At 46.7% G+C, this 116,884-nt stretch overlaps 1 protein-coding gene across 3 annotated transcripts; it reads left to right on the forward strand.

Moving 5' to 3' along the window:
* Nucleotides 1–541: 541 nt before the first annotated feature.
* LOC146347831 (complement factor H-like) lies at nt 542–103,095 on the forward strand. Of its 3 annotated transcripts, XM_084851471.1 has the most exons (22): nt 542–707; nt 17,443–17,634; nt 25,198–25,303; nt 25,625–25,701; nt 33,590–33,784; nt 35,134–35,304; nt 36,178–36,345; nt 45,535–45,732; nt 53,914–54,099; nt 55,351–55,536; nt 58,762–58,938; nt 60,858–61,031; nt 66,514–66,702; nt 68,364–68,546; nt 69,495–69,650; nt 70,662–70,832; nt 73,744–73,920; nt 75,162–75,341; nt 90,479–90,655; nt 91,459–91,641; nt 94,829–95,017; nt 102,584–103,095. In XM_084851471.1, the coding sequence occupies exons 1-22, from the start codon at nt 641–643 to the stop codon at nt 102,592–102,594; spliced, it is 3,513 nt and encodes a 1,170-aa protein (XP_084707597.1). In that variant the 5' UTR covers nt 542–640; the 3' UTR covers nt 102,595–103,095. The 3 variants fall into 3 exon arrangements, with proteins under 3 accessions (XP_084707597.1, XP_084707599.1, XP_084707598.1); XM_084851473.1 differs by lacking the exons at nt 90,479–90,655; nt 91,459–91,641; nt 94,829–95,017 and having other exon boundaries at nt 102,584–103,093; XM_084851472.1 differs by lacking the exons at nt 90,479–90,655; nt 91,459–91,641; nt 94,829–95,017; nt 102,584–103,095 and adding an exon at nt 79,025–80,202.
* The last annotated feature ends 13,789 nt before the right edge of the window (nt 103,096–116,884 follow it).

Below are 116,884 nucleotides of genomic sequence, written 5' to 3' on the forward strand. Positions count from 1 at the left end.
GGAAAAAAACATGCTGGAATTCTATGACCTCCTTATCAGCAGCTGTTTTCTGAGAAATCAACAGGAGTTTTTCAGGGGAGGGTGATCATATGCAGAATCATTTGCTAATATCTGCAGATCACTGCTGTTAAAAACCGGCAACTCTGTTGAGAGGGCAAATTATGGCAGAAGAACCCTAGAACAGAGAGTGCCAACTTCAGATGAGGTTCTGCATTGTTAAGAACAGGGCAAGCATGAAACTGAAGGATCCTTGCCAAGGAAAACCTGGATTCCTTTAAGCAACTTGTATTTTTAGCACTTATAGCCCGAATGCAACACTGTTTGGGTTTGTTGGGAGAGAGACTAGACTGGATGAGATCATGCACTAACATGTAGTGTGGGAGAATGAAAGCAAACAGGAAGGGCAGAGCAAATTGAGAAACTGGGGAAGTGCTTTTTTTACATCGTTTGCATATTTCTCTGCCAAAAAAGAAAAGGTTGATTGTGTGTGTTGCAATAGGATTAAGCGGGGGATTGAATAGTGAAGAAAAAGCTTAAGCAAGGTCATTTCTTGGAACAGCTAGGAAAGGCAAAGTACAGGCAGAGAAAACCAACCAGAAGCTATTGGGGAAAGGGTGGGAGCCCTTTGCGAGGCCCTGAAATGACATTCCGTTTGCTGGGCTGTACTGTTCTGCTCCTGCTCTGGGTGTATTGCAGTGCACAAAACGGTAAGTCATTGAACGTTAAATCAATGCTGTCAATGATAAGACATGACAGTGCTCACTCCTTGTGTAGGGATGTGATTGTTCTTTACTGGACTTCACTAAGACTGCAATCCTTAATTCAGAGCGACTTGCACAAGTTCGTGGTCTAAGAGTTCTAGATTAATTGTTTTAAAGCTATCTACTGTCCAATGAAAGAGCTGACTAGTTTGAATCGGCTTTGACTTCAGCCGTGTTTCGGGGGTGGGGGAGCTGCGTTGTGCAATCCTAAACATGTTTACTCAGAAGCAAGTCCTGCAGAGTTCCTTAGCTATTACTGCTGTATAAATGACTTTGTATTCCCTTATTGCAATAGCCAGTTCTACTGGGAAGGGGCATCTTTGCCAAAACAAAAGAAGAAAGCAAACCAACAAACACAACCCACTAGTCATCTAGAGATGAACACTTGGATCATCTTAACGTATAATTTTGTGTGTCTAACCGATTATTTTTAGGCCTGCAATTCTAAACAAACTGATTTGGGACTAAGCCCCAGTGGGACGAGCAGTGCAACCCTATACATGTCTGCTCAGAAGTAAGACCCATTACATTGACTAGGGGGCAATCTACATTACAACTTTAAACTGGTTTCAAACTGGTTTATCTAAAGGGATCCTGCAGTTTCATGAGGGTACTGAGAATTCTTTGCTAGAGACCCCTGTCCCCTGCCTAAGTGGCCCCTCTTCCTAGAGCTACAGTTCCCAGAATTCCTGTATTTGGTAGCTGTAATAGCTAAAAACAGGTTTGAAACCAGTTTAAAGTTGTAATGCAGATTGCGCCTAGGGTTTACTCTCTGAGAAGTGGGAATAAGATTGCAATCTGAGAAAACTGGATATAAACTATAATTACACCCCAAAGCCATGCTATTAGGAGATGGGACTTACTTATTAAAGCCACACATCTGATTGGTTTTACATTTATTAACAGCTATAAAATTGGTTATTGCAGCAAGAAAAAAAGTGTGAGAAATTCAACAGCACTTACCTGTAGAGATTGGACAAGTATGGCATTTAGCACAACCGATAAAACTAAATGAGCTGGTGAGATTAGGGCTGCAATCCCTTACACGTTTATGTTGGAGTAAGATCCATTGAACTCAATGGGCTGGATCCAGATGTAGGTATGTACAACTGGGCTGGCGGAAGCAGACTTCTCTGCCCGCTTCTTCCCAGGGCAGTGCCACCAGCCACCTGAGAAAGCTACAGAGAATCAGGGGACCCTGCTGAATGGGGTGAGGTGGTGTGAAGGCGGGGGGGGGGATCTCCAAAAATAGGGCAAAAGCACATTCTGTGAGTGGAGCCCTTCCATCCATGGAAGGCAGATCCTGGATCCAACTCAATGGGGCTTAATTCTGATAAGATATCCATAGGATTGTACTGTTAGAGATGGCAAACAGCAAAATCCTAAATTTGCAACAAAATAGTGTCCTTTTATTGATTTTTGGAAAACAAAACATGAACTTTAAATTAATATTTATACCTGCTTTATTACATTATGAGAAATCTCTTTTTATTTGTATTATACAACTTCATATATGAATTATGTTCTTATGCTAAGGCTGCAATCCTATATGCACCTACCTGAGGATTGTGTTATAATTGCATAACACATGTATAGGATTGTGTTATAATTGGTTTTTTTTTTCTTATTAGCTTGTATTTGTATATATGAATACAATACAGTTATATAAAACAGAAAGCTAACACAGCTGTGTTCTCTTTTGCTTGTAGCCACCTTATATAACAGACTGTGTCAGAATATATTTTTAGGAAGTATGTAAAATGGGGCAAGCAGAAAAGTATTTCGAAAATAAGAAGTACTGAATTTTAAAAGATGTAATTGCTAATTAAAAAAATGTTCCTCCTCTGTAGCAAATGGCTATTTTGTGCATTCTTTAGCAGCCCCTTTTCAGAGCCTTTTTTCTGTCATGGAGCACTATGTATCACCTTGACATGTTCAAACTTATTTGTTTAGGTTTTAGCAGTAAACATTGTAATAGGTTACAGAATATTTTAACTCAGCTTCCTTAGCTACCATTGTGTATCAGTGCAATATTGCTAATATCAAGTGGTAGATGAACCACAGCACTGTATTTATCATATGCTGCTTCTGGAAACTGCACACCTCTCTAAACATTCGCAAGCAAATGTGTAAATGCCAACTCTCTTTGGGTATGTTGAGGTTATATAACAAGTAATCTACTAAAGTTACAGGAACTGCAAATCTCTGGGTAGTATCCAATGTCCTACATAGAGCAGACCCACTGAAATGAATTAGACTTAAGTTCATCACAGCCAGCTTAAGTCCCATTCATTTCAATGGTCTACTATTAGTAGGACTAACATTGGATACTATCCTCTGGTTTACAGTGCAATCCTGAACATGTCTACTCAGATGTCTGAATGAGTTCACTACGGCTTACTCCTAGGTAAATGAGTATAGGATTGAAATCTCTCTCTCTCTCTCTCTCTCTCTCTCTCTCTCTCTCTCAAACGTCTGGTCACCTCCTGAGCTCTTTAACAATGGCCATTTTCACCTGTTGTGTTTCCTCTTGGTTTTTGAGCAGAGTGGAAGTGGGGGGAAGGAGATCAGAGATGGCAAGGAAGGCAGTGTAGAGTGGGGGGGCAGGCAGATGGGGAGCTTTCAGAGAAAAAATGAACACTCAAAAATGAATATAATTTTCTTGGGGACTCTATATCCATATACTAAAGCTGACTATGGACAAAAGTAAATTGACATGCATTTTTGCCATTACTGGCATGTGTGAATTTGGACTAAGGTCAGTGCTTATTCAGGATCATGATGATTTGCCGAATTCCTTAAGATGGGAATTCTTTAGGAACACCCAATGTATTTTATGGTTACCATGGGGATATCACTGAAAATAATCTCACGCAGTGCACCCCCATTCTACCTACCCCCACAGTGGCTGCTGCAAACATGGCAGGTGAAAAATTGGCAATATGACGTGGGTGTCATGTGGTAAACATTTCAAACCTTATGGGCCAAATGAGGATTGATTATTGCTGGGAGGCCATTTTTGACAGCAACAAAGTATAATGTGTGAACTGTTCATCATATGCTACCACACAGATACACATTGTTCTATGCCAGCTAGAAGTCTGAGGCCATACGCTCCTTATCTAAGTGAGGAGATTCAGACGTCCCCCTCCCACATGGACAAAGTATATGTGTGGGGAGGTTGTAAGATCACATGGGCTAGCCCCTCCCCTGCCTCTGATGTAGGCAGTGGGCAACTCCGGGTGGTCTCTGTGTTCAACAGGTTTAAAGGATCTCTATGTGTTAAGATGTGCATGTTTGGAACTTCTCCATACAAGGGGAGGAGGTCTTTATATGTACGTATATCAGTATGGAGAACAAGCTGGCAGAACCTGTGGCTGTTGGGGGCATGGCCACTGAGAACAGTGGGGCTAGCCCAGGCATTCATTCAATGTGTGGAAAGGGGGTGTCTGAACCCTGTCTGCATTTACATGAAAATCCTGGGACAGCATAGCCCTGATTTGCAAAACTTGATTTGAAAATCAAAATTGTTTAAGAATATGGTATTGCCTTACTTTTGAGGGAGTTGGATTGTGTTCTCTTTGTTGCCGAAGTCTAATTGTTCATGCTGTTCTCTCAGGTGTAAGATAACTAATATTGTAAAGCTTATTTTCATTGCTTATCAGACATTTTTGACAGTGATGATGAAGAGAAAAACTAAGTATTTGTGAAAAGATCAGAATTTTTCACCAATTTTGTTCAGGGTTGCTCCTTGGATTAAAGTAAGCTTCAGAAACATCAGTATTTATTGTTTAATATGCCTTCCAATCCTGGAGAACTGGTGCTGATAACATTTCTGAAAATAATTTTTTTTACCCCAAACCTCCTCTAATAAGTCCTAAAATGTACCCATTATAGAAATGAAAAGGGAGACATATATTAGAAAATATCATGTAATGAAATGGATATAATGTGTATCACATTACAGAAGGCCAAATCTAACATCAGAGATATTCAGTCAAACTTATTTCAAGGGATTGATTGTATTTTAGAAGTAAATAATAATTTATGTGATTTAAATAAAATAAATTGAAAAATAAATGTGATTTAAAATTACCGATGATGTTGGTTTCTTTTTTACTTAGTCAAGTTTCTAGCCCTCATGATTGGGAATATGTGTTTGAATGTGTCTGATCAATGTCTCATAAAATCTCAGAAGCCGAAGTGCTGAATAAGATTTCCACTGGTCAGGAGCCAAGGCTACAGTGCCTCTATGTTCTTTTCCATGACTAGCAAAAGCAAATCATACAAAATGCTATGATTTCTATAAAATATATTGTGTAATTGCTTACTTTGCATAATTTATGCAGGGAACAGAATTATACTTGTATCAGAATATGGGCTATCTCCGCACAGAATGGGGCTGTTTGTAAGTAAGGGCAGCAAATCGTGAGTTAATTAACTCACTATTTACCATGGCACATTCCACAGGTTTTTTGAATATTCAACCCCCAATCGGTGGTTGCTACAGGTTTGTTGACACATTATTTTCTACATCTGTACTACAAGCTTTTTGTACATGTGATGTGTTCACCTGTTCATGAGAAAGAGTCTACACATCTTGACTGTATAATTAATTACCAAGTGTAGCTGTCCCCAGAAAAAAGCTGGCTCCCACTCACATGTAGGTCTTTATTCTCACTCTCATATCCACGTGGCCATGGTTGTGTGAAGTTCCCGTAGCCATGGACAGACTCTCTAAGGATGTTCTTTTCCTGCAGCTGCTGCCAAATGGAACCGAGGTTACTTTGCAGCGTCAGATGTGAGGCAGGAAAGTTCAGCAGAAGCTCAGCTGTGTGTTGGGTGTCAGCTAGTTGGGGAGGGGGAGCGAAAAGAAGAGCTTTGAGACAGAAAATGAAACTGAGCGATGGCTGTCAGCCAAGAAGAGGGGAAAAAGGCAAGAACACAGAGCTAAGAAAGGAAGGAGAAACAGTAATAACCAGTGAAAGTGAGGCCAACGTTGGTGAGGTATGAACCTTGTCAGCTTGAGAGGAGAGAGAAATGCCTGAGCTAGGTGTGGAAGACTGGGCAGTTACTCTTTAAGTGGATGCGATTCATTACCTCAGGGGGCTAAGAAGATATCTGGTGCAGCTACCAAGTACGAAAACCTCCACTGGAGGATTGTGCGAAGTGCTAATCGTTTTTAAGAAGTCATTTTTATAGTCAAAACCTAAATTGACTTAGTTGCCTTAGGGCGCAATCCTATCGAGATAGGCGGCCGCCTCCGAACTTGGAGGCGACTGCCTATCCAAAGCGGGGCAGGAGAAGCACAGAGGGGATCGTTCCCTCCGCGCTTCTCCTGCCCTGCTTTTCGGCTAGACAGCCAACCGCGGCTGTCTAGCTGTGAGATCACAGAGTGGGGAAGAAGGCCGCTGTATGATACATAGGATGTGTTGTGCAGGCAACTGCGCTCTGCCTGCCCCGGAATGCCCCAGCCACGCCCCTTGTGAGCACGGAGAATGGGGCTGTTCCGCGCTGCCTCCGAGGTCGGTTCCCGGAAAACACCATATCCTGTGGCCATCGGGTTGCGGTCTAGGAGCCATAGGATTGCTCCCTTAGGGGGAGTCAGACAGAAAAAAAGTCCTAGTTTTTTTCAGGGGGCTGGAGGAAGTGGGGACTCTGGCTTCTGCTAGCCAACATGCACACACCTAAATCTGGATCTAAGCCATTGAAATGAATAGTAATGTCGATACTGTCCATTGTGCACACAACCCACATGTAATGCTTTGCCCGCAAAACATATAATTTGTAGAGATATGGCTTTCATACTGTATTGGAACCCTATGACTGGATTCTGTGTCTTTTTATTCCACACAAAGAATCCCCCCAATCTCCATCAGAACTAGGCAGAGGAGGGTTATGTGATTACCAACTGCAGGTGTTGTAATTGGCACAGCATCTATATCAATATTGCACATAAATTCACATGCCATATGTGGCTTTTGGGGTCCTTTAGTTATTATTGCTTTTCCTTATACCTGTACGTGCATGTGTGTGCTGCTGCCAACTGCACTTTATGCAACTGATGACAGGACATTAGTCCACGAAAGCCTATGCGAAAATAAATCTGTTAGGGCACTGGCTGGGGGATGCTGGGAGTTGTAGGACTTTTTTTTCTGTCCTACAACTCCCATCATCCTTAGTCCTTATTGTGCCAGAATAAAACTCACTGTAATTACATAATGGCTCAAAACATTTTCCAAATAAAGGCTGCTTTTCGGTCCCAAAATATTGTGCAGCTCTTCTTCCCCTCCCTCGGCAGCACACTCACACCCATTTTCTGGATAGTGATCACATCAAAGCAGGAAAGAGTTGTACTGAAAGATAGGTTCTAATAGGGGCAATGATCAGACAGGGGGTGATGGTATCGATTTTCAGAAGGAACACCACTTGTGGGACAGATGTAAACCCCCTTCCCACAGGTTTTCCAATGGCTGTTTTGTTTGTAAAAAGAAAAGAAAAGAAAGATGTGTGTGGGGGGGTTCCATTTATGGAAACCCACACACTAGTAATGGAACATCTGGTTTGGCCCTTATATACATTATTAAGGAGTTACTGCTGTGCCAACCGCTGCCATGGCCCACGCACCCCACATAACAGAAAGGCAGGCAGTCTGCACCATCTGTCGTAAACTATCCAAGGGGGACACAAATTACCTGTGATGTTTCTTCCTGAAGCCCAGAGAAATCTAATCAGAGCTCTTCCAGTAATTCATGGAGTAACCTTGAGACAAACCCAGTAAAGATCCTTCTTTATTCTACAGATGTTCACTTTTTCATTACAGTGCAGTCTTTAAGCATGTTTATACACCTGTCCCATAGAGTACAATAGGATTTACAGTGCAATCCTATACACGGCTACTTAAAAGTAAGCTCCACTGTCAGCTTTATTGTGTGTGTAAGATTTCTCATTCTCAGCAGGTCCTGACTGGAAGGTCTTAACTGGGGTTTCTGATGCATTTAATATGCATTCTTAAAGATATACTAAGCCATTTGTAGGGGCACTAGCCTCCCTTACAGAAGTGTAGCAAGGTCTGAAGGAGTGCTTGAAAGAATGGAACTACAGAGGAAAATCTCTTTAAGAAATTGCCGAAGTGGGGATATTCATAGAAGCAGTACCACCCATGTACTGTTTGTCCAGAGAAGCATACACATTAGTAGGTGTACCTGAAGGTCAAAGGCAAGAAAATGATGCCCTCCTCTGTTGTCTATGGTCCAGAGCAGCAGTACCATATTGCTTCATGGAAAACCGTGCCATTTTAACCCTAACCTGCCTTACATGGTTGCTTTAAGGCTATTTAATTGCTAAATGATGACAACATAATAAAAAGAGGTGCCACTAATGAGACCTTTTGGATACTGAACTGCAAATATATCCACTGGGGGGAAATCCATACAAAAATAGAGAAGTAACCAAATCTTACTTTCCAAAGGAATCCCCCCGCCCCCACCGCCAGCTGCAGCTCAGACCTCTCAAGTATCCCAACCCCTAGGTAGCACAGGAGGTAATGGGGGAGCAGGGATTGGAAAGCTGCATTGAACAAGCGGTCTCATATACTTTTTGAGTGAAACCCATTTTATTAAACTATGGGTGTAATCCTATGGCCATTTATCTTGGAATAATTCCATTGAACTCAGTGGGACTTACTTCTGAGTAGTCATGTATAGGATTGTGCTGTATATCAGTACTATATAATACCCTCAAGAGGAAAGCAGGCACCCTAAGCAAGTGTTTGCCCACTTTCAGGAGTCTTTAAAACAGCTTCTTTAATTCATTTTAAAAGCATTTCTTTCATATATGAAACATGTATTTCACATATAAACATGCAATACATCAAAGTAAATTATACATTCACTAAGATGAACAGTGAGGATTATGTCGTTAAAATAATTTAATAGCTATACTTATGATAGTTACAGAAATTGGTGTTTTAGTTTTAAAAAGGCACTGTGCAGGAAAAATGAGGTGAACAAAGTTACCTACAGGTTTCTACCACAATTCTCCCATGGAGAGTAAGCCTCTGTTAGGAAACTGTTTCAGGAAGTATAACAGATGCAGCATAGCTTGTCCCGTTGTTTCCAGGAGAAAAGAATTGCTTCAAAGTCTCATTTCGTAAGAGTCATTGAAGCAATGCCCTTCTTCTGGCAACAAGGCAAGAGGTGCTGAGAAACATCCAGGTATTTGGTTTGTGATGCCAAAGGGAAACTTCCTTTGAATGCCCGTGCAGCTTTACCTGAGTATGCCCCTTCATGTGTGCACACTCTGGGGTATGACCACATGTATGCTTAAATTAAACTTGTGCCTCTGAACACGTCAACAACCCGCTTGTGACATCCTAAGCTGGACACTATAGGCTAACCGTGGGTTAAACAACCCACAATTAATCTAACTACTAATTGTAGGTTAACTGTGGGTTGTTTAACTCATGACTAACCTATAGTGTAGGGATGGCGTGGGTACCCGATTCAGTCTGGAAATCTGGCAGAACTGCCCCTGCCCACACCCCCGAGCCCTGTTCGCTGAGCCCATGTGCCTGTTTGCCCCCTGCCCGCGCTCAGCGAATTCCCGGCACTCACCCTGGTGGCCTCATCAAGCTTTGTGGTCACAATTTTTTGAGAAATAAATGTGTATATTTGTGCACATGCAGAAATGTGCATTTTTGTGAATGTGTATATTTGCATATGTGTGAAAATGCTCATTTTACAATGTGCATATTCGCACACACACAAATGTGGGCCTTTGTAAAAATGTACATCTCGCATGTGAGAATATGTGTATTCTCAGAAATTTGCATTTTCACACATACAAAGACATGCGCATTTTTGTGATCACCATTTTATTTTTCAAAAAGATGGTGACTACAGAGCTCGATGAGGTTGCTGGGGTGAGTGTGGGCTGCTCGCCAAGTGTGGCAGGGGCTCAAGCGTGGTCTGGGGACCAGTGAGTGGGGACTGGGGCTGGTTGGCCGTATGGAGAACCTGGATGGGGGTGTGTTCTCACATCCCTACTATAGTGTCTGGGTTCAGTCACGTTGCAACCGCTGATCAGACTAATAGGGGATTGAAAATTTAAAATGGCTGTGGAACGTGCCTGACAAGCACCATGGCAAATTGTGGGCTAATTAACCCAGGATTTGCTGCCATTGTGTGCAAATTGAGTATGTGTATATGTATGCCCCGGCCGTGGGCGTTGAACTCTTAGGTTAGAGGTGCCAAGATAGTGATACATCAGATGCAAAGGTTTACTTACAAGGAGTACTTTATTGGTTAACTTACAGCACACAGCATACCCAATGGTTGGATCAGGCAGCTTCTCTGAACCACGAGCCATTGGGTCCAATGGGTCTTATACTCTACAGGTTAGCAACAAGCAGCGTTTCAGCAGCACGTGCCCCTAGCATTCATTCTCAGCATCAGCCAACAGCGCTTGGTTCTCAAGCCCAGCCACCTGCAGCTTTAAGGTAAACAAACTCTGCTTCTCAGGCACATCAGAGATAAAGACTCCCCTCATTAGCAAGGAATGCACCACGAAGGCTGTTATCAGCCTTTTGACTCATCTGCACATGCTCAGAGGCTTACTAGCATGGGAACTGCACCAATAATGAACTTAAGCAAGCATTGTGGATCTCTACGACCCTCTAACACTACAAATGACTTGGCTACGCTCCCGGGGCCAATACATTTATATATACATACATACATGACTGATGGTTGTTTATAACCAAGGTCAAGGACCTCAGAGCTCTTTGACTCTTCTTTTACGTCCCCTCTTCTTTTTGCATTCAGAGTTGTGTGTGTCACTGCTTATTTGTGTACTTCCCTTGCGTAATTGCTCAGTCCCCCTGTTATCATAGCTACTATCCTTTAACTGTGGTGTAAGTAGGAGACAGTTCTTACAGAGAAATGAAAAATTAAATGTAACTTGCAGTGTTGGCCCCTGTGTGGCAGGCCTAGGCACAGGCCGTTTTGGCTCCTAGGGTCTGTTGTGGAGGACTGAAAGTTTTGGTCTGAGATTGGGAGAGAGGTCTGTGGAGCCTGGAGAAAGGAAAGGGAGCAAGAGGTGATTCCAGGGGTGGTGGCTAACAAGGAACCATTCAGAGAAGACCGTGAGGAGAGGGAGCAGCAAGTTGCCTTCTGCCCTCACACAGCAGCATTCATCCCGAGTGTGTGAGAGAGCCTGAGGCCCACACCTGCCTCCCAGGACTGTGTGGCCTAGACAGGCCTGAGAGACACCGAACACTCGGCTGCGTCTGTCTTCGTTGTTGGACTCCATCCGCCCTTACGCTGTTGCTGTGAAACTTATTTTAAATTGTATACCTGAAGTTTTCCTATTGCCTCCCCCGTGCCTATTGCCCCCCTCCCTGGGGATTAATAAACTCTAGCTGTGGGGTTTCCAACATGGCCCCTGTGGGCACCGGTGTTCTGCAGACACCTCTCTTAACGTCCCTAACCCCTCCTAATTTTATTATATTTCTAAAGGTGGTTTTTTTTTTTTTTGTAATTAACTTTTTTTTTTAATTGGGACACTGACATGCTGCAAAGCACAGTGCTGCCTTTCTATTTGGATTCAGAAGAGTGGCTTTCTGTTTTGGAGCTCAGACCCCACCTCTGCCTTGTACTTAGGTTCTTGAGCAAATTACTTTTCTTTTAGTCTCACCAGCTTGCCTTCTGGGGAAATGAGTGTTTTGTGACTGACTGTGCCCACCATGGCAGCCATTTTGTGAGAGTACCCATGAAACCCTCTCAGAATTCCAAATGTGCCTACCAAAAGGGTGGTGATTCCTACCCTAGCTCTTGGTGTGTGTGTTTTGTTTTTGTTTTTTGTTTTTATGCTTTTGAGTTGCCCGCTGGTTAAGTCCCCTCCCTCCAATTAGGAAGCACGGGGTCTTGTGGACTGGAGGCACCTTATGCTATTTTGTGGCTCTAGCATTCTCTCTGTCTCCCACCTCCTACAGTTCAAACCCACATCCCATAGTTCCCTCCACAACATGGTGCTTCAGTGGTGTTGTAGGTCACATCACGGCATGTAGCACAATGGGGCCTTAGAAGCTAGGTCAGGTGTGACACCTGAATCAGGCGCAGAGTGATGGCTTGCCAGTAGAGAGACAAGCCAGAGTTCTGGGTTTGGAAGTCACGTTAAACGTGCCGAGCAGGGGCCAATTGGGAGTGATCAAGCACGATTACGACAACCCAGGGTTGTCATGTGTGAACCGAGAAGTTGAAAGGGGAGAGAGACTGTTGTTTTCTTAACCTTTCTACAGCACCTAGAAAACTAGGTGTGTTGTTGTTGTTTAGCTGATATGGCTAATACCCAGTAAAAGAAACCTCAGAGGCAGTATGCTTAAGATAAATAAAAAGAATGAACCTCGAACATATACCACAGATAGCACTTTCAATCATCCCCTGCTTGTGAGCTTCTGAGGTATCTGGCCTGCCTGATATTGGGAAAAACACAGTTACTCAAATACTGCCCCCCAAAAGAGATTCTCTTAACTGGCAGTGTTGTATTAGCCCTATTGCTTTCCTGTACAAGGGTCCACAGAATAGAATTCGGACATTCTGAAAGCACGAGAGAAATTATGTCATTCTTGAACTTGAATAATTATTTTTTATATTGAAGATTGTGTCCTGTAAGTGATTAATGTTAGCTTATTAGCTCTGAATATTAACAGGAAGAAGGAAAGGAAAAGAAGTTTGGTCTTTCAGAGAGTTCCATCAGTCACCCTGTTTGCTTTGGATAGTATGACAGCACCCTCTGGCGGGAGTTAATTTAATTCAATTGCATGCTTAAAAAAAAAAAAGCAGTCTCAAAAAGAAAACAGTATTTTCTCAAGAACAGTCTGAGATTATGTTCCTGCAGTTTCAAGCATGGTATAATAAGGAAGATAGATCAGGTGCACATCAGTCACAGAGTTATCAAGCACAACGTTTTGTGTGCCGTTAATAGTGTAATTTGCTTCCAGCTGAGATTGTGGCATTTAGGCTGTGCAATCGTATATTCCTGGGGGTAAGTCCCTATGCATTCAATAGATCTTACTTCATAGTAGTCATTTATAGGATTGCACTGCTAACCTCTAACTCGGTTAAATTAATCAATTCAGACTTTTAGTTGAGTAAAAAAAAGTTCTCCAGATGACTGGGAAACAAAATTAAAACATTTTTCAAAGTCTCTATATACAAGTACTAACACAAAACACAGTGGCTGGTGGAAAGAGGGAATGCCTCTTCCAAGATGGTGCATACATATGACAAGCACTGTATGCATTCTACTATTATGTGATAAGTAATAGTAGAATACTAGCAAATTTTATGACATTTGTGTGGAAACCACAATAGTTATAAGTAGGAGAAATGTAGCTAGATATCCCATTTAAACCAATAGGAAGCTTATAGGATGTGTGCCTTTTTAAAATGGCCTGTATAAAGGAGAGGGGGGATTCTGCCCTGTCAAAGTCTATGGCCGCAACTGCTGGAAATGTAATATTGTATAAGCTCAGTTTTATTCTGAAGCCAGAACGCTGCCAGTACTCTACTATTTGCAGAGGGGTTCTATGTTGCAGAGAGGATCTAATGGATTCTGTGTGTGGTGCCATTCCTTCAGTTATAGAATGTGACTTCTCAGGGCCAAGCTACATATTACCGCATAGAACAGAGTCTTAGTGTGGAGGGATACGGGAACATTAACTCTTTCCTCACCCCTGTGGGTTGGTGGAGTATTTCTCTTTTTGGCCCTACAAGCTGCCATAGGAGATTCTCAGGACTATTTAAGGCAGTCCATAGGGGGAGAGGAAGATTTGAGATAGGAAAGAGATTGAGGAGACCACAGGGAGAGTGAGGGAATAAAAACGCCAGGCTAGGGATTGACAGGCTGAGGTAGCTGCATTCTAACCCAACTATGTAGCAGCAGACAGGTCTGAGAGGAGAGACTTGGGCTTTCTTCACACAGAGCTTTTATGCTGTGGTTGAGATTGCTCCTTCATGGAAGTTTGCGGGCAGTTTAGAGGACGCTGTGATCATCCAAGGCGTCTCCTGCACTAAATACCCTTTGTTCTGTTTTTAAATAGATCGCAGATAATGAGCTATCAAATTACCATTGTTGTGTTTCGCTTGAGTTCCCTCTGTGAAAAGAGGAAAAGTGGCAAGAAGAGGAGGGAGATCAATGAAAGATAATGGAAGTCTCAGCTATGGGGAGAAGGGAGGGGAAAGGGGTGTGGGGAAAGGAAGTATGTGAAAAAGGGAGTCGTCGTGATCCTGCATTTAAAATGGAAGCAGAAAGCCCCATTTTAAATGCAGGATTTTAGGCTGGTGTAGAGATGCCCCCTAATAGCTAACTAGTCCTGGATAACTGATTTATGGGCATCCATCTTAGCCTATTTTATTGTTTTGTTTTTGTTTTTCTGATGACTTATATTGTATTGCATTGTTCCTATTGCTTTCTCTGCTGTTTCCCCCTCCTTATTAAATATATTCTTGTCATCTGATATTTTTGACTTTCATTACCATTGTTATTCATATGTCAAAGTTTCATAATGGTGTTTTTTGGTGAGTAGATATATTTTTGAAAAAATATGTATACACACAACTGGTCAACTTATATTTATAAGCTTCCAGGCAGAATTATTATTTACTGTTTATTTAAAGCATTTTATCCCACTATTCAGCAAAAAAGGCTCCCATACAATCAATAAAAAGTAGACAGTTCCTTCTCATAGGCTTACAGTTTAAGTAGATATGACACAAAAGGAAAAAGGTTGGGGATAGAAGAGGAAAAAATGAAGTTGTTTTTCACCAGGGCTGGTTGAAGGCCCTGCTTCCCATTTCTTTTCTGTCTACTGCAGCCTGCTGGAATGGCTGCTCATGCAACTAGTAACTTTCAGAAAGCGCAAACCCATGCAAGCTCCACTAAACCCTGTTTCTGTATAAAGTAGCAGCAGGGTTCTTATGAGCAATCCCTTAAATTAAAAGAAAAGTAACAGATTCACACAAGATCCAAAAATGCCTTTACTGTTCGTTAATCAAGAAGCTTGAATACAGCAGCAATTCAAGGTTTATAGTATTCCGCTATATGTTCTTCCCAGTGAAGGAATCCCATTTGATGGGCATACTGGACGATCATCCAGAACCCCCTGTATGAACTCATTTACAGTCTGTTACATGTATATAGATAGACCCACAATCTGTGTGCATTGCACAAATGTTGAATGTTGCATGTGAATAACTGTATAGATAAACACTCTGAGTACATATGTACACAGATTGTACATGCACTAAATGTAATGTGTGAACACTGCTGTTTTCTCAGCTTCTCTTACATCACTGGGTCATTGTGAAGTTAAATGGTGCAGTGGGGGGGAGGCTAGCTCTATTCAGTCATTCAAAAAATGTAAGTGTGGAGGAAATCGGAGGCACGTACTGCAGCTCCACCCCTCCACCCACAGCCTCCCATTGTTTATTGGGAAGGTCTGAAGCCTTATTAGGGTTCCGGATTGTGCGAAGCTTGGTAACTGCATTCACCCAAACACAGTTAAATTTCCACTTCAGACCTTCCAGATAAACATGGAGAGATTATGGGTGGAGGGGGCAAGGCTGCAATATGTATTCGTGCTCACCTCCACGCTTGCACATTTTGAATGACTAAATGGGGCTGATGAGAATCATATAAGCCACCTTAAGGCATTTGCTTGTGGAAGAAAGGTGGGGTTAAACTAATTTTTACAAGGAATTTAATGTGTGGATATGTGGTCCATTTGTCTTTGTCTCTAGTTTATAGTTACTTGTTCATTATTATTTCTCTATGTCAAGCATATCCAGTAGAGTTTCCCGGTGTTCTGATAGGGAGGTGGTAAAATCAGAACATGTGTACATACATAGCAAGTGAGGCAGCCAGCAGCACCTCTTGACTTGCTAGCTTTCATTGTTTGTATCTTAAACTAACCATCAGGATAATTATACTGGCACAGGAGTCTTTCCATTGAGAATATTAAGCCTCTTGGGATGAAGTGGGGGCAAGATCTAGAGGTCAGGAGAGAGGCGTTGGAGATCTCGGAACATTTGGATAAATGGGGCTTTGTGAATAGCCGGTAAGAAGGCTAAATTAATTGAGATTAGCTCCGTGATGTTGTTTTTAAATTAGTTATTCAGTGGCCCAGTACATTCAAGTCAATGGAATCTTCTTATCACATAGATGAAGCATGTCCGGCACAGTTCTCCTGTCAGCATTCAGAAAGGGGCAGGGGATAGCAGTAAACTGTCAACCAAAACAGGACAGAACAGAACAGAAGTTACATCAAGGCTGACAGATTATTGATCAAGAGAGGGAGGGAAAAGAAGATGGTATGCTGGAATTCTGTGCAACCTTACCTTACTCAGATGTTTGTTGCTGCTCATACTCATTCACACGCACATGTTAACCTCCATGTGTACTTGTGTAATGACCAGCATGGGTCTAAGGCAGACTTTAATACAGTGGATTTACATGCTATGCTCCTATCAGTGGGAAATAACCACTTTTGAAATGAGCTCAAACACTTGTTCAAAGTCCAAAGAAATAGGGCAGTATCCTATAGTGTTGCTGTACTCTCAGTGTTTCTTTTATGCCAGCGGGAGAGACCGCTTGTGTGATGGGCTTTTGCAGTTTTAAGAATAATCCCAGAAATGACCAGAAACAAGAGCTCCTACTGCAAGCTCCACTGGCTTGACCTGTTCTGGAACTGAGTGTTTCTGCATGTTTCGGGTTATCTTTAGAACTGCAAAAGCCCCATCGTGCGAGCAGTCACTCCCAGTGGCACGTGGGCGTGATAGGATGCTACCCATAAACTTTGTTTTTCAAATATTTGTTCTCAAAAACAAGCACATGCACATTCATTGCAGAGGATAAAATGGCTTGATTTGCATACCCACCCTGTACCACACGGATCATTTTCCAGTTCTAATCGGCCTAATTAGAAAAGGTATAGAAAAGATTGGGGGAATTAACATTTACCAAATCAGCAGGGGAAGGTGGAATTATGGAAATGGTGGAGTAGGGGATTGGAAGGCCGTCTGATCAAGGAAACATGGATGCTGCTGATGACAGGAGTGGACTGTGGGGGCAGAAATGGATAGGTTGAGAAGGAAAGGAAAAGAAATAGAGTAGGAGTAGCTATAATTGCTTGATTTTAGAGGAAGGGGAACCCAAAGAACTTCACTTCCTGATTAGTTGCCAAAAACCAGAAAAATGCTATGGGCACAGACTATAAGGTTCCTCAGCGTTTGTTCCAAATTAAAAAAATGGGGCATTAGGCTTGTGAGGTGTTTTGAATGGGCAATGATGGGGAGATTGTATGGGGGCTAAGCCACCTCAATTTGGTTAAAAACAGACTTTGATGGAGAGGAGGCAAGTATATTCTATGGCTCCTGTGCCTGTCTGGCAGTTCCAGAGCCTCAACACTGTTCCTGGCAGCTCTTTAGGCTGCTGTGCCTGTGTACCAAAATGGATTCTTAAACAAAGGTATCAGGGTGATGCCAGTTACACCTATATCATATCACACAATACAGGTGTCAGACAGCCAGACGCTCATCTGTAACATGTTACAGATTACAGGACCTGGACATTGATCAATGTTTTTTAAGTATGTTGCTGCTTTGTTCTCACTTATTACTAGGTCAAAATGACTGTGGACCACCACCTCGAATACAAATTGAAGAACTTGCAGAGCCACCAGGCAAACAGTCTTATCCGCATGGTGAAATAATAACTTACAACTGCCGGCCTGGCTACATAAAACTTGGACGCATTAGATATCGGTGTAACCATGGAAACTGGGAAAAAGCTTACCCACCCGTAGAATGCAGAAGTAAGTCCCAACATAATTTTGAAAAATGCACAGAACCAGGACATAAAAACACTTTTAGCAGTTTTTTTTTTATTTTGTGATCAGCTTTAATACTCATTCCTTAACATTTTAAACTAGTTTTTTAATCTATACGATATTATGTGTTGTTTTGTGTATTTTCTGTTTTACTTTGTATCCACTGCTTGACATTTGGATTCCCTGATCTAATTCTCAAAGAGATGGGGAAATGATCAACCTTTTCCCTTTTAGTTAAAAGTTTAGTTTCCTTTTTAATTCAAAGCTCAGTAGTGCCTTTCATGGTATATATTAAAGACAACAATAGGAAGCTAAAGGCCGAATTAGATGTTAGGAGGAATGGGTGACTGCTGCTGTGAATAATATCTCTGCATCTCCCTGGTAATGTGTTATGAAAGATATCTGATGTGATATCATCATGGTCAGATGTTCCCCACCCACTTTTTCCACAAGTGGCTGCCAATGAAGCAGGATTCATGAGCTGGATTTTTATTTTTTTATTTTTAATAGCTCTATTTAAGGAAACTTAGATTTTCAAGGAAACTTAGTTCATCATCATCATCATCATCACCACCACCACCACCATCATTTCAGTTACATGCCGCTTTTCCACAAAAACAGCAATACAACAACAAAAAAGCTTAGAAATACATCATCATAATAGGAGCACATTGCAATCATAAAAAACACATTTCACTCATACCAACATAATAACATTTATATTTCACATTAATTACAAAATAGGCAAATCAAACTTTGCAACACAGTTATCAATTATTATCTTTCAGCAGCGTGTAAACCAGAGCCCAATAAACTAAATCTTTCCTATGCATTAAGGCTTTAATAAACGTTATGAACTGCAACAGCTACACTAGGAAAACAAAATTAAGAAAATAGCAGCCAGGTTTCTTACAGCCTGCAGCAGATCTCTCTCTTGCTCCACTTTCTCATGCTGGTGCAGTTCTCAAGGCTCCAACAGAGACCAGGGTGGTGGTGGTCAATCTCTTCCCCTGTGCTCTGGGTGTTTCTGCTGCTCCACAAATAACTAAACAAATAACTAAAATATCACTGCACTTTGGATATACGTTTCAGAAAGTTGAAAGATGAGCTGTTAGACCATGACTATGAGAAGAGGATTATAAATTCAGAAATGTGACATGAAATGAGCCAGCGTTCCCCAACTTGGTGCCTTCCAGATGTCTTGGACTTTCACCCCCATTAGCTCTGTCCATCATGTCCAATGGCCAGGAATGTTAAGAGTTGTAGTTCAAAACATCTAGAGGGGAGCAGGTTGGGTAAGGCTGAAATAACCTTATTTTTTAATCATGTTAGTGCATCTTTCCAGATTGAGGTTTGAGTGATGGCTTGTCTGGGATGTGAGCAGGGTTGTTGTTTTTTTTTTACTGATAAAAGAAATGAATGAGAACAATATCACCAAAACCTATCCAGCTTGGCTGAACCTCTAGCTCACGGACATTTCTCCAAGACTAATACTCCACATTTTTTTAAACTTAATTTCAGTTGTTTCTCCAGAGGACATTTCCCAATGTTTTCCCATCTCCATTGTAGCTTCTACTAACAAATGTAATGTGTTTTCTGTGGAGTATATTTGAATCTGAAAATATAGACAAAAGGATTAATAAAGGTTGTTGTGATAGGATTTCACCTGTTATTTCCAATACTGAGCCAACACTGCATTCCAAAACGTTATTAAAAAGAGGCAAGATCACTACATGTGAAATAAGAATGCCTCATTCCCCACGTCCTCTCCAACATAGTGTGGAGAGGATGTGTACTGTGGTGTAGCTTTACTGGTGTTAAATGCTATCTGTGTATTAATTTGGGAGTGGATTCTTTTATGGAGGTTGAAATCATTCTCAGGAGAGCTTTGCAAACATTGCTTCTCAGCCTACATCTGGTAAACTTACTCCCATGACCACTTTAAGGCCTCCAGAGGTACTACTCCAGCTTGTTATCAATATATCATATATAACCGACATTGCACCCGTTATATTACTGTGTTGTTGTGTCATAAATTTGCAGACATAGCGACTAATCTCAATACAGGTTAGTTTTGTAATTTGGACATAAAATTTAACAACTGACATTTTTGCAACAAGTGATTTTCTGGTCTTGTATCCATCAATTCATAGAATCATAGAATCATAGAATAGTAGGGTTGGAAGGGGCCTACAAGGCCATCGAGTCCAACCCCCTGCTCAATGCAGGAATCCAAGTCAGAGCATCCCCGACAAATGGCTGTCCAGCCTTGTCTTGAAGGCCTCCAGTGTGGGAGAGCCCACCACCTTCCCAGGTAATTGGTTCCATTGTCGTATTGCTCTGACAGTCAGGAAGTTTTTCCTGATGTTCAGCCGGAAACTGGCTTCCTGTAACTTGAGCCCATTATTCCGTGTCCTGCACTCTGGGATGATCAAGAAGAGATCCTGGCCTTCTTCTCTGTGACAACCTTTCAAGTACTTGAAGAGTGCTATCATATCTCCCCTCAGTCTTCTCTTCTCAAGGCTAAACATGCCCAGTTCTTTCAGTCTCTCTTCATAGGGCTTTGTTTCCAGTCCCCTGATCATCTTTGTTGCCCTCCTCTGAACCCTCTCCAGTTTGTCTGCATCCTTCTTAAAGTGTGGTGCCCAGAACTGGACACAGTACTCCAGATGAGGCCTAACCAGTGCTGAGTAGAGGGGAACTAGTACTTCCCGGGATTTGGAAGCGATGCTTCTATGAATGCAGCCCAAAATAGCATTTGCCTTTTTTGCAGCCACGTCACATTGTTGGCTCATATTCAGCTTGTGATAGACAACAATTCCAAGATCCTTCTCGCTTGTAGTGTGGTTGAGCCACGTATCGCCCATCTTGTAACTGTGCATTTGGTTTCTTTTTCCTAGGTGCAGAACTTGGCATTTGTCCCTATTAAATGTCATTCTGTTGTTTTCTGCCCAGCACTCCAGTCTATCCAGATCACTTTGAATTTTGTTTCTGTCTTCCAAAGTATTAGCTATCCCGCCCAATTTTGTGTCATCTGCAAATTTGATCTGCATTCCCTGCACTTCCTCCTCCAAGTCATTAATAAAAATGTTTAAGAGCACTGGGCCCAGGACTGAGCCCTGCGGTACCCCACTCATTACCTCTCCCCAGTTTGAGAAGGTCCCATTGATAAGCACTCTTTGAGTCCGATTCTGTAGCCAACTGTGGATCCACCGGATCGTTGTTTCATCTAGCCCACTTTGAGCTAGTTTGCTCATCAGGATATCATGGGGCACTTTGTCGAAAGCTTTGCTGAAGTCGAGGTATATGATGTCCACAGCATTCCCACAGTCCACAAGGGAGGTGACCTGATCAAAAAATGAGATCAGATTTGTCTGGCAGGACTTGTTTTTGACAAATCCATGTTGGCTTCGAGTAATCACAGCATTGTTGTCAAGGTGCTTCCAGATGGATTGCTTTATGATCTGCTCCAGAATTTTCCCAGGGATTGATGTCAAACTGACTGGTCTGTAGTTTCCAGGTTCCTCCTTTTTGAGGAAATTGTCCTTTCTTTCTTTCTTTCTTTCTTTCTTTCTTTCTTTCTTTCTTTCTAATTGTTTGTCCCCTTCCTCCCACTAAAACTAGTGTTCAAGGCAGCAAATAAAAGAAAGAAAAAAGTGTAACAAAGTTATAACTAAAACATTAAAACTCATCCATTAAGAACACATCTAATAAAAACTGAATTGAATAAAACACAAATAAAGGTAAAAGACAAATGAAGTCACATCAGTACTAGGGATGTCAGAGAATTCCGCTACGGATCTCAGTGAGGCCGAATGCCAGTGCATTCGGCCTCCCGAAATCTGTGGTGGAACGGCCTGCCACCCCCCCGCCCCCCATGGATCCCCCCCAGGATGAGACTTACCTGGGGCAGACCTTCCGGGCGGCGGTGGTTCCGGAGGCGGCTTTGGCGGCAGTGGCCGGTCTTCCGACCGGCTGCCGCCATTTCCAGGCTTGTGTGAAAAAAAAAAGATGTGATAGGCTACGTAGAGATTTATGTAACCTATCATGGATAGGTTTTTTAAAAAAGAAAAAAATATGTGATAGGCTATGTAAATCTTTACATAGCTTATCATGGTTGGGGGTGGGTTTTAAAAAAAACACACGTATGCAAATGGCGGTGGCTATGGCCGCCGCCATTTGCGTTCCTTCTTTTTACCGTCTTAATCTACGTAAATATTTATGTAGACTATGACGGCAAAAAGAAAGGGGAACACAAATAGCGTAGCGGACGCTATTTGCATCCCCTTTTGATTCGCCATTTTAGCCTACGTAAAGATTTATGTAGGCTAAAACGGTGAATGAAAAAGGGACGCAAATAGTGCCGGCAACGCTATTTACATTCCCCTTTCTTTTCGCTGTCATAGTCTACGTAAATATTTATGTAGATTAAGATGGCCAAAAAGAAGGAATGCAAATGGCGGCGGCCGTAGCCGCCGCCATTTGCGTACGCAGTTGGTTTGTTTTTTTACCCAGAGCCCTCCGCGGCCGGAAATCCGGCTGCGGACGGCTCTGGCCTGGCCGGGCCTGGCCGGCTGCTCTGCAGAGCTGCCGCAGAGCACAGCCAGCCGTTGGAGGATTCCAGGGGGAGGAATGGAGCGCCTCCCCCCCCGGCCAGGATTCCGGGGGGAGGGACAGAATGCCTCCCCCCCACCATAAACATAATCCGCGAAAGGTAAGTCACTTTCGTACATCCCTAATCAATACAAAAGAAATAACAGCACTACCAGAATTAGCAGCAGATCAGCTTAGGTGCCCAAATAAAAATGTCTTTGCTTCCTGGTGGAAGGATAACAGATAGAGCTAGTCTGGCCTTCCTTGTAGGGAGTTCCAGAGCTTTGGAGCATTCTCAAAGAAGGCTGTGTCTCATGTTCTCATCAAATGTACCTCTGATAGTGGTGGAACAGAGAGAAGGGCCTCTCCCAAGGATTTTAAATCCAGGCAGGCTCATATGGGAGAATGCAGTTTTTCCACTTGCCAGGTCCCAAACCATGGAAGTCTTTATATGTTATAACCAGCACTTTGAATTGCACCTAGGGGTGGACGAAAGTCACTTACCTGTCGTCGAAGCTTGTTCGCGGTGGGGGGGAGGCGATTCGCTGCTCCCCCTGCGAAGTTCAGGCCGGGGGGGGAGGCTTCCCGCCTCACCCCGGCCGAAATTCAGGCCGGGGAGGAGGCTTCCCGCCTCGACCGGCCGCGAACTCGAAAGTTAAAAAAAAAAAAAACGCCCCCGTGATAGGCTACGTGGCGATTAACGTAGCCTATCACGGCTAGATCTGCAAAGTCAGCCATGATAAGCTACGTTAATCGTCACGTAGCCTATCACGGGTGACTTTAAAAAAAAAAACGCGTATGGTAATGGCGGCCCCCATAGGGAGCCGCCATTCGCGTTCCTTATTTGGTCGCTGTAGTCTATGTAAATCTTTACGTAGACTACGGCGAAAATAAGGGCAACGCTATTTGCGTTGCCCTTATTTTCGCCGTAGTCTACGTAAAGATTTACGTAGACTACAGCGACCAAATAAGGAACGGGAATGGCGGCTCCCTATGGGGGCCGCCATTATCCGTACGCGCTTTTTTTTTTTTTTAAGTCACCCGTGATAGGCTACGTGACGATTTACGTAGCCTATCACGGCTGACTTTGCAAATCTAGCCATGATAGGCTACGTTAATCGTCACGTAGCCTATAACGGGGGCGTTTTTTCTTTTTTTTTCTTTTCTTGGAATGGCGGCGGCAGCAGCCGGTCGAAAGACCGGCTGCCGCTCCCGCCCCGCATGAACACCCGCCGAACCGCCGGCCGGACCCGCCGCCGGGAGGGACATTTGGCAAAGGTAAGTCCCGTCCCAGGGGGGGGGGTGCGGGGGGCAGGGGGGGTGCGGAGAATTTCTCCCCGAAACTTGTTCGGGGGGCCGAACACGTTGGCGCTCGGCCCCCCCGAAGTTTCGGGGAGAAATTCTCCGCCATCCCTACATCTATTGCCAATAATATGCAATAATCAGGAAACCTTGTGGGTATCCATGGGGGTCCTGCATCAAATCCCTATTTCATTCTTACCTATCAAAAGCCAAATAATAGGAAAAATAATGAATCCCTTTGTACAAACAACTACAACACTCAAATATTCACAGGTGGGCAACAAGTAGTTAGCTCTATATAAATTCCGCTCTTATCCCTTTTGGGCCATCCACTGTTCACTTCCTCCCCAAAATATAAGCAATATGAAGGTTGGGAAGAAAAGGGGATCCATCAGCTCAGTGATTTATTAGAAAAAGGCAAGCTTATGTCATTTCAACATGGCTTCAAGCTTGGCTATAGCAAACAGACTGCTCTGGTTGGCTTTGTGTACAATCTACTACACCAAGAACTAGACAGCGGGAGTTGTTCCTGTGAGTTTTGGTGGATCTCTCTGCAGCTTACAATACTATTGACCATGGTATCCTTCTGGTGCACCCGGCTGACATGGGACTTATTGGAACTGCTTTACGGTGGCTTCAATCATTTTTGGAGGGAAGATTTGGAGGGAAGAGGTGGTGCTGAGTAGGGTTGGCGGAGAATTTCTCCCCGAAACTTCGGGGGGCCAAGCGCCAACGTGTTCGGCCCCCCGAACAAGTTTCGGGGAGAAATTCTCCACTACCCCGCACCCTCCCGGGACGGGACTTACCTTTCCCGAATGTCCCTCCTGGCGGCGGGTCCTGGCGGTGGTTCGTCGGGTCTTCGTCAGGGGCGGGGGCGGCAGCCGATCTTTCGACCGGCTGCCGCCGCTGCCATTCCAATAAAACTAAAAAAAAAAAAGGCAGGGGGGTGCACAATTCCTGTTTTATTTTCCTAAACAGCAGATAATAGTTGCACTTTCTGAGTTGTCTCAGGTCTTAGGCATAATAATAATGAATTAAGCACCCTGTCAAACTAGAAATCACCTGACTTCCATTTTCGGTTTCCAGAGTAACACTGAGACACATTCTCGCTGATCTAGAGGGTGGGCAATATGCTGCTGCATGCAACTCCTGTTGCCCCCTGGTGTGGCCTCAACTGGTCTCGCTTCTACTGCACTGCTGAAATTCATGGCTTGCTGCCAAATTTTGCTGCCAGATTTCACCACCAAATGTTCTCAAGCTAAATTTGATCTTATTACCACTTTGTAGCCATCAAATTCAGCTTGAGAAGAAGTGAAATGTTGTGCTTTTACCACCCCATAGCAGTTTGCTGCTGAGTGTCAAACCACCAATGTTTTTTGCACCGCCGACTTTGGTGGCAGTGGCAGGAGTGTGACACATGAGAGGGATGGGGGGAGGGGCAAAAATGGCTCCTCCTGAAGTTGCCTCCCCTGGTCTAGAGTAATTGAATTCCAGTCCCACTATTTTATCAAACTCTAGAGAACTGTGATGTCACATGCCTTTATACTTCTTGTTACTTGAGAAAAAGGGAGAGATGTAAGTATTCCTCATAAACACCCAATTTTCTAGATCTCAGTGTTACGTTAGATGACAAGTTACTTTTTCAATTTGCAGAAAAGCCTTGCGGACATCCTGGAGATATGCCATTTGGCTCTTTTGACCTCATCCATGGAGAGGAATTTGCCTTTGGTGCTCGTGTTGTGTACCGGTGTGATGAAGGGTAAACCTCTCTTCTTCTCCTTCTCCGGATTGTTTGTTATGTACAACTCATATATAAAGTAATCTCTCTTGATGAAAAAATCAGAATATCAAATTTAGATTGTATTCTTGTGTGGGATATGCGTGGGTGGTTGTGGGTTGGTGCTGGGGTGCTCACCTGCACCTGGGCTTATGCTACTGGAGAGTCCTCCTGTCTTGGCTGCATTTCTCTTCTAGAAATGGCCCTCAGAGTCACAACATGTTTCAAATCACATTTGCTTTTGACATGTAATTCTACTGTGGTTTTAGCATGTTTTGATTTAATTTTTTTAAAACCTTTCAGATATCAGATGCTCAGCCAAACAAATTATCGTGATTGTCGGGCAGATGGATGGAGCAATGATGTCCCTCATTGTGAAGGTAAGTGTGTTTTCAAAGATATTACCTTGATTTCAAATTACTGCAAAATTAATTAAGCATGTGTAAGGGTGTGTTGGGATTTTTTACTCCTTTTTTTCCAGCCCCCCCCCCCGAAAAGCTCCTCCTAGAGCAGAGCTTTCCAAACTTTTCATGTTGGTGACACACTTTTTAGACATGCATCATTTCGTGACACAGTAATTCAGTTTTACTAGCAAACTGGAGGTTAAACTAACCCGTTATAAGAGATACGGGCACATACATAAATTGTAATAACTAAATGTATGGGGATACAGCATATCTCATGAAAACCTTTCATTTATATTTTAAACAATATAGGATTTGTAAGATAATAACATACATTGTTGTCATTTCTGAGTAACAGTATGTAAATATGTGCAAGAATTTAAAAAAGTTGAATAACACCAATAACTACTTACCATTTTAATGGGATGTATGTAGGGATGTACAAAAGTCACTTACCTTTCCGCGGATTATGTTCATGGGGGGGGAAGGTGTTCCGTCCCTCCCCCCAGAATCCTCGACCGGGGGGGAGGCGATCTGGTCCTCCCCCCCGGAATCCTCGACGGCCGGCTGTGCTCCACGGTGGCTCCGCGGAGCAGCCGGCCAGGCCCAGGCGAGGGCCACCTGCAGCCGGATTTCCAGCTGCGGAGGGCTCTGGGTAAAAAAACCCAAAAAACCCAAAACGTGTATGCAAATGGCGGCAGCTACGGCCGCCACCATTTGCGTTCCTTATTTTTCTCCATCTTAGTCTACGTAAATATTTACGTAGACTATCACGGCGAAAATAAAGGGGAAAGCAAATAGCGTAGTGGGCGCTATTTGTGTCCCTTTTTTATTCGCCATTTTAGCCTATGTAAATATTTACGTAGGCTAAAACGGCGAATCAAAAAGGAACGCAAATGGCGCCCACTATGCTATTTGTGTTCCCCTTTATTTTCGCCGTGATAGTCTACGTAAATATTTACGTAGACTAAGACGGCGAAAAATAAGGAATGCAAATGGCGGCGGCCGTAGCTGCCGCCATTTGTGTACGCCTTTTTTTTTGTTTTTTTTTAACCGGGATGTGATAGGCTACATAAGCCTACCCAGGTGACCAGAGTGCAAATGGCGGCAGCGGCAGCCGGTCGAAAGACCAGCCGCCGCAGCTGCCGCCACCCGGAACATCCACCCCAGGTAAGCCTTCTCCCGGGGGGGATCTGCGGGGGGGCGGGGGGGGCAGGCCGTTCCACCACAGATTTTGGGGGGCCGAATGCACTGGCATTCGGCCTCACCGAGATCCGTGGTGGAATTCTCTGACATCCTAGATGTATGAGGTTAATGGGATGAACACAGCTTTTCAATATTTGGTGGAATATTAGATAAAGGCACTTGCATTTCGTCATAGGGATGTACGAAAGTCACTTACCTTTTTGAAGGGTGACATTCACGGTGGGGGGGAGGCGCTCCGTCCCTCCCCCCGAAATTCTCTCTGGCCTGCTCTGCTCCACAGAGCCGCCAGCCGGGGCCGCCCACAGCTGGACATCCAGCCGCTGGGCAGCCTGCAGGGATGCAAATGGCAGATGCTGTAGCCACCGCAATTTGCGTCCCTGTATTTTGCTGTGATAGGCTACGTAAATATTTAAGTAGCCTATCATGGCAACCCCCCCACAAAAAAACAGTGAATGCAAATGGCGGTGGCTACGGCGGCCGCCATTTGCGTTCCCTTTTTTTGCCGTGATAGGTTACGTAAATATTTACGTAACCTATCACAGCAAAAAAAAGGGAATGCAAATAGCAGCCGCCGTAGCCACCGCCATTTGCGTTCCCTTAGTTTTGCCGTGATAGGCTACGTAAATACTTATGTAGCCTATCACGGATTCTGCAGGGATGCAAATGGCATCCCTGCGTTAGTCATGATAGGCTACGTAAGTATTTACATAGCCTATCACGGCTATATGGAAGAAGCGAATGGCGGCCGCAGATGCGGCTGCCATTCGCAATGCAGTGCGGACGGTAGCAGGTAGGTGCTCTGTTCTGGGCCCATTTCGCACGGCGGGGGGGTGGGGGGACTTCGTTCTGCCACGGATTTCAGGGGGCCAAATGCACTGGCATTCACCCTCACCAAGATCCGTGGCGGAATTCTCTGACATCCCTATTTCGTCATCAAGCATTTTTAAGCTTCCATGTTTCAGTGTCTTTAAGTTTGCCATTGTTGAAAAGGATACTTCACAAATGTATGTAGTAGAAAACTGCAGAAGAATTTTTAATGCTTTTTTAGCTATGTTTGGATGCATTTTTGAAATGCGAATCCAAAAGCTGTCTAAGTCACCCTGTTCATGAATCATTAACAGATTTCGATCTTTTTTTATGTCAGCTAATTCTTCTTCAATAAGTGAAAAGTTCTTCATTGCAGTTGAAAGAAATGGATTTCTGATCCAGTCATAGTTTTGGATTTCAACATTTGGGAAGTAATGATGAACTTTCTCTCCAAACAATGTTAAATGGTCAACAGTTAGCAAGCTGATATCACATTTTAGCTGGCACTCAGCAGTTTTGGAAAACTTTTCAAAATTTCCTTCTTTCACTTTCCTTTTCCAAATTGCTATTTTGTCTCTCATAGCACAAATTTTATCTACTGCTGTTAAGATATTTTCTCCTTTTTCTTGCATACTGGTGTTTATTTTATTCAAATGTTCAAAAATGTCAGCAAGATATGCCAATTTTGTGCACCAAAGTTTGCTTTGAATTAGATTGCAGAATTCATTTTGCTGATTTTCCTCAAAAAGTTTAAGCATCATTTCCCTCAATTCATATTAGGGATGTACGATAATGTGCAATGAGTTCCACCATGGATCTCATTGCACCACGGAAATCGGTGGCGGAACGGCCCGCCACCCCCCCGGGACGGGACTTACCTGGGGCGGATATTCCTGGTGGCGGCAGCTGCGGCAGCGACTGCGGCGGTGGTGCGGCGGCAGTGCGGCGGCGGTGCGGCGGCAGCCCATCTTCTGACCGGCCGTCGCCACCGCCATTTCCAGGTTAAAAAACAAAACAAAACACGTGATAGGCTTAGGGATGAATGAAAGGGACTTACCTGGTCCCGCAGCTTGCTTCACAGTGGGGGGGAGGCGCTTCGCTTCTCCCCCTAAAGTTCAGGCGAGGGGGGGGAAGGCGCCCTGCCTCGCCCGGCCGAAATTCAGGCCGGGGAGGAGTGCCCCGTCTACCCGGCTGCGAAAAAAAAGTAAAGTAAAAAAAAACACACCCGTGATAGGCTACGTAACGATTTACGTAGCCTATCACGGCTAGATTTCCAACGCCAGCCGTGATAGGCTATGTAAATCGTCACGTAGCCTTATAGGGATGGCGGAGAATTTCTGAGAATTTCTCCATGAATCTCGGTGAGGCCAACACAATGCCAACACATTCGGCCCCCCAAAATCGGCGGTGAAATTCTCCACCCCCCCGCCCCCCCGGGATGGGACTTACCTTTCACGAATGTCCCTCCCGGCAGCGGGTCCTGGCGGCGGTTCATCGGGCCTTCGTCAGGGGCGGGGGCAGCAGCCGGTCTTTCTACTGGCTGCCGCTGCCGCCATTACAAGTGCAGAAAAAAAAAAAAAAACCCGTGATAGGCTACGTAATGATTAACGTAGCCTATCACGGCTAGATCTCCAAAGGCAGCCGTGATAGGCTACATTAATCGTCACGTAGCCTATCATGAGTGACTTTGAAAAAAAAAAAAGTGCATACGTAAATGGCGGCCCCCATAGGGAGCCACCATTTGCGTTCCTTATTTGGTCCCTGTAGTCTACGTAAAGATTTACGTAGACTACGGCAAAAATAAGGGCAACGCTATTTATACAAAAATGGTATAAATATATATGTCTCACTACAAGGCTATGCTGCTGTAAATATTTGCAATGCCTATGTCCAGAGTCCAGTTCCAGCACTGTCTGGTGGGACACTGCCAGTGGGGGGTTAATCCACGATTACATCTGTAGCCGCCGCCATTTGCGTATGCGTTTTTTTTAAAAAACCCAGATGTGATAGGCTACGTAAGTCTTTACGTAGCCTATCACATCTATGTAAAAAAAAAAAAAAAAGGCAAGACTGTAAATGGCAGCAGCCGGTCAGAAGACCAGCTGCCGCCGACGAAGCCACCACTGGAGCTGCCACTGTCCGGAACATCCGCCACTGTCCGGAACATCCGGGAAGTCTCGTCCCGGGGGGGAATCCGCACGGGGCGGGGGGGTGGCAGGCCAGTCCGCCATGGATTTCGGGGGGCCGAATTCACTGGCATTCGGCCTCACCGAGATCCGTGGCGGAATTCTCTGACATCCCTAGTGGCTTGCTGTTTGCCACATTGGGTTTGGGAGGGTGGCCTCCCTTCAGCCAGCAGCAGGTGGGTTGACTGGGTGACAGCCTGCAGCTGTGCTTGCCCGGGTGATTGGGAGCACGCTGATTCTGAGGCTTCTGGCCTCCACTGAGCTCTGTTCCGACTGGCCAAGATGGCGGACGGCCCGCTCGGTGCAGTCCCAGTCACAGGCGGCATTTCCACCTGCGTCTTACTCTGGCCTGGCCGTGTGGCAGTGCGGTGCAGAAGTCCACAAAGGGCACGCCCGAAACCACGCAGGGCTAGGGATGGTGGAGAATTTCTCCCCGAATCTTGGGGGGGGCCGAGCGCCAACGCATTCGGCCCCCCGAAATCGGTGGTGAAATTCTCCTCCCCCCCGCCCCCCCTGGATGGGACTTACCTTTGGAGAATGTCCCTCCCGGCGGCGGGTCCCAGCGGCGGGTCCCAGTGGCGGTTCGTCAGCCTTTCATCGGGGGCGGGGGTGGCAGCCAGTCTTCCGACCGTCTGCCGCCGCCGCCATTACAAAGTGTAAAAAAACCCCAACAACCCGTGATAGGCTACGTAACGATTAACGTAGCCTATCACGGCTGACTTTGGAAATCTAGCCGTGATAGGCTACGTTAATCGTTACGTAGCCTATCACGGGTGACTTTGGGGAAAAAAAAAAGCATGTACGCAAATGTTCCTTATGTTCCTTATTTGGTCCCGGTAGTCTACGTAAAGATTTACGTAGACTACGTAGTCTACGTAAAGATTTGCGTAGACTACGTAGTCTACGTAAAGATTTACGTAGACTACCGGGACCAAATAAGGAACGCAAATGGCGGCGCCCATAGGGCCTACGCACTTTTTTTTTTTCAAAGTCACCCGTGATAGGCTACGTAACGATTTACGTAGCCTATCACGGCTGACTTTGGAAATCTAGCCGTGATAGGCTACGTTAATCGTTACGTAGCCTATCACGGGTTTTTTTTTTTTTTACACTTTGTTTCGTGGCCGGGGAGACGGGGCGCTTCTCCCCGGCCTGAATTTCGGCCGGGCGAGGCGGGAAGCCTCCCGCCCGGCCTGAATTTTGGCCGGGCGAGGCGGGACGGCTCCCCCCCCCGCCTGAACTTCGGGGGGAGAAGCGAAGCACCTCCCCCCCACTGCGAAGCACCCCTGCGAAAAGGTAAGTGACTTTCATACATCCCTACGCAGGGCTGGTGACCGCTGCCAATTCTCCTTGCTGGCGTCAGCCGAGCTCTTCTCCCAGGGCAGTGCCTCCCTTCCCCTCTCCCCGTTGTTCTCCCCCGCTGTCCTGCAGCTGCACCAAGGATGCGGGGAAGCCTCTTGCCCGAGCTGATTGCAAATTGCTTGACTAATTGCTCTGCTAACTTCGAATTCTCCACACTCCTCATGCAGCCAACATTACCACACTCCTCGTCATACCGCTCCAACACCGCCAGTCACGTGCGTCCTACGTCAAGATGCCACGTGATTCTAAAGCAGCTAATGTTAAAGCACCTAAGCCTTAGCTGCTAAGCCTTAGCAGCTAAGCTGCTTTAACATTAGCTGCTTTAGGAAGTTCCGGGGGAGGGGCCAAGGGAAGCAAACGTGAGTAAGGGAGCTCCGCGGTGCCCTTCCGCACAATTTTCTGCATTTCGTGTGACACACCTAGACTCTGCTGCCGACACACTAATGTGTCGTGGCACACAGTTTGGAAAGCTCTGTCCTAGAGGCTGGAGAGCCTACATTGCAGCCCTTCAAGGTGCTGTGGCTGTAGGGGGATTAGCAATCCCCTGTACATGTGTGTGTGAAAATAGATTGTATTTTAACTCTACTGAGCTTGGTCTAGTGAGTGAGTGGTGGTAACCACAGAAGACCAGAGTTAGAGCAAATTAGTAAAATTAATTTTGAATACTGTATGTATTTAAATCACAGCAGATAAACAGTGAATCAAGCTTATGAAATAAATACACAATACACAAGAAATCAGAGGAAAATAATGAATTTTAAGGAAAATATAGGGAATATTACATGCATGGGAAACATAATGCAATATTACATGAAAAAGTAAAATGTGAAATTACTTGACCGACAGCATAAGGAGAAACAGTTCTTACATACAAGGTTTACAACATGCAAAATTTAGCTACCATTTACACCTGTATAAAACTGTACATTTGCTCGTAGTAATCTAGCCTTGTTAAAGATTAATTCAAGATGAGTAGCAGTTTGGCATAAATTTTCAAGAGAAAGACTTACAGCTAGGGGTGGACGAAAGTCACTTACCTGTCCTCGAAGGACGTTCGCGGTGGGGGGGAGGCGCTTTGCTGGTCCCCCCGCGAAGTTCAGGCCGGGGGGGGGAGGCTTCCTGCCTCGCCCTGGCCGAAATTCAGGCTGGGGGGGAGGCTTCCCGCCTCGCCCTGGCCGAAATTCAGGCCGGGGAGGAGGCTTCCCGCCTCGCCCGGCCGCGAACGCGAAAGTTAAAAAAAAAAAAAAAGCCCCCTGATAGGCTACGTGACGATTCACGTAGCCTATCACGGCTAGATCTGCAAAGTCAGCCGTGATAGGCTACGTCAATCGTCCCGTAGCCTATCACGGGTGACTTAAAAAAAAAAAAAAAGCGCGTACGGATAATGGCGGCCCCCATAGGGAGCCGCCATTCGCGTTCCTTATTTAGTCGCTGTAGTCTACGTAAATGTTTACGTAGACTACGGCGAAAATAAGGGCAACGCCAATAGCGTTGCCCTTATTTTCACCATAGTCTACGTAAAGATTTACGTAGACTACAGCGACCAAATAAGGAACGGGAATGGCGGCTTCCTATGGGGGCCGCCATTATCCGTACGCGCTTTTTTTTTTTTTTTTAAGTCACCCATGATAGGCTACGTGACGATTGACGTAGCCTATCACGGCTGACTTTGCAAATCTAGCCGTGATAGGCTACGTGAATCATCACGTAGCCTATCAGGGGGCATTTTTTTTTTCTTTCATTGCAATGGCGGCGGCGGCAGCCGGTCGAAAGACCGGCTGCCGCTCCCGCCTCGCTCGAACACCCGCCGAACCGCCGGCCGGACCAGCCACCGGGAGGGACATTCGGTCAAGGTAAGTCCCGTCCCGGGGGGGGTGCGGGGGGTGGGGGGGGTTCGGAGGATTTCTCCCCGAAACTTGTTCGGGGGGCCGAACACGGCGCTCGGCCCCCCGAAGTTTCGGGGAGAAATTCTCCGCCAACCCTACTTACAGCTATCTATTCTAAGTAGAGGAGACAGGCTCGTTTGGGCTCAGGTGAAGGTCGGCGTAGAAAGCAATGAACCAGACTTTTCTCTTGACCAATGTTTCCTCCATTTCATTCTGCAGTACCTACCTAGAGGCCTCTGTCTACAGGGTTTTCTATCCTGACTACTAACCTTCCTCTAAGCCCACCATGGTACTGGTCAATATGATAGACCTGTCTTACTGTGAATTTGTGAAATCCTTTAAGTCATTTGAGCTCATTTTTGCTGACAATTGAAAAACTATCTTGCTAAATCTTACAACAATCTTACTTGTTAACAGTAAGGAAGTGTTTCCCAGTAAAAGAACCAGAAAATGGAAGGCTGATTATGACTGGAATACAAGATCTGGAGCAAGCATTTCTGTTTGGTCAGGTGGTACGATTTGAATGTAACGAGGGCCTCAAAATCGAGGGATCTGATCAAATCTTTTGCACAGCCCATGGAAACTGGAGTGCATCTGTACCAAGATGCGTAGGTTAGTGTATATGTGTGTGTATGGGGGGAGGGGAGAAAGAAGCAATCAAAAATAGCAGATTAAGAGAGCCATTCTGTGGCCCCTAGACAGAGTCTGGAGGGGCATAGGATACTTTGGATTCCTGGATCCAAGGTTGAAGTCGGCACTCCGACCTCAGACCCAGGCATCCGAGCTCCCCTCCCCCTCACAGCTGGCGTGGAGAGAACTGTTCCAGCTGCCTTTCTGAGGTTGCAAAGGCGACCTTGGAGGGAAGGGAAAGGGTGTGTGCCAGGGGGAAGAGATTGGGAAAATGGGGATACGAACTATCCCCAGCCTTCCCCAGCCTCCTTCTCCCTCCCTCCCTCCCTCCCTCCCTCCTCCGATTTCTTAGCTGGTGTGTGTGTGTGTGTGTGTGTGTGCTTGCGTGCATATGGGGGAGAGGGGAGAGAGAATCAATCAAAAATAGCAGAGTAAAGGAGCAATGCTATCTGAGTTTGGAGGCTGCCAAAATTCCTATGCCCTGCCAGGCTGAAGCTGGCAAGGAGGGAGGAGCAGCAGAGGCTATCTTTGACTCCCTGGCCTCTGTCTTTGGTGATTTTCAGCCTATCTAGTGAGGGCACTTTGGAGGGGAAGGGAAGCAGGCTGGAGGATGCTCAGGATATCTTGTATCCTGGCCTCTCCTGTCTCCTTCCCTCCCTGCCCACTGGAAGGCCCTGCTTCCTCCTCTTCCAAGGTTGCTTTTCTGACCTCAGAAAGCAGCTGGCATGTTTTTTTCCACACCAGCTGCCAGGGGGTGGGGGAGGGAGGGGTGGATCTCCAACTGCCCCTTCTGAGGTCGGAGTGCTGTCTCCAACCTTGGAAGGATTTTTCCGACACTCTCGCAGGGACCATAGGGTTGATCTCTGCAACAGTTAAATATTGGAGCTTAAAGTTCAGGGCAAAAACTTCTTTTCCTCAATGTGAAAAGGTAGCAAAGTAGCACCAAATTTCTCTATGTAATTATGGGGATCATTTATTTGAAAATGGTTTTATCAATTCTTACTAACCTTGGCTAACTGAAACCAGGATTTCATGAATCTTTGCATTTATTGATTGTCTCGTTTCATTGGGTCATGGAAGTTACTGAAAATATTGCATGATACTAGGCTTGAATCTGGCCCATTCCCCAGCAAGAATGATAACAAATTCCTTGTCCACCCTGATCCCATGCATGGTTGAGTAAGCCTTACTGAGTACGAAGACTGAACTCAAACTGGAGCAGTAATTTCTTCAGTAAATAAACTCTCTGGAAAAATTATAATGCATTTCTTTTTAGTTCAAATGATCCCAGCAGATGTTCACAAGAAACATTTGTTCATATTTTGCAATAGAAATAACCTGTCAACCAGAACTTATTGATCATGGAGAAATAATAGCTCCAAAGATGCTTTACAGGAACGGTGATCGAATGCAGTTCTCCTGTGACCGTGGATATAAACCTGCTGGGAGAGCTGATGCAACATGCACACCGAATGGATGGAATACAAGGACTGCATGTATAGGTTTGTGTATTTCTGATTTGTAGTGCTGCCATGGTTACAGCGTAATCCTCTGCTTGTTTATTCAGAAGAAAGTCCCACTGTGTTCAGTGGGGCTTACTCTGTAGTAAGTGTACATAGGATTGCAACTTTAGTCAGTGGAATTGGATAAAAGCAATGAAAAGTTTGTGTCTGATAAACTGGGGTAGAATTTTTTAAATTTTTAATGTTTCCATTTGTTTTTAATGCAAATGCCTACAAATAAAAGAAATGGCAAGCACCATCTAAGAGGAAGCATTTTACCTTTCACAGAATCACAGAGTCCGAATGGGCCATTTAGTCCAACAAGTTTATTTTGTTTAACATTCCAATGCTTACAAATAACACGGATAGCAAGTTCTATCTAGGAAGAGGCGTTCCCCCCTTCTCTGCATGAGTGGCAAGTTTCTGTACTAACTTGGTGCCACATAGCAGTGAGGATTCTGTGTAGCCCTCCTCAGGTCTGGTGGGAGCATTACCCGTAGCCTTCAAGGGCAGGCTTTCGCCACCTCTCAGCCTTTGGAAACAGTGTTTGTTTTCTTGAGAGAAAAACTGTGAGGCAAACTCTGGCAGTTCCACCAGAGGGCAACTAAAGGTATTTGGGGGGCTCAACAGAGCCAGTGGCTACCAGTTCGCCAGCCCTGTCTTAGACCAAACGTAGCCTCTGATGTCAGCCTTGTTGCCATTATAGTTATGCACTGGATCCTTTCTTATCTGCTCTGCCCCCAGCACTGTAAAATCGCATATTTTCCACAGGCTACATAATGGTGATAGAGTTACTCATAAATCATAGCTAAGGAAGACATTTGCTGCCAGATCCATTGTTGACTGACTGTCCTTATGTATATGCCTTCATAGAAATTGTATGCCTGCCTCCACAAGTACAAAATGGCCTTTTCCACCCTACGGGGAATCAGTACAAACATGAAGAAACAATCCACCTGCGGTGTAATCATGGGTATCAGAGCAGTGGACCAATTTCCAAGTGCACTGAGAGTGGCTGGTCACCTCCTCCAAGGTGTATGCGTAAGTAGCTTTCTCTTTGCAGTGTCAAAAACACAACTGATGAAAAATTAATGCAACCAGCTTCATAGCTCAGGAATGAAATGCCCATGATCATGATGGATGCGACGAATGTGGAGCGAGACCTTGTGTCCCCATGTATACTCCTATACATTATCGGAGTGGGGTGGGGGGTGGGCTCAAGGGCTGTGCATTGGCTGTGTACAGCGTCCCTTGGATGGAAACTGGGTTATTCAGTGTCAGGGTGATGGCCAGGACTTTGTTCACTGCAATGTTGTTTCCAAGTATAGAACTTTAATTTTTATTACAGTCATTCTCAGTCCTGCAGGGACACCCAACTGCATGCTCCCAAAGGCTTGAGCTTTTTGCAGGTATTTGATTCAAATGCTTATGAGAAGATTACCTAGCTCTTGCAAAGGTGTCTTCCCCTCCCCTCCCCTGGCCCCAAGGCTCTGAATCTTAACTTGGGGCAGGGTAGGAGAGGGTAATGAGATACCACTCAGCCACTGCAGTGACTGGACTGAGAAAGAGTTTATCCCCTCTCCAATTTTTGTCCCAACTGACTGCCCTTTAACTTTGTCCTATGGAATTTAAAGGGACCCACTGAAAGCCAGACCTGCTCCAGTCTGCATAGCCTCTTCCAGGTTTCATTTCTTGGTCACGTTGGTTAAGCCATGAGAGTGTGAACAGAACCCTGGAGTAGGACTGTCTTTTATATAGTGCGTGAGAGAGGAAAAAATAGCACAGCGTTTGAAATATGTCTTCATATAAATAATATCAGATATGAATTCATGTACCATACTTTGTGATCTTGCCAGTGCTGCCACCAGTGGGCCCCTCCATCGATGCCCAAACTGCACTCTGGAGCAATTGCCACTGGTTTGCCTCCCTTTTTAAAAAAAAGGTTTGGTCCCAGAAAATTGTGCAGATGTGTTCATAATTTGGTTGCTGTTGCTGATCATTCACAAGTACACAAATGTGCTCTTACTATAGGTGTAGCCTTGCCTAGTGAATTTCCTAGTATGCTTTAGCTGTCAAAGAGAGTGCTAAAGTGCAGTAGGCAACATGCAAAGAAACTGACAACGCAAGATACACTTAGGCTAATTTGTGTACAGGTGCCAGGGAGCAACTGCAGAATTGTCCGTGGAAAAGCACTGGTGAAGGGGCAAAAGTGGCACTTCCTGCTGTGGTTCCCTGACAGTTCTACCCCCTCCCCTGAGAGGGTTGCTGAATGGAACCGGGCCCCATGGGGAGGAGTGGGTGTCCGTCCTGCTGGTGCTGGCATCCCATTTGCTCTGCCCTCTTCTACCACCTCTACATTGTTGTGGGGTGTGTTGTTTTTTTTTAAAAAAAAACCTGTCAGGAATATTTGCACATTTCTTTTTTGACTGGGAAATATATGGAAATTTAATGGCTGGCAAGCAAATGGAGGGAAAATGTGCACACCTGCACTAATAGAGCAGTTACTGTGGGTGCACAAACTTTCCCTCCATTTACTCCCCAGTCCTTAAATTCCCACAAATTCTCCCCTCCATTTACTTCCCAGCTATTAAATTTGCATATATTTTTGCATTTTTAAAAGAACTGTTAGGGAACCCAGTAACCGCAGTAGGAATAGGGATGCACGAAAGTCACTTACCTGGTCTCGCAGCTTGCTTCGCGGTGGGGGGGAGGCGCTTCGCTGCTCCCCCCGAAGTTCAGGCCGGGGGGGGAGGCTTCCCTCCTCGCCCGGCCGAAATTCAGGCCGGGGAGAAGCGCCCCGTCTCTCCGGCCGTGATCTTCAAAAGAAAAACAAAAACACCCCCCCCCCGTGATAGGCTACGTAACGATTAACATAGCCTATCACGGCTAGATCTGCAAAGTCAGCCATGATAGGCTACGTTAATTGTCACGTAGCCTATCACGGGTGATTTTGAAAAAAAAAAAGCGTGTATGCAAATGGCGGCCCCCATAGGGAGCCGCCATTCGCGTTCCTTATTTGGTCCCTGTAGTCTACGTAAAGATTTACGTAGACTACAGCAAAAATAAGGGCAACGCTATTTGCGTTGTCCTTATTTTCGCCGTAGTCTAACTAAATCTTTACGTAGACTACAGGGACCAAATAAGGAACGCGAATGGCGGCTCCCTATGGGGGCCGCCATTAGCCGTACGTGCTTTTTTTTTTTAAAGTCACCCGTGATAGGCTACGTGACGATTAACGTAGCCTGTCACGGCTGACTTTGCAAATCTAGCCATGATAGGCTACGTTAGTCGTTACGTAGCCTATCACAGGGGCGTTTTTTTTTTTTTAACTTTTCTTATAATGGGGGTGGCGACAGCCGGTCGAAAAACCGGCTGCCACCCCCGCCCCTGACGAAGACCTGCCGAACCGCTACCAGGACCCACCGCCGGGAGGGACATTCGTGAAAGGTAAGTCCCATCCTGGGGGGGGCAGGGGGCGGGGGGGAGAATTTCTCCCGGGAGGGAGAACAACCTTCGGAGGACCGAATGCATTGGCACTCGGCCCCCCGAAGTTTCGGGGAGAAATTCTCCCCCATCCCTCAGTAGGAAGTGCTCCTAAATGGAGGTGCAAAAAGAGTAGGGAGCTAAGATCTCCCCTTTCTGGAGTAGCTGGAGACTTGGGGCTCCTTCACACCAGGCTTTTATCTTGCAACTGAGATTGCTTCTTCGTGGAGGTTTGCAGGCTCTTTACATGATGCCGTGACCCTGCCGTGACCATCCTGCACTAAATGCCCTTTGTTCCATTTCTTCTCCCTGCTTTGTTGCACCTACTTTGGCCGCTTTCCCCCTTTTTTCGGTGTTTTTCAAATGACAGGTCAGCAATTCACCCCTGGCAGCTGCACACAAATTAGCTTATTTGCAGTCTGTCTGGCCTTGTCAGTTTCCATGTATGTTACCTACTACACTTCTGCTCTCTCTTTGACAGCTGAAACATACAAATGTCAGCTGAAACATACAAAGACATTGACCAGGTAAGACTACACATATCTGACAGCCATCGAAATATATTTCTGCACTTGTGAAAGACTGGCAATAATAATAATAATAATAATAATAATAATAATAATAATAATAATAATAATAATAATAGTAATGATAATAGATAATGAATGCAGTTGTGCAATTTTCAGCCCCCCCAATAATAAAAAATATGATCCCAATAGCACATCTTTTAGGCTCACCCCCCAAAAAAAACACAACAGGGGCTAATGAAAAGGGGTAGTGCTGAGAGTGGGAAGGGGGAGACATGATGGGTTCTGCTGTGAAGGACACTGAGATACTGACTGGAAGACCAAAGGCGAGAGCAACCCATGGTAAGCCTGATTGTCTGTCGGGCACATCATGGGTTGTTCCATGAACAACCTTCACTGTGTAGCTTATTCGTAGGGTGGCTTAGCATGATGTTTGAACACACCCATTTTGTGTATGATAAATGCAAGTTCAGTTGACATAACTTCACAACATAGTTGTTAATGTCAGTTACAGAAATATCCTAAAGATCTGCCCAGAACTGCAGAATACACACTACAGTTCGGTGAAGATGGGTCACCCCCACCCCCACTACGGAGCCATTTCTCCAAGGATGGATATACTTTGGCAGCACTGGAGAACTTTGATCATGTAGACTGTTCCTTGCTTTCTGGAATACTGAGTGATCATCACATTGCTTAGACATTCTCCCAAGTGAAACCTGTGTTTGTAACATCACAGCCACCTGCATCATGCATCTGTTCAAAGCAGGCCCCATAGGCTGGTATCAGAATGTTGCTGCCAAAACCATTTGTCATGCGTAAGGCACATGGCAATTTATGAATAGAATTTGAGGCAGAGGATAATTGACTTTGTCTCAAACATAGAATATGCACACGGAATTATATAGTGTTAGTGAAAGCAGGCTTCAAGGTGGAGGAGGATGACATCCTTGTACCCGCATCAGCTGGATAAGTTGTACATTAAGTTCACATGCCAATGTACCAGTAATGCATGTCAGATTCCTACCAGATGTTCCCCACCCTGTTGTGCAACCAGCTACAATATATTCAATTAACAAAACCTCTTTTGGTTAAACATCTTCTGGCAAGGGTTCTCCATATTCACTCAAGCTCCAGATTGTCAAGAGATTGCAGCTTGGGGCCACGCCCTGAACAGACGTGTTATTTCAGCAATGGACATACGGTGTCCTGTGCTGATCCCAGTTCCGTCTTCACCACTGCCTTGGAGCTGGATGGCTGTCAGTGGGAGCCAGCCGCTCTCATTCTTGCTGGAACCCCAACAGACTAGAGTGACATACCATCTGCAACCACATCCAGTTACACTGCAGTGACGAAACATATTAGGCTCAGCTGTTGTTGTTGTTGTTCAGTCGTTAAGTCGTGTCCGACTCTTTGTGACCCCATGGACCATAGCACGCCAGGCCTTCCTGTTCTGCGCTCTCTCCCGGAGTGTGCTCAAGTTCATATTCATTGCATCGGTGATGCTATCTAGCCATCTCATCCTCTGCTGTCCCCTTCTCCTTTTGCCTTCAGTCTTTCCCAGCATCAGGGTCTTTTCCAGTGAGTTTTCTCTTCGCATTAGGTGGCCAAAATATTTGAGCTTCCGCTTCAGTATCTGTCCTTCCAATGAGCAGTCAGGGTTGATTTCCTTTAGGATTGACTGATTTGACCTCCTTGCAGTCCAGGGGACTCGTAAGAATCTTCTCCAGCACCACAGTTCAAAAGCATCAATTCTTCCACGCTCAGCCTTCCTTATAGTCCAGCTCTCACAGCCATACATTACTACTGGGAAAACCATACTGGGAAAACCAAAACCATAGCTTTGATTAGATGGACCTTTGTCGGTAAGGTGATATCTCTTCTTCTTACTATGCTGTCTAGGTTTGTAGCTTTCCTCCCAAGGAGCAAGCGTCTTTTAATTTCATGGCTACAGTCACCATCTGTGGTGATCTTGGAGCCCAAGAAAATAAAATCTGTCACTGCTTGCATTTCTTCCTGTTCTATATGCCAGGAAGTGATGGGGCCAGATGCCATGATCTTCATTTTTTTAATGTTGAGTTTCAAACCAGCTTTTGCAGTCTCCACTTTCACTCTCAACAAGAGGCTCTTTAGATCCTCTTCGCTTTCTGTCTTTAGGGTGGTATCGTCTGCGTATCTGAGGTTGTTGATAATTCTCCTGGCAATCTTAATTCCGACCTGTGATTCATCCAACCCGGCATTTCTCATAATGTACTCTGCATATAAATTAAATAAGCAGGGCGACAATATGCAGCCTTGTCGTACTCCTTTCCCAATTTTGAACCAATCAGTTGTTCCATGTCTGGTTCTTACTGTTGCTTCTTGGCCCTCGTACAGTTTTCTCAGGAGACAGGGAAGGTGGGCTGGTACTCCCATCTCTTTAAGAATTTGCCACAGTTCACTGTGATCCACACAATCAAAGGCTTTAGCGTAGTCAATGAAGCAGAAATAGACGTTTTTCTGGAATTCTCTTGCTTTCTCCATGATCCAGCAAATGTTGGCGATTTGATCTCTAGTTCCTCTGCTGCTTTGAAACCCGGCTTGTACTTCTGGTAGTTCTTGGTTCACATACTGCTGAAGCCTAGCTTGTAGGATTTTGAGCATCACCTTGCTGGCATGTGAAATGAGCACAATTGTAAAGTAGTTTGAACACTCTTTGGCATTGCCCTTCTTTGGAACTGGAATGTAAACTGACCATTTCCAGTCTTGTGGCCACTGTTGAGTGTTCCAGATTTGTTGGCATATTGAGTGCAGCACTTTAACAGCATCATCTTTTAGGATTTTAAATAGTTCGGCTGGAATACTGTCATCTCTGCTAGCTTTGTTGTTAGTAATGCTTCCTAAGGCCCACTTGACTTCACTCTCGAGGATGTCCAGCTCAAGTTCAGTGACCACACTATCATGGCTATCAGGGACATTAAGATCATTCCTGTATAGTTCTTCTGTGTATTCTTTCCACCTCTTCTTCATCTCATCTGCTTCTGTTAGGCCTTCTTTGTCCTTTATCATGCCCGTCTTTGCACAAAACGTTCCCTTGAGATCTCCGATTTTCTTGAAAAGATCTCTAGTCTTTCCCATTCTATTGTTTTCTTCAGTTACTTTGCATTGTTCATTTAAGAAGGCCTTCTTGTCTCTCCTCGCTATTCTCTGGAACTCTGCATTCAGTTGGATATATCTTCCTCTTTCTCCCTTGCTTTTCGTTTCCCTTCTTTCCTCAGCTACTTGTAGGGATGGGCGAAAGTCCCTCACCTGTTCTCGAAGCTTGCTTCGCGGTGGGGGGGAGGTGCTTCGGTTCTCCCCCCGAAGTTCAGGCGAGGGGGGGGAGGTGCCCCACCTTGCCCGGCTGAAATTCAGGCTGGGGGGGAGGCGCCCCATCACTCACCAGCAAAATTCAGGCCGGGTAGAAGTGCCCTGTCTACCCGGCCACAAAAAAAAAAGTTAAACGCACACACACACACACACACACACACCCGTGATAGGCTACGTAAATCGTTACGTAGCCTATCATGGGTGTGTGTGTTTTTTTTCCTTTCCTTTTTTACTTTGCAATGGCGGCGGCGGCAGCCGGTCAGGAGACCGGCCGCCGCCGCTGCCCCCGACGGAACGCCGCCAAACCGCCTCCGGGACCCGCTGCCGGGAGGGACATTCGCAGGAGGTAAGTCCCATCCTGGGGGGGGGGGTGTCGGGGGGCCGGCAGAGAATTTCCCCACCAATTTCGGGGGGCCGAATGCGTTGGCATTCGGCCTCCCGAAGATTCGGGGAGAAATTCTCCGCCATCCCTAGCTACTTGTAAAGCCTCATCAGACAGCCACTTTGCTTTCTTGCATTTCTTTTTCTTTGGGATGGATTGAGTTGCTGCCTCCTGAACAATGTTACGGACCTCCGTCCATACTTCCTCAGGCCCTCTGTCTATCAGATCTAATCCCTTAAATCTATTCCTCACCTCCACTGTATATTCATAAGGGATATGATTTAGGTCATACCTGAATGGTTTAGTGGTTTTCCCTACGTTCTTCAATTTCAGCCGAAATTTTGCAACAAGAAGCTCATGATCTGAGCCGCAGTCAGCTCCAGGTCTTGTTTTTACTGACTGTATAGAGCTTCTCCATCTTTGGCTGCAAAGTACATAATCAATTTGATTTTGATATTGACCATCTGGTGATGTCCATGTGTAGAGTCGCCTCTTGTGCTGTTGGAAAAGAGTGTTTGCTATGATCAGTGTGTTCTCTTGACAAAACTCTATTAGCCTTTGTCCTGCTTCATTTTGTACACCAAGGCCATACTTGCCTGTTATCCCGGTAATTTCTTGACTTCCTACTTTAGCATTCCAATCCCCTATGATGAAGAGGAGATCTTTTTTTGGTGTTAGTTCTAGAAGGTGTTGTAGGTTTTCATTGAACCGATCAACCTCAGCTTCTTCGGCATCAGTGGTTGGGGCATAGACTTGAATTACTGTGATGTTGAATAGTTTGCCTTGGATTTGTACTGAGATCATTCTATCATTTTTGAGATTGTACCTAGGGATGGACAAAAGTCCCTTACCTGTCCTCGAAGCTTTCTTTGCAGTGGGGGGGAGGCGCTTTGCTTCTCCCTCCGAAGTTCATGTGAGGGGGGGGAGGCGCCCCACCTCACCCGGCCGAAATTCAGGCCGGGCGGGAGGCGCCCCATCCCTCGCCGGCGAAATTCAGGCCGGGTAGAAGCGCCCCGTCTACCCGGCCGCGAAAAAACAAAAAACAAAAAAAACCCCACCCCCGTGATAGGCTACGTAACGATTAACGTAGCCTATCACAGCTAGATTTCCAAAGTCAGCCGTGATAGGCTACGTAAATCGTTACGTAGCCTATCACGGGTGACTTTGGAAAAAAAAAGAAAAGGGCGTACACAAATGGCGGCCCCCATAGGGAGCCGCCATTTGCGTTCCTTATTTGGTTCCTGTAGTCTACGTAAAGATTTACGTAGACTACGGTGAAAATAAGGGCAACGCAAATAGCGTCTGTTTGTTTTTGGCGCTATTGTAGTGCTAGGAGTGCAGCCCAGACTGCCCAGAAAGAGTAAAAGGGAAAGAGTAAGTGAGGATTGCGGCTACTCTGGAAGGTTTTGAATTGCCTTGAGTGATCAGTGAAGCGTTATATCAGATAAAATAAGATTTAACTGCAATGGGGCGTCACTATGGCTGTCCAGGAACATCTTACACATAGCTGCCAATGCAGAAGATAATCTTTTGAGAAATGACAACAGCGGAGTAATTTTGAAGGAGTAGGGTCATGTGGGAAGGATAGGCGAGATGAAGATAGTGGAAGGTAATAAAGTGGAATCTAATAAATAAAGAAATGCTGAGATTTCAGAATAGCATTTTAATCCCTTGCATGGAATACCAAGAATACATGGATGTGTCACCAACAATACACATGAACAGGGTCTCATAGCTATTTAAGATGAGTTAGCTCACAGTAAAGTGGTAGGCAGTTTCCCTAAACTGCTGTGTGAGGCTCCTTCAGCATACTTGCCCTACAAATCACTCATTCTCACGCTAGTAGGGCAGCTGGACATGGCTACTTTCCCCAACTACTGGGTCATTTCCACCACTAACAGCATTGGTCTTGTTCTAATGACTCACAATCAGGTTCTAGGTAGGGCTCAGTCCACACAAGGCTTGTGGGCCAACAGGAGTATAAAACGTATCCAGATTCACATTTGCTGAATTGATTTCCTATCCTTTATTCCCATCTCTGGGTTTCTACGGCCTCCACGATGGCATTGCAATGCAAGTTGTCATTGTGCGATCATGAAATATGGAGGAAGGTAAGAGGAGGAGCCAGTCACGAGACCATTTGGGTCCTGTTTTCCTAATTTCTGCCACCCAGGGCACAGGGCAGTTGGTCATGATTGTTTTCTGACCTTCCTCCTTTTCCCAACGCCCAGAGGAAATGGGAGCAGAACCAATGGGAAGGCTCTGAGGGGGTTTCCACCCCAGACATCTATCTCTTTCCTTCTTTCTATACAACTCAAGGGGAGAGAAACCCAGATCATATTTCTCCACAGCTACACTTGGGCTAACAATGCAACCTCAATGAAACAAGCACAGCCCCAAGAAGGATTAAGAAAAATAGCTGATGATTGCAATACCCTTAAAAATAATAATTGTGTCTTGAATTTCTCTCTCTCATCTTTTCCAAATCAGTGGGCTGTGACCATCCCCATATAGAAAATGGAAAATTAGATGATTATTATGAACAGAGGAGAGTCAACCACGTTCCAGTAGGACTCAGACATACAGTTGACTATGGATGTAATCGTGGTTTTCTGACAGCACATGGCTATGAAAGGGAACGGGTTCAGTGTACCAGATCGGGCTGGAATCCAGAACCAAAATGCTTCAGTAAGTAAATGTTTTCCTTGCATTCTCTTCTGTTATCAGGAACATAAATTACCATGCATAATGTAAATATGTGCTCCCTCCGGGCAGTTTTATCGAGTTTTGTGGAAAGAGGGGCAAAAAAGCAGTAAGAACAGGAGTAACTGATGTGGCCTTTTTTTAAGGGCTGCTGCTCAGCAATCCATTTCCAGTTGTTAACTTAAAAACAACAACAACAACAACAACAACAACAATGAATGAGGCAAATAAATGTTTAAAACATGTATTGTAAAGTACTCTTAGAGAGCCAGGATTGGTTGCTGCTCATTGTCAGATAATATTCAGTCATTTCAAAAGCTGCTCATTTAAGACCAGGGTTAAAGCTATTTCATGTTGGTTCAAGCTCCACAAAGCCAAGCAATTGGAAGCTAAGGCTGGTGGCTTAACAGATGTGCCTCAGATCCATGATGATGTTCTGCATGTCAGAACTTGTGCTTGCTTAAAACTTGACCTCCATGCACCAACAGTTTCCTTTGGACTTTCGGAGATTCTAATGGGGAGGATGGAATGCCTCTTTAAAATCTATGAAAAATATTATTTTTAGAACTTGCCTAGTCATTTTTCATCACTTGCTCCATTATCAATCACAGTGGTACTTGGAAACACAGAACTACTACCACTCTCCCCTCTTACTGCATCAGAGGTAGGGATGGGCGGATTTCCTACTTTTCGTCCCTCCGGGAATCTGCCTGTGGGGGGAGGTGATCCGTCCCTCCCCCTGGAATCCTCGACAGGGGGGGGGAGGCGATCCTGCCAGCCCGCTCCGCTCCGCAGCCAGTCCACGGAGCCGCCGGCCAGGCCAACCCGCAGCGGGGCCTGCATCCGCTTCCAGGCTGGTGTGGACGCAAATGGCGTCCTGAGTAGGGGACGCCATTTGCGTCCCTATGGTAGCCCGTGATAGGCTACGTGAATATTTACGTAGCCTATCATGGCAAGCAAAAATAACACCAGCATACGCAAATGGTGGTGGCTATGGCGGCCGCCATTTACTTTCCCTTTTCTTCGCCATTTTAGCCTACATAAATACTTACGTAAGATATTATGGTGGGGTAAAAAAGGGGAACGCAAATGGCGTAGTGGGCGCTATTTGTGTCCCCCTTTTTTTCACCATAATAGCTTACGTAAATATTTACATGGGCTAAAACAGCGAAAAGAAGGGAAGGCAAATGGCAGCCGCCGTAGCTGCCACCATTTGCGTACGCTGTTGTTGTTTTTTGCTTGCTGTGATAGTCTACGTAAATACTTACGTAGCCTATCATGGCCTCCGCAGGGACGCAAATGGCATCCCTGTGTTAGCTATGATAGGCTACGTAATTATTTACGTAGCCTATCATGGCTATGATGAAGAAGCGAATGGCGGCTGCGGACGCGGACGCCATTCGCAAGTCGGCGCGGACGGCAGCAGGTAAGTGCTCCGTTTCGTGCGCCTTTCGTGGGTTGGGGGGCGGGGGCTTCATTCTGCCATGGATTTCGGGGGGCTGAACGCACTGGCATTCAGCCTCACCGAGATCCATGGCGGAATTCTCTGACATCCCTAATCAGAGGACGTTCCGTCCCGCATCTCCCACTGTTTAACCCATCTTGCCAGCAACTGGTGAAAACAACAGACAGGCATGGGTCAACTCACAGGACCATTCCACTAGCAATGCAATAATGCTCAGAGTCTTCATAGGGCAATACAGGACCAGGACAATGTGGGGTGTCTTTGCTGGTCCCAGGCACTCTCTTCTCCCCATCTGAATTTAGGCCTGAAAGAACAAGAAAAAGTTCCCCATGGGGGGAAGTTGTGAGAAAACACTGTTTCTGACATTGCACAATATCTTTACTGATCCCTGGATATGTCTGTTAAAGCATCAGCCTTAGTTTCCTCACTTTGTGGACCTTCAGCCAACATGGAATAGCCTAAGCTCCGGTCTTAAACCAGCTGGCATTTTGAGCATTGAATACATATAAAGGGCAGTCTTTAGAAAATAAAACATATAGTGAAAAAGTTGAGGGCATAGAAAAGGGTCTTAAATCTTCAGGAGAAAGGACATTAAGTAAAAGGGTTGGTTTTTTTACTCAAACCCCATCAGGTTTTGAAAGGACACATAAGAGGGCTGTGATTTCACACTGTGTAGCCCCACCCCCCTGGCCAAACCCATGCTGGCCACACCCTCTGCCAGCTGTATTTTCAGCAGCTGTGTGAAGGGGCCCTGCACATGTACATAATATGTGCAGAAGTCCTGTATATGGGGTGGGGGTTCCTGATTTTCCTTTGTGTGGAGGAGACATATGCATATATGTCTGTATGTAAGTAGCCCCCCACCCCCCGCCTTGCATGACTGCTGAATACACTGTTTGTGCACATGACAGCAAGGATGGGGCAGCATTTTCTCATAAATTCTTTCCATGTATTGGGGGCTCCCCTTAAGAAATTGAGTTCCAGAGAAAGAGAGAGAGGGAGAGAAAGAGAACACTGTGGGGTACACAAAGGAAAGATGAGGTAAGGACAGCTATGGAGTGGAGAAACACCACAAAGGAGGTTTAGAAGATAGATGCAGAGAGATCTATGAGGCTGCGAAACAGAGGAAGAGGGAGGGTTGAAGCAGATTATCGTCATTTTCCTCAGAGCAATTCTTGGGGTCCCTAGGTGTGCGACTAATACAATGTTCTGCTTGGAATCTGGATTAAACTCCATATCATGTACAGTTTAGACATCTACTCTGTCTAGATGGATTCCATTTTGTTTTGACCACCAAGATTCTTGTCACCGTTCTGTGATCTGGCAAGTCTCTTAGAGAAATAGCTGGTTGAAGGCTGTAAAATAATGCAAATAGATATTTCTCCATTTGAGCTTTTTTCTTTGGGCAAGGAAAAGGCAAAATAAGTTCTTTTGTTAAGACCGTACAATACTGATTTGCAACATTTGATATCCCAGTGGCAACTAAGTTTTGTTCTCCTTCTAATTCCCATTTGGGAGCAAAGGGGCTCACTATCTAAAAATTGTTCATGTTTATAAGCCTTCGGTTGCATTTACAGTGGCCTGTATGAATGCTCTACCATGTGCCGTGCTAGAGAAGATATTCAATAAGGATTCTTGTATGGATGTTGGAGGAACCTGTAGGGGGCAGGGGCGGGGTGAAGTCCACCAAGCATTCTGCAGTTCGGCCTCCCTCCCTGGCTCGCTAACCTATGAGCTGGCCCGACTCAATCCGTGAGAGTCGGGCCAGCTTGCGGATCTCCTTTTACTTTTTTTTCTCTAAAATTGGCAAGTTACACAAAATACAGTTGCAGTTGGTGTAACTTGCACAAATTTCAGCCATAATTAGTGTAATTTGTACAAACTGCATCTGTAAAGTATGGTCACAATTTGCGCATAGCCAAGCACTTCACAGCTGTAATTAGTTCAAATTACACTTACTACAGCCAAAATTTGCTCAAGTTATGCCAATTGCAACTCCAATTGGCATAACTTGCCAATTTGAGAGAAAAAAATAAAATGGAAATTTCCCAGATTCCGGGAAAGAGTGTATGGCTCAGCTCTAAGGATGGACAAAAGTCCCTTACCTGGTCCCGCAGCTGTTTTCGGTGGGGGGGGGAGGCGCTCCAGTTCTCCCCCCAAAATTCTTGGCGGGGGGGAGGCGCCCCGCCCCTCCCCACCAAAATTCAGGCCGGGGGGGAGGCGCCCCATCCCTCCCCGCCAAAATTCTGGCCGGGGGGGAGCGCCTCGCCTCTCCAGCTGCGAAAGAAAAAAAATGTAAAAAAACCCCAAAAACGTGATAGGCTACGTAACGATTTACGTAGCCTATCATGGCTAGATTTTCAGTCAGCCGTGATAGGCTACGTAAATCTTTACGTAGCCTATCACGGCTGACTTTGAAAAAAAAAAAAAGCGCGTACGCAAATGGCGGCGCCCATGGGTGCCACCATATTCGTATGCGCTTTTTTCCCCCCCCAAAGTCAGCCGTGATAGGCTATGTAACGATTTACGTAGCCTATCACGGCTGACTTTGAAAATCTAGCCGTTATAGGCTACGTAAATCGTTACGTAGCCTATCACTTTTTTTTTTTTTTACTTTACTTGGAAATGGCGGTGGTGGCAGCCGGTCGGAAGACCGGCCACTGCCGCAACGCCGCCGCCACGCCGCCGGGATCCGCCGCCGAGAGGGACATTCGCGCGAGGTAAGTCCCATCCCGGGGGGGGGCAGGGGGGCGGAGAATTTCCCCACCAATTTCTGGGGGCCGAATGCGTTGGCATTCGGCCTCCCAGAGATTCATGGAGAAATTCTCTGACATCCCTACTCAGCTCACGAATGAAACTGGAGTTGGAGGCACCGAGGAAATATATCAAGCCCCAGCTGGACAGATTTGCCCACAACATAGATTCTTCATTGCAATGTTGTTGCCCCTGTGGTTCAGAGACTGTAATATATGTTTCATTATACTGCAGTTTCTATTGGGATATTAGGAGAGAACTGACTGTGCCATTATTATCAAAATTTCCTTACAGAGACAATCTGTTTTATGTATCTTATTGTTAGCTGACAGAATTCCTGTAGTTATCGGAAAAGTTGCTAAGGTTTTTTTTGTTGCAGTTAAGCTGAGAACTCAGTTAACCTGGTTTTGATTTTCTCAGGATGAATGATACACTGTTCTCTCTCTCTCTCTCTCTCTCTCTCTGTGTATTGTTGTCCTATATGTTTTTATAAATATATCTTGCATACTTTTCTTTTTCTTTCTTTTTTAAATACTTTTTATTCAATTTTTTTATCTTTATAAATGAAATAAACAGTACCAACAACCTAATCAAAAACTACAATTTCCCCACAATACAGTATTCTCAGGAGGACACAGCAATAATGAAGGAGGAAAAAAAAAAAGAGAAAGAAGAAAAGGATTAAATTTAAACTCCATTACACAGAAACTTCAAATCCCATTCCACTTAAAAATTATACCTATAACATTGGCAGTATTACAATTCAATACAGTCCAAATAATCAACCTTACATTTCAATATCATATCATTCTTATAGCAAGGAAGCAGGCCTACAATTCATTTCCAGTAACCATATATTGCCCTTCAGCTAATATATAATATTAAAGCTTAACAATTTAACCAGCCAAAAATCTTAGTAACCAATAATGATAGTAGTAATAATAATAATAATAAAAAGGAGATTTAAAAGGATTAATAATAATCCTAACAAATCACTAATAAAATTTATAATGTTATATGATAATAAATCTTAAAATCAACCTTACAACAATCACTAATATATTTTGTACTAGATACATAAATGAATGTGCACATTTCTATACACCCTCAGACAGTAAATTTAAGTACAGTATATCATATCCATTTTAAAAAGAAAGGATTTAAAGAAAAAAGAGAAAGAGAAAGGAAAAAATGCAAGAAGATAAACAAAAAGAACGGATATATATATGACCAATTATCTCTGGCCTAGCCTGAATCTTCCAGACTAAACAAAGCTAGTTAGCAAAACGTGTTTGTAGATTCCAGTTCATGGTGGTAAAGCAGAACTCTCATGCGATTTTCCATTTAGCCACGCCTCTGCCATTTCATGATTTAGAAACTTCTTCATCTGGCCTTCAGAAAAAATGCAAAATGTAGCAGGATATTTTAAGTAATATTGTAAGTTCATTTGTTTTGCCAGGTTTTTCACCTTGGTAAATTGCCTTCTTTTATCAGCAATCTCTTTGGTGTAATCCGGAAATAGCATAACTTTATCTTGTTTCCAAAAAAGGTTTTCACCCTCTCTTGCCAAATGCAGGATATAATTTTTTGTGGAGATGCTTGCAAATTGGACTATAACCATATAACCAGTCCCTTTGACATTTGACACATGGAATGCCTGCTCAATGTCAAATGAATAATCAGATGGCACAGGGAGTATCTCATGCAGGAACTTATCTACAAAACTAGACAAATTTACATCAGTAGATAATTTTTTAATACCAATGATACGTACATTTGCCCTGTGCACAGAAGCCTCCAACTGAGAAATTCTGACAGAGAAATTGTTGAAAAAAGCTTGTGATGTTGTTTCATTCCCTGCCACCTGATCTTGCAGCTTGTTAATCTTCACCTCCATTTTTTGCCAAGAAGTGTTGATTAAATCCATAGCCCCTTGCAGGGCGGTGATGGAATTTTGAATAGTATCCAGTCTCTTAGCCTGTTCTGCAAGTTGCAAGGACAAAGTTTTTAACAAAGCAAGTAACTCCTCTGTATTTTCGCTTCTCGGAACCTTTGCCAAGGAAGGTATGTGTGGGGGTGGGGTAGGTGGAGAACCTTTTTTTCACCTTAAAAGTAGTCATCCTTCTCTTCAAACAAATCTTGCAGGTCCTCGAATAATGTTGATATAGCTTAATCCATTCCTCAAATGTTGTTGGTGTTTCGGAATCCATAAACTACAATGGAGCATGTCAGCCCTATTTTCTCCTATTTAGATAGGTGGTTCAAAACAGCTTTGAGTGATGATTAAACTCTGGCAGACTAGCTCCGGAGTCCAGACCCCCTGTTAATATGCAGAGATAGCTAATCTTCTGAAACGTGATCCAAAGCTGCTCCTGCCACCCCCTTTTCATTCCAGTGGGGAGATGAAAAGGTTTTTCAACCTTTTAAAAAGCTGTTTGAGATAGCGTCCCGCGGAAGCTCTGCGGCATGCTGCAAGGGCGACATTGGTTCCAACCGGAAGTCCATACTTTTCTTTATCATCTGGGCATGGACTGCAATAGCAAGATTTGGATTTGAGCCCTTGATCCCCTTATCCTCCATGAATTTGTCTAAGATCTAATCCCCTTTTAAAGTCATCTAAATTGGTGGCCATCAGTATATCTTGTGGTAGCGAATTCCATAGCTTACCTATGCACTGTGTGAAGATGTCCTTCCTTTTATCTTTCCTGAATCTCCCACCAATCAGCTTCATGGGATGACTCTGGGTTCTAGAAGTTTGACAGAGGGAGAAAAATGTCTCCCTATGCACTTTCTCCTGGTCGCTAGGGCACAGTCTTCCATACTTATTTTGAGATGTACTGTATTTTTTATTTAAATTATAATCATTATTTCTAAAGTTGCATCTGTACATAAAAATTGGCATGTGTAGATCGTATGCAAATCATTGTCCTCTTTTGTCCTCTTTTTGGGTGATGCGTTTCCTCTTTTTTGGCCATTCATAAATGGCCACTCTAGTCTGAGCCCTCATAAGAGTGGGGATATGGTTGACATGGTATTGTTCTGTGCTACATAGATGCTAATGAAGCATCTGCACATTGTAGTTTTTGCCCTGCCTGGGCATGTTGCTTCTCTGCACTGACTTCACCCTTTTCAGCCATCCTGCTTATCCTGCCATTACTTTGCTCCTTTCACCAAAAGAATGCTGGTAGTGGTCTGTGTATGCCATTTGCTGAATGAAGTTACAAGACATTGTTTTCGGGGTGTGTGTGTGAACAAAACTCTTGCTTTCAAATATGTTCTTCCAATTTTTTAATTTGCAAAAGTACAGGCACAAAATCTTTAAACTGTGTCACATGTAATACAGCATCTATAGTAAGGATCAGCTTATAATCACCATAAAATAGTTTCATAAATGATTAGGGATGGCAGAGAATTCCACCACAGACTCCAGTGAGGCTGGATTCTAAAGAAGCTGGCCCCCCGGAGTCCGTGGCAGAACGGACTGCTCCCCCTCACCACCCTGCGAAGTCCCCGCAGACCGGATCCTACCTGCCTCCAGCGGGTCTGGATCCAGCCGCTGATCCCTGCCACTCCGCTGTGCAGCTGTGGATGGCGTCCCCTACGCAGGATGCCATTTGTGTCACTGCTTTAGCCGTGATAGGCTACGTAAATACTTACGTAGCCTATCATGGCTAAAGCGGGGACACAAATGGCGTAAGGGATGCCATTTGCATCCGCAGCAACCCGGCAGTGGACGGAGATTCTGCTGCGGATTGGCCCAGCTGGTGGTGGAGCCGGCCAGGCAGGATTCCGGGAGGGAAGAATGGATCACCTCCCCCCCGTAGAGGATTCTGGGGGGAGGAACAGATCGCCTCCCCCTCCCCAGCCAACCCCCGGCGAAAGAAAGGTAAGGGGGTTTCGTACATCCCTATAAAATGATATAACATAGTTCCTCTTCTTGCCTTTAGAAATATGTGCAAATGATGCACAATTTCCACATGGTCGGCTCCTTCCTTCTTATTGGTGGAAAAAGTACATAGAGGGTCAAGAGATTTCATTTTCATGTGATGAGGGATACTCTCCTGCACATCAGCAAGCGAAGACCAGGTGCACAAAAGATGGCTGGTCACCCGCTCCAGTTTGTGCCCCTGTAGGTAAGCTTTTCAAAATGTCATCTTACCTGACAGTGAGCAGACTGAGAAACTAGATGTTGCCTTCCCTGTTCTTTTGCAAGCAGAAGGTGAATTGTAGGTTTTTCTTTTGGGAAGTGGGGGCCTCTCCCAGCTAAAGGAGAATTTAGCAAGATGTATATATAAGAATGGAAAGACATGATGGTTTGCAAAGAGAGGTCGCAGAGGAGGCCCCCGCAACAACCACTACCTCTGCGACATCCTCTTCACATGAGAACACAACCACAAACATACTGGGGGGCGGGGTTCACATATATACATGTGTGTGCACAAAACCATGCACTCATGGTGGATATAGCTGGGCTTGGGAGCCAGGACAGCATTCCATAAGCTCTCTTTCCTTCTTGCTGTTCCTGTTGCTGCTACCACTAGCCCAGAGAAGGAAGGTAGAGAGGAGGGGTGGGTTGTCCTTTCTCTCCATGATTCCCCTTCACTCCACTGTTCTGGTTGATGGTGGCAGCAACCTAAATTTAGGGTTGGCGGAGAATTTCTCCCCGAAACTTCAGGGGGCCGAGCGCCAACGTGTTCGGCCCCCCGAACAAGTTTCGGGGAGAAATTCTCCGCACCCCCCCCACACCCCACACCCCCCCTGGGACGGGACTTACTTTTGGCGAATGTCCCTCCCATCGGCGGGTCCGGCTGGCGGTTCAGCGGGTCTTCATCTGCGGTGGGAGCGGCAGCCGGTCTTTTGACCGGCTGCCGCCGCCGCCATTCCAATAAAAGAAAAAAAAAACGCCCCCGTGATAGGCTACGTGACGATTAACGTAGCCTATCACGGCTAGATTTGCAAAGTCAGCCGTGATAGGCTACGTCAATCGTCACGTAGCCTATCACGGGTGACTTAAAAAAAAAAAAAAGCGCGTACGGATAATGGCAGCCCCCATACGGAGCCGCCATTCCCGTTCCTTATTTGGTCGCTGTAGTCTACGTAAATCTTTACGTAGACTACGGCGAAAATAAGGGCAACGCTATTTGCGTTGCCCTTATTTTCGCCGTAGTCTACGTAAAGATTTACGTAGACTACAGCGACCAAATAAGGAACGCGAATGGTGGCTCCCTATGGGGGCTGCCATTTGCGTACACGCTTTTTTTTTTTTTAAAGTCATGCGGCTGAATGTCACAGCTGGCTCGTAGAAACTAACACTTGGCTATCACGCCCATCCAGAATGTTTTGACCCTTGTACCTAACACCTTTCTCTTTTCCTATTCTATTAGAAATATCACATACATGTGAAGAAATTTCTGTGCCTCACGGTTTTTTCATGGAAAGAAAGGAACGTTTTTTTCTCAACGAGAGAGTAGGATATGGCTGTCATAATGACTTTACGACTTTAGAAGGACAAAGCACGGGAGAGACGCAGTGCCTCGCAAAGGGGTGGGAGCCAAAGCCAGCGTGCGTCAGTAAGTAATTCAGTGAGTGATGAATTCCATGGTAGCCCATGAGAGACACGAAGCTTTGCTCCAGATCTTACTTGGGCTTGGACCGGAGTCAAATTGGGGAGCTTCAGTCTGAGTTGAACCGGCTTGTTTTTTGAAGTGCAAAGTAAGTGCCCAAACCAAATCCTGTAGTCAGTGCTATGGCTGTCGGGTAGGGGGAAATCCAGCCCTCGTCGGGCTCAATCTGGCCCTCTCGGGGCAAGCCAAGCTGCAGACTCCCCACCCAAACTCACGAGCACTGTGCGCAAATGGCTGCTTCTCCCCCTCCTGGTTCCCGGGATGGAGAAAAGGAGCCGTTCAGGTACGGTGAAAGCAGTGCGGTGGATGTGGGGACTTGTGCGAATGTCCCTGGCGGCGGCGGCTCTGGCGGCGGTTCGGCGGCGGCGGTTGCGGCGGCCGGTCTTCCGACCGGCTGCCGCCGCCACCATTTCCAAGTTAAAAAAAAAAAAAAAAAACGTGATAGGCTACGTAAAGATTTACATAGCCTATCACGGCTAGATTTTTTTAAAAAACCGTGATAGGCTACGTAAATCTTTACGTAGCTTATCACGGCTGAGTGGAAAAAAACCAAAAACTATGCGTACGCGTTCCCCTTATTTTCGCCGTAGTCTACGTAAATGTTTACGTATACTAGACGTGCCAAAATAAGGAACGCAAATGGCGGCGTCCATGGGCCGGCCAGAATTTTGGGAGGAGGGACGGAGCGCCTCCCCCCCATCGTGAATTAACTTTCGGGTTCAGGTAAGTGACTTCCGTACATCCCTAAATTGCCGAGATTCCTTCTACATCCCTGGTCGGTGCACACCCCTTGTCTGTCACAATAACCATTTGTAACTTCGTTAGGGATGTACGAAAGTGACTTACCTTTCCACGGATTATATTGATGCTGGGGGGAGGCGTTCCATCCCTCCCCCCGGAATCCTAGCTGGGGGGGAGGCGCTTCGTTCCTCCCCCTTGGAATCCTGGCCGGCCGGCTGTGCTCTGCAGCGATTCTGCGGAGCCGCCACCCGGCTCCGCCAGCAGCCGGACATCCGGCCGCTGGCTAGCAGGGACGCAAATGGCGGCGGCTGTAGCCGCCGCCGTTTGCGTCCCTGCAGTCAGCCGTGATAGGCTATGTAAATGTTTACGTAGCCTATCACGGCTAATTTAAAAAAAACACAACCGCGCGTATGCAAATGGCGGCGGCCATGGGTGCCGCCATTTGCGTTCCTTATTTTGGTACGTCTTAGTCTATGTAAACATTTACATAGACTAAGATGGCGAAAATAAGGGGAACGCAAATAGCGTAGCGTCTACACTATTTGTGTTCCCCTTATTTTTGCTGTCTTAGTCTACGTAAATGTTTATGTAGACTAAGACGTGCCAAAATAAGGAATGCAAATGGCGGTGGCCATGGCCGCCGCTATTTGCGTACATGCATTTTTTTTTTTTACGTCAGCCGTGATAGGCTACCTAAACATTTGCGTAGCCTATCACGGTGTTTTTTTAAAATCTAGCCGTGATAGGCTACGTAAATCTTTACGTAGCCTATCACGTTTTTTTGTTTTTTTGTTTTTTTTAACTGGAAATGGCAGCGGCGGCAGCCGGTCAGAAGACCAGCCGCCGCCGAACCGCCGCTGCTGCCGCCAGAGCTGCCACCGCCAGGAAGATCCGCCCAAGTTAAGTCCCGTCCCGAGGGGGGGCAGGTGCATTCAGCCTCCCCGAGATCCGTGGTGGAACTTTCGTACATCCCTAATCTTCGTTGGACTCTGACTACATAGGCCACAGCATTACCAAAGTCTTTTTGGAGGAGTGGGCTGGTTCAAGCCAGTGAGATGGCAGTGCCCTTGTCCTTGCGGCTGTCAAGATCTCTTTGAGAGCCTTGACTAAAGGGAAGTCATGACTTTGCTTCTAGATCAAAATTTGCAAAAATGAAATACTGCAACTTAATATTAATACACTTAGCACTGCTGCGATGGATATAGCAACTCAGAATTTAGTTTTTTCAGTACGCTGCAGACAGAAGGTGCCACAAAAAGGAATACCAATAGAAATCCAAACTGGACCATTAGCCTCCATATAGATCCTATTCATTCCTCAGGACACTGTGTGGTTCCTCTGGCTGGTGCTGCAGGAAACTGTCACATTTATTTGCAGCTTAGGCCTGCAGTCCAGCTAGGAATAATCCTGGTCAACAAGCTCCAGGCCATACGCCTTTTCTCTTCCCTCCTGTCAAGTGCTGCTCCTCATCATGCAGAACACGGGGGACTGTTTGCCCACGTTCATCATCACGCCTTGATCATCTCCGACCTCTGCACTTTGCAAATGAGTATGACATTTCTCCATTAGGATGTCTAGTTTTGGCTAGTTAGCAACTTTAAATAGTTTCTTTTCTATCCAAGGTTGTTATTCTCTCATTCCCTTTTCCTTTTTGCTAGAAGTAAAACTTTTCTTTAATGTGAAACTCAAGATTGTGATTGATTCTGTACGACAAGCCCAAAGGCGGATGCTTCACACACACACTTGCCAGCCATGTACTGGTTAGATGCCATTTGCATCCCTGTTTTGTCACGCGATAGGCTATGCAAATATCTATGTAAATATAATTTGTGTAGCCTATCGCGTGAAAACAGGGACGCAAATGGTGTAGTGGACACCATTTGCGTCCGGACTTAGCACAGTGATATGGCACGGCAGTGCCGGCCGGCCGTATCGCCAGCACTGCGGAGCCAGCGGCTGGCTCTGCGGGATCACTGCAGAGCAGAGCCGGCCTGGACAGATTCCAGGGGGAGGGATGGATTGCCTCCCCCCCCCCTGCAGACCCTCCCACCCAGAATGGGGTAAGTGATCCGCCCATCCCTATACATTAAAAAAAAAAGGTAAAGTTGTCCCCAACCAGTTGTGTCCGACTCTAGGGTGTGGTGCTGATCTCCATTTCTAAGCCGAAGAGCCAGCACTGTCTGAAGATGCTTCCGTGGTCATGTGGCCGGCATGACTGAACACCGAGGTGCACGGAACGCTGTTACCTTTCCCACTGAAGCGGTACCTATTTATCTACTTGCAATTTCTTGCTTTCGAACTGCTAGGTTGGCAGAAGCTGGGACTGCATTACATCCTCCATATACTTGCATCCAGAAGGCCATTCTGTGTAAGAGATTTTAGAGAAAGGAACAGTTGATCGTTAATAATACCCATCCTTTGCTTCCTCAGAAACATGCCCAATGCCAACTGAAGAGAATGCTATCTATGGCACAGCTAAATCAGTTTTCTTACTTGAGGAACCACTTCACTATGAATGTGAAGATGGGTTTCAAACCGTTAAAAAGACCTCAGGTGACCAGACAGTATGCACAGAGGATGGATGGAATCCAAAGCCTGGATGTCTGTGTAAGTTAATAAAATATCATTGTGCGTAATACTACAGTTTTCCAAATCTGCATATTTCATTAAGTTACACACAGTGGTCACTAACTCTAAACCATCTTCCATAAGTAGATTTTTCAAATATTCCAGAAGTATTGGGACAATATAGTATGTCATACCAGCCATATCCTTCATTTCCCCCAAAATCTGTTTCCAGTAATTTCTTATAATTGGACATGACTAAAGCATATGGAGCTGGTCTGAACCTGAGGCCTGATCCATAATCATCAGTCAAATTATATATTCATTTCAGACATAGGGAGTAAGATTCAAAACTGAACGTTAAGAAATTGAATATGTGAAATTGGATTTCGTAGTAATGTGTACACTGGCATGGATCCTAAGTTAAGTAAAGTTAAAGTTCACAGCAGGAAAAACATTCCCGTTTCCTCCCCCTGCACCTCATCCCACATTTCTAAGGAGGAGCTCTTGAAGAGTCTTTTCAGGGGTAACAACAGGAGGGAGGACGAGCGGGGAATGCTTTCTTCCCTGAACCTTAGTTTATCGTAGGATCCAAGACTTGATACTTGATATCAAAAGCTTTGGCAAATGCATTTCCTCATGCTGCTGCCCCCAGCCATTCATCTGCTGAGCTACCATCCTCAAATCACCCCATAACTGAGAATTACAAGAGCTGCACTTCAACCCACTCATGCTCAAGTAGTTGCCCTTATAGCGTTGCCCTTATTTTCACCGTAGTCTACGTAATCTTTACGTAGACTACAGCGACCAAATAAGGAACGTGAATGGCGGCTCCCTATAGGGGCCGCCATTATCCGTACGCGCTTTTTTTTTTTTAAAGTCACCCGTGATAGGCTACGTGACGATTTACGTAGCCTATCACGGCTGACTTTGCAAATCTAGCCGTGATAGGCTATGTTAATCATCACGTAGCCTATCACGGGGGCGTTTTTTTTTTCTTTTATTGGAATGGCGGCGGCGGCAGCCGGTCGAAAGATCGGCTGCCGCCCCCGCCCCTGACGAAGACCCGACGAACCGCCACCAGGACCCGCCGCCAGGAGGGACACTCGGGAAAGGTAAGTCCCGTCCCAGGGGGGGTGCGGGGTGCGGGGGGGGTGCGGAGAATTTCTCCCCGAAACTTGTTCGGGGGGCTGAACACGTTGGCGCTCGGCCCCCCGAAGTTTCGGGGAGAAATTCTCCACCATCCCTAGCAAGCAGCACCAGATCATTTAGCACTTCTGGGGGCAGCTCTCATTTCTGGAATGGGGCAGGGTGGCGGAACTCGCATAATGGAGTTCGGCTGACCTGCTCCATTTTAGAAATGAGCATTTCCACTGGTTTGGGGGCTTGCCCCCAGAAGTGCTAAATCTCTGTCGTCCAAGTGGTGGGTGATCCTTGCACAACAGAATCAGTGGGGCTGGCTGCTCATGGGATGGAAGTGGCGCTGGGCCCCACTCATGAACAAGCAGCATTGGATATTGCCCAGTACTGACTGGCCGGTCCCTGTGACATCATGAACAAATTTCATCCCTGCTCCTGGAGCAATTTTGTGACTCCTTTAAAAACTCTTGTACACCAAGAAAATAAAATGATGAATGAACTTTCAAATGCATGAAATATTTTTATTTCAAAAAATAAAAAGGCGGACAGGCCTTCTGAAGCAAAAGGAGAGGGGCAATACAGATGGTTGAACCAGTGCTCAATTAGAATATAAATCTCTAATTCAAAATATGAAGTAGTGGTAAGGTAGGCACAGCATGCAGTCTATTTTATATCATAACTGGCTTAGTCTTGGGGGGTTGCAATGTGCACAGTCCAAGAATAATTTTTATAATTCGAAAACAGTTTCTTAGCAGTTTAATTTTAAGCACCTTCCTTGCAGTTAATTGTATTTAATATATTTTCCTCAACATTTTCTCTAGTAATAACATGTGAAGCTCTGTATCTGGAATATGGGGACGTTCAGCCAAGAAACGAGCGATATGTCCCCAAAGACACGGTGCGGTTTTCCTGTAACAGGGGATTCCACAGAGTTGGGCCTAGCTCTGCCCAGTGTTATGACTTTGGATGGTCTCCACAGCCTCCGATGTGCAAAGGTACACATTTCTTCACAGGCTGCTTAAGAAGTGCCTATTAAGTAAAGGGGTGAGTCATACGCACAAAAAGGTTCCTCTGTTATAGTCCTCAAAGTTCTATTGCTTCTAAAAACGACACCTGGTTGAGCTAATAACTTGAAACTTGGCATCCATGATTTACCTCAAGGATGGGCAGCATGTGACTCCCTGCCCCTGACTGCTTCTTAGCTCCCACCATGTTCCCCAACTACTGTGCAACGAGAAAGCAGTGGCAAATAATTGCCGCAATTTTTGCAGAGAAACAAGGCACATGGTGAGGACATGCCCCTGCAAGCCTTCCAGAGGCTTTTGCTTCCCTGCAGAATCACTAAGATTTTTTCCCCTCTGCTGATTTCCCCACACAGTACGATTTTGGCAGCAGCAGTGGAAAATTTAGTGGGGGTGAAGTGCAGACCCTATTGGGTTTCGGGGGGGGGCAGTGTGGCCCCTAGACATCACCCTCCCATAATCTACTCATGAGGTCTGCAACGGTGCAAAATTCAAACCAATCCGATAAAAATTGCCACAGGTACAACAATTTTACAAATACTGAAAATTGAGATGGTTTTACTCCAAAGTTTGACACAAGTATCATATCTTTCTTTCAAATGTTGCTGAAAACTACTGACGTAATTTATTTAGGGTTGTTGAGGAACCATTTATTCCATTAGTTTGATGAAGTTCTGAACAGCAGTTCAACAGTTAATAAGGTTTTCCTGCCCCGTTCAACCCTATGGCAGCAACTGCTTGTAAAGTTACGCACTGCGTGCTCAGTTTTATGCTGAAACTATAAAGCTGCCAGTTTTGTTGTTCAGTCGTGTCCCACTCTTCGTGACCCCATGGACCATAGCATGCCATGCCTTCCTGTCCTGAGCTCTCTCCCGGAGCGTGCTCAAGTTCATATTCATTGCATCGGTGATGCTATCTAGCCATCTCATCCTCTGCCGTCCCCTTCTCCTTTTGACTTCAGTCTTTCCCAGCATCAGGGTCTTTTCCAGAGAGTTTTCTCTTTGCATTAGGTGGCCAAAATATTTGAGCTTCAGCTTCAGTATCTGTCCTTCCAATGAGCAGTCAGGGTTGATTTCCTTTAGGATGGACTGATTGGACCTCCTTGCAGTCCAGGGGACTCGTAAGAGTCTTCTCTAGCACCACAGTTCGAAAGCATCAGTTCTTCGGTGCTCAGCCTTCCTTATAGTCCAGCTCTCACAGCCATATGTTGCTACGGGGAAAACCATAGTTTTGATTATACGAATCTTTGTCGGCAAGGTGTTGATGTCCCTATTTCTTACTATGCTGTCTAGGTTTGCCATAGCTTTCCTCCCAAGGAACAAGCATCTTTTAATTTCATGGCTACACTCACTGTCTGCGGTGATCTTGGAGCCCAAGAAAGTAAAATCTGTCACTGCTTCCATTTCTTCCCCTTCTATATGCCAGGAAATGATGGGGCCAGAGGCCATGATCTTCGTTTTTTTAATGTTGAGTTTCAAACCAGCTTTTGCACTTTTCACTTTCACCCTCAACAAGAGGATCTTTAGATGGTCTTCGCTTTCTGCCATAGGGTGATATCTTCTGCGTATCTGAGGTTGTTGATAATTCTCCTGGCAATCTTAATTCCAACCTGTGATTCATCCAACCCGGCGTTTCTCATGATGTACTCTGCATATAAATTAAATAAGCAGGGTGACAATATGCAACCTTGTCGTACTCCTTTCCCAATTTTGAACCACTCGGTTGTTCCATGTCTGGTTCTTACTGTTGCTTCTTGACCCTTGTACAGGTTTCTCAGGAGACAGGTAAGGTGGTCTGGTACTCCCATCACTTTAAGAATTTGCCACAGTTTGTTGTGATCCACACAATCGAAGGCTTTAGCGTAGTCAATGAAGCAGAAATAGACGTTTTTCTGGAATTCTCTTGCTTTCTCCATGATCCAGCGAATGTTGGCAATTTGATCTCTAGTTCCTCCGCCTCTTCGAAACCCAGCTTGTACTTCCGGTAGTTCTCGGTTCGCATACTGCTGAAGCCTCGCTTGTAGGGTTTTGAGCATCACCTTGCTGGCATGTGAAATGAGCGCAATTGTGCGGTAGTTTGAACACTCTTTGGTGTTGCCCTTCTTTGGAATTGGAATGTAAACTGACCTTTTCCAGTCTTGCGGCCATTGTTGAGTGTTCCAAATTTGTTGGCATATTGAATGCAGCACTTTAACAGCATCATCTTTTAGGATTTTAAATAGCTCAGCTGGAATACTGTCATCTCCGCTAGCTTTGTTGTTACTAATGCTTCCTAAGGCCCACTTGACTTCACTCTCTAGGATGTCCGGCTCAAGTTCAGTGACTGCACTCTCATAGCTATCAGGGACATTCAGATCTTTCCTGTATAGTTCTTCTGTGTATTCTTTCCACCTCTTCTTAATCTCATCTGCTTCTGTTAGGTCCCTGCCTTCTTTGTCCTTTATCATGCCCGTCTTTGCACAAAACGTTCCCTTGAAATCTCCAATTTTCTTGAAGAGATCTCTAGTCTTTCCCATTCTGTTGTTTTCCTCGATTTCTTTGCATTATTCATTTAAGAAGGCCTTCTTGTCTCTCCTTGCTATTCTCTGGAACTCTGCATTCAGTTGGCTATATCTTCCCCTTTCTCCCTTACTTTTCGCTTCCCTTCTTTCCTCAGCTGCTTGTAAAGCCTCATCAGACAGCCACTTTGCTTTCTTGCATTTCTTTTTCTTTGGGATGGATTTTGTTGCTGCCTCCTGAACAATGTTACGGACCTCCGTCCATAGTTACTCAGGCACTCTGTCTATCAGGTCTAATCCCTGAAATCTATTCCTCACCTCCACTGTATATTCATAAGGGATATGATTTAGGTCATACCTGAATGGTTTAGTGGTTTTCCCTACATTCTTCAATTTCAGCTGAAATTTTGCAACAAGAAGCTCATGATCTGAGCCACAGTCAGCTCCAGGTCTTGTTTTGACTGACTGTATAGAGCTTCTCCATCTTTGGCTGCAAAGGACATAATCAATCTGATGTCGATATTGACCATCTGGTGATGTCCATGTGTAGAGTTGTCTCTTGTGCTGTTGGAAAAGAGTGTTTGCTATGATCAGCGTGTTCTCTTGGCAAAACTCTGTTAGCTTTTGTCCTGCTTCATTTTGTACACCAAGGCCATGCCTGCCTGTTATCCCAGTGATTTCTTGACTTCCTACTTTAGCATTCCAATCCCCTATGATGAAGAGGACATCTTTTTTTGGTGTTAGTTCTAGAAGGTGTTGTAGGTCTTCATAGAACCGATCAACCTCAGCTTCTTCGGCCTCAGTGTTTGGGGCATAGACTTGAATTACTGTGATGTTGAATGGTTTGCCTTGGATTCGTACTGAGATCATTCTATCATTTTTAAGATTGTACCCCAGTACTGCTTTTCCCACCCTTTTGTTGACTATGGGTGCTACTCCATTTCTTCTAAGGGATTCTTGCCCACAATAATAGATAAGATGGTCACCTGAATTAAATTCGCCCATGCCTGTCCATTTTAGTTCGCTGATTCCCAAGATATCGATGTTCAATCTTGCCATCTCATGTTTGACCACCTCCAGCTTACCTTGATTCACTGATCTGACATTCCAGGTTCCTAAACAATTTTGTTCTTTACAGCATCGGATTTTCTTTTCACCACCAGACACACCCACAGCTGAGTGTCCTTTCGGCTTTGGCCCAGCCGCTTCACTCTTTCTGGCGCTACTTGGAAATACCCTCTGCTCTTCCCCAGTAGTATATTGGACACCTTCCGACCTGAGGGGCTCATCTTCCGGCGTCATCTCTTTTAGCCTTGTGATACGTTCCATGGGGTTTTCTTGGCAAGAATACTGGAGTGGGTTGCCATTTCCTTCTCCAGTGGACCACATTTTGTCAAAACTCTCTGCCATGACCTGTCCGACTTGGGTGGCCCTGCACGGCCTAGCTTATGGCTTCACTGAGTTACGCAAGCCCCTTCGCCACAACAAGGCAGTGATCCATGAAGGGGAAGCTGCCAGTACACCAGTGTTTTCCGAGGGATTCTGTGTTGCAGAGGGAATCTAGTGGACTGTATGTGCAGTATCTATTCCTTTAGTGATGGAATGTGACCTCCTGGGATCAGACTGAGGGAGGGTCCCGCAGCTCAGAGTGAGGGACCATAGCTTAGTAGTAAAGTAGATGCTTTGCATGCAGAAGGTCCCAGGTTCAATCCCCGGCATCTCCAGGTCGGGCTGGAAAAGTTCCTGCCTGAAACCCTGGAGAGCTGCAGCAAATCAGTGCCAAAAATACTGGGCAAAGGTGGACAACTGTTGTGATGCAGTATAGGGCAGCTACCTATGTTCCTACTACACAGCTCGGGATCCGTGTGTGTGTGTGTGTGTGTGTGTGTTATGAGGGGGCGGAGTAGGGCAACATTAATCCTTCGCCCTCTTCTGCTGTAGTCCCAGGGCGGTTCATGGCCCCCACACCTCCAATTTGCATTGTCAAGAAATCATCCAGCTGTCATTTAAATTGCAGGCATAGGGCAAAGGGTTAAAGCCCCCTATGCCAACACTAGCATAATCCATATTAGGGCCTTTGTACTTTCATGCAAAAAAGAAAAAAACAACTAGCAGCATCTTTAAAATAACATGTAGTTTGATCCTGGGGAATTGGGGGTAGGGGGTGGAATGCATAGGCAGGGGAAGCAGGAGGATCAAAGCACACCTCCACCTGCCACATTGGACCACGTTTTTAAACCCGGACGTGATAGGCTACGTAAGTCTTTACGTAACCTATCACATCTATGTTAAAAACAACAGCAACACAGAATGCAAGTGGTGGTGGTGGCGGCGGCAGCCGGTTGGAAGACCCACCGCCACCGCTGGAGCCGCCGCTGTCCAGAACATCCACCCCAGGTAAGTCTCGTCCCGGGGGGGATCCACGGGGGGGCGAGGGGGCAGGCCGTTCCACGATGGATTTCGGGGGGCCGAATGCACTGGCATTCGGCCTCACCGAGATCCGTCGCAGAATTCTCTGACATCCCTAATTGCAGCTAAGATCACCGGAAGCAGGGAATTGAGGGCTGGTGATAGATGATGTCATCATCCCTGCTAACCAGAAAGTATCGCCTCTGAGTATCGCCCCTGTGAGCCCTGGCTGCACCACATCACTGAGGCTGGCCACGTGGAAAGACATTGCTCTGTATGACGCTGTTGAGTGGCGAGGCAAATTTCCCCTCCGCAGTTTCCCCATATCTCTCGCCAGGTCCAGAAACAGGTGAAACCTCTCCTTACCATCTGAAATAATGATAGAGATGACCGCCTTGCCAAGTATTTAATTACACATTAAGTTGCCACTTGAGAACTCATTCACTCTTCTCTACCAGCAGCATAGTAGCCATTTTCTCATGGCTTCTTCTATACCACTGTTGGTAATGTACAGAACCAAGATTGGGCTAATAATTCTCTTACTTGTAGACAAAGCCAACCCTTGTCAGCCACCACCCAGCATTTCAAACGGCACTATCATTGGTGATGGTGACCCTCCTGAAGAATATCCTCATGGTGGGAAGGTGGAATATGCGTGTGATCTCACGTTTGTAATGTCTGGGTCAAAGAAGATTGTGTGTGTTGATGGGAAATGGACATCTTTACCATCTTGCACAGGTAAACCGTTGCTGCAAGAAAAACGTGTTCACAAGGGGAAATGATATGTGTGGATAAACCTGTCTTTGGAATTCAGCAATTTCCACTGTTTGCAGGGACTGTGTTCTGCTTCGTCTCTGTGCAGACTGGGCTCAGCCCTAGACTATTCCAAAGTAGGAGTACTGGAGTAATGTCTACAGAGGACAACATGAAGCAGGACCTTTGAAACAAGAGTGCACCAGTTAATTTCCACACTATCAAGTAGAATCAGAGAGTACCATAATTGCTTGCTTACCGTTTAAATACTGTACTTAAACTAACTCACCCAGCTGTTCAGTATAGTTCATTGAATAATTCCAGTGGGATTTTGCAGTTGATTTTCAGATCAGCTTTAATTGGAAACAAAATGGACCAAGTTCATTTGAGATCCATTTGGGATTTGTTTTAAGTAGCGTTGACACAAATTGTTGTAAAATAGATATTAAATAATCCTCAAACTTTTCTGTTGCAAATTTTGATGGTGAATGTTCTGAGAACAGTACCTGGATGTGCAAATATTTACATCTGAAGACTGCTATTGCATGTCAGCTGTCCTTTATCTGGCTGCTGACATGTCATTTCAGTCAGTAATTGTTAAATGACTTGGAACAGTATTTAGTGAAATTTATATTGACTTCATTTTAAAACCAAGCAGTCTACATTTGATGTCAGTGTTTGAATTTGAATGCTGTATGTAGATGTCAAATTGTGACAATTTATTTTCCCCAAACTGAAATTTGAAAATGTGCCAGACTTTGATATTTTATGAAAATTCCTTTCCACTCTAGTTCTAAGCTTTATGAAATTATTAAAAATAAAACAAAATTCATTTGATGCTGCATGCTGCATGCTATACAAGGCAAGTGACAACCAAGAGAACATATGCGGCCTCACCACTATCAAAGGTTCTGATAATAGGTGGTTGCTGCACTTTCTGGTCCACAGCCACTGAAAATCAACAATCCTAGTATCCTACACTGAAGTTGGAGGTGAAACGTTATCATAAATCCTAATACTCTGATCAATTGGCTCTTCCATCCGATACTGACAATTGACGCTTAGTGCCTGTGAAGTAAGTTAGAAGCGGAGAGTGGTCCCTGCCCACTAATGACATTCAAGTTGCCACCCCAATAGAGGAATGCAGAGTGTGGCAATGTTGGATGTGCTGGGAAGTTGCAGGAGAAGTGGTGAAGTTAACATGAGTAGTTCATTGGTTAGTTTAGTTTAGTTTAGTGTAGTTTATATGTTCCTCAATGCCAGTCATAGATTTCCATTGCTGTGATTGAGATTGATCATAAAAATCAAAACTCTACAAAACAATTATACTAAATCAATCCACAATGAAGTTAAAAATGGTACAAATCCTAATATGAAAAAATATGAAATGATATCATATCTGAAATGAATCACAATATTAAAAAAAATGGAGGGATGGCTCGTCATTCTATCCCTGCAATAGATATTGAGTAGCTGTGTAGCTGGGATGAAAAATGGAGGGCTGTCCTTGGCTTTTGCTTTATGAAGCAAGGAGGAGAGACTGAAGGGGATAGAATTGCAACAGCCATTAGGAAATGAAGGACAGGATGGCTTAGAAGGAAATGAAGGATAAATGTTTTCAGCCGCATCCCTTTGGCTATTTTCAGAAGTGGAAGAAAAAACTTGTGAACCACCTCCCAATATTACAAGAGGATATGCTCGCAGCGGTGACTCAGACAAATATTTGCATGGTGAAGCTGTGAGATATGAATGTGAACATCATTTTGTTATTGTTGGGACCCAGCCAGCTTTGTGTCTCCATGGACAGTGGCAGTTACCTTCATGTGTTGGTAAGTTACAGCACTACCAATAAATATAATGGAAGTTTAGACAGGCACCTTTTGGATTGTATTGGTATTTGGTGGTGTCTGCAGTTATATTGCTGAGAACAGGTTTGATCCATTGTTTCAAGTTGCTTTGTTTCAAAGCGTAGTTACCATGAGCCACAGTTTGTCAGTTTGGACAACATAATAAGCTCTGTGGGTAAGCAAAATCGGAAGTATAAGTTTGTGAGCTCCTCCTTCTGGCCATGCTGGATGCAGAGAGGGGAGAGTGTAGCATGTGAATCCAAGCCTGACCTAGTTCAGTGTGACTTCCTAAGCAGCCACTATGTAGCCTTGATCAAGTCACTACTTCTCCACCTCAGTTTCATTCTCCAAGATGGGAATAACAGTAATCTGTAGTCTGGCTGCAAGGATTCATTGCAACTCAGCCTGGGCTTCTCCACATGGAGCTTTAATCCTGTGATAGAGATTTGTCCTTTACATGACATCAGCAGCCTCGAGTGCCTCTCTTGTGCTTTCTTGTGCTTGTGAGTTCCGTAGCTTAACTTGAAACAGAAGTAATTTAGTAACAAAAAGTTCCATTTGCAATCTATTTTCATTTGTCTGTGAAAAGAGGAAGTCCCACAGTAGGAGGAGCTAGACACTAGGAGCTGTGTCATCTAGTGGCTATATAAATAAAACATATAGAACTCATAGATAAAGGCGGAAAGGTGTGTGGGGGTAGGGAACTGCACGTAAAGGGCAAATCTTAATCCCGCAAAGAATCTGGATGCAGAAACTCCGGTGAAATCGCTAGAAAAAGCCTCTGAGTAAAGAAGCCCTCTGTCAAGGCATTTAGAAAATTAAACATGCCATATGAATGAAAAACACCAGTGAGATTTTCAAGTTAATTAGTTCCTTTACATTGTCATTTGCTAACAAATCGTCTCACTTGAACAATATTTGAATTGTTAGATCATGCAAAAAAATGTACGAATCCGCAGAATGTAACACTGAATCCTCTGAAACAGCAGTATGACAACAATGACATTGCGACCTACCGCTGTGATTCCAATCTTCATGAAGTGAAATGTGTTAATGGAATATGGTCACCAGAGGCAGAATGCAAAGGTACGATCTTGCATGCTACTGTACATACAACTTCATGGTTCCTTACCTAGGATGACAGATGTGCTCACCAGGAGGAAAAAGTGGGGCAGAACAGTTCAGGAATGCCTTCTGCATAGCATCCGTAGGAGGGTAACGTTCCTTCCTAGAGGCCTGCTACGGTTCCCTGCCAGGGCTCTGCATGCCTTATCTGGTCTGCTGGTGTGATGCTGTGCAGCAGTATCGGATGTACCCACTTCATGAGCAGAAGCAGTTCTGCCATGTGGAATAAAAAATCCATTGGCCCCAGGACAGGAGCAGCAGCTGGTGAAGCTGCCACTGCTACTCCCAGCTGGTTCTTCCTTGGCATGCAGCAGCCAACCGCTTTGGCTGTGCTCAAGCAGCCTCAGTCAGTAATGGAGACACAGAATATGGTTTCTCTTTGCACATCACGCTGAGAGCTCCAGCCCAGAAGTCACCCCAATTGTGGTGCTCAGGCTACAGATGCACACAGCTTGGGTTGGGTAGCAGTTGGCTTTGCCTCTTTCTCAGCTGTGGCCTAGGTAGCAAAAGTCTGGATTGAATCGTAACACTCATGTATTACATGACAGCCGCCAGCAAGAACCTCTGAGGTCTGTGTCCTCTACCTCCTCGGATACTGATGTGATCTTATGCTGAACATGAAGCAAGAAAATCTGGGATGGATCATATTAAAAGGAAGGGTAGATGAGACACATACATTCCAGCAGGAACTCGTGACATTGTACTAAGCAGACACCCTCATATCACATTGAGTTCTAGGGAAATTGGTAAATGAAAATGGGGAATGCATCGGCACAAATCTCTGACTTCTGCTGCTAATGCCCCCAGGCAGTTCTTTGGATCATGACCAATGCAATTAGCTAACACCTTTGAACCCACTCATGGGGTGGGAAAGATTGGAAAGATGTTCACTTTTAATGGATTATTATATATTCTGGTCTTTCAAGGTCATCCACATAATTTTGCATCACTAAGTTCTATTTTTTGTTAAAGAACTCTGCCCGCCACCACCTCAGCTTCCGAATGCCATCAACATAGCCGAGCTGAGAAACTACGAGATTGGTGAAGAGATAAGCTTCCGCTGTAAGGAGCCTTTCCTTCTTCAAGGGCCACAAACAATATTGTGTGAAGGTGGAAAGTGGCAAACGCCTCCACGCTGTATTGGTTAGTAAACTCTTCCATTTATACATTTGCCTTATTTTCAGAAACAAGAGAAAAATAGAAATGACAATGTGATAAAAATGGCACATCTGTTCTGGAACTATTCTAAGTTACATGTTATTGTAGGGAGGGACAAATCAGGCAGTTTCCAATATGTTTCACTGTTGCATGTGTTCATCCGTAAGTCCATTTTGTCCTATTTCTGCATTAATCTGCATAGCTTTTAAAAAACAAATTTTGCATAAAAAATCACATTTAAGTACTTACCTTTAAATACTTTTTATCTCAAAATACATACTTTGAGCATATTATCTCTCAAAAGATACATTTTAAAACTTAGCTTTATATGTTTTTTGAGCTGAGAACTATGTTGGTACATTTGGGAAGTGCAAAAGCTGGGTGAATAACTAAGTTCTCATTCTCACATTAGCCCCAGGAGGAGAATTCAGGAGCATGTCAATTCACATTGGAATTTAGAGCCTTTTAGGATCTATAAACATAAAATCTACTATAATCACAACAATACATATTACTTATGAGCTCAGTCCATCCATAGTTACGTACTTTTAATTTCTACTGATTTCAGTGGCAGAGAGTTAAGTCTCATCACCCTTAGGGATATGCCAGTCAGCAAAACTCAAGATCATTGAAGTTCTCCAAATTCCATCTCAAAGCTCGTTTGACTCAAGTCCATATCAGTTTTGTTTGTTTTTCTTTCCTCATGAAAATCCATGCATATTTCATGCACACTTTTTGAGATATACACATCAATTGTGTGCATCTTTGAAATGTACACATTCTTCGCTCATTGATTAAAGTGTATTTTTAAAATTTATTTTAATATGTTGCTGTCAAATGCATGCTGTCAATGCATTTTTTTGGTTCACAAATCACACTGGAAGCTTGGAAGTGTACGGACTTGGACCACAGATTGCGTCTGAGTCCATGTTTGATCTGGAAGGTGCGACCTGGGTATATTCCGACCAAAAATGAACTGCAATGAAATTCTCATGCGTATATACTCACCCTTTGAAATAATGGGCTGTATCATGTATGCCGTGGTGGCTTTGTGCTAACAGAAAGCGCTCCTGCATGCACAAGGCAGGTTCCCAGACTTTAGCTCATCCCCCCTGCCTGTTGCAGCCCTCTGTGCTATATTCCACACTGTTTGCTCCTCAGAAGCAGCTTTTTGGGGAGCTGCGGTGGGGTGGGGGTACTGGAGAGGATGTGGTGCCCTGCCGTGCGCAAGCAGAAGTGCTCTCCACTGGCACAAAGGCACCATTGGATACAACCAACGCGATTATTCAGCATTGGCTAGATCATGCCTAAGAATAATAACGATAAGTAGAGGTAGTATTCAGTAGGAAGTCAGGAATCACACTTCACAGCTAACACATCGCTAACGCCTAGAGCAGCCGCCCTGTGTCTTCCGCTCTTCCTCTTCTTCCCCGTAAAGCTTAATAAGGCAAAACATACGAAGTTATGAGACATTCATTCCTTTCGAAGATTTGTATCCCAGCTTTCTCAACAGGCAGAGCTGAGTGCTCATTCTGGCAGGGAGAGGAAAAGCAAGTTCCCTGCAGCTGCTCCTTTTCTGGGTGATGGATTTGTTTTTGTTTTCATATTTATTCATTCATTCATTCATTCATTCATTTATTAAATTTATTAATCGCCCATCTGGCCAGTCACCCGGCCACTCTGGGCGATGTACAACAGTACAGTCTAAAACAGTAGAATTAAACACAAGACATCATTTTCTAAAAATACCCTAACTCACCCCAAATGCCAGCCAGAACAACCAAGTTTTCAATGCGTGGCAGAAGCTCATTAAAGAGGGGACGTGGCGGAGTTCCCTAGGGAGGGAGTTCCACAGAGTGGGGGCCGCCACAGAGAAGGCCCTCTCCCTCGTCCTCACCAGCCTAGCTGTCCTGGCTGATAGGACAGAGAGAAGGCCTGGATAGGACCAGGTTGTTCTCCCTTTGCCATGGTGTCCATGGCCATCCAGCCCATGCAGTCGATGAGTGCACACAGGGGAACGTGGCAGGCTCCACCCCTTCCCCTGAGTGCATCCACTGGATGCCTGAACGGAGCCCCCGCACATGCAGCTGTACATGCAAGGGTGCTATGAGCGTGCAATCAAGAGCCCTGCCAAGAACAGGCTCTTGACCAGGCTCCCTATGTGTTCCACCAGAACCGTGTAGCATAGCTGCGTGCACTTGGGCTGCATTCAGGCATCCAGTGAACATGGGCAAAGGAGGATAGGGGCCGCCACCCTCACCCTACACACACCGTCATTGGATGCATAACCGGAGTCTCTGAGTGGAGCTATTCTGTTGCGAGTTCCCCCTCCAGCACTCTGTTTCATGGGCTGCCCTGGGCAGGGAAACCCACAGCACCAGGGCACTGCATCAGACATGTCTGCTTAGTAAATAATAGCGGGCGAATGAGGAGGAGACCGTCTGCTTGTCACAAGGGATACTCTGTCTAATACTGGACTGCGTGTTAGGAGTGCAGGGGTAGCTAAGGAATGCAAAGCATCATTGCAGTCCTAAGCACACTTTAATGGGCACAAGCCCCACTGAACTCCATGGAACTTACATCTGGGTAATCCCTCTTAGGATTGTTCTGCAGTGGGCTCACCCTATGTTCTGTTCCACAGAGGAACATAGTGTGTTTATGTACCTGTCTACGGTCCCATCCTCTGTGCATACATTTGTAAATAAATGGATATCGCAAAATTATTGTAAGCCTCTAGTTCTCATTGACCCCTCCACCCCATCCCCAAAGTAAACTGACTCTGTACTGTCTGCTCTTGGACCTTCCTACCAACTGAAGGAGGAACACTATTATAGACATGAAACACTATCAAAGTGATTTTATTCATTGAAAACGTGCTGTATCACCCATTTTCCAGATTTAAGGTGTGGAACCCCCCCTGCGGTTGGAAATGGTGAGGTCCTAAAGAGAACCCAGAAGAAGTACCTTCCTGGTGAAAGTGTGCAGTATCGCTGTCACACAGGTTTCGCCATCAGTGGATTGAATTCTGCAACATGTAATGATAGGAAGTGGTCCCAGCCACCATCATGCAGAGGTAAGCAAATGCCCTTCCATTTGAAGGACACGGCAGGGCTGGGCAATGCACACCCCGTGGGCCACACGTGGCTCCTCCAGACCAGTTTTGTGGCCACTACTGCCCTGCTGCTGTACCGCTGAATTTGTGGCTGATATTTGGTGGCAGGAAAAAAGTCTGAATTTCCTTTGAAATGAGGTGTGTGCTGCCCATGCACCTTATTATGAAAGGAACATTGGCATTTCTTCCCCCACTGCCATCATGCTGTGGAATCCTTTCAGCAAAAGTGGTGGTGTAGCAGTGGAATCCAGGGAGGGTGCAGACCCCCCACTCTCCCAGTTTCTGGGTCTGGAAATTGGTCGCTAGGCCAGCAGAAGTTGTCCAGTCCTGGTGTCAGGGCTGACTGTAGTTCCAATGAAGAGCTTTACATGTGGCTTGCCCAACTTCAGGCCATTGAAACGCTGCAGGAAAGCATGGAAGAAGGAACCGCAGTGAGTTTACATGAATGTTGACAAGCCAGAGACCTGTGGAAACATCACAGTCTCCAAATATGCTTGCTCTTTAGCAATGACAGCCATTTAAATTGGGGCACAATATTCCATGTCTTGAACATTCAGACATGGCACTGATTCTCAAATATGGTCTTGGACAGCACTGGGGTCCTTGGAAACGTTTCTGGGGTTCCTGCATGAAAAGCTCAGTCAAGGCAGGCAAGCTTCCATGCACAAGAGCTTGATCAATGTCCACCTTCACTGATCTTCCGCCATAACAATAGCAGGAGAGCCAGAGTGCATTAAGGGATGCCCTCTCAGTTTATGTGAGTCAATGGCCCAATCCAATGGTTTATAGTTGATGCACTGCCTAAACCGAGCCTGTGTCCTCCATGACATATTAGAGTGCGTAGTAGGCGACTTGATGATGTGGAAGAATTCCCTAAAAGTGGAAAGTGTGAAACCACTGAATTAGGTCCTGCCCAAATCCAGGTATTTCCCCAGGGATCGCCCATGCCCGGCATGTTAGGTAACTAAACCACTGGTTTTGTTTCGCAGAGCTGTCCACAATGCGCACTGTATTCAGAAGCGCTCTGGTTGCTGGCCCCTCTCTCTCGATGACCCTTCTGCCTGCCCTCATGTCTCTGACTTTAAAAGAAATAACTACTCTGCATTAACAGGGAGCTTTGTTCAGTATCTGGATAGGGAAATCCTGGCAGAGATATAGTGGCTTGTTTCAAAAGTTATGTTTCCATTTTTATATCTTCTCAGAAAAACCATGTGGAAAGCCCCCCCCATACACCAGTCTTTCATATGCTGAAAATGTAAAAAACCGCTATCTGCCTGGGGAGACAGTAAGTTACCAGTGCCGTTCACCACGTCTCACTGCGGAAGGACCGCTGAATGCGACCTGCCAAAGAGGAGCGTGGTCAAAACCTCCCACCTGTCAAGGTTCGTTGCATGCTTTGCCTGGGTAACCATTCTCAAGCTAATGACTTCTAGAAGCAGAGGAGTTCAGTATCCGTGCTGAACAGCAAGGGGGGCGGGAATGGGCATCCTGACCAGGTTCCTCTCTGTAGAGGTTTAGGCTCCAGGAGACATCTGTTGTCCACTATTCTGAAACCTGAATCATTCTTCTGGCCCAATCAGAAATGTTTGAGGAGGCCGTAGCTCAATCCTAAAGTGCAGGCATGGTTGCAGTTAAATCCTTGACACCTCCAGTTCAAAGGATCTGGGGCAGCAGGGCTGGGAAGAACCTCTGGTGAGACTGTGGAGAGCTTCTGCCAGTCAGACTTGATAACACTATGCTAGAAGTAGGGATGGCAGAGAATTTCTCCCCGAATCTCAGGGAGGCCGAATGCCAACGCATTCGGCCCCCCGAAATTGGCAGTGAAATTTTCCGCCCCCCGCTCCCCCCCGGGATGGGACTTACCTTTGGCGAACGTCCCTCCCGGCGGCGGGTCCCGGTGGCGGTTCGGTGGGGGTGGGGGCCGGTCTTCCGACAGGCTGCCGCCACTGCCATTACAAAATAAAGTAAAAAAAAAAAAAACACGCCGTGATAGGCTTGGGGAAAAAAAAAAAGCACGTACGCAAAAGCGTTGCCCTTATTTTCGCCGTAGTCTATGTAAATCTTTACGTAGACTACCCGGGACCAAATAAGGAACGCAAATGGCTGTCCCCATGGGCGCTGCCATTTGCATACGCGCTTTTTTCCCCCCCAAAGTCGCCCGTGATAGGCTACGTAATGATTAACGTAGCTTATCACGGCTGACTTTGGAAAACTAGCCGTGATAGGCTGCGTAAATCATTACGTAGCCTATCACAGGTTTTTTTTTTTCCACTTTGTATTTTGCGGCCGGGGAGACGAGGCGCTTCTCCCCGGCCTGAATTTGGGCCGGGCGAGGTGGGGCGCCCCCCCGGCCTGAATTTGGGCCGGGTGAGGCGGGACGCCTCCCCCCCCGGCCTGAATTTCGGGGGGAGAACTGAAGTGCCTCCCCCCCACCGTGAAGCAATCTGCGGGACAAGGTAAGTCCCTTTCGTACATCACTAGCTAGAATGGCCAGTGATCTGCATCCATATAAGTCAGCTTCCTATGGCTATGAATGATCTGTAACAGCATAAGTCAGGTTCATATTGCTATGAATGCCATGAGGTGCCCCCCCTGCTTGCCCACCATTCTGGTGGGAGGGTGAATCACTGGCAGCAGGAGGAACGGCCATAGCACTCTGCCCTCCTTATGTTCGAGGGTTGTGCGGATGGGGGAGGAGGAGCTGTCCCTGCTTTCCCAGTGAGCAGTGCAACTAGGGATGTATGAAACTCACTTACCTTTTCGCAGATTATGCTGATGCTGGGGGAGAGGCGTTCCGTCCCTCCCCCCGGAATCCTGGCCGGGGGAGGAGGCGCTCCATTCTTCACCACCGGAATCCTGGCCAGCTGTCTCTGCTCCGCAGGGATTCTGCGGAGCTGCCGGCTGGCTCCACCAGCAGCCGGACATCCGGCCGCTGGCTAGCCGGGACGCAAATGGCGGCGGCCATAGCTGCCGCCGTTTGTGTCCCTGCAGTCAGCCATGATAGGCTACGTAAATGTTTACATAGCCTATCATGGCTGATGAAAAAAAAGTGTGTACGCAAATGGCGGCGCCCATGGTGCTACGCTATTTGCGTTCCCCTTATTTTCGCCGTCTTACTCTACGTAAATGTTTATGTAGACTAAGATGTGCCAAAATAAGGAACGCAATGGCGGCACCCTTCTTTTTTTTTAATCAGCCATGATAGGCTACGTAAAGATTTACGTAGCCTATCACGGTGTTTTTTTAAAATCTAGCCGTGATAGGCTACGTAAATCTTTACCTAGCCTATCAGGTGTTTTTTTTTTTCAAAACCTGGAAATGGCGGCGGCGGAAGCCGGTCGGAAGACTGGCCGCCGCCGCCACCGCAGCTGCCTCCGCCGCTGCCAGGAAGATCTGCCTAAGGTAAGTCCCGTCCCAGGGAGGGCAGGGGGCCGTTCCGCCACCGATTTTGGGGGGCCGAATGCGCTGGCATTCGGCCTCCCTGAGATCTGTGACGGAACTTTCGTACATCCCTAAGTGTATCGTCAAGGGCTGAGGAGGATGCGAAATCCTCCTCAGGGAATCCAAAACCTGCCCTGTTTTGTTTGTTTGCTTTTGTTGCCCAAACCCGTCATGGTATGGTCCAGAATGTGAATTTGCCTTGCTTGTAATTCTCAGAAGCAATACAAGGTGTCTTTATGGCAAGTGTGTTTATATGCTGCCTAAAAGTAGGGATGTTTGTTGTGTGGGAATCTGGCCCTGTTACGGCCCATCTTATTCCTGCACTGCCCCCAGCTTGGCAAGCTGTTGCAATCCAAGCTGTGAGTCCGCCCCTGAAATCCAGGGACATGGGCAGTTCCCCCCCCCCCCCGCCCAGTCCAGAATGTGCACAAATTACAGCCGTAATTTGCAGGCATTCCGGGTTAGGGGGAAAAAAGCCAAGTTCCCACCTATGCTCACACAACCCTCCCTCTCTCCCTGCCAGTGCCAACACCAGCAGGGAGAGAGGGATGGTTGCGCAGTGGCAGTGAGGCAGTGGCAATAGGGTGGGATAGGGTGGCCACCCGGTTGCCACCACTGCATTGCTGCCACGGTGCAACACTTCCTCTCTCCCTACTGGTGCCAACACCACCAGGGAGAGATAAAGTGGTGGGAGCAGCAGCACAGTGGCAGCAATAGAGTGGGAGGGGAGTGCCATGGTTCTCCTCTCATTCCCTGCTGCCGTGCAAAGGTGGAAAATCTGTCAGCTGGCTCAACTCTCTGTGGACCGAGTCAGGCCAGCTGGCAAATGTCAGACCAGACTCCTGGGACTGAACCAGTGAGATTTTCCTGAGCTTCAACTCCCCCCCCCCCAGCCCCTGGATTCTTCCAACATCCTTAAAGAGTAAGGTGGTAAGACCTGTGCTAAAAAAAAAAAAAAAGCCCCTTTGCAAATCCAACTGTACTTGATAATTTCCAGCCAGTCTCCAGTATTCCATTCTTGAACAACGTGCTGGGATGTGTGCTGGCTTCTCAGCTCCAGGGTTATCTGGATGAGGCAAATTCTCTAGATCCATTTCAATCTGGTTTTAGGTCTGGGTGTGGGACAAAGACTGCTTTGGTAGCTTTGGTAGATGATCTTTACCAGCAACTGGAAAGAGGGGGTGTGTCCCTATTGGTTATTGGTAGCTTTCGATACCATTGATCACGGTCTTCTTCGGAGTCATCTGTCTGAGATGGGACTGGGAAGAACCGTTATGGTGGCTCTGGTCCTTCTTGGAGGGACAATTTCAGAAAGTGCTGCTAGGGGATTCCTGTTCAATGCTGTGGCCGTTGACGTATGGTGTCCCTTGGAGTTCCATCTTGTCCTCCGTGCTACTTAACATATACATGAAACCACTAGGACAGGGTGTCCAGAGTTTTGGGGTTCTGTGCCACTAGTATGCTGATGACACCCAACTCTGTCCTTTCCATCGAAATCCAAGGAAGCTGTTCTAGTTCTAAGTCAGTGTTTAATGTCAGTAATGGACTGGATGAAGGTGAATAAAATTGAAACAGTGTACTTATTTATTTAAATTTATTTTTTATTGTAAAATTTCAATAAAAGGGGAAGAAAGAAAGAAAGAAAATGTGGCTACATAGATTTGAATATGCCAGTTTCAATGCATACCTATGAAAGAGGTGGTAAGTAGACCATTCCTGAAAAAGCCTAACGTGGACCGCTGGATGTTAACAACTATTGGCTGGTAGCTAACATCCCCTTCCTGGGCAAGGTGCTTGAGTGGGTGGTTGCAGGACAGCTCCAGTAGGGTTGGCGGAGAATTTCTTCATGGACCCCAGTGATTCTTTTGAATCCGGCCTCTGGAGTCCGTAGAGGAATGGAACACTTACCTCCGCTTCCCTGAGGAATCCTCCCCAGCCAGATCCTCCTTGCTGCCAGCTCCATAGCACCAGCAATACGGCTGCCATTGCTGTCTCGCTGGCTGAGACTGAGTGACTCCAGCCGCAAATGGCGTCCGCTACGCCATTTGCGGCTGTAAAGGTCTTAGATTAAGCTAATTGTGGCCGTAAATGGCTGCATTTAGCTTAAACTAAGGGCTTTACGGCTGCAAATGGTGTCTATTACGCCATTTGCATCTGTGGTTTTTCACATGATAGGCTAGCCTACATTTACAGCCACAAATGGCGTAGTGGAGGCCATTTGCAGCCAGAGTCACAGCCTCAGCCAGCAATACGGCAATGGCGGCTGTATTGCTGGTGCTATGGAGATGGCTGGTGGCTCTGCAGAATCGCTGCGGAGCAGAGATGGCTGGTGAGTATTCCAGGGGAGGGACAGATCACCTACCCCCCCGGTGGACCCGCGCCCCCCCCCGGAACGGAAGGTGGGTCTTTCGTACATCCCTAAGCTCCAGTCACTCTTGAATGAAATGAATTATCAGTCGGGCTTCAGACCTGGTTATGGAATGGAAACTGCTTTGGTCGCCCTGTGTGATTGTCTTGGACCTCTCTGTGGCTTCAATACCATCAGCCATGGTGTCCTTGTGGTAGGGTTGGCGGAGCATTTCTCCCCGAAACTTCGGGGGGCTGAGCACCAATGTGTTCGGCCCCCCGAAAAAGTTTTGGGGAGAAATTCTCCGCACCCCCCCCGCACCCCGCACCCCCCCGGGACGGGACTTACCTTTCCCGAATGTCCCTCCCGGCGGCGGGTCCCGGCGGCGGTTCGTCGGGTCTTCGTCAGGGGCGGGGGCGGCCGATCTTTCGACCGGCTGCCGCCGCCGCCGTTCCAATAAAAGTAAATTAAAAAAAAAACGCCCCCGTGATAGGCTACATGACGATTAACGTAGCCTATCACGGCTAGATTTGGAAAGTCACCATGAAAAGTACTGTGAGGCTCGTCATAGACTTAAACTCCTGTTGTTGTAGATTGTGTGTTTGTTTGTTTGTTTGTGTAGTGTACAGTTTGATTTGTGATTTCAACACTCAGATAAAAAGCTGCATTTGACTGAAAGAACTGGGCATATTTAGCCTTGAGAAGAGAAGACTGAGGGGAGATCTGAAAGTGCTCTTCAAGGACTTGAAAGGTTGTCACAGAGAGGAAGGCCAGGATCTCTTCTCTATCATCCCAGAGTGCAGGACACAAAATAATGGGCTCAAACGACAGGAAGCCAGATTCTGGCTGAACATCAGGAAAAACATCCTGACTGTTAGAGCAATACGACAATGGAACCCATTACCTAGGGAGGTGGTGGGCTCTCCCACGCTGGAGCCATTCAAGATGAGGCTGGACAGCCATCTGTCAGGGATGCTCTGACTTGGATTCCTGCACTGAGCAGGGGGTTGGACTCGATGGCCTTGTAAGCCCCTTCCAACCCTACTATTCTATGATTCTATGATTTCCAAGGCTTTGATTTCATTTACCCTAATGAAGCACACAGATGCAAATTGCTAGAGATTCACAAACTACAAAGGAAACAGCCTTCAAAAAGTTCAGAGAAACTACGAAAGTTAGTTTCCCTTTAAAAAGGGGAGCAGCAAATTAACTTAAGAGGTGAGAGGGAAAGATCCCCCCCACTCTCCCGTGATACCTCTAAGCCCAGCTGTGTTTCTGAAGCCTGAGAAAGTTCCTGCCCCACGTGTTCCAGTTCTTTCGTAAACATTTACGTAGCCTATCACGGCTGACTGCAGGGACGCAAACGGCAGCGGCTACAGCAGCCGCCATTTGCGTCCCTGATAGCCAGTGGCTGGATGTCCGGCTGCTGGCGGAGCCGGCCGGCAGCTCTACAGAATCGCTGCGGAGCACAGCCGGCCGGCCAGGATTCCGGGGGGAGGGACGGAATGCCTCCCCCCCCCCCCATCAACATAATCCACGGAAAGGTAAGTCAATTTCGTACATCCCTAGGATTTAGTCTCTGTTTTTTGGCCCTCATCCAGTTCATTACTGTGCCAGGCGCTGATTCAGAACAGCCACTGCCTCACCTGGGTTTGATGAAAAACAGAGGCAGACCTGGTATCATATACATACTGATGACACTTAAGCCCACACTTCCAAACATCCCGTGCCAGGGGTTTCATGTAGATGATGAACAGCATAGGGATGAAATAGAGCCCTGGGGAACTCCATAGCATAGCTGCCAGGGCACCAAGCAATAATCCTAGAGCATCACCTCCTGGAATCAGCCAACTAGATAGGAGCAGAACCACTGCAGTGCAGGACCTCCACCTCTGAGCCCGGACAACCAATCCACAAGGTAGGGGTGCACGAAAGTCACTTACCTGGTCTTGCAGCTTTTTGCGGTGGGAGGGAGGCGCTTCGCTGCTCTCCCCCCAAAGTTCAGGCTGGGGGGGGAGGCTTCCCGCCTCGCCTGGCCGAAATTCAGGCTGGGGGGGAGGCTTCCCACCTCGCCTGGCCGAAATTCAGGCCGGGGAGGAGGCGCCTCACCTCGCCCGGCCGCGAAATTAAAAGTTAAAACAAAAAACAAAAAACGACCCCGTGATAGGCTACGTGACGATTAACGTAGCCTATCACGGCTAGATCTGCAAAGTCAGCCGTGACAGGCTACGTCAATCGTCACGTAGCCTATCACGGGTGACTTAAAAAAAAAAAAAAGCGCGTACACAAATGGTGGCCCCCATAGGGAGCTGCCATTCGCGTTCCTTATTTGGTCGCTGTAGTCTACGTAAATCTTTACGTAGACTACGGCGAAAATAAGGGCAACGCAAATAGCGTTGCCCTTATTTTCGCCGTAGTCTACGTAATCTTTACGTAATCTTCCTCTCTGTGACAACCTTTCAAGTCCTTGAAGAGCACTTTCAGATCTCCCCTCAGTCTTCTCTTCTCAAGGCTAAATATGCCTAGTTCTTTCAGTCAAATGCAGCTTTTTATCTGAGTGTTGAAATCACAAATCAAACTGTACACTACACAAACAAACAAACAAACACACAATCTACAACAACAGGAGTTTAAGTCTATGACGAGCCTCACAGTACTTTTCACGGCGAGTCTTTAACTGTCCAAAGTTCCAGTCCATGTGCAGAGTGCCTCTCAAAAGTCTGAACAATGATAGATCTAGGGATGGCAGAGACTTCCTTCACGGATCTTGGTGAGGCTGAATGCCAGTGCATTCGGCCCCCTGAAATCCATGGCGGAATGGCCAGCCACCCCCCTGCCCCCCTGTGGATCCCCCCTGGGATGAGACTTACTTGGGGCGGATCTTCTGGGCTGCCGCCGCCGCCATTTGCAGTCTTTTTAAAAAAAAAAAAAAAAGACGTGACGTGATAGGCTACATAAAGATTTACATAGCCCATCATGGCTAGGTTTAAAACAACAACAACAACAACGTGATAGGCTACGTAAATCTTTACGTAGCCTATCATAGCTGGGTGGGTTTAAAAAAACAAACCCGCGTACGCAAATGGCGGTGGCTATGGCCGCCGCCATTTGCGTTCCGTATTTTTCACCGTCTTAGTCTACGTAAATATTTACGTAGGCTATGACGGCAAAAATGCAAATAGCGTAGCGGGCGCTATTTGCATCCCTTTTTGATTCCCCGTTTTTGCCTACATAAAGAATTACGTAGGCTTAAATGGGGAATCAAAAAAGGACACAAATAGTGCCCACTACGCTATTTGCATTCCACTTTTTTTTGCCGTCATAGTCTACGTAAACATTAACGTAGATTCAGACGGTGAAAAATAAGGAACGCAAATGGCGGCGGCCATAGCCGCCACCATTTGCGTATGCGGGTTTTTTGTTTTTGTTTTCCCAGAGCCCTCTGCAGCCAGAAATCCGGCTGTGGATGGCTCTGGCCTGGCTGGGCCTAGCTGGCTGCTCCGCAGAGCTGTCGCGGAGCATAGCCGGCCATCGAGGATTCCGGGGGGGAGGAACGGATCGCCTCCCCCCCGTCAAGGATTCCGGGGGAGGGACGGAACACCTCCCCCCCACACCATCACCATAATCCGCGAAAGGTAAGTCACTTTCGTACATCCCTAGATCTAAACAAAGAAGGCTTTGGGCCATAAAGACGGGATGTTTTTAACAAAAGCTCTCTGTCTCTTCATCAGTTCAAATGGGCCCCCATAACCTTACACCTCTTCTAGATTCCTTCACAGATAAGAACAGAGCAGTGCTGCTCAGCTTTCCAGCTGTGATGCTTTTCTTATTTTTTTGCAAATCTCACCCTTTTGTCAGGTCCTCACAGACACCTTCCAGCCTCTCTGCTTGCTAAGGCTAAACCAGCCGCGGCAAGGGGGGTTATGTAACTCCCCCTTGGCTCTGCTCTGAGCAGGCTGACAGAGATAAGCTCACACAGACTCTGATATTTTAAGAACTTGCTCTGTCTTTGTTTCTTGATTTTGCCACAGTCTTTTAAGACTTCAAACAAATCTCTTTCTTCAGAAGTTGCAACTTTTTCAACTGCTTTTGCTTCTTCTAACAAACGTGGATATGGTGACAGACAAACTCTCTGGAGGGCCCCCTCCCTCCCCCAACAACCTCTCCTCCCAGCCTAACAGACCGAATAAGACGGGGGGGGGGAGTTCAGGGCACCTTGGGCAGGGTCTTCCAATCTTCAAGCTCCTTCCATGGGGCTTGAATTGGGGAGAACAGGGGCTTTGGGCTTTACCTCGGAGCATACCATCATGACTTTACAATATTGAACTTTATATTCAACCTTTTCTCGCCTTCAGTGGATTTTGGTTGGCACTCATTCAAATGCTGATAACCTCACTTTCCCTGAGGCAAATCTATCTCACTACTTGATTCAGACAGCACACGGGGTCTCTTGCCCCTGTGGTCCTTTGCCAGTAACATATTTATACATTTACACTTCTGTAACTAAGGGGGATTCTTTCCGTACTAATTCAACCAACAATCAATATAGGGGAATTGATCCCATTATTGCCCATTATTCACCACATTTTTATATACAGCATTTATAAGATTTACATCGAAGGATCCTATGTCTGGCCAACTAATTCTAAATGCTGGCCAGTCCAGTTGGCAAAAGAAGGTCAATTTACCCTTGGCCATCTTAATTCTAAAATCTCTTTTGAACTTCCTAAAGTTCCTGAGCAGGCATTCCAGTGGGGTTGCAGAGTTTTCTTAATGGGAGCTACTCAACCCCATTGTGCCTACCTCTATTTAAAACCATACATGGAGCCTGATAAACCTCAGACGCTCCGAAGGCAACTCAAACAGAAAGACACAAGGGAAATCAAGTACTTACTCCACCCAGCACCCTGGTGCCATCCCTTTGGACCCATTCAGCCTGGTTGATTCAGTCAATGGAGTCCACGCCTTTAACCTCCCAGGTGTCTCGGCCCCTGTTCTCTGGTGCCGTGGCAGGCCTCCAAGGCGGTCTGCCGTGCCCCGCAGGCACCTTCGCCGGTCCTGTCGTTTGACCCCGGGGTGGTCCGAGGGGACTCCTGACTGCTTGCCAGATTGTTGCACAAAATGCTAGTTTCGCCCTCTGGAGGCTAGTCCCATTTGCCCCAAAGAGGAGAGTCAACTTCAGGCTGGGTCTAACTCGATTTTATTGTTTACAAACAGTTCGACAGAGGAGCTCATGCTCAAAAGCAGAGTCAACCCTGGGCAACACCCATGCTAGTTTTATCACTTAGCTTGATAGGGATGTACAAAAGTCACTTAGCTTTCCACGGATTATGTTGATGGTGGGGGGGAGGCGTTCTGTCCCTCCCCCCGGAATCCTCGACGGGCGGGGAGGTGATCCGTTCCTCCCCCCCGGAATCCTCCACGGCCGGCTGTGCTCCGCGGCAGCTCCACGGAGCAGCCGGCCAGGCCCAGCCAGGCCAGAGCTGTCTGCAGCCAGATTTCTGGCCGCGGAGGGCTCTGGGGGAACAAACAAAACAAAACCGCGTACGCAAATGGCGGCAGCTATGGCCGCCGCCATTTGCATTCTTTATTTTTGGCCATCTTAATCTACGTAAATATTTACGTACACTATGACGGCGAAAATAAAGGGGAACACAAATAGCGTAGTGGGTGCTATTTGCGTGCCTTTTTGATTCCCTGTTTTAGCCTATGTAAATATTTATGTAGGCTAAAACGGGGAATCAAAAAGGGACGCAAATAGCTCCCCCTACGCTATTTGCTTTCCCCTTTATTTTCACCATCATAGTCTACGTAAATATTTACGTAGACTAAGACGGCCAAAAATAAGGAACGCAAATGGCGGCGGCCATAGCCGCCGCCATTTGCGTACGCAGTTTTTTTTTAAAACCCAGCCATGATAGGCTACGTAAATCTTTACGTAGCCTATCACATCTTTTTTTTTTTTTACAAGACTGCAAATGGCGGCAGCGGCAGCCGGTCGGAAGACCAGCCGCCTCCGGAGCTGCCGCCGGCCGGAAGATCCGCCCCAGGTAAGTCTTGTCCCGGGGGGGATCCGTGGAGGGGCGGGGGGGTGGCAGGCCGTTCTGCCATGGAGTTCGGGGGGCCGAATGCACTGGCATTCTGCCTCACCGAGATCCGTGGCGGAATTCTCTGACATCCCTAAGCTTGCATTCCTCAGCCAGCATGTTACATTTGATTGGTTGCTAGTGGTTTGCCTAGCAACCATATCTTAGGGTTACTGTCTGGTTTGAGAGAGCGCGGGAAGAGGGCTTGCTGGACGTGCAACACTGACGCAGGGAGCGTCAGTGGAAATGGAGGGTGTGGAAAGGAGGCGTAGTGCCCAGTTGGCACACAAGCAACGGTTGCACCCAGAGGATCCAAGGGAAAAGGGGAGGGACACTCCCTAGCCCATAAGTTCAGGGTCTGCCAGTGATTCTCCTTGAAACGGGGACCAACTGTTCCAACTTAGGGCATAGGTACTCTGCTGCTCATAGCTAGTCGCTAATAGTAGACTATTTTGTTTGCTTGCCCTGATAGTCTACGTAAATACTTACATAGCCTATCACAGCAGCCTGTGGGTGATAGGCTGTGGGTGCAAATGGCGGCCGCTATGGCGGTCGCCATTTGTGTCCGCAGAAGCCTGTCTGCGGCCGGAACTCCGGTTGCGGACGGCCCTGGCCGGCTGCTCCATGGAGCTGCCACGAAGTGGAGCCAGCCAGGCAGGATTCTGGGGGGAAAGAACCAGATCGCCAGATCATCGAGGATTCCGGAGGGAGGGATGGAGTGCCTCCCCCCCCCACGAATCAGATCCACAAAAAGGTAAGTGGCTTTCGTACATCCCTAACGAAACCCCGCTTACCTGGCTCTGCCAGGTTCCGCGGGGGGGGGAGGCGATCTGTTCCTCCCCCCGGAATCCTCTACAGGAGGAAGTGATCCGTTCCTCCCCCCTGGAATCCTGTCCAGCCGGCTCCTCTCCATGGCCAGGCCGTGGAGCCACTGGCTGGGCGAACCCGCAGTGGGGCCTCAAGCCGCTGCCGGGCTGGTGCGGATGCATATGGCGTCCTGTGTAGGGGATGCCATTTGTGTCCCGATGGTAGCCCGTGATAGGCTACGTAAATATTTACGTAGTCTATCATGGCTAAAGACACGGATGGAAATGGCGGCTATGGCGGCCACCATTAGCGTTCCTTCCTATTGCCGTGATAGGCTACGTATATATATATATGTAGGCTATCACGGCTGAAGACATGGACGCAAATGGCAGCTACGGTGGCCGCCATTTGCGTTCCTTCTTATTGCCGTGATAGGCTACATATATATTTACCTAGCCTATCACGGCCTCCGCAGGGACGCAAATGGCTTCCCTGCATTAGCCGTGATAGGCGTAAATACGTAGCTACGTAAATACATAGCCTATTACGGCCATTCGAAAGACGCGAATGGTGGCCGCAGATGTGGCCGCCATTCGAGGAGCACCGGAACGGCCGATCAAGGTTGGCTCCGTTCCGGGCCCATTTTGCGGGGTGGTGAATCCATCGTTCCGCCATGGATTCTGGGAGGCCGAATGTGCTGGCATTCGGCCTCCCTGGAGTCCGTGGTGGAATTCTCAACATCCCTAATTGCAAGTGTATCACAGGGCATGCTGATTACAAGCCGCACAGCTACGCAGTTGTGGCAGGGTGTGGGGGGGTCAAAGCGGTGCCATGTAGATGGGGCGAAGGTCAGAGCAATTTGTTATGCAAAACCGCAGTTGGCAGCCTCCTCTCCTTCCCTCCCTCCCTCCCCCTTTCTCTGTGTGTGTGTGTGTGTGTGTACTATTTTGGGCTTTGATGTTTAAATTGACTTATTTCCTGCAATATGAAAACTATTTTCCTGCAGGATACTGGTGTGCCACTGCTAGGAATGTACGAAAGTCACTTGCCTTTTCGAAGGGTGACATTCGTGGGTGGGGGGGAGGCGCTCCGTCCCTCCCCCCTGAAATTCTGGCGAGCTGGCTCCACTCCGCAGGGATTCTGCGGAGCTGCCGGCCGGCTCCGCCAGCAGCCGGACATCTGGCCACTGGCTAGCAGGGACGCAAATGGCGGTGGCCGTAGCCGCCGCCGTTTGCGTCCCCGCACTCAGCCGTGATAGGCTACGTAAATGTTTACATAGCCTAACACGGCTGATTTAAAAGAAAAAAAACGTGCATACACAAATGGCGCTGCCCATGGGCGCTACCATTTGTGTTCCTTATTTTGGCACGTCTTAGTCTACGTAAATGTTTACATAGACTAAGACGTGCCAAAATAAGGAACGCAAATGGTGGCGCCCATGGGCGCCGCCATTTGCGTACGCGCTTTTTTTCCCCTTTTAAATCAGCCGTGATAGGCTATGTAAACCTTTACGTGCCTACCATGGTGTTTTTTAAAAATCTAGCTGTTATAGGCTACATAAATCTTTATATAGCCTATCAGTTTTTTTTTTGATTTTTTTTTTAACTGGAAATGGCGGCGGCGGCAGCCGATTGGAAGAGCGGCTGCTGCCGCCGCACCGCTGCCGCACCGCCGCCGCCGCACCGCCGCCGCTACAGCCGCCAGGAAGATCCGCCCAAGGTAAGTCCCGTCCCGGGGGGGACACACCGTTCCACCACCGATTTCAGGGGGCCGAATGCGCTGGCATTCAGCCTCCCCGAGATTCGTGGCGGAACTTTCGTACATCCCTAGCCACTGCACACCATTTGGGAATCCCAGTTACAGACCATGGAGTATGCATGTTTACCTAGATATCTGTTGATTACATAAGATGAAATAATTGATTATGTCCATCCACCTTTCCCAACCTGGTGTCCTCCAGATGTGTTGGACTACAACACCTGTCATTCCCATCTAGTGCTCCCTGGTGGGTGTGATGGGAATTGTAGTTGTAGTTCTACATATCTAGGGGGTGCCAGTTTGGGCAAGGCTGGTGTACATTCTAGTTTGCCTCCTACAAGCCAAGGTTGCAGGTGCCACCTCAAAATGGCTGTCATGGTGTTATGGCAAGTTACAAAACATGAAAGAGGTAAATGCCACTAGTAAAGAAAAAAATGGCTCATCATGGAGCTGCATGATTTCTTACATGGGCTCCACTCAAAACCATCAGATAAAACCCTAAATGTATGATGGAGGGTATTGCCTCATCAGGAGTGTGAAGAAAAATTCAGCTGCCAGCCCAGTCAGATTCTTTCTGTTGCATGGAGGGAGGGGCCCCATCTTGTCCTTCACCTCAGTGGCACAATGTCTTGGAGCAGCTCTGCATTCACAGCAGGCAGGTGCCCCTCTAGATCCCCCAGAGTGCCTCGCCCAACGTTGAGCCAACAACTGCTAAGGGTGGGAGCCGAGCAGCTCCTACTCAGAAGCACCACTCGGGGTGACGGCTTTAGTGAAGGCAGGAAGGGGCAGCAAAGGCACCATGGAATGGTGCCACAGCACCACCTTGTGGGTGGCGGGTCAGAAAGATCAGTGGAGCTGGTGGTTGTGTTTTGCTTGTGTGACCTTTCCTTGTTCCAGCCCAGACTGAGCCTCTCCTAAAATCCGATCCCTTGTAACGTGTGTGTGTGTGTGTGTGTGTGTGTGTGTATGGGTGTGTTTACCATTGCTCTTGTTTGTGGCTGCCCTGACTCTGGTCAAAGTTGCTACCCCCCATTCCCAAGCCTCCCCATCCCTGCCCTAGTAACATTTTGGATCATTTCACTGCTATTTCAGGTCTGCGGATATAGTATAGTCTGTGTCTGCCTATGTCTGTGTTCTTTGCTGTGTGTGTTGTGTGACACACACACACATGCATATATAGATAGATATAGATATAGTTGCATAACACACATGCAGTGTTGCAGTGTGGACCAATCACAGTCATCTTGGACATACTTCCACGTAGTTCGATGAAGTGTCGTCCATCCAGCCTTTGAAGGATGAAGGAGGAGGATGGCGAAGGTTGTGTTGTCCCCGAGGCAGTTTCTGGAAGTGGGAGAGGCAGCAGAGAGGGCAACGTTGGTTCGTCTGCCCTCAGAACCCAACACACATCCCTCACCGCAGGCTGGACTAGTGCTGCCATTACTGCTGGGGGGTGACGGAAGAGCAGGGCCACCTTCCCCCGTGTCTGCTGGCGCCAGTAGGCGCCACTGTGGCGTCCCCTGCTTGCTTCCAGTGGATATCACACCCCTTCGGAAAAGGAGGCAGGCACAGGAGGCAGCAGCAGCAGGATGGGGGGGGATCTGTTGTTGGCCTGGAGATCCCACAGGGGATGATAGGCATTGTAGAGATTTCACTGTAGTCAACCGGGAGGATTTCGAAGGCTTCAGTAAAAGATGCAGCGAAGCTGTACCTAGGATCGAAGATGAATTGCAAGCAGAGTGGGATGTTTAGTCGGGGGGGGGGGATGGCAAGGAAATATTGGGGGCAGGGGAGAAGCTGGATGAGAAATTGTAAACCCTTCCTACCAGCATGCAGCAGTCTTGATCTGGATTACTTGGAGGTAAAACATAAAGTGAGGATCAGCTGCATGCTGCATATTCAGTGAAGTTGTGGGGTGGCACTAAGGTTTCAGGCTGAGGGAGCTGCCTATGCAAACCGAACGAGGCAGGTTCTGAGGCAAATCTACTTTGTGCACACAACCCAAATTGATGGATATTGCTTTGGGGGGGAAGTGCATTTTCAGGATGTCTTTCCAATGTCGTTCGATCTACTATTTCAGTTGCAACATGTCCTCCTCCGCCTCAAGTTCCTAATGGTCAGATTTCTGGTCTTACAAAGCAGAGGTATTTGCATCTTGATACGGTGACGTATTCCTGTCACCATCCATACAGACTTTATGGATCTTCTACAGTCACGTGTTGGAACAAACAATGGTCGGAAGTACCAAGATGCATAGGTATTTGAGGTTCATATTTTTAAATATTTTAAAGGATGTTATGTTGTGTTGTAGCACCCTTTCTTAGATGCATTCCAGGTGAAATGCCAGCAGATTGAGATCACTGGTACCATTTTTGCACAGCTGGAACAACTGTTCAAACAGGAAAGCAGTCTTAAAAGCAAAGCAAGGCCACTATCCGTGACTCCTGAACTGCTAAAACCGTAAGCCCCACTCCCTCAAAAGTGCCCTTAAGAACTGGAGCATTTTTCCACCCTGCTGAGATTACTGCCTTCCCCACCCTTTTCCATCGTCCCCACAAAAGTGCCAAAATACGCTGAAAGGACTATTCAGCCTGGCCATAGATGGAAGTCAAAGGCTTCATGGAAGTTCTGGGCAAGGGTTCCAGGCATTAGGGGCAAAATTGAAGAATGGACAGAGGTGTGTAAGGATAAAGACCTTCAATTCTAAGCTTCTCCAGAAGCTATTGTTAAAAACTAGACTCTGCTAGGTACTGATAGGACTTTTCAAAAGCTGAAAATAGCAAAAATACTGATAGTAAACAGATGAGCAAAAGTTTGCCCCACTCCCACCCCCCTCCATGAGATCCCATCCATGCAAAAGTCCATCAGTTACACATAGCTCATTAAACAAACAAATTGTTTTTGTTTGATAAAAGAAAGATTTTTCAAACTTTGGAAACTTATCTTCCTATTGTATGAAGTTGAATTATCTTACAGACATATGTGTGAGCACTAAAATAACTGAAATCATACCAGGTGTCATCAAATCGTTTCTTTCTCTAATTCAATGCATCACTATAGATCCTGCAGGAAAATGTGGTCGGCCACCTCCTATGGAAAATGGGGATATCTTGAACATCCCCAAATCAGAATATATGCCCGGCGAATCAGTGCGATATCAATGCCAAAGTTTCTATAGATTGGAAGGATCTCCAATAGTACGTTGTGAATACGGTCATTGGACAGATATACCAAGATGCATAGGTATAAGAAGCAGCTGTAACACTTTGTATTCTATTGAAGAATGTTGTAAATCTAGAAATGCATGAAGTTGAGGTTTATGTCATGGTTGTGATGTCAGCTGAGATGATTTTACATGGTGTTGGATTATTATGAACTGTTCATTCCTGCGTTTGGGGGAGCCAGAAGCTGCCCTACCATAGGGCAAGGTGAGGCAGCTGCCACTGAAGGTCATGCCCTGTGGCAAATCCCAGGAGAGCTGTGCAAGAGCTCTTGTTCTGCACAAACCCTTTTCCCCAGCCAAATTACTTTCCACTTCATCACAGCAACCAAATGATCATTCCATGGATTTCCTCTTCCTGTAAGCAGCGGTAGTGTTGCTGAACATCCTGTGGCATCAGTCAGTGGTTCCCTCAGGGACATGAGTGCAGGGAGAGGGAGCTCCGAGGTTCTCAGTGTTCACATTCCAGCCTAGAATATAAAAAGCAATCTTCCTAAATTTAATTGAGATCAGCGACCCTGTCCTGGAGCCAGATTCCCCTTCTTACTGCTACATGGCCTAAACCACAAGTCAAGGGGCACGATCATCAGCGTTTCCTCTACTAGCAAACTCGAGTGTTGAGTGTCTATCTGTTTGGATGCTATTGAGGTATACCCAGAAACAAGGCAGAGTTTTCTCCGTGCTTGGGAAACACTTTAGGTAAGCGGGAGTATATGCTTGTAAATTAAAGCATTACGAAGAAACAAGCAATGGCCTGACAAATACCTGTGAGGTCCCAGGACTTACTGAATTATGACTGTAGCTAAATTTATAAGTGTGTGTGTGTGTGTGTATCTACCTACCTACCTACCTACCTATCTATCTATTGAGAGAACTGACTAAAGCAGGGGTTGGCAACACACAACCTGTAGGCCCCATGTACCCCCCCCATGCCACCAAATGTGCTGCTGAATTTCATAGGGCAGCCTCAGAGCTGCATTTTTCCTTTAAAACAAGGCACACTCTCTCCAAACACCTTATCTGAAAAGTAAACAGTGGCTTTTTTCCTGCCCTCATGCCACCACATCTCAACAGCCAGTTTGGTGTTTTGGCAGCAGCAATTTCACTGGTGCTGGATAGGGAAGTACGAAAGTCACTTACCTTTTTGAAGGGTGACATTCGTGGGGGGGAGGCGCTCCATCCCTCCCCCCGAAATTCTAGCCGGCCGCTCCGCAGGGATTCCCTCCGTCAGGGACATCCGGCCACTGGCTAGCAGAGACGCAAATGGCGGTGGCCGTAGCTGCCGCCGTTTGTGTCCCTGCAGTCAGCCGTGATAGGCTAAGTAAATGTTTACGTAGCCTATCACGGCTGATTTAAAAGAAAAAAAAAGCACATAATTGCGTTCCCTAGGGGTGGACGAAAGTCACTTACCTGTCGTCGAAGCTTGTTCGCGGTGGGGGGGAGGCACTTCACTGCTCCCCCCGCGAAGTTCGGGCCGGGGGGGAGGCTTCCCGCCTCGCCCAGCCAAAATTCAGGCCGGGGGGGAGGCTTCCCGCCTCGCCCGGCCGAAATTCAGGCCGGGGAGGAGGCTTCCCGCCTCGCCCGGCCGCGAACTCCAAAGTTTGTTTTTTTTAAAAAAAAAAACGCCCCTGTGATAGGCTACGTGACAATTAACGTAGCCTATCACGGCTAGATCTGCAAAGTCAGCCGTGATAGGCTACGTTAATCGTCATGTAGCCTATCACGGGTGACTTTAAAAAAAAAAAAGCGCGTACGCTTTTTTTAGGTTTTTTAGTCTACCTAAAAACTTTTAGTCTACATTTTTAGGTTTTTTAGTCTACCTAAAGATTTGTACGTAAAGGTAATAGCATTGCCCTTATTTTCGCCGTAGTCTACGTAAATCTTTACTTAGACTACAGCGACCAAATAAGGAACGGGAATGGCGGCTCCCTATGGGGGCCGCCATTATCCGTACGTGCTTTTTTTTTTTTTTTAAAGTCACCCATGATAGGCTACGTGACGATTTACGTAGCCTATCACAGCTGACTTTGCAAATCTAGCGGTGATAGGCTACGTTAATCGTCACGTAGCCTATCACGGGGGCGTTTTTTTTTCTTTTATTGGAATGGCGGGGGCGGCAGCCGGTCGAAAGATTGGCTGCCGCTCCCACCCCGCACGAACACCCGCCGAACCGCCGGCCAGACCTGCCGCCGGGAGGGACATTCACGAAAGGTAAGTCCCGTCCCAGGGGGGTGTGGGGTGAGGGGGTGCGTGTGGAGAATTTCTCCCCGAAACTTGTTCGGGGGGCCGAACACATTGGCGCTCGGCCCCCCGAAGTTTCGGGGAGAAATTCTCCGCCATCCCTAGCGTTCCCCTTATTTTTGTAGCAGACGCTATGCTATTTGCATTCCCCTTATTTTTGCCGTCTTAGTCTACGTAAATGTTTACGTAGACTAAGACATGCCAAAATAAGGAACACAAATGGCAGCGCCCATGGGCGCCGCCATTTGCGTACACGTGTGTTTTTCTTTTCTTTTAAATCAGCCATGATAGGCTATGTAAACATTTACGTAGCCTATCACGGTGTTTTTTAAAAATCTAGCCGTGATAGGCTACGTAAATCTTTACGTAGTCTATCACGTTTTTTTGTTCTTGTTTTTTTTTTAATTGGAAATGGTGGTGGCGGCAGCCGGTCGGAAGACCGGCAGCTGCCACCGCCGAACTGCCGCCAAACTGCCGCCGGAGCCGCCGCCGCCAGGAAGATCTGCCCAAGGTAAGTCCTGTCCCAGAGGGGGGGTGGTAGACCGTTCCGCCACCGATTTTGGGGGGCCGAATGCACTGGCATTCGGCCTCCCCGAGATTCATGGCGGAACTTTCGTACATCCCTAGTGCTGGAGGGATAAAGGCGCATTGGTTTCTGTTCCCCAGGCCCCTAGAAATTGCCCCTGGGTGAAACACACTTGAGCTGGGCAGACCGTGTGAGTCTGTAAATTAAGTCTGTGGTTGAGACATGGAATGTGAAGCTCTCAGTTCAGAGAGAGAAAAGGGAAAATTATGGGTAGAAAAGAAAAGACATCGACCTCCTCAACAGCTTGAGCTTGAGGAGGTCAACAGCTTGAGCCTATTACATCCTAAGCTTTCCATACCTAACTGATTAAGTCTTTTTGTCAAATGAAGTCCTCGGGGTCAAATTAATCTCTAAAATATTAATTGATTTGTGCCTTTCTGCAGCACCTTGTACAGCAACTGAAGCAGATATGAAACGTAACAATATACGGCTGAGGTGGGCATATGGTGATAAACTGTATTCAGAATCTGGAGATCAAATAGAATTTTACTGTCAAGAGGGCTATCGGAAACATCCAGCCTCCCCTCCATTTGTTGCACCATGTATAGAAGGCAACTTGGAATACCCAAGATGTACGTATAGTGCCGTTAAACCACACGCATATGCTGAGATTTTTCTTAACCTTTAGAAAGTCACGTGCATCAAAAAGGTATGGCTGTCTTTGAGATTGTCTGGGTCTGCGTCCATGTCCAGCTATGGCTGAATCAGACTGAGCACTGGAGGAAATTGAGGGGGCAGTCCACAAGGAAGGCAACGAGGCAGGGAGATGGTCAAGCACGAGGTTTCAGTCCAGTCTGGGATCAGACTAAGACAGGAGTAGTCAAGATCCAAGCTAAGGTCAAAGCACAGTGAAGTGGTCAGATACAATTCATAGTCCAGAAGCAGAGCCAAGCAGGAGTCAGTAGCACAGAGGATCAATCACAAGGCAAGGCCTGGAAAACAAGGTACATGACACTGGAGTTGACAGAACAATGTTGATCAGCACTGGCTAGGTTCAGACTGAAAGCTGAAGCCAGAGCTTCCTGAGCCCCACCCAGAGCTCAGCTACAGTGCAATGAGGCCCTCTGGTAAAAGTTGTACTCAAGAGGAGGGCCATGATCCTGAGGAGTCCTTTCTTCCTGAAGAGTCCTCTTTGAAATCGAGCCCTCCTTCTCAAAGGAAGTCTATTGGCCTGCCTGTTCAGGCGTCAACACTCTCGGGGGCTAACTGGTCACCCAGCCTCCACCTCAGACGTGGAACACCCCTCCTCTTGCAGGGGGCAGCCTAGTAGTGATCTGCCCTGAGGGCCCAGGCTAGGGATGTACGAATCCCTTACCTGACTCCATTCCAGGCCATCCGTGGGGGGGGTAGGCACTCCGTCCCTCCCCCCAGAATCCTCCCCAGCCGGCTCCGCTCCGCAGCAACTTCGTGGAGCCGCCGGCTGGGGCTAGCCGCAGCTGGACTTCTGACCACTGCCGGGCTGCTGCGGCCACAAATGGCAGCCGCTACACCAGCCGCCATTTGCGTCCCTGCCAAGCCGTGATAGGCTACATAAGTATTTACGTAGCCTATCACGGCAAAAGGCAGCCATGCAAATGGTGGCTGCTACGATGGTTGCCATTTCTGGCCAGAGCAGCCCAGCAGCGGCTGGAAGATGAGCCGGAGCCGCTACTGCATTCACCGCCAGGTAGGCTCCGTCCCGGGGGGATTCTGTGGGGGGGGGATTGCTCTGTTCCACCACGGACTCCGGGGGTCTAAAGAATCCGGCCTCAATGGAGTCGGTGGCGGAAGTCTCCAACATCCCTAGCCCAGGCTCCCCCAGATCTCGAGACATGGGTGGCTGTTTGGCATTGTCTGTTTCTGGTAGGGATGGCAGAGAATTCCGCCATGGATCTCAGTGAGGCTGAATTAGGGATGGCGGAGAATTTCTCCCCAAAACTTCGGGGGGCCGAGCGCCAACGTGTTCGGCCCCCCGAACAAGTTTTGGGGAGAAATCCTCCGCACCCCCCCCGCACCCGCACCCCCCCCGGGACGGAACTCACCTTCCCTGAATGTCCCTCCCGGCGGCGGGTCCGGCTGGCGGTTCGTCCGGTGTTTGAGCGGGGCGGGAGCGGCAGCCGGTCTTTCGACCGGCTGCCGCCCCCGCCATTGCAATCAAAGAAAAAAAAAAAAGTCCCCTGATAGGCTACGTGACGATTAACGTAGCCTATCACGGCTAGATTTGCAAAGTCAGCCGTGATAGGCTACGTGAATCGTCACGTAGCCTATCACGGGTGACTTTAAAAAAAAAAAAGTGTGTACGGATAATGGCGGCCCCCATAGGGAGCCGCCATTCCCGTTCCTTATTTGGTCACTGTAGTCTACGTAAACATTTACATAGACTACAGCAACTAAATAAGGAACGCGAATGGCGGCTCCCTATGGGGGCCGCCATTCGCGTACGTGCTTTTTTTTTTTTTAAGTCACCCGTGATAGGCTACGTGACGATTCACGTAGCCTATAATGGCTGACTTTCCAGATCTAGCCATGATAGGCTACATGAATCGTCACGTAGCCTATCAGGGGACTTTTTTTTTTTTTAACTTTCGTGTTCGCGGCCGGGCGAGGCGGGAAGCCTCCTCCCCGGCCTGAATTTCGGCCGGGCGAGGCGGGAAGCCTCCCCCCCGGCCTGAATTTTGGCCGGGCGAGGTGGGAAGCCTCCCCCCCCTGGCCTGAACTTCGCGGGGGGAGCAGCGAAGCGCTCCCCCCCACTGCGAACAAGCTGCAAGAAAAGGTAAGTGACTTTCGTCCACCCCTAGGCTGAATGCCAGTGCATTTGGCCCCCCAAACTCCGTGGTGGAATGGCCTGCCACCCCCTGCCCCCCTGCGGATCCCTCCCAGGACGATATTTACCTGGGGTGGATTTTCTGGGTGGCAGCAGCTCCGGTGGCAGCTTCGGCGGTGGCGGCAGCAGCTGGTCTTCCAACCGGCCGCCGCCGCTGCCATTTCGTGTTTTTTTTAAAAAAAGACGTGATAGGCTATGTAAAGATTTACGTAGCCTATCGTGGCTAGGTTAAAAAAAAAACATGACGTGATAGGCTATGTAAATCGTTATGTAGCCTATCACGTCTGACCTTTTTTAAAAAAACGCTCGTACGCAAATGGCGGCGGCTACAGCCGCCACCATTTGCGTTCCTTATTTTGGGCCATCTTAGTCTACGTAAATATGTAGACTAAGACGGCGAAAATAAGGGGGAACACAAATAGCGTCCGCTACGCTATTTGCGTTCTCCTTATTTTCGCCGTCTTAGTCTACGTAAATATTTACGTAGACTAAGACAGCCCAAAATAAGGAACGCAAATGGTGGCGGCCATAGCCGCCGCCATTTGCGTATGCGCGGGTTTTTTTTAAAGTCAGACGTGATAGGCTACGTAAAGATTTACGTAGCCTATCACGGCTGACAACAGAGATGCAAACGGCGGCGGCTATGGCCGCCGCCATTTGCATCCCTGCTAGCCAGCGACCGGATGTCCGGCTGCTGGCGGAGCCGGCTGGCGGCTCCGTGCAATCCCCGTGGAGCGGAGCTGGCCGGCGAGGATTCTGGGGGGAGGGACGGAGCGCCTCCCCCCCCCAGTGGAACCCGGCGGAGCCAGGTAAGGCCAATTTCATACATCCCTAGTTTCTGGGAACCCTAGCTCCTTCTCAGAGGAGGATACCTCCAGCAGGGGCATGATAGTCAGCGTCATGAATGTTCTCAGGCCTGGCACATTACTTAAACCGAAGACTACAACTTGGGAGCCATTTTTCAATATCTTGCCAGATATGTTCAGTGTTCTTCGCCTCACATCCCCACCCTTTGTGTTTTTCCTTTTCCTCTCTGTCTTTCTCCAGCCCTCATTTTCTTCTAGTCACTCTTTTCTTTTTGTCTCCTCCATTTTTCCCCCTTTTTAAAAGTCATAATTAGAATGGAAAAAAAGAAAAAAAATCATTATGGTTCTGCCAGTGAGACCCAGATTTGGTCATGGCATAGCCTACCTATAGAGTACAGACCAGCAGTTTGTGTTTGGGGAGAGAAACAATCTGCTTCCTTCTACAATTCTTAGACAAAATCCATCAGAGGCAATAAAAGTCCATCGTATTAAACTCATCACATTGTGGAGCACTTACCCAAATAGTTCAACCAAAGGGTGCTCCACTGGATTTCTAGGCTTTCCATTGTGGCGATAATAACTCCAGTGAATTTATAACACCAAATGAGTTTAGAGCAACTGCCTGTAATTAAAGCAAATCATTTGTTAAGCTGCTGCTTTTTATAACTTTTCACTCTTTCCATAAAAGTGCATGAAATTTGGGGCCCTCTCAGCCCCATGAGGGGAATTCCACCTGCCAAATGTCGGTCAGTTTGGCCCAGTAGTTTTTGTGCTAGGCACAGATAAAATGTGCTGTTTCCAGAAGCTCAAACAGAAGGTCATAAAGGGATAGTCAGAGAAGCTAGGTATTTAAGCAGTGATTAGGGCAGGTCACTATCCCTAATCGTTGCTGTAGGTTTCTTTGAAGTTCAAATAACCTTTCTCTCCTAATACTACTAAATTTGGTAATCTGGGGTCAGATAAAGTTGGCATCTAGGCTTTGGACCGCCAATTTGCCATCTTGGATTTTAGACATGATTGATTCATGCAACTACCCTGTGTTAAAAAATTTGCTGGATTTCTAAACTCTGGTCAATTTAATGTGTCTAGCGGCATCTTCTGTGACAAACTTCCGTGAGTGATGCACCATGAGTACACGGTAAAAGCCTCATGTGATGGCAGCTCTTAATTTCTGACTAGTGGCTTTATTTTTAAAAACTTTATTTAAAAAATCGTTTCATGACAAAAAAAATAACAGGTCTGATTGTCTTTGCTAATATGTTGCCAAACCAGACATTATAACAGGTTCTAATTTCTTGTGTTCAAAACTTATTCTTTATCCAGTCATCAAAACTTATAGCTATGATGTACGAATGTAAATCATAGGGATGTACGAATCCCTTACCTTGTTCTGGTTGGGGCATCCACTGTAGGGGGGAGGCACTCTGTCCCTCTCCCCGGACTCCTCGACGGGGGGGGAGGTGATCCGGTCCTCCCCCCTGTAATCCTGCCTGGCCGGCTCCGCTCCGCAGTGGCTCTGTGGAGCAGCCGGCCAGGGCTGTCCGCAGCCGGAGTTCCGGCCATGGACAGGCTGCTGAGGACACAAATGGCGGCCACCATAGCAGCCGCCATTTGCATCCAGCCAGGCTGCCGTGATAGGCTACGTAAGTATTTACGTAGCCTATCACGGCAGGCAAAAAATAAAATAAAACAGAGCACGCAAATGGCGGCGGCTACAGCGGCTGCCATTTGCATTCCCTATTTTTCGCCATTTTATCCTACGTGAATATTTACATAGGCTATTAGGGCGAAAAAAAAGGAACGCAAATAGCGCCCACTATGCTATTTGCGTTCCCCTTTTTTTTCACCGTAATAGCCTACGTAAATATTTACGTAGGATAAAACGGCAAAAAATAGGAAATGCACATGGCGGCCACTGTAGCCGCCGCCATTTGTGTACGCGTTTTTGTGTGTGTGTTTTTGCTTGCTGTGATAGGCTACATAAGTATTTATGTAGCCTATCACGGCTATGATGAAGAAGCAAAGGGTGGCCACAGGGCGGCTGCCATTCGCAAGTCAACGCGGACAACAGCAGGTAAGTGCTCCGTTTCGTGCGCCTTTCATGGGTTGGGGGAGCAGGGGCTTCGTTCCACCATGGATTTGGGGGGGCCAAATGCACTGGCATTCGGCCTCACCGAGATCCGTGGTGGAATTCTCCGCCATCCCTAATGAAACCACATCACCTTCATCAGGAGAATACAGTCACAAACCCTTGGAGTTCTTGCAATCTTTGCTTTCTGCCTTGACTTAATCGAACTACTCATACATTTATGAGAGCCAGTGTGGCGTAGTGTTTAGAGTGTTGGACTGGGACTCAGGAGATCCAGGTTCTAGTCCTCACTCGGCCATGAAGCTCACTGGGTGACTTTGGGCCAGTCACTAACTCTCAGCCCAACCTACCTCACAGGGTTGTTGTGAGGCTAAAATGTAGAAGGGGGAGGACTATGTAAGCTGCCTTGGGTTCCTTGCAAGAGGAAGAAAGGCAGGATATAAATGTAATAGTAATAAAAAAATACATTTGTGGCAAGACATATTTTAATTAGGGATGAACCAAAGCTATTTAGGGTGTAATGCTATAGAGATAGGTGGCCACCTCCGAACTTGGAGGCGACCACCTATCCTAAGCAGGGCAGGAGAAGCACAGAGGGGATCGTGCCCTCCGTGCTTCCCCTGCCCTGCTTTTTTGGCTAGACAGCCAATTGCAGCTGTCTAGCCACAGGAGCCTGGAACAGAGAAGGAGGCTGCTGTACGACACATTGTGTCGTACAGACAGTTCTGCTGTCCCCACCCCAGAACGACCCCACCCATGCCCCTTTTCGGCCCCTCCATGTCTCTCTTGTGAGCGCAGAAGACAGGGCTGTTCCACGCTGCCTCCAAGGCAGCGTGGAATTGGGGGGAAGTCAGTTTTCCAGGAACCGACCTCGAAGCGCAGGAAAAAGGCATATCCTTTGGCCATCTAGGCGCTGTCTAGCGGCCATAGGATTGCTCCCTCCGAGTGTGTTCGTGTTTGTGTTGAAAAGCACCTTCAACTTTCAATAGTATTTCAGCATTGTTGTGAACCCATTTGCATTCTGTCAACGCTGCTCTTGTTTGTAGCATTCTCCACCTTCTGTGCATCCATAGACCTTGGCTCTGTTTGCCCTTACTACAGCTTAAAACTATTGACATGCGATTTTGTCAATGACATATCTGGCTCAATGACACAGCTATGCATAGATTGAATCACATGGGTTGCTAATCAGATTTGAAGCCGAACATTAAAATTTGAGAACACTTTGTACAGCTCTACTCTTAATTCCCTTCTATTTGTCTGGCTCAGGAAAGCTTTTGTAGTACTCTGTCTTCCTCTTCATGAATGAGTTCTGTCTAAATTTCACTCATCACACTTAGGTCTCATTGAAACCAGTGGGACTTTTAAGTAGGGCTGCGCATGGACCCCCTGCTTCACTTTGGATGCCGCTTTGGACTTTCCAAACCAGCCCCACATTGCTTCAGACTGATTTGGACACCATCCGCTTCACTGTCAGCCCCCATAGAGGGGATTACACCTGCCGAATTTCAGACATTTTGTTGGCTGGGTGGGAAAGAGGCCAACCCCCCCCCCCACACACACACACAGATGTAGCCAAATAACTTCAGAGCTCTCTCCAGTAACACCACCAGCTCTCTCTCACACAATGAAGAAACACAGGCCTTTCTCACCAATATATCCAGTATCCCACCAACCCCGTCCACCACTGTTACTGATTGGAGACTGCTGAGTTACATTCAGCCCTAATTTGGCAACTAGAGTTGCCAATTGCCAAACCTACCTCCCTCCTGCTCCTGTTCTTCTTCCTCCTCCTCTCCCATTCCCCCCTCGCTGATCTTTCTCAAGTTGATAGATTTTTCAGACAGCCTGTCTGGGCTTCAGAAGGCATCAGAAGAGCTCCGAATCTCCAAGGCAGACTGAGGCGCTTTGTCAGTGACCTGCTTTGCTTTGGATCACCTTGGTTCCAGTCTGATTTGCTTCAGTTCACACTGAGTCACCCCGATTCACATTCGGATTCAGCACCAAAGCAATGCACAGCCCTACTTTTAAGTTAGTCATGACTGAAATTTCCTATTGATTTCAGTGGGGGCGAAGTGCAACTGACTTAGTCCAGATCCAGCCCATTACTTTTAAAAGATGTTATTGGATTGAATGCACACTTGGCCATGCTTAAAGTAGACCCATTAAAATCCATGGGATTTAAGTTAGTCATGACTAACTTTCCTTGTCCCATAGATTTTAATAGGTCTACTCTAGGGTGGGCAACTTGCAGACCATGGACTGCACGCAGCCCCCTGATGAAGCCCTCTCACCACCCAAAAGGTAAAAACAACACAATTTTTGGTATGCTTCTGTATGGAACCAGTTTACTATCATAACTACATCAAAGACAAAAGATACTTACACAAAATCTAACCATGTAACCTTATCTCTTCCTTGTTGACTTTGTATTTCACAGGCATAAGATGAATGGGATTAAGCCTGCAGCAGACATTTTTAACCAGCATAGGATCTTCAATAATCATTGATCACTTCTTTTTATTATTATCAAATCAAGCTGGGTTTTTGCAAATATATTTTTTCATAGATGATATGCAGCTGTCCACAATGGATCATGGATGTAAAGTGGAATACCTACTTCACAGAAGCCACACCTCCAACGTTTGTCATGGGTAAAGTTATAAAGTGGCTATAAATATAGGTCTAGCCCACAAATAATAAAACTCAGTTAAAAACATTACAAATCTGACATTGTAGAAAGAGACATAATACTCTGGGATCAGGCATGCAAGATTTTCAATATACATTTCTGACTGAGTCTAGCTTTCGATGTGAGCTTTTGATGTGAACATGCAGCCAAAATGATACAGTGACTGTGTATAAGTGCATTGGGTTATTTGTATTTTTGCCCTGTACAGATTTTGTTTTCATTTAAAAAATAAAATAAAAACACTTATTTGCAAACATGACGTTCTTTGTTGAGATGTAATTTTAGAAACCCTTACCCTGGGCAGAATCCAAGGGGGCACTTATGCCTCCGCCGATCCTCTTGTGCCCCGCTGATTAGAAGTGTGCAAGCGGTGGGTCCTGCCAATTCCGTTGCGCAGGTGGGACCCACCACTTGCACAACAGCGATCTAGCGCTTCCCAGAGGAAGCCTTGCAATGAGCGGAAACGCTCATTTCTCCATTGGGATAGGTTGGCAGAGTGCCCTTAAGCGGGTTCTGCCAAGCTCCCCCGTTCTAGAAATGAGAGGTTTTGCTCATTTCTGGTTGCCCCAGAAGCACTTGATCTTTCCTTCACAAGTGGTGGGTCCTGTTTGTGGACAGAATTGGTGGGGTGTAAGGGAATCAGCAGAGACATAAGTGCCCCATTGGATTCCACCCATTGCAATATGCTTTTAAATGTTCAGGCTGCAAGTACGCATACTGGCTGGGGAGTAAGCCCCTTGAACACAGTGGGGGGTGCTTCTGACTTAACATGGCTAGGATTGCCCTGTGCATATCTCGTTTTCATGTTCTCGTACGCGAGTATGCGTCCTTGGCATATTAACATCCTGACACATCAATACGTGTGGCTGCCCTTCTGTGGTTACGAGAGTTCGGGAGCAAAGATCTGTGTCATATTGTCAGAGCTTGTCCCGGTCCGGGGGGAGTTACAACCTGTGACACTGCTTCTGAGTCAGCAGAGGATGCTAGGGAGCCAGGCCCAGCCACAGGGAGCTGAGAATTCAGTGCTCCCAGGCCTTCCACCGAGTTACGAGCCAGGAGAGGGTGAGACTCAGGACACTGATCCGGCCTCTCTTCCGCAGCCGGGGACTTGATCTTGATGGAGGCCGCTGCCTCCTGACCAGGGACTTCTGCAGGGAGGGGTGTGACTGAGCCTTCTCCTGGGTTACTTCCCAGTACCCCAAGACTCCTGTCACCCACCTTAACCCTTTTGCTTCACCCACTCCCAGGGCTTTCCTTAAAGGGAATAAAGTGCTGACTCGAATGGACAAGTGGGTGTGTCTCTGTAGCTCTGATGGTGTGTGGCTGGGACCCAGGAAGTCCCCTGCCAGATTAGACTCAGGCAAAGGGTTAAAATGAACAAGGAAAAAAACCTTTTATTTGCAGGCTTCCCTTTACCACAGCAAGAACAGCCTGCCGCACATTCCCAGCCAACTTTGTCACATTTGAGTCAGTCCTTAACCTTTTCCTGAGCTCCTGCAGCTCTCTCTGCCTCTCGCTCCCCACCTCCCCCCGGTTCCCCTCCCTGGCCCAGCCTCCCCTGAACCGACCCGTCCTCAAACAGTTTCCTTTTCTTCTACTCCTTCCCAACCTCCCAGGGGCTGTGATTGGTTGACCCAGGAGAGGGCGGACTCCAGCTCTGTCTATCACACACATCCTTCCGTTTGAAGGTATTGCTCAGTCTGAGATCTCAAACAGGTCTCAATGCTGAGCAATGAGCACCTTGCTGCACTTGCTTAATACAGAATCCTTATGCACAATTTGCACAATACCATTCCTACACTTCCACTGTAACAATTAAAAATACACCTTTCACATTAACCAAGCATTGCTTACGTATAATACTATCTACCTGCAGAATACATAACAAACTTAAACATATACAATTAATGCAACCCTATACATTTTTCTGACGCACCTTTACCTCATGACCTTCCCTTGGATGGCTAAGCCTCCATTGGCTTGGACAGTACATCAGCTACTACGTTTTCATGCCCTGTTATGTGGACTATGTCAAAATGATAGTCTTGGAGTAAAAGATTCCCCTTTAACAACTTCCCATTACTTCCTTTTGTGTGGTGTAGCCAACACAAGGGAGAGCAATTAGTCCTTAACGTGAATTTTCTTCTCCATACACAGGGTTGAAACTTGCCTAGAGCCCACAATGGCCAAACACTCCTTTTCCTTTATTTCTTTCTCTACACTTCCTGTATATTTGCCCGTTACTCTGTAAGGGGAAGTAGATACGGGAGCAGCCTCTCCCATGTTCATATATTGGTTGGTCACATAGGGGAGGCCTGGGATGTTCCAAAAGAATTCCTTATAGGAATTCAACATGCTTGTGATTTGCTCTACTTAAAGCCTAGTTAGTTTTTCAGCCAATTTCACCTCTATTACATCATTACCAGGTGGGCTCAACCTTTCCCACATAGGCCGATGAGGTTCTTCCTCCACCCTTTCAATACATGCATACACTACTTCTTTTCCCACTGATAGTAAGGCTTTGACATGCTTACATGCACCATCTTGAGGTGATCTCCCTCACCCCCTATATTTCCAAGATAGTTCACATCATTCAGTCTGTCCTGACTCTTGATGGGCCCCTCCCAAACAACCTGGAGTTTTTTCCCCCTCACAGTACATAGCAAGAAGACTTCATCTCCTTCCTCAAAGACTCGGTCACAGGCTTGTTGATCATACCACTTCTTCTGACTTGCTTGGGCCTGGTAAAGATTTTCACCATCAAGCTGCTTAGCATTCCTTAATATGTTCTGTAGATTCTCGATATAGGTGATGACAGTCTCTGGTGATCTAGCAGTCTCTCCTTTCCACTCCTGCTTCACAACGTCCATGGGGCTGCACACTCTTCTGCCCTCTTCTGCCATACAGGAGCTCAAACAGGCTGTATCTTGTGTTTTCCTGAGGGACCTCTCAGTAAGTTAAGAAGAGGTGATGAAGCATTACATCCCAATCATTAGGACGGTCTGCTACATAAGATTTAACATGCACCCTAGTGCATGTTAGTGAGGCTAAAATGGAGAGGAGAACCAACTCTGTGCATGTCTACTCTGAAGTAAGTCTTATTGAGTTCAATGCGACTTACTCTGACACATGTCAGCACCCCACTTGCCCCCAGCTCAGCTTTGTATTTGTAATTAGCTTTGTAGCTCATTAGCAAACCTGTTAGTTATCTCACTGTGTGCCTTTGGGCTGGACTCTAACCACTACATCCTACCTCTGTTATATGAAACTCTTGAAGAAAAAGAGACAGTATAATGGAAAGTTCTTTCTGAAGCAGTCACACCTTGAAATGCAAATGCAGCATGAAGGGAAAGATCAGCAACCTTCTCTTTGTTTGAATAAAAAGCACACTCTGCTAGGGATGGGGGAGAATTTCTCCCCGAAACTTTGGGGGGCCGAGTGCCAACGCATTCGGCCCCCCGAAATCGGCAGTGAAATTCTCCGCCGCCCCTCTGCCCCCCCGCGGGATGGGACTTACCTTTCACGAATGTCGCTCCCAGCGGCGGGTCCCGGCGGCGGTTCGGCGGGTCTTTGTCAGGGGCGGGGGCAGCAGCCGGTCTTTCGACCGGCTGCCGCCACCGCCATTACAAGGACAATTAAAAAAAAACAACGCCCATGTGATAGGCTATGTAACGATTTACATAGCCTATCACGGCTAGATCTGCAAAGTCAGCCGTGATAGGCTACGTTAATCGTCACGTAGCCTATCACGGGTGACTTTGGAAAAAAAAAAAGCGCGTACGCTAATGACGGCCTCCATGGGGCGCCGCCATTCGCGTTCCTTATTTGGTCGCTGTAGTCTACGTAAATCTTTACGTAGACTACGGCGAAAATAAGGGCAACGCTATTTGCATTGCCCTTATTTTCGCCATAGTCTATGTAAATCTTTACGTAGACTACAGGGACCAAATAAGGAACGCGAATGGCGGCGCCCTATGGGGGCCGCCATTTGCGTACGTGCTTTTTTTTTCTAAAGTCACCCGTGATAGGCTACGTGATGATTAACATAGCCTATCACGGCTGACTTTGCAGATCTAGCCATGATAGGCTACGTAAATCGTTACGTAGCCTATCTGGGGGGCGTTTTTTTTTTTTACTTTTTTTTTCGCGGCTGGGTAGACAGGGAGCTTCTACCCGGCCTGAATTTCGCCGGCGAGGGATGGGGCGCCTCCCCCCCGGCCTGAATTTCGGCCGGGCGAGGCGGGGCGCCCCCCCTCGCATGAACTTCGGGGGGAGAAGCGAAGTGCCTCCCCCCCACCGTGAAGCAAGCTGCGGGACAAGGTAAGTCCCTTTCGTCCATCCCTACACTCTGCACATGCCCAGGGAATGGACAAAATGAGGAATAAACATACCAGGGAATATGAAGAACTATATTCTTCGTGTGTGTGTGTGTGTGTGTGTTTGTGTGTGGAATCTCTCTCCATCCAGCTGTTCCCTGGAAACCCCCCCCCCCAATCACCCAAGGGTCTTCTGAGATAACTAACCGGAAGTTTGATAATGAGCTGGATTTTTGTCAGAATTTTTGGCAGCAGTTTTTCTACCTTCTTTTGATCTTTACGTATTTGCATTGCCCTTATTTTCGCCGTAGTCTATGTAAAGATTTACGTAGACTACAGCGACTAAATAAGGAACGCGAATGGCGGCTCCCTATGGGGGCCGCCATTAGCGTACGCACTTTTTTTAAAAAAAGTCACCCGTGATAGGCTACGTGACGTTTGACGTAGCCTATCACAGCTGACTTTGCAGATCTAGCCGTGATAGGCTACATTAATTGTCACGTAGCCTATCAGGGGGCGTTTGTTTTTTTTTTTAAACTTTCGCGTTCGCGGCCGGGCGAGGCGGGAAGCCTCCTCCCTGGCCTGAATTTCAGCCGGGGCAAGGCGGGAAGCCTCCCCCCCAGCCTGAATTTCGGCCGGGGTGAGGTGGGAAGCCTCCCCCCCGGCCTGAACTTCACGGGGGGAGCAGCAAAGCGCCTCCCCCCCACCGCGAACATCCTTCGACGACAGGTAAGGGACTTTCGTCCACCCCTACTGCCAGCAGGGCTTTTACCTCAGGTCCAACACCTTTATCTCTTGAGATGCGAGGACACACTAGCTTTTTATTCTGACATATATTATTCTCTTGTCACTTTAACCCTTTGGTAGCCATGGGCCATACACGTAAGGTTTTAATGAACAGAGAAATATGTATTATTTACAGAATTAAGGTGTTAAACAGTAAATAACCTGCATAAATAACCTCGTGCTCATAAATAATTGAATTACAGTAATAAGTCTCTTTAAAATCTTCTATTTCTCCTCTCTCACACACACTCTCAATCACCACTCTAATACTATAAACACAGACCTTAGGCACTACCTACCTCCTCACAAGCCCTTAGGGATGTACGAAAGTCACTTACCTATTCGAAGGGTGACATTTGCAGTGGGGGGGAGGCGCTCCGTCCCTCCCCCTGAAATTCTGGCCGGGGGGGGAGGTGCTCTGTCCCTCCCCCCCAAAATTCTGGCCAGGGGGAAGGCGCTCCATCCCCCCCCCAAATCCTGGCCGGCCGGCTCTGCAAATGGCGGCGGCCGTAGCTGCCGCCGTTTGCATCCCTGCAGTCAGCCATGATAGGCTGCGTAAATGTTTACATAGCCTATCACAGCTGATTTAAAAGAAAAAAAAACACCGTGCATACGCAAATGGCGGCGCCTATGGGCGCCGCCATTTGCGTTCCTTGTTTTGGCACGTCTTAGTCTACGTAAACATTTACGTAGACTAAGACGGTGAAAATAAGGGGAACGCAAATAGCGTAGCGTCTACGCTATTTGCGTTCCCTTTATTTTCGCCGTCTTAGTTTACGTAAATGTTTACGTAGACTAAGACGTGCCAAAATAAAGAATGCAAATGGCGGCGCCCATGGGTGCCGCCATTTGCGTACATGCTTTTTTTTCCTTTTAAATCAGCCGTGATAGGCTACGTAAACATTTACGTAGCCTATCATGGTGTTTTTTAAAAATCTAGCCGTGACAGGCTACGTAAATCTTTACGTAGCCTATCACATCTTTTTTTTAACTGGAAATGGCGGCGGCGGCAGTCGGTCAGAAGACCGGCCCTGCAGCCGCCACTGCCAAACCGCTGCCGGAGCCACTGCCGCCAGGAAGATTCGCTGAAGGTAAGTCCCATTCCAGGGGGGGCAGGGTGGGCAGACCATTCCACCACTGATTTCGGGGGGCCGAATGCGCTGGCATTCAGCCTCCCTGAGATTCGTGGCGAAATTCTCTGACATCGCTACAAGCCCTCTCTCTCTCTTCCCTGTCCATTCCCTAGCTGAACTCCACGGGCACTGCTCCCTGTTTATATATATCACACACCATTTCACACACACACACCTATCCCACTCACACAGCCAGTCATCTCACATATGCACATCCAGCATACCTACAGGCACTTATAACAGTCACTCTCTAGATCTATTTACCAGAAAATACAGAGTCAAAACATTAATGCACACATATACACAGATTCATAACATATATACATGTGACATCACAAAGCACTTCCCAGAGTTTACTTTGCTCAATCTTGGCCCCCCAGACCAAACTTTTATTAAGCCTAAAAGATCTAAAGATTAGTAGCTATCCTATTCTATACTTATTTTATGCTATCTATGCTGCTGCTTATAGGGATGGATGGGCACTCCCCTCCCCCCGGTCCAGGTTCTCCGGATGCTGCCGAGCCCGTTCCCCTGCTTGTAGATCCCAGACCCATGCTCGACCCTCCCCACATGCTCGCTGAGCTGCCTGCACTTAACTGGGACCCATCTGTGACACCCCCCACACACATGATCTCCAAGCCACCTGCATTCACCCGGGACCCATCTGTGAGTGTCAATGTGTTAAGAAAATGGCAATTGTGAAATATGCGTGCATCCAGTCTTATGAAAAATGGGGCCATGAATGGCCATATGTGCAAGATTACAGGTGTAAATGCCCCATTGTGCATAAGACCAAATGCGTGCATATTTTGTGATCACCATTTTTTGCAAAAAGGTGCTCACGGACAGGTCCCAGGTGAGTGTGGGCAGCTCAGCGAGCATGGGGGGAGGTTGGGCAGGGGCAGGGGCTTGGCAGGAACAGCTCATGCTGCGGGCAGGGGGGAGTCTGCCAGACTCCCAGACCCAACCCAATCTGCTGCCTAAGCCGTCCCTAGCTGATTATAAATAAGCAAAAACCTTATGGCAGGTTCTTATAGTCATCTGCCTAAAATAAGCTCAGTTACAAGGCCTTTTAAGCTTCCTAGAGATCATCTGACCCACAAAGTTAGATTTATACAGCTGCACTCCGCAGCTGTCTTCCAGAAACAAATTCTACATAATTTTGCTGAGACCTGTCTGGGGTAACAGTGTGAAATATGGTTTTCAGTTTACCCAGGACCACTCAGTTGATCAGGCTGAGAGGTTTGGGATCTTATGAGGTGGAGAAGAACATGCACACAGCCACTGTAGATGAAAGAAGAGGAGATTTATTGCAATAAAATAAATAAGCAAAAGGAGAACCTCTCCAGAGAGTTGCACGCTCTCTGAGGCTGAAGGTGTTACACGCTTCTCAGGTACAAACTTAGTTACAAAGAAATCTCAAAGAGTTTCAGGCTCTCTGAAGCTCAAGAGGTTGCATGCCTCCTAGACAAGAGCCCAAAACTAACAGTCCTCAAGAAGTTGCATCCTTCTCTGAGGCTCAAGAGGTTACATGCCTCTGAGGTAGAAACGTAGTTACCCAAGTGTGGTGCATTAAATGACTGAATATACAGTTAGCCCCGTTTGTTGCTCAGCTCGAGATCGGTCCATGCCAGAAACGGCCCACCGAGGCAACGGTGATACAGTGTCAGCCAGGCCCAAGCCTAAGCGTGCTGTCTTATATCCTGAACCCAAATCGTTAGGTATGACAGAGCAAAGATAACTGTGCCTTATCTAAGCCTCAGACAGTAAAATCCTTTCCCTGAATTTTACCCAACACATACTCACCACAACGCTATCAAGTACCTGGCCAGAGCACTTAATACGTGTCCCGTGGATCGAGGGTACTGTTGGTATGTGCACATACAAATGATCCAGATGCAACCATGCCCCCTGCCCCCATGGCAGATTCAGGGGTTTTATACCCGTTTCCCTCATTGGGGCTCATGAGATCAAAGGTGTAAAACTTCTTTAGGTAGCTCTTTATCAATGGCAGTCTAGTGGTTCTTCAAACTGAGAACAGGTTTAAAAGAACATACATCGTGCTAAGTAGGTCTGGTGCGGATATCACACACTGTCTGGTTGGCGTTGTAGACAGTGCTGGGCTGGAGTCGGTGGCCATGGTCCATGTTGGTACCAGTGACATATGGAAATGTGGTGTAGTCATGAGATCCTGGAAACCAAATTTAGGTTGCTAGAACGTTGAAATTCAGGTCCAGCAAGGTGGCTTTCTCTGAAATGCTTCCTGTTCCATGTGCAGGGCCAGTAAGAGAGTCTCAATACGTGGATGAGACAATGATGTAGAGAGGATGGATTCAGATTTGTTAGGCACTGGGGAACATTTTGGGATAAGCCAGGCCTGTACAAGAGGAATGGGTGCCACTTGAACCAAAATGGAACCAGACTGCTGGTGCTTAACATTAAAAAGGTGGCAGAACAGCTTTTAAACCGAACACTGGGGGAAAGCCAACAGGAGCTGGGAAACATCTGGTTCAGGCTGAATCACCCCTTATTTTTATTGAGTTTTAATCACACGTTTTCAGTGTAATTAATGACTATATAAAGGGCATGAAGATGGAAATGTTTCTGATTGCCCAACTGGGCACAGGGAGGGAATAGGTCAGGAGCATGACAGACAATGCAAGAGGCCTAAGGGTCAACAGCGTGCAACAGCGATCTAGTGGAATCCAAGGAAACGGATGAGCGGAAACACTCGTTTCTCCATTGGGACAGGTTGGCAGAGCGCCCTTAAGCAGGTTCCACCGACCTTCACCATTCCAGAAATGAGAGGTTTTGCTCATTTCTGGTTGCCCCAGAAGCACTCGATCTTTCTTCTGCAAGTGGTGGGTCCTGTTTGTGGACAGGAATTGGTGGGGTGTAAGGGAATCAGTAGAGACATAAGTGCCCCATTGGATTCCACCCATTGCAATTTGCTTTTAAATGTTTAGGCTGCAAGCACGATACTGTCTGGGGAGTAAGCCCCTTGAACACACTGGGGGGTGCTTCTGACTTAACACGGCTAGGACTGCCCTGTTCATATTTCATTTTCATGTTCTCATACGAGTGATTTGCATCCTTGGCATATTAACATCCTGACACATCAATACGTGTGGCTGCCCTTCTGTGGTTACGAGAGTTCGGGAGCAAAGATCTGTGTCTTATTGTCAGAGCTTGTCCCGGTCCGGGGGGAGTTATAACCTGTGACACCGCTTCTGAGTCAGCGGACGATGCTCGGGAGCCAGGCCCAGCCACAGGGAGCTGAGAATTCAGTGCTGCCGGGCCTCCCAACGTGTTACGAGCTGGGAGAGGGTGAGACTCAGGACACTGATCCGGCCTCTCTTCCGCAGCCGGGGACTTGATCTTGATGGAGGCTGCTGCTTCCTGACCAGGGACTTCTGCAGGGAGGAGTGTGACTGAGCCTTCTCCTGGATTACTTCCCAGTACCCCAAGACTCCTGTCACCCACCTTACCCTTTTACTTCACCCACTCCCAGAGCTTTCCTTAAAGGGAATAAAGTGCTGACTCGAATGGACAAGGGGGTGTGTCTCTATAGCTCTGATGGTGTGTGGCTGGGACCCAGGAAGTCCCCTGGCAGATTAGGCTCAGGCAAAGGGTTAAAATGAACAAGGAAAAAAACGTTTCATTTGCAGGCTTCCCTTTACCACAGCAAGAACAGCCTGCCGCACATTCCCAGCCAACTTTGTCACATTTGAGTCAGTCCTTAACCTTTTCCTGAGCTCCTGCAGCTCTCTCTGCCTCTCGCTCCCCGCCTCCCCTCGGTTCCCCTCCCTGGCCCAGCCTCCCCTGAACCGACCCGTCCTCAAACAGTTTCCTTTTCTTCTACTCCTTCCCAACCTCCCAGGGGCTGTGATTGGTTGACCCAGGAGAGGGCGGACTCCAGCTCTGTCTATCACACACGTCCTTCCGTTTGAAGTTATTGCTTAGTCTGAGATCTCAAACAGGTCTCAGTGCTGAGTAGGGGTAGACGAAAGTCCCTTACCTGTCCTCGAAGGACGTTCGCGGTGGGGGGAAGGCGCTTCGCTGCTCTCCCCGCGAAGTTCAGGCCGGGGGGGGAGGCTTCCCGCCTCGCCCCGGCCGAAATTCAGGCTGGGGAGGAGGCTTCCCGCCTCGCCTGGCCGCGAACGTGAAAGTTTTTTTTTTTTTTTAAAAAAAACGCCCTCTGATAGGCTATGTGACGATTAACGTAGCCTATCACGGCGAGATCTGCAAAGTCAGCCGTGATAGGCTACGTCAATCGTCACGTAGCCTATCACGGGTGACTTAAAAAAAAAAAGCGTGTATGCTAATGGCGGCCCCCATAGGGAGCTGCCATTCGTGTTCCTTATTTAGTCGCTGTAGTCTACGTAAATGTTTACGTAGACTACGGCAAAAATAAGGGCAACGCAAATAGCGTTGCCCTTATTTTCTCCATACTCTACGTAAATCTTTACGTAGACTACAGCGACCAAATAAGGAACGGGAATGGCGGCTCCCTATGGGGGCCGCCATTATCTGTACACACTTTTTTTTTTTTAAGTCACCCGTGATAGGCTACGTGACGATTGCCGTAGCCTATCACGGCTGACTTTGCAAATCTAACCGTGATAGGCTACGTTAATCGTTATGTAGCCTATCAGGGGGTGTTTTTTTTCTTTTCTTTTATTGCAATGGCGGCGGCGGCAGCCGGTCAAAAGACCGGCTGCCGCTCCCGCCCCGCTCGAACACCCGCCAAACCGCTGGCCGGACCCACCGCCGGGAGGGACATTGGGCGAAGGTAAGTCCCATCCCGGGGGGTGTGTGGGGTGCGGGGGGGGGGTTCAGAGGATTTCTCCCCGAAACTTGTTCGGGGGGCCGAACACGTTGGTGCTCGGCCCCCCGAAGTTTCGGGGAGAAATTCTCCGCCAACCCTAATGCTGAGCAATGAGCACCTTGCTGCACTTGCTTAATACAGAATCCTTATGCACAATTTGCACACTACCATTACTACACTTCCACTGTAACAATTAAAAATACACCTTTCACATTAACAAAGCATTGCTTACGTATAATACGATCTACTTACAGAATACATAGCAAACTTTGTTGGTGTTGTTGTTCAGTCGTTCAGTCGTGTCCGACTCTTCGTGACCCCATGGACCATAGCACGCCAGGCCTTCCTGTCCTGCGCTCTCTCCCGGAGCGTGCTCAAGTTCATATTCATTGCATCGGTGATGCTATCTAGCCATCTCATCCTCTGCCGTCCCCTTCTCCTTTTGCCTTCAGTCTTTCCCAGCATCAGGGTCTTTTCCAGGGAGTTTTCTCTTCGCATTAGGTGGCCAAAATATTGGAGCTTCAGCTTCATTATCTGTCCTTCCAATGAGCAGTCAGGGTTGATTTCCTTTAGAATGGACTGATTTGACCTCCTTGCAGTCCAGGGGACTCCTAAGAGTCTTCTCCAGCACCACAGTTCGAAAGCATCAATTCTTCGGCGCTCAGCCTTCCTTACAGTCCAGCTCTCACAGCCATACATTACTACTGGGAAAACCATAGCTTTGATTATACGGACCTTTGTCGGCAAGGTGATGTCTCTGCTTCTTACTATGCTGTCTAGGTTGGCCATAGCTTTCCTCCCAAGGAACAAGCGTCTTTTAATTTCATGGCTACAGTCACCGTCTGCGGTGATCTTGGAGCCCAAGAAAGTAAAATCTGTCACTGCTTCCATTTCTTCCCCTTCTATATGCCAGGAAGTGATAGGGCCAGATGCCATGATCTTAGTTTTTTTAATGTTGAGTTTCAAACCAGCTTTTGCACTCTCCTCTTTCACCCTCAACAAGAGGCTCTTGAGATCCTCTTCGCTTTCTGCCATTAGGGTGGTATCGTCTGCATATCGGAGGTTGTTGATAATTCTCCCAGCAATCTTAATTCCGACCTCTGATTCATCCAACCCGGCATTTCTCATGATGTACTCTGCATATAAGTTAAATAAGCAGGGTGACAATATGCAGCCTTGTCGTACTCCTTTCCCAATTTTGAACCAATCGGTTGTTCCATCTCTGGTTCTTACTGTTGCTTCTTGACCCTCGTACAGGTTTCTCAGGAGACAGATAAGGTGGTCTGGTACTCCCATCACTTTAAGAATTTGCCAGAGTTTGTTGTGATCCACACAATCAAAGGCTTTAGCGTAGTCAATGAAGCAGAAATAGACGTTTTTCTGGAATTCTCTTGCTTTCTCCATGATGCAGCGAATGTTGGCAATTTGATCTCTAGTTCCTTTGCCTCTTCTAAACCCAGCTTGTACTTCCAGTAGTTCTCAGTTCGCATACTGCTGAAGCCTAGCTTGTAGGATTTTGAGCATCACCTTGCTGGCATGTGAAATGAGCGCAATTGTGCAGTAGTTTGAACACTCTTTGGCGTTGCCCTTCTTGGGAATTGGAATGTAAACTGACCTTTTCCAGTCTTGTGGCCACTGTTGAGTGTTCCAGATTTGTTGGCATATTGAATGCAGCACTTTAACAGCATCTTCTTTCAGGATTTTAAATAGCTCAGCTGGAATATTGTCATCTCCACTAGCTTTGTTGTTAGTAATGCTTCCTAAGGCCCACTTGACTTCACTCTCTAGGATGTCCGGCTCAAGTTCAGTGACCGCACTATCATGGCTATCAGGGACATTCAGATCTTTCCTGTATAGTTCTTCTGTGTATTCTTGCCACCTCTTCTTAATCTCATCTGCTTCTGTTAGGTCCCTGCCTTCTTTGTCCTTTATCATGCCCGTCTTTGCACAAAACGTTCCCTTGAGATCTCCGATTTTCTTGAAGAGATCTCTAGTCTTTCCCATTCTGTTATTTTCCTCGATTTCTTTGCATTGTTCATTTAAGAAGGCCTTCTTGTCTCTCCTTGCTATTCTCTGGAACTCTGCATTCAGTTGGGTATATCTTCCCCTTTCTCCTTTGCTTTTCGCTTCCTTTCTTTCGTGAGCTACTTGTAAAGCCTCATCAGACAGCCACTTGGCTTTCTTGCATTTCTTTTTCTTTGGGATGGATTGAGTTGCTGCCTCCTGAACAATGTTACAGACCTCCGTCCATAGTTCCTCAGGCACTCTGTCTATCAGGTCTAATCCCTGAAATCTATTCCTCACCTCCACTGTATATTCATCAGGGATATGATTTAGGTCATACCTGAACGGTTTAGTGGTTTTCCCGACGTTCTTCAATTTAAGCTGAAATTTTGCAAGAAGCAGCTCATGATCTGAACCACAGTCAGCTCCAGGTCTTGTTTTTACTGACTGTATGGAGCTTCTCCATCTTTGGCTGCAAAGGACATAATCAATCTGATTTTTATATTGACCATCTGGTGACGTCCATGTGTAGACTCGCCTCTTGTGCTGTTGGAAAAGAGTGTTTGCTATGATCAGCATGTTCTCTTGGCAAAACTCTATTAGCTTTTGTCCTGCTTCATTTTGTACACCAAGGACATGCCTGCCTGTTATCCTGGTGATTTCTTGACTTCCTACTTTAGCATTCCAATCCCCTATGATGAAGAGGACATCTTTTTTTGGTGTTAGTTCTAGAAGGTGTTGTAGGTCTTCATAGAACCGATCAACCTCAGCTTCTTCGGCATCAGTGGTTGGGGCATAGACTTGAATTACTGTGATGTTGAATGGTTTGCCTTGGATTCGTACTGAGATCATTCTATCATTTTTAAGATTGTACCCCAGTACTGCTTTTCCCACCCTTTTGTTGACTATGGGTGCTACTCCATTTCTTCTAAGGGATTCTTGCCCACAATAGTAGATATGATGGTCACCTGAATTAAATTCG

The sequence above is a fragment of the Heloderma suspectum genome, chromosome 4 (genome assembly GCF_057233095.1).
Source record: "Heloderma suspectum isolate Gila_16-S chromosome 4, 16-S_ref, whole genome shotgun sequence".
Lineage (NCBI taxonomy): Eukaryota > Metazoa > Chordata > Lepidosauria > Squamata > Helodermatidae > Heloderma > Heloderma suspectum.

Bases quoted from the DNA above. Each gene is read 5' to 3' on its own strand.
- LOC146347831 (XM_084851471.1), top strand. From the start codon at position 641: ATGACATTCCGTTTGCTGGGCTGTACTGTTCTGCTCCTGCTCTGGGTG. The intron at 35,305-36,177 runs GTTTGTGTATTT...ATGCCTTCATAG, and splicing joins TACAAGGACTGCATGTATAG to AAATTGTATGCCTGCCTCCA. The intron at 55,537-58,761 runs GTAAGTAATTCA...TTGCTTCCTCAG, and splicing joins GCCAAAGCCAGCGTGCGTCA to AAACATGCCCAATGCCAACT.